Genomic DNA, 144,179 nt, shown 5'->3' on the forward strand with positions numbered 1-144,179 from the left:
ATTTCTCACTGACACCATGATGTCAGCAGGCCTATTGGAACTCCAGAAACCTGCAAAGCCAAATTTTAAGGCTTAATAGTTGACCCTTTATTTCTATGGCTAATTTGGATCCAGGAACATAGAAGATAACCCATTGTGGTTACTGATGGCTCTTATGAAAATACATAATAAGTAAGTGACCTTTAATCTGCACCCTTATTGCATTCTTGAGGCTTCCCTCTTGTTAATTTGGAAACACTCGTCTAGAGAGAGCATAAAAACACTCCATCAATAAACATTTAAGCTTCTCTTATGTACCAAATACTTTGCTAAGACTTGGGAATACAAAGAGAAAGGTAAAGTCTCTCTTGCCCTCAAAAAGAACATTCTAAGAAGACATCAATAAGAAAGCCAAGTTGACTGGATATAGAGCACATCAAGGACAGTGATATGTAATAAGTTTGGAAATCTTTGGGTTCAGCTTATCAGGACATCAAGTGTCAAATAGAGGAGTTTATATTTGCTTTTAGAGACATTTGGCGATACTGAATTTTATTAAGTGGGTGATTAATAGTAAAGAAGTTTTTGCCAGAAAATAAAATCAGCATCCCAAATTCCAAAGTCTAGGCTCACATGTAGGCCATTTATGTAATGTACTAAATTGGGAGGAGATAAATGGAAATGGGAGAGAAAATGGGAAGAGTCCAAATAAGAATTCTTAAATCCCCCCCCACTCCCCAATCCTCCTGTGAAATGAGTCTGTGGGTGATTTTTGCCTTCATGCACTAGTGTTTCTCTGCTTAAAGGAGGTATAACTACCTGGGTGGGGAGAAGTGGTAGAGGGAAATAGCTCTCTCTCTCTCTCTACATTTAGGTCATGGGTTTTTTCTTAACCTGTGGACAAATTTCAACACATCCATGAACTTGGATGGAAAAAAAATACATCTTTGTTTTTACTAATCGTGAAGATTGGATTTGGCTCTCCCTTGATGGTAACAATGAAAGTACTTAGCTCTTCCTTGATTGTGAAGATTAAATTGTAATCCCCTGTCTATTTTTAGATTTTAATCCCCCAAAATGTAAGCACAGTACTTAAAGTTGAGTATGGAGATCTACTCATTTTGGATTTTAACCACAAAAAGGTATGAACACCCATTTCATACTTCAAGTGAGAGGTATGTGACCTATGTGTGAAAGAGTGGGCAGTCCTGGAGTAGAGTGTTGGCTGTGATTGGTAGATGTAAAAATTTAGGGGAAGTGACACAAGAGAAAAAGGTCTTTAAAAGTGGAAACACTCCACTTGGAGTGGAGAGACACACTTGAAGTGAAGAGACACACTTGAAGTGGAGACTTATACTTGGAGTGGAACCTCCTGTAAGAAGTAGTTCTACTGGAGTTGAGGCTGATAAAGAATCTGCTGATTGAACTGTGTGGGTTTTTAAATTAATAATAACTAAATATTATATTTTATAAAATTTTATTAATAATAACTAAAGCAAAAGAACTACCTGACTTCAGCCCGGTAGCAGGTCCAAGAGAGAGAAAGAGGGAGGAGTTACAGCCACTTAAATACAATCACGCAAAACGTGGGGATGCAGGAAAATGGAATTTTGGGAACTACTAAGGGACTTCTGGGGGATGAAGTCCAAAGGCTCAAAAATTTCCATTTATACAACTGACATGGTGAGTATAAAGGCTTACTTCTTTTCCTTGCCCTTTCTGAAGGTGTCAGCCTCTAGAAAGGCCCATCATCTTTAGACTCCTTTCCCCTGGCTGGAGCCTTTGAATTCATACCTGGTTCAGAGGAGGCTGGAGCTCGCTCCCTCTCTCTCCTTTTTTTTCTCTTTCTTTCTTCCTTAATATCTTTCCTCTATTGTAAAATAAACTACCATAAATCCCATTCTGACTTTAGTAATTCATTTTGGGGATTTAGTAATTAAATCCCTGGCAACTAATTAAATATATTCAGTCCAATCATAAATTTAACATAATGTCTAACTGAAGTTTGGCATTTCTTTCAATTATGAATTTACTTAAAAAAAACAACAACCTACACTATTCTAAGAGGGGTCCATAGGCTTTTTGTTACAGAATTTTCTCTTTAGCCAGCTGAGAGGAAACCATAAGTATTACACGCTGCCCCAGAAGGGATTTTCCTCAAAGTTCTGTACCCCAAGGGAAGGGGCTCTGGGTATTTTATACACCATCAATCAGGGAGGGTTTCCATGGCTTACATGATACATACCCAAACAGGGTTTCTATGAGTTTCCATGGGTTGTGAATACAAACATGATGGACAAGTAAGGGCATCAGAACATAGGCAAGGAGAGACATCAAGGGGTCATGTAGATTTGCATAGTCCTTAGCATGGTATGGACAGCATATCAGTCCACCATGGATTTGTCAGGTCATAGCATGGGAAGTAAACGGTGCCCTATGAAATGGAACCACTCACTTTGTTCTGTGCTGCGGGTGGGGCCAGCCCTCCTGCAGGGTACAGGGTCCTTGGTGTTGTGACGGTGACAGCAGAAAATGAAGAAGAGATGAGAGAGTTGAAGTTTTCAACTGTAGCCAGGTGTCACAAGAACTGTTGCACTTTGGTCGGGACAGACTTTTATTTTTATACCCTTAAATGATTACAGTTTAATTTTTCAACATTTGCTTCCTTAGAAGTAATGGAATAAGTCATACATTAACTTTTAACATCGTTTGAGTAACATTCTATAATTATCCTACATACTTTGATTCCATGTGATTATTCGTTACATGTAATCAATCAGATTTCTAAGGATATAATCAACACAACATTGTTGCCAAGTTTGTGGGGTCAAAGGGTATAATCAACATAACCCAGTTTTAATTATTATTCCAATATCAGGCTTTCATTTTCTAATGTTTCACTAACGTATCCTAGACATATTGCCTAGCCAACAGCTAACAAAACAATTCAGTGAGATGGAATGTACCAGCCTCTCCATGAAAGGCAATTAATATACCGGATCAGAGAGGCTTGTTGTCCCTGGCCTGTATGGGAGTGGAGAATCTAAATACAGTTTTGTTAGGGGTTTTATACCTAGAAAAGGGGGTCCCATCTATGATCCAATTCCGTAGGTTTAATTTTGTAAGTAGAATCTCTTGGTAATATTCTAAGGGGATAGAGTGGGACATCTATTTCAACCCTATAGGCATTTTGCTCTCATTTATGTTTTCCTGGGGCTGGATAAGAATAATAATCATAACAATTCCAATAATAAGGGGGTGTTAATAAGAGAAGTTACACAGGGACTGAGTGGGTATTTCCATCCTTCCTGGGGGCTGTTGTGCAATCCCCGGTTTCCACCTGTGTCTGTGTCAGTGTGGACTTGATGGCTCTTGGCAGTTCTGGAGTTCCAGTAGATACAGGGGAAGGAGGGGTGATCGGTCATACTGTTTGAAACAAGCTTCTGGGTGTGTCAGCCTTGCAAAGGCAGTCCTTAGAACATAAGGGGGTCTCTAGAGGGGGAGATCTAAAGATTTTCCACTACATTTTCACCAGACTATCAAAGAGGTCTATGACACCAAAAAAGTGAAAAACCCCTGAGTCAGGGAAAGCTTCAGCCCTTACCCTCTTTCTCATTAAGGCCTTGGATTCAGAAACAGGAGAAGCTGGGTTTTTCATCCTACCTTAGACACTAGGTTTGTCATCATAGGTAAAATCTCTTCTTGTGATTTCCTCATCTATAAGATGTTAATGCTTAAAAAGTTTTTTTTAAAAGACTCGAGTTAGCAATGTAAAGCACTTTGGAGCTCAGTAAGTGCTAGTTTGATTTTTTATTTAATTGCCTTTCTAACCCTGTATTCACCCTTAATGGGTGAACTTTGGCTGATTAGCTAGTTATTTTATATGTTCCAAGAAAGTGAACTATTATTCCTTTAGGAAATATTTCTAATTAATACATTAGGGCAGCATTTCCCAAACTCTTTTGGAGAGCTCCAGTGTTCTATACAGTTTCAATAGAAGGGATTTCTGTTTATATTTTCATCTGGATCTGTAATTTCACTGGCATAGTTGGAATTTCCCCAGGGAATTGAAAGATTGATGGACTTGTCCAGAATCACATGCACCATACATGTCAAAGGCATTTGAACCTGTCAGCATGATCTTAATCCTAAATTTTTATCAACTATACCAGCAAGCTCAAATGTTTTTAATTGCATACCATCAGTAAAATTAAATTTGAGCCCATGTCCCCAATATGCACATATTCATTTATTTCTTACATGCCCTATAAGTTCAGTCAATTTTTATATTTGGTTTTACAGCTGTTGGAGTTGAATAAGCACTTAAGTTTAAGTGACTTGCCAAATGTCATACCAGCAGCATGTATCAGAGGCAGGACTTGAATATAGTTCTTTTTCACTCAGGGGCTGACTCCTTATCCACTATTCCTTGTTGCTCCTTGGATTAAACAAAGTTATATAACTGTGAAGATTAGATTTGGCTCTCCCTTGATTGTGACAATGAAGGTACTTAGCTCTTCCCTGATTGTAAAGATTTAAATTCTAACTCATGTATATTTTTAGATTTTAATCCCCATAAGTGTAAACACCTACTTAAAAGTTAAGTATGGAGACCTGCCTATTTTGAGATTCAATCACAAAAAGTGCAAACACAATACTTAAAGTTGAATGGGAAGATCTGCCCATGTTAGATCTAATCACTAAAGGTGTAAACATCCTACTTCATCATTTAGTGGGAGGTCTTTGACCTACATGTGAAATGGTGGGTAACGAATCAGAATTAACTAACTGCCTTCTTGGCACTCCTAGAGCAGAGCATCAACAATGATTGGTAGTATGGAATTAGGGGAAGTGATGCAAGAAAAAAGGTCATTAAAAGAAAGAGACAAGGGCCTGAACTCAGTTCTTCTGTGAGTTTTGCTTGAAGACACTTGGAATGGAACTTCCTGTGAGAGGGAGTTCTTCATTTTTGGAAGTGGAGATGGGAGGAATTCTTTGTGCTTTCGAGTTGAGGCTGGTGAAGAGGGGCAGAAGGATCTTCTGTCTGGACTGACATGTAGTGAGTGTAAAGCTGACCTTTAACTGCTAGATTTTTCTGAAGAGACTTCTCCAGGTCTTGGCTACAAGGACTGAGGCCTATCTGGTTAAAGACTAAACTCCCCTGCTTAGTTTTTGAGCCAGGGGCTGGAGATAAATTATTTAGTGCTCAGGCTAGACTTTTTACCTTATCCTCTCTCTGATTTCTTGCTTCACTCTTTCTACATTTTGTAAATAAATTGTAAATAAAATATCTTTGGAATTAATTAAATTCCTGGCCACCAAACTCTTAAATAATCAAGTCTAACTCTTTAAAATTAACCCCCTTTTCCCCCTGACATAAGTTCAGATTGAAGAAGTAAATCACTGGCTGTACTTAGTTAAATCATTATATTCAATATCATCTACCAGTCATACAAAGGTTTTTGTTGAAATTTGGAAGGTAAATTTCTGTCTTCCTTTATTTCAATCAATATTCAAAGAAAATAAGCTGAAAGTACTGCATTTTTATATTTTAAACATGTGATTTCAAAAGCCATGGAAACTTCATTTAGAAGATATTTAAGCAGAAAATCCTGTTTCCACGTTTTTGAAGTGTGCAGACATGAGTTTTTATAGGTAACATCATTTTTGACAACAAGATTGTATATAGACTCTATACTATGAATTTTTCATAAAGCAGTTACTTTCTCATCTCAAAATGTCACTTTTGAATGGTATGTAAGTTAGTTAGAGAAGTAACAGAAATAAGTAATATTAGGAACCATTCACCAATGAATAAAATTGTCAAGGATAATAAACACATTGTTCTCTAAAGAATTGCAAATTGTGTGAAACACATGAAAGAATGCTCCAAATCATGAATCAGAGAAATACCAATCAAAAAACCCCTTAGGTTTTAATTTATACCCAGCAAACTGGCAAAAATCACCAAAGATGGGAATGGCCCATCTTGAGAAGATGTGCAAATTGTGTTATTATCCTCCTCAGAGGAGACTATGTTATTGTTGTGAACTTTTATTTGAATTTCAACCTAATTTGGAAGAAGAGACTACCTCCCAGAATCTAGAAGGTGAACCTTTTGGAGAAGATGCCATGAAGATGCCTGCAGAGACTACACACTGCACCAGAAGATCCACAGTGAACTTTGGGATGTGGTGATTTGAACTATGTGGGGTTGAATGCATTTGTTTTGAATGTATACTCTTATACCAAAGGGGACTACCCCTAATTGGCCTTTTGTCAATGCACCTAACATTGGTTTTGTTCTTCTTTTTCTTTTATTTCCCTCTTGTCCCTAAATTATTGTAATTTCCCTTTAGAAGCTGTAATATTGTATGTACCTCTAGTTAAAGTTATAAACTGATTAAGTTTAAAATGATCCTTTTGGGGAGACTCCTAATGACAGGGGGAGAATGTGTAATTAAAAATGTTGTACCCTTAGACTTTATCTCCCAGGATCCCATTCCCTTTGTCTTCATGCTTGTGTTTGCTACAAGTGTATATAAAATTTTGTGACTCCTCCCTCTCAACCTTTCCTTTTTTTCCCCATGTGTGTGACTGGGTGAGCTCTCTCTGTTTCTTTAGCCTTTTATTTTCCTTTTTGCTTCAAGTTATTATTTAATAAATCTTATTAAATACAATACTTGGAGTAGTTTAGATATTAATTTTTAATCTAAAAAATTCAGGAACACAAATACCTTTTTGGTGGATTTGTGAATTGTTCCAAGCATTCTAGAAAGCAATTTAAAATTAAGTTAAGACTAAAATGTCCATTATTCTTTGAAGGCCCACTATTGGACATATCCTCCAAAGAGGTCAAAGATAGAAAGAAAGGTCTGATGTGCATTGAAATATTTATAGCATCTCTCTTTTTGTGGTAGCAAAGAACTTATAACAAGATAGATTACTATTGACTTGGGAAAAGATAAATAAGTTGTGATATGTTAATTTGTAGGATGTTACTGTGTCATAAAAGTACATAAAAAATACAGGGAAACATGGAAAGACTTGAAATGATACAAAGTTTTATAAGAACCAAAGTAAACAGTAACTAAGAATATACACAATGGCAAAAATTAAATAGAACAAACAAAATTAAGACTGGGCACTGTGTAATTATAAAGCTTAACCTCAAAGAGATGTGAATTTATATCTTTCCCTTTTTTTGTAGAAGTGGTAACAATGAATGTGAAACAGTATTTGTTGTTAGACTTGATTGTGTTGTTTAGTTTTTCTGAATAGATTTTTCTGAATAGATCCCAAACCACCACTTTTACATTAAAAAAAATTTTTTTGTTAGAGGGAATGTGTTTCTAGGTGGATGCCAAGATATATAGGGAATGAAGGTGTTATAAAAACAAAAACCACCATGAAATTTTTTTTAATGTCATTTTTACCTTGAGGATATAAATTGTTTGTTTTTCTTAAACTATCTGCTACATAGCAATATCATGCTACCTTGACAAGCACCTGACATGCATGAAAGAAAGGCAAATTTGGTATTTGTTTTGTTTGAATATACAGGTTTATAACAGTTTTCTTTTTCTTGCCTTCTAAATGGTTATGGAAGAGAGGAGTGGGAGTTCAGAGCTGAAAATAAAATTGAATTTTAAAAAGTCCCCAATTTTCTGATTTTTTCCTTAGCAGTTATTAGTGACTTCTTATCCCAATAATTGGAATATTTGGATTTATCCAACATTAGGTTGCTTATTCATTTGTTTGAGTCTTGTATACTTAATATGTTCCAATGATCAGCTAATTTCTTACCTAATAATCAATTGTTTTGATGATTTTAGCTTATACTCATTTTATAATGTTTGTATGTGTGTGTTTATATGTGTGTATGTAGTATATTTTTAAATCTGGTTCTGCTAGGCCTCTTTTTTAAAATTAACTCCGCTGGAATTCTTGATCTTTTGATCCTCCAGAAAAAAATTTTTCTAGTTCTATAATTTTTTTATAGTTTCATATGGCACTTGATTACGTAAATTAATTTATGTAGTATTGTTTTTGCTAAATTGTTTGTCAAATTGTCTTGACCTACCCATGAACAATTAATATTTCTTCAATTATTTAGATATCTTTTTATAAAGTGTGCTTTGTAGTTGTGTTTATATTGTTCCTGTGTGGCTTGGCAGGTAGTCTCCCCAGAATTTTTCATTTTCTATCCTGCTGGATTTTGTTGGCAACATAAAGAAATTCTGATGATTGTGGGTTTATTTTATATCTTGCAACTTTGCTAAAGTTGTTTTTTAATTGGTTCTCTAGGTATGCCATCATATTATTGCAGAAAGTGATAATTTTATTTCCTTTGTCTATGCTAATTGATTAATTTTCTTTTTCTTGTACTTTTTCTATAGCTAGCATTTCTAACACTATTGAATATTAATATTTATAATGTAGGTCCTTTTCCCTTGATCATATTGGAAAGTCTTATTAAAACTTAATCTCTATATAGATATTGCCTGGTTTGGGTTTTAGATGGATACAACTTATCATTTTAAGGAAAGCTCTATTTATTTTTTCAAATGCTTTTTTCTTCATCTATTGAAATAATCATATTTTTGTTGTTTTTGTTATTGATATTGTCAATTATGTTTATTATTATTATTTTTTTAAACTTTGAACCAGTCTTGCTTTCCTGGTATAAATTCAGCCTTGTCATAGAGTGTATGATCTTTGTGATATGTTGTTGCTGTAACTTTGCTAGCATTTTATTTAAAATTTTTGCATGAATATTTAATACTAGGGATATTGGCCTATGGGCCAATAGTTTCCTTAATGTTTTGAGTCTCAATGGTTTGGGTGTCAAGACCAAATTTGTGTTATAGAAGGAATTTGGTATGGCCTCTTCTTCAAGTATTTTTTCCCCAAACAATTTATGAAGTTTTAAAATTATTTTAAATGCTTGTTTTAATTTATTTGTAAATCCATCTCATCTTGGAACATCTTAATTTGGGAATTCATTAATGGCTTGTTCAATTTCTTTTTCTGAGATAAGTTTATTTAAGTATTCTATTTCCTGTTCTGTTAAGCTTGTCAATTTATCTTGTAAATGTTCATCCATTTCATTTAGGTTATCAGTTTTTTAGCATATCATAAAGCAAAATTTCTCAATGATTGCTTTTACTTTTTCTTCTTTGGTTATGAATCCACCTTTTTCATTTTTTTATACTAATAAATTATTTGTAATTATTGTTTTTCTCATTTTTCAAGTTGCATGCCTAACTTGTTGCTCTGTTCTTTCTCACCTTTATTGATATAAGAGTTTTGAGATATAAATCATCTCCTAAGTATTACTTTGTTTGCATCACACAAATTTTGGTATGTTGACTTGTGTAAAGCTTCAGGTGAACCTGTGGGGTTCAGGAAAGGTACTTTTTGCAAGGATGCAAGAGTCTGAAACTTAGCTTAAAAATAAAAAGCGAAATTTATTAATTTAGAAGGAAATGTTGAATCTGGCCAAGAGGACAGCATAAGTCCTCCTTAAGGAAAACTGCTTCCTAGATGGAACAGCATAGATGGAAAGCTGTTACCAAATAACATCAATTCTGGGGTCTTCATACTCTTTACAACAGTGAAGATGTGACTCTAGAGTGGTATGCACTGAGACATGGGCAGGGGGGAAGTTTGCCTGAAGACATGGGGGTGACCCTCCTAGTTTAGAGGACAGATGAATGTCTGAGATAAAACTTGATATTAAGGAGGTGTATCTCTGTATATCTCAAGTGGAAAGGAGAGTTCAAAGAGGATAATCCTCTCAGGGTCTTATTGGAGTTATCAGATGTTTTGGGTTTGGAATCACAAGAATGTAAAGGAGAAAAGGATTTCCCTGCTTACAGTTTGCCTGAAATACTTCTTTAGTTTTGGGGGTACAATGCCCCTGCCAGACTCATTCATTTTTGCCATTATTGTTAATGAAATTATTGTTTCTATGATTTTTTTATCCAATTCATATTTTAAGATCAAGTTAGACTCTCATTTTTAATTTTTATTCAAGGCCTTTTATTTTCTGAAATTTTTATTGCATTATGGTCACTAAAAGATGCATGTAATGTTTCTGCTTTTCTGAATTATTGAGAGATTTTTATGCCCTAATGAATGGCTCTTAATTGTGAATGTGCCATTCTCTAGAGATCTATCATATCTATCTTTTCTCAAACTTGATTCAGATCTTTCAATTTTTTTTTATTTTGTTTACTTTTGTGGAGATTAATGTAGGTTGGAAAAGGGAAATTCAGGTTCTATTATAGTTTTACTATCTATTTCTTTTTGTAACTCAGCTAACCTTTCCTTTAACATTTTATATACTGTGTAATTAGAATCTATTATCCTAAAAACTACAATTCCCAGCACCCCACTATCTTCACATTATGTGCTAATGTAGGGAGGATATAAATTTCATGTAGCCCTGCCTCTCACTCTCTTGTCTTCATGTGGGGGCTTTGGTTGAGCAGGCTTTTTAAACGGGGAAGGAGAACTTAGTCACATGATCTTAATTTTGTTAAATAATTAGATTTTCTATACTTCTATTTTTTATTCCTTCTACTTCAAGTGATTATTAATAAACTTTATAAAATTAATATTTGGAGTTAATGGATATTAATTTAAATCCTACATTTATGGCAACTAGAAGTGGGGTTTAGAACCCTTAATTCTTTCTGAGTAAATTAGTTTGAAAAGAAACCATGTTTCTCCTGCCATGGCTTTTTAGCCTTTTCCCTCTGGGGAAATAGTGGCATCTCCTCCTGTCTGCCTTGCTTCCCACTGCTTTTGCTGCTGCCACTTGCTACTGTTGCTCTTGCCTCCCTCTCTTATGGCCTGGGTGGTCCTGCCTGCCATTGCAGCCTTCAGTTTTCCTCTTCCTACTGCTGTTGCTATTGCTTTTGCTGGTAAAGTATTAACCCTTCTTTCCCTTGCATTGCTAACACCTGAATGTGAAGCTGGGTGTTTCTTTTAGGCAACAATCAGCCTTCCAAAGGGCTTTTACCTTAGGAGATGCTTCTCCCTCTTAACTCCCTTTCCATGTGGCAGTGGAAGCAAGTGACTCCCTGGCATTTTTACCCCTAGCAGGGAGGGAAAGGAAGGTTACTCTTCCATACAGGAAATAGATTTGCAACCAATTTAATGAGTAGAATTGCAAGCATGGCCACGTTTTTCCTGCCTATCTCAAACAGCTCCCATTCTGGGAGAGCATTACAGAGCTCTCATAGCTCAACATTTTGGGGTATCTTCTCTTTCTTTTTTTTTTTAATGCATATTCTTTGTTGTTTGGTTTAGCTCTCTGGGATGGGAAGGAGTACTGAAAAAAAATTTAGACAATGTAAAAATAAAAGATAACAATAAAAATGTATTTAAAAAAAATAAATGCGTATTAATGGATATTGCTTTGTAGACTGTAAGCTCCTTGAAGACTTCCCTTTTTATATTTGCTTCTCTAGTGTCAAGTCTAGGGTCATGCACACAATGGAAACTCCATAAATGGGTATTGAATTGCACTGGATGCCACTCCACCAGCTTTAATCCTCTTGCCCAAAGACACAGGAACAGAATGCTCTCAGGGAGGTCTTGACTGAGTTCCAAGCTTTTATGGGCAAGAAGGGCATGGAGGACAACACTATGAACATGGGCTTGTCCTTGGATTCGGGCTGCCTGACTGGACTAGGAGCTGGGTCCTCGGGGTCCTGGGGACCCTCGATCAGCTGTTTCTCGGGCTCTGACACAACTTCTCCACCTGGGAGACCTCTAGAGGAGGACTGGGCCCGTCCCAGCAGAACAAGATGTAGGTTTCCATAAGAGGACGAATAGGTTCTGAGTGGGGCCTTTGGGAAGAGGCTGGGGAGGGCCTTGACTGAGAAAGAGGCTTCCCACTGGCACAGTCTATGAGAAAGGTTGGGTGTGCCCTGGCTTTTGTGTTCCAGCTGCAGTCCAGCTCCCCTTCACCATATCTCTTGGGCAGCCTTTCAAGGGGATCTTCATGCTGCTGGCTCATTCCTGCACTGCCCTCCAGGTGAGATTTTAAGCTCATGACTTCAGATCAAAATCTGAGTGTAGACAGTTCTTCTGGCCCTATGCTCCTCCCTAGAAGAAAGCCTGGGTCCTCAGTGAAGACTGCTGACCTCACCACTGGTACTTATAGTGTCGCTGGCAGGTAGGACATTCCTCCTTCCTTCCCTCTCTTTTTCTCTCTCCCATTCTCCCTGCCCCCAGTGACCCAGTTTTGCCCGGAGGATTACACAAAGTCCCAGCAGAGTCAGGCCAGAGCAGCTGGAACTGGGGTATCTTCTCTTTCTAGTGTTCCTCAGTGCACTGGTCCTTGCAATTAGCTTGAGTAATCCCGAGTTTGAGGTGGGAGATTCATCTCCCTACACCCCCTTCCCATTTTGTCCTGCACATATTCTGCCACACATCCAATATGGAATTTGTCCACACTATGCTCAGTGCAGGTATGGGGAACCCCAGAGAAGTGACCAAAGGAATTTAGATGGATGATGATACTGGGGAGGGGAAGGAACCTTAAAGAGTCTGGAGGTGAGTTTTTAAGCCTTTTCAGACTCCATTATTAACTCTTTCAGTTTTATTCCCCTCCAAATAGTGAAGAAGTCTCTGTAATGCAGCCATTGGAATTGAAAAAAAAAAAGGACTCTTGAATTCAGTGCCTCTATTCTGTCACATATCTTGTATTTATTGTTTTAAGATTTAATTTTTTTTAAGTTCACATATTGATCTAATCTAATACTATTCTGTTATAATGAATCATTTTCAGCCACTGTGTTTTGGCCATTAACTATATGTTCTGTTACATTATCTTTATTTATACCTCCCCATATGACTGGACTGGAGAAAATACCATTGTAAAAATCCAAAAACAACATGTGCAAACTCTTTTCCATGGCAAAACCATAGGTCCTTATGAATGCTGGGTTTGTCTGGGTTTCTTGCCAGATTCATCAAGGTCACATGTTGCCTAAATGGCCTTTTGCGCCTTTTTGCCATTGTTAATTGTCACAGAGATGTTGATGGATGGACTCTATCAAACTGGTTATGTAAGGGGCAAAATTATGGTTGCACTGAATATTTAAGAATATGGTTGACAGGAATTAATTACTTGATTCCAAATGAATTATTCAAGTCAGAATGACTTTTATGATAGTTTATTTACAAATAGAGAGAGTGAAAGTAAAGAAAATGAGAGTAATAGAAAGAGATAGCTACTCTGGCCTGGTCTGAACCAGGCAGGGCTTCAGAGGCCCCAGCAAAGGTGGGCACAGAGGTGTTAACTTGGAAATAACACAGAATTATTAACTAGTCAGAAAAACCAAGTCTTTACTCAGGATAGGGATAAGTCCAATTTGGCCCTTTACTCAGAGTTGGCGCCACAACCTTATCAGGGTGCAAACCCTGGATTCTGGGGATGTTATCCCTAGGGAGTGCCACAATGCTAGATGACAACTCCGAGGAACAAAAGAATTTGGGGAACTTATATACCATTTGGGAAATCCAGGGGTAGGGAAAGATGATTGACATCACTATAGCTACAAAGAAAATGGAAGTGTTCTAGCTACACTGACAGGATACAATCAAGCTTGGGAAAAGACTCATAGCTAGAGGCTGGGTGTAAGAGAAGGGGCTGCTTACCATGGATACTAAAGGATGGTTCCTGCTCAGGTGTGGATCTTCTTGGGAAAGGTTCATACAATAGGGGAGACTACCTAAAACAAAGAGCGTCCTTAGCATATGCTTAGTCTCACCCAACCAGGATTGTCAATCCCCTGAGGGTCTCCCACTCAGTCTGAAACTGCTAACTTGGGATTCCCTTCAGGGTAGATTCCATGGGAACAGGGAACAAGTACAAGCTTTGGGGTCTCCAATTTATAAGCTAGTCCTGAAACTTGGGGTTCATCAGATCCCACTAGGCCACAAGTTTGGGATTCCTAAATTCCATGTTGACAGAGGTTAATTAAACAAGAGATTAAAGAAAGGGGGAAAGGGACCTATTTATTAAAAAAAATATTCATAGCAGCTTTTTGTGGTGGCAAAGAATTGGAAATTGAGGGGAATCAAATGGGGAATGGCTGAACACATTGTGATAGAATACTATAGTACTATAAGAAATAATGAGCAATATGGTTTTAGAAAAACCCAAGAAGACATATAATGGATGAAAAGTAAAGTGAGCAGAACCATAATAATTAGCACAATAACAGTAATATTGTAAAGATAATCATCTGAGACTAAGTAATCATGATCAATACAAGGATCTACCACAATTCCAAGAGACTCATGATGAAAAATGCTATTCATCTCCAGGGAGAGAACTGATTGAGTTAAGTAGTAGTAGTAGTCTCTTGGTAACTGAGAATGACGATTGTCTTTGTTCGTTTTCATCTATGGTGTACCCTCATATGACTTTGAAATCCAAAGACTGAGGCACAAAGTTTGTGGTACATGGGGCATGGGACACCAGTTGTTACGGGAGGTGTGGTTGTGGCCTGGTGTCGGCGTTCACGCACAGCGGCAAGACGTCGATGTTGCTCATCTTCAAAGGTGGTGGCGGCATGGTTAATGTGGGTTCAACAGCTGCTTCTGACAGAGACAGCAAGTTCTAGTTGCTTTGGTGTAATGCCAGCCCACTTCAAGTTTGACTTTAGCTGATCCTTGTATCTTTTCTTTGGTTGACCTTGTTTCCTGAGTCCAGCTGACAGTTCACCATAGAATACCTGTCTTGGTATTCGCTGTGGGTCCATGCAGATGACACGTCCAGACCATCGTAGCTGGATTTTGAGGACCATGGCTTCAATACTGGTGGAGTTGGCTCTGTCGAGAACTTCCTGGTTGGTGATTCGGTCCTGCCATCGGATCCTCATGATTGACCGGAGAGAACATTGGTGGAATTGCTCCAACTGTTTCTTGTGCTTCCAGTACAGTGTCCATGTCTCACAACCATACAGGAGCGAGCTGAGGACCACTGCATTATATACTTTGAGATTCATCACAGGGCTTACACCATTGTGTTGGAGGACTTTGCAGTGCAGCCTCCCGAGTGCCTGGTTGGCCTTTTGGATCATGGTCTAGGGACCCATGGTTGGCGATGGTGCTGCCCAGCTACTTGAAAGTGCTGTCGTTGGAAAGCTGTGTGCCGTGGATTGTAATGCATGGCTGATTAGTTAGCCTCCCTGGTGCGGGTTGGAACAGCACCTCTGTTTTGTTGAGGCTGATGGTCAGGCCAAACAGTTTTGTTGGGGTAGAGAACCTGTCCACAATGGTTTGAAGATGATTTTCTTGGTGGGCCATGAGAGCACAGTCATCTGTGAAGAGAGCTTCCAGGATGAGTCTCTCTGTTGTCTTTGTTTTTGCAATCAGGAGGCGAAGGTCGAATAGTGAGCCATCTAGATGGTATTTGATATAAAAGCCCAGGTTTAGATCCATCACAGCAAGTCATATTACTTGGGGGAAAAATAGGTTGAAAAGTACTGGAGCGAGGACGCAGCCTTGTTTCACGCCATTGGAGATGTTGAAGCGATCAGAAGTCTCTCCACCAGATAGGACTTCCCCTGTCATGTCAACATGGAAGAGCTGAATCAGTTTGACGAATTTTGCTGGGCAATTGAGTTTGCTAAGGATCACCCACAATGTGTCCCTGTTTACTGTGTCAAACGCCTTAGTTAGGTCTATGAAGACAATGTAGAGACTCGGGTTCTTCTCAAGGCATTTTTCCTGCATTTGCCTCACTGTGAAGACCATGTCGATGGTGCTGCGATCTGGTCGGAAGCCACATTGTGATTCAGGCAGGTTCTGCTCTGAAACAGATGACAGGAATGACTGATTGAGTTAGAGGAGATTAAAACATATTTTTTTCTTTTTTTTTTGTTAATCATGGCTAATATGGAAATATTTTGCATGATCAGGATGGAGTAGAAAGACAGAAAGGATTTGAGGTGGAAAAAAATTTTAATTTAAAAAATACAATTCATTCCAATATTACCTAAACTTTGAAAAAATAGGAAATTAAGGGAATCTACCAAATTCTTTTTATATTGTTAACTTGGAAATGTTAACCTGCATCCAGGTCCACACATAGAAATCATGTAACTTGTGGCTGCACTTCTAGGTGGTTCTTTGGGCTGTTGACTGGACCCACCTTCCCGTGGGACAACAGACAAGCTGTTACCTGTAGTCGAGGCATTGCCGTAAAGGCAGGGCCGTTTACGGCAGAGCTGTAAGGGTTAAAGCCTCCTCTTCTCCCTGCTTGGGCTGCATAGTCAAGGTTGGAATAGTCAGCAGAGGGAGGATTGATAAGGTTTGTGAGAAATTGTGAGAGACTGTGGAAAACTTGCTTCTCTATCTTTGTTTGGAATCCTCTTGGTTCTTCCTAGTGCCTGGCAGGTAATGTCATGAATTCCTATGAATCTGCCCAATTATTGGTTCCTGCTGTTGCTGGGCGGTAACATCATATCTTCCTGTGTGTCTTAACCTATGTATGCTTTGTGTGAACCCAATAAAGCTTTGTCGCTATCCATTTTCATATAGCGTCCATTTGTTACTCTTCATTTCGTTACCCCAAGTAAGGTCACACAGGGCTGGATGACCCTGGCGCTCAGCCTTACATTTGGGGATCCTATATACCATTTGGGAAATCCAGGGGCAGGGAAAGGTGATTGACATCACTATAGCTACAAAGAAAATGGGAGTGTTCTAGCTACACTGACTGGATACAATCAAGCTTGGGAAAGGAATCATAGCTAGAGGCTAGGGTGTAAGAGAAGGGGCTGCTTACCATGGATACTAAAGGATGGTTCCTGCCCAGGTGTGGATCTTCTTAAGAAAGGTTCTAATACAATAGGGGAGACTACCTAAAACAAAGAGCGTCCTTAGCATATGCTTAGTCTCACCCAACCAGGATTGTTATTTCCCTGAGGGTCTCCCACTCAGTCTGAAACTGCTAACTTGGGATTCCCTTCAGGGTAGATTCCCATGGGAACAGGAAACAAGAACAAGCTTTGGGGTCTCCAATTTATAAGCTAGTCCTGAAACTTGGGGTTCATCAGATCCCACTAGGTAACAAGTTTGGAATTCCTAGATTCCATGTTGGCAATATGAATATGTTCTTTATATCTAATCTAGTAAGAGTCAAAACAGAGGGGAGGAAATTAGGGATCAGTATCCCTAATGAATATTGATGTAAAAAATTAAAATATTAGCAAGGTAGTTTATTCTGTGCTTTATTAGTTTACAATTTTCCTTAAAATTGTTCATTTTTATAATATTAATTTTAATATATAAATTTTTCTTTCTGCTTCAGTCTGCAGCAGCTAATATTTTCCCAATGTTCCTTTGAAATAATCTATTTTTTCATCTCTTACAGCACCATAGTTTACCTTCAAAATCATATAATACAATTTATCCAGCCATTCTGCAATTGATGAGTTCTCTTTTGTTTCTAATTTTTTGTCAACAAGAAGAGCTGTTATAAATATTTTTGTAAGTGAGGAACCTTTTCTTTTGTTACCAAAGTGGTCATGTATTTGAATTTGCTCTGTCTGAAGTTGTAATTAAGTAAAATATGCTAATTCTAGCTCAATGGAAATAGGTTGTTTATGGCAACATGGAAATCTAGAGATCCCCAGTTTATTTAGTTTGAGGGTATAAACCCCAGGTTTTGACCTTGTCACTGGAGAGATTTCCCCCTGAGGGAAGGTCCCACTTCACCAGACAATGGACATCCAGGTGGGTTTGGGTGGGAACAGCTAATCCCACACAATGCTAAGTATCTCTTTTGTCCCAATGGTTTCTCCCCTTAGGCTAAGGTCCATTACCAAGGAGGCCAAGTCCTGGGCTGAGTCTTTCCCTTTTGTGTCCATTGTGGGGCATCAGCCCCTCACAGCATTCAGGTCTGGAACTCCTCATTTTTCTTTCTTACCATTGTAAAGTCAGTCAACTGTCCCTCTCACTCAAAGCCCCCAGGTCATCTAGAGTGGTATATAGGTTCCCCAAGTTCTTTTGTTCCTCAGAGTCCATCCTGAGTCAGTGGCACTCCCAGGGGTCAGTGATCAGAGGGTCCAGATTTTGTGCAGGCTCTGGGAGCAGCTCTGTTGTCACAACCTAGTAGTGCTGAACTCCCTTTTCCCTTGATTAAAGAGTGATTTTGACTATTTAAGTTCTGTGTTTTTTCTATTTGACATTTGAATTGGAATAATGTGCCCAATTTGGTGGTTTGCTCTAATTGGGACCTAGCCTTTGTAGAGCTGAATCAATGTGCAATAATTTTAAGTGTGAAATAAGGATGTCTATTTTCACCATTTCTATTTTATAGTACTACAAATACTTCATATAACAATATTAAATAAAAAGGAATTTAGAGAATAACTGAAAGAATAACCAGAGAAGAATAAAATAAACAAAACTCACTTTTTTTGCAGATGGTATACTTATAATAATCCTAAAGAGTCAAGTTAAAAAAAAATGAATTCAGTAAATATTTTGAGGAAACTTGTACGATATAAAATAAACCCATAGAAATCATCCACATTTCTACATTATATCAATAAAATTCAGTTTGAATAGGTAGAGAGATTCCATTAAATATCAATACAGAATATATAAAATACTGGTAGTCTACCAGCCAAAATAAGTACAAGAACTATATGTATAAAACTACAAACAAATGAGATAATACTTGTAAAGTTTTTCCACACTGGGGCTTGGCATATAGTAGGCCTTTAATAAATGTTTACTGTGCCCTCCCTTCATTTATAGAAATATAAACCGGAATGATTTGGAAAAAAAAACAAAAAACTAATTGGTAGAGAGTGGAATGTGCCAATATAATAAAAATTCAGTAATTTATTATTATTCAAATTTATTTATTCAATGGCATACCAATAAAAAACCTCAAAGGATTTCTTTATAGAATTGGGAAAATGACAATTCATATGGAAGAAAAAATGTCAGGATTCTCAAGCGAAATAAGGAAAAGAAATGACATGTTTCCTAAATGATGCCTAGCGCACATTTGAGAGAATAATCTTCTACTTAATGAGTTTCAGTTTGACCAAATACAAAGGCAGTCAGGTGACACAGTGAATAGAAGGAATGTCAGAAAGACATTCAAATATCACCTGAACACACTTTCTGGCTGTTCGACCTGGAGTAAGTCATCTTAACTGCTATTTGCCCGAGTTTCTTCAAATGCCAAATGACAGTAATAATAGTATCTGCATCTCCGATTAAGATCAAATGAGATATTTGTAAAGCGCCTAGGTTATAGTGGGAGCTACATAAAAGCTTGAATTCAACATCAAACCAAACATTACAACTCCAAGAAGTTCCTAAGTAACCTTCCTCTTTGTTGATTATATTCAATTTATTTTGGCTGTATTTCATTTGTATATAGTTACTTGGATGACCTCTTGTTTTCCCTCGTTTGTATAAGCAGAATACACGCAGAGTCTGGCAATACAGCAGGTGCTCATTTAAAGTTCCACCGATGGACTGCCTATTAATACTCTCAAGTTCTCCGCCTCTCTAGTTTCCCATCCCCGCCTCTTTCTTAGCCTCTCCGAAGTCTAGGCAGGAATCCTAGAGGTAGCCCCTCCCCCAGATTCCCGGCTGCCGGGTCCCCAGTTCGCACTCTGGTCACAAGGTGGCATTTGTTCGGTTGTTCAATCCCCTTTCTGGTCCTAGAACCGTCTGGGCGGCTCGGGTCGGCCTCCAGGAGCTCCCCTAGGCTGGTCGAGGTAGGAAGTTCAAGAAGCGAGAGAAGGCGATGCGCATGAGGGATTCTGGAGGACCGCCACTGGGTGGCGCTGACAGCACTGCTCGGCTTCCGCACCTGCGTCCAGGGTCCGCCCCAGGAGAAACGACGCTTTCCGCTCCAAGGTATAAACAAGGGGGCTGTCCGGCGGAAGCTCAGGCTCGGGCCGGTGTCGGTTCTCGCGGGGCGGCGAGCCCAGGCCAGGCCAGGCCCTCGACGCTGGCCAGGGCCGTCCGAAAAGTGGCCTGGGCGAGGCGAAGCGAAGCAGCCCGAGCCGGCCGGCCGGTCCCGGGGCTTCAGGGCCCGACCGCTCCTGGGACCTTGTGGCTCGGCTGTTCCCCCCCTCAAACCCCACCCTTGGTCCCCCGACCGCGGAGCTCACGGCTGAGGCTGAAGCGTCTCTGGGGTCGGACGGGCGGCGGACAGCCCGGCCCCGCCTCCTCAGGGGAGGGGGAAGGACTTAGGGCCGGTTTGTTTTCCCTCTCCCCGGGGTCGGTGGTGTCGGTGGTTCTTGAACAAAGAACAAACCAAAATGGCTGATGGCGAGGAGGAGGAGCTGCAGGTGGCGGAGCCGCCGCCGGGGCCGGGGCCCGGGCTCGGGGCCGCAGACCAGGAAAGCTTGGAGCTTCTCGAGGCGGCCACTCCAGCCGAGCGGAGCGGCCACGTCGCGGTTAGCGACGGGCGACACATGCTTGTCTGGGGCGGCTACAAGGTGGGTAAACCAAGGACGGGGCTGTGTCCCCTTCACCGTGGTTTTAAAAGAGCGTGACAATCTTCCCAGGCTCCTGTACCCTGGCACCATGGAGGGTGGGCAGTGGAGAGGCAGCTACTGTTACTCTAGTTGAGGTCCCCGGCACTCTGGTGGAGCCTACAGACCACCTCTTCGTAATGTTTTTAAATGCATAAAACAAAATGCCCAGGATTACACAGAAAATTCTATTTAGATACATGTATCAAAAATGATATTTTTAAAAAATCCAAAACCCACGAACTTCAGGTTAAGAAATTTGAATTTAATTCCCCGAGTTAGGGAGATTAGCCAGCGAGAAGTTTTACGTCTTGTTTCAGTTAGCTAGCATTTGTTAAATGGTTGCTGTGCGCCAAGGCACTATGCTAAGTGTTGGGGATACTAGAGGATACTAGAAATGGAAACAAAACAATTTCTATTGGAAAGGATAAGGGGAGCAGATGAGTATATACTTAAGTATATACAGAGTAAATATAAAGAGAATACAAAGTGGTTTGATGGTATGGGCTATAGGGCCTTATAGCAGTTGAGGAAATCACGGAAGGATTCATGTAGAATTGCATATTGAAGGAAATGAGGGATTCTGTGGGGCAGAGGTGAGGAAGGAGGACATTCCAACTTGGGGCAAGGTATCATGTGTCAGCAACAAGGAAAAGGCCAGTTTTCCAATTGCATGGTGAGGAAGGGCAAGTAAATTTGGGTGAAGATGGAAAGATAAGGTTCAGCCCTTGCTATGAAAACTGAACAGGAATTTATATTTTTTTCACAGGCAATAAACTTTTGGAATAATCTAGGCAGGAGATGATGAGGGATTGAGCTATATGGTGGTAGTCCTGTGAGTAGGGAGTTGTATGTGATGGTTGAAACGGCAAGATTTGGCAACTTAGGTGAGTAGTGAGGAAGAGTGAAGAAATGAGCATAATGCCCAGGTAGTGAATCTGAGGGGACTGGAAGGAGTGTCAAAGAAAAGTAGATAAATTTGGAAGTAATGAGAGTTTGGGTCATTGAGGGGATGCATAATGAGCTCTATCTTTTGGGATGTTTACTGGACATCTAGTTTGAAATGACCTATCGGCAATTGGTGATGTAAGACTGAAGCTCATGTGTATGTATATCTTAGTCATTTGCGTAGTGATGATAAAGCCATGGGATCTTGGGGTCACCAAGAGAGAGTTTAGAGAGAGAGCTCTCTAAGTGTTAGTTATTTTATATATATATATATATAACTATAGTTAGTTAATTATTAATACTGAGTGGGCTCAGTATTAATACTTCAGGAAATACTCATAAGTTAAGGCCATTGATATGACTGAACAGAGGAGAATGAGGTATTCAGTCAGGTAGGTAAATAACCATTAGGATATAGTGTCACCAGAATTAAGAGATTAGAATATCTTGAAAGAGAGGGTGATGACCATGGTCATATGGTTATATGCTGTATCAGGTAGGTGAGAAGAATGAGGTTTGAGAAAAGATTGTCATATTAAGCTTATGGGAGATTGGTCTTAATTTTGGAGAGATCAATTTCAGTTGAGTAATGAGTACAAAAGCCATATAGAAAGAGAATGAAGAGTGGCTTCCCCTCCCCTTTTTTTTGCTTCCTCAAACTTTTTGAGTGCCCAAGGTGATTGATTTCCTAGAATTTTTTTTATCCTGAAGGTTGATATATAATAACTATTAATTACTAGCAGTTTCTCTCCATAGTATTCAGAAAATGCTTTGCTATTGTTTGTAAAAGTGCTGTCATTCAAAAACAAACATTTTAAAAGTGTACACTTTTTATACTAAGCACGGGTTATACAAAGGTGAATAAGAGATAATATTTATCCTTAAGGAGCTTGCAACTTGGTTGTTGAGGTAATGTTATTTTTGTTGCTGTTCTTTGTAAATATTAGGTTAAGGATGCTGTGTTCAACTAAATAACCTTTGAGGGCCATTCCAGGTTTAACTTTCTGAGTCTTTGCACATTTTTTTTTGTATTTTTGCTTCAGGCCCTGGTGGCAGCAAATGTTAAAATCGGGCTAGTTTGAGAGGAAGACCAGGATAGTTCCATTCAGTATTTCGAGTTCAGCTAGTGTACCTCAGACTAATCTCTTCTATTTTAGTGGGGAAGCATCACATCATAGAGTATAGAGCATTAGAATTGGAGTCAGAAGACATGGGTTCAAATCCTGCTTCAGACAGCAATTCCAGGGTTATCTTGAGGATAAAATGAGATAATTATAAAATGTTAAAGCACTGTAAATGTTAGCTGTTATTGAAGTATTACTGCCTAGAGTCCTATACCAATATTTCCATTATGTGGTTGTCAGTGAATTTCCTAAAGGACAGATCTGACCCTACTCAGTATAATGTCTTCCTATTCCCTTTAGGATCAAATATAAACTTCTTGGAATTTAAAGCTCTTTACAACTTGACACCAGCCTATCCAAACTTTTTATATATTAATCTTGTTCATCTACTCTTGGTGCCACCTAAATTTGCCGCCTTGATGTTCCACTCATACAATATACCCCATTTCCCATCTTGGTGCTTTTGTACTGTTTGTCATCCTTAACTCCACTTGATAATTCAGTTTAGGTGCCAATTTCTACAGTGAAGCTTCCTGAATCCTCTAGTTGCTAGTACTTTTCCTTCTTAAAATTACCTTGTATTAATTTTGTATATAATAAGAAGCAGTGTAGTAGGTAGAGAGCTGACTATACAACCAGGAAAACTTGGATTAAAATCCCACTTCTGGTTTAATTTAATTTCTCAATTATCTAGACATCTCTCTAAGAAGTTGCAGAAGAATTACCAAAACATGGGTTGAGGACATTTCCTTACCTTGGAGTTCTCAGTACCAATCAAATTGCAAGTCTGAGTCCTATCCCTAACCCTTTAAATATGTCATACTGGCTTCCCAGGTAGAATGTAAACTATTTCTAAAAATTGGCATCCAAAACACATTTCCTTGTTGGTCATTGTTATAAGAGCAAACTCATATATAATCAAAACAAAATAAAACTATAAATACACTGATATGAAAGACAACAACTTTCTCTGGAGGTAGGTAGCATTCCTTATCATGTCTTTCAGGATTGTTTCAAGATCATTCATTGCTAAGAGTAGCCAAGTTTTCAGATAATCATCGTCCAATATTACTGTTACAGTGTACGATGCTCTCCTAGTTGTTATTTCACTCTGCATCAGTTCCTGCAGATCGTCCTAGCTTTTTCTGAAATCATCCTGCTTATCATTTCTTATAGCATAACAGTATTTGATCACCAACATGTACCACAATTTGTTCAGCCATTTCCCAATTGATGGACATCCCCATAACTTCCAATTCTTCGCCACTACAAAAAGATCTGCTCTAAATATTTTTGTACAAGTAGGCCCTTTTCTTTTCTTTATTATCTCTTTGGGATACAGACCCAGTAGTGGTTATTACCATATCAAAAGGTATGCATAGTTTTATAGCCCTTTAAGTATAGTTCCAAATTGCCCTCCAGAATAGTTGGATCAGTTCACAACTCCACCAACAATGCATTAGTGTTCCAATTTTGCTACATCATCTCCAAATTTACTACTCTCCTTTACAGCCATATTGGCCAATCTGACTTGTGTGAGGTAACATCTCAGTATTTTAATTTGCATTTCTTTAATCCAGAGAACATTTTTTCATATGATTATTCATAACCTTTGATTTCTTCATCTGAAAATTGCTTGTTCATATCCTTTGACCATCTGTCAATTGGTGAATGGCTTGTATTCTTATAAATTTGACTTAGTAGAATGTAAACTATTCACAGTAGGGTCTGTTTTATTTTTGTCTGCATACTTAACTGCCTAGCAGATAGTCATACTTAACTGCCTAGCACTTAATAAATTCTTGTTTGATACTGGAATGCCTCTGAATAAGGCAGAGATTAGCCTTGAAAGCTAGCTTACTGGATATGAAGAATGTTTTTCTCATTATATGGTAAATAATTTCAAGACAATTTGTCTTGAAGGATAATAATCCTGGTGTATTTAGAACTAAGGTCATGGAACTAATCCATTGTTCCCATTTGGAGGATTTTTTTGCCATAGGCTATAGTCATAGTGCCATCTATATCCCAAATATATACCTCTGATGATGACAAGGGCAGCCTCATGAAAGTGTATGAATAGGACATTAAAAATCGTCCACTAACACTAGAAAAATAAAAAATTCTTCAAATGATGTTATTATCAAATTCTTCATTATAAAGAAAATGAATTTTTTGCAGTTAATGAAGCTCCATTTTCTATCTCTGTGGGGAGAAGCTTTGTTCTATCTCCCCATCTCTTCATTGAAAACTATAAAAAAAACCCCAAAAGATATAGACAGGATAAATTGGACATAATCTCAGATAGAACAGTATTATTAAGGGGAATTGGTAAAGGCTTTTTGTGAGAGGTAAGATTTATAAGGGAACTGAAGATAGGGAAACCAACAGATGAAGGTAAGAGGGGAACAAATTCCAGATATTAGGGACAGCTATAGATAATGTTCAGAGTAAATAATGTCTTAACAGCAAGGAGGCCAGTATCACAGAGTGAGGAGGAGAGTTGTAAGGTAACTGGAAAGGAGAGGAGGAAGGAACTTATAAATGGCTTTAAAATGAAATAGGATTTTTTATTTGATCTTGCGGATGATAGTCATTAGAGTTTACTAAGTTGGGGTGTAGAGCACGTGGTAGCATCTCAGGAAGAACAATTTGACAACTAAGTAAATAGACCAGAATTGGGAGAGGCAAGGTAGGGAGACCAACAATCGAGCTATTTCGTAGCTAGGAATGAAATAAAGAGGACTTGTACTAGGGTGATAGGCAGTGCCAAAAGAGAGAAAAGGGCATATTTGAGAAATGTTGGCAATGTAGAATTAATAGTACTTGATATCTGATTGCATACAGTTATGAGAAAGAATGAGATTTGAGAATGACACCTGTATCTAACCAGAATGGGAGGATGGTGTCCCTGTGATAAGAAGTTCAGAAGAAAGGCCTTGAGGGGAAAAGATAAGTTCAGTTTTGGATTTATTGAGTTTAGGATGTCTATGGAACATAAAGTTTAATGGGTCCAGTAGGCAATTGGAGATACTAATCTAGAGGTCAGGGGAGAGGACAGGGCTCTAGAAGTAGATCTGGAAATCTGTGTAATTATTGAATCCGTGGGAGCTAAATGAGATCACTAAGCAAAAAAGTATAGAAGAAGAAGAAGAAAAGAGAAACTAGGGACTAGGGCAGAGTCCCAAGGTGGGCCTGACCTGGCTAAAGATCTGTCAAGAAGACTGAGAAGGAACAATCAGATAAGTAGGAGAACTAGAAAAGAATAGTCACAAAAAGTTAAAAGAGGAGAGTGTCAAGGAGAAGAGGGTAATTAGATAGTGTCAGACAGAAGAGAGGTCAAGAAGGATGAAGACTGAGAAGAGGCCATTAGATTTGGCAATTACATCATTGATAACTTTGGAGAGGGCAGCTAGGTAGTGCAGGAGATATAATGTTGGAATTGGAGTCAGGAAGATTTATCTTCCTTAGTTCAAGTCTGGATTCAGACACTAGCTAAGACCCAAGCAAGTTGCTTAACCCTGTTTGCTTCAAATTCAATTTCCTCATCTATAAAATAAAGTGGAGAAGAAAATGGCAAACCACTTAAGTATCTTTGCCAAGAAAACCCTAAATGGGGTCATGAAGAGTTAATCATGGCTAAAAAACAATTGAACTGAAACCTTGGTGAGATCAATTTCAATTGAATGATGTCTTACACTCAGAGAATTAAGGAGCTTGGAAATGAAGTAGAAGCACTGATTGATTGTAGAAGACTTCAAGGATTTTAGCCTTAAAAGCAGGGATAGCCTTATGGGACAATAGTTAGGAGTTATAGGCAGATTTAAGAAAGGGTTTTTAAAGATAGGAAGACTTGGGTGTATGTGTAGACAGTAGTGAAGCAGCCAATAGACAGTGATTGTAGAGAAGTAAGAGTGGAATTAAATAGGGAAGTCTGCTAGAGAAGACAGGATGGAATAAGTTCTGAATGATGGGAGATAAGAGCGAATACTTAGCAAATGACTTAATTTTTTAATGAAATGAGGCAAGAGTCTCTTAGAGGTGGAAGAGAGAAGGAGCAGTGGGAGGTTTGAGAAAGTATGCAAGAGTTTGGGAAAGCCTCTGTGGATATTGGGATAGTTAATTGATTAGGGATGTGTAAAAATGTTGTTTTCCCCAGTGAAGGCCAGTTAACATTTAATTTTATGTTTAAAGTTGTAGTGGTATACTGTCTACCTTCATTCAGCAGAACATTTAGATAGAGGCAAAAAACATCACACAATAGGAATTTAATATATTCTTGATTTTTATGCTTTCATTTTATAGGATCTTGATAAATGCTGAATTTAAATGTTAATCCATTGATATTTTGATATTATCAAGATTTGGAAGATGTTATTACTCTTTTTTTTTAGAAAACTTATCAATAATTAAAAATATGAAATTAATCAAAATAATAATACTTTAAAAATAGAAATCTATGAATTCATGATACCTTTAAATTAATCATTTTTATCTATGTGTGTGTTTTTTTTTTGTTTTTTTTTTTTAGAATGCTCAAGTCAGAGGATTTTATGATTTTTATCTGCCTAGAGATGAAATATGGATCTACAACATGGAGACTGGAAGATGGTAACTTTAAATATTATTTGGAGATGGGTTCAAGGATGAAAATTCATGTAAGCTTTTAAAGGAAGAAGCAACTGTATGAAAGTTCTTGTTCCATTCAATGAAGGTCTCAATGAATTATGCTAAATTAATGTGCTTTAGAAAATCATGTGTGTGTGTGTGTGTGTGTGTGTGTGTGTGTGTGTGTGTGTGTGTGTGTGTGTGTGTGTGTTTCTCACCGAATTTTAAGAAGGGACTTTGGGCCAGAGATTCTTAACCTTCTTTTGTTTCATGGACCCATTTGGTGGTCTGGTGAAGTTAAAGACTCCTCAGAATAATGTTTTTAAAGGCATAAATACATGTGATTATAAAGGAAACCAATAATATTGAAATACAGTTGCCAAAATATTTTCTTTTAAAGTTAATGGACCTTCAGTTAAGAATTTTTGCCTACAGAAAGGAAACTTCATCATATTATAAAATATGAGGTAGAGAAAATTCCCATCTATTAATGGAGATAAAAAATGTTTCTAAAAATTAGATTGTCTAGATTGTATACTCCTGTAAGCAATATTCTAGTAATTCTTTTTTTTTAAATAATATTTTATTTGATCATTTCCAAGCATTATTCATTAAAGACAAAGATCATTTTCTTTTCCTCCACCCCACCCCCCATAGCCGACGTGTGATTCCACTGGGTGTCACATGTGTTCTTGATTCGAACCCATTTCTCTGTTGTCAATATTTGCATTAGAGTTTCGTTTAGAGTCTCTCCTCTGTCATGTCCCCTCAACCGCTATAGTCATCTCCTGTAAGCAATATTAAGTGGAGTATTTTGAATGAAAATAGCATAGAATCTTCTTGGTAGGAAAATAGAAGTTTTATGACATTTTATTGAGCCTAGCTTCAAATAAATAATAAAAAAAGGATATTACATAAAGAGATAATTTTTAAAAACCCTTACCTTCCATCGTAGAATCAATACTGTGTATTGGTTCTAAGGCAGAAGAGCAGTAAAGGCTAGTCAGATGGGGTTAAGTGCCTCGCATAGGGTCACACAGCTAGGAAGTATCTAAGGCCAGATTAGAACCTAGGACTGCCCATCTCTGGGCCTGACTCTCAATCCACTGAGCCACCTAGCCACCCCCAAAAAGGTAATTTCTTGCTTTTTCAATTTATTTTTGATATGACCATTTATATTTAAATCATTTGTCTACCTCAGCTTATTTTGGTGTAAGGTTGGTCGGCCCATTTTCTTTAAAAAACAACAATAAAACCCCCTTATCTTCTGTCTTGGGATCAAAACAGCTATAATGGCTAGGCAATGGGTTAAGTGACTTGCCTAGGGTGACACAGGTAGGCAGATTTGAACCCAGGATCTCCCTTCTCTAGGCCTGACTCTCAATTCACTGAACTTCTGATCTGCTTCTCTATCTAATATTTTGAGAGAATGTTTTTCAAGTTTTTCATTACACCAAAAACTGCAGCCTTTTAGTGTTGGCTAGTATGTCAGTGTTTATTTGCTTCTTTCTATATGTTACATATCCAATCTGTTCCACTAATGGAGTGGCATGGTTGAACCTGCATTTTAAGAAAAAAATTTTGGTGGCAGAAGGTTTGATGGATTGGAGTATGGAAAGACTTGAGGCAGGCAGAATGACCAACAGTAAGTATGAGTTCATGAGGGCCGGCACCAAATTGGTAGCAGTTAGAAAAAAAGATGACATGTTTGAGAGAGGTTGCAACAGTGAAATCAACAGGCCTTGGCAACAGATTAGATATGGGAGGAGTGAGAGGCAGTGAGGAATTTAGACTGATATCTAGGTTGTGAGCCTGGGACATTGGGAGAATGGTGTTGCCCTTGACAGTAATAGAGAAGTTTGGAAAGGGGAAAGGTTTGGGGAAAAGATAATGATTTTGTTTTTGGACATGTTTAAGATGTCTATTGGTCATCCAATTCAAGATGTCTGAAAAGTAGTGGGAGATATAAAACTGGAGGTTAGCAAAGAGGTTAGGTAGATTTGAGAATCATTAGTACAGATATGGTCATTAAATCCATGGGAGCTAATGAGATCACCAAATGAAGAGAAGTGGGCCTAGGATAGAACCATGTGGTATATCTAGAGTTATAAGGCATGATCTGGATGAGCATATTAAGGAGTAGCTAGATAGGAATGTAAACCAGCAGAAGGTAGTGTTTTAAAAACCTACAGAACAGTATCAAGGAGAAGAGGGTAATTAATGGTGTCAAAAACTTGCAGAGGGATAAAAAAGAATGAGGATTGAGCAAAGGCCAAATAATGAGATTATTCAAATAGAATTTTGAAAGGGCTTTTTCTTTCTTTTTTTTCTCAGAGTTTTACTAGTAATATAAGGGAAATGCTGATTTATATCCTGAAGATTTGTTAAAGGCATTGTTTGTTTCAATTAATATTTTAGTTGACTTCCTTGAGTTCTCAAAATTAATCATTACATCATTTGTAAATAGTGATAATTTTTTTTTGTTTCTTCTATTTCTTATTATTGGCTCATAGCTATGTCATGTCTAGTATGATATTAGTGGTAATTATGGACACCCTTGCTTTTTACCCTTGTTCTTTGCAATCAATAAAACAATATTTATTAAGTGCATACTTTGTTTTAGGGTTGGGATACAAAAAAAAGCTCCCTGTCCTCAAGGAGCTTATAATTTAATGGATCTTTTTGAAAAGAGCTCTGCTTTATTTTGTTCATTTATTCCCATTACATGGAGTGCTGATTCTTAATTTTAGATCTTTTCTACCCAATTAAAGAAAAGTTTGTTTTTTCCTATGCTTTTAATTCCTTTAAATAAAAATCAGGGGAGCCAAAATGGTAGATTAGGGGCAGCCATCTAACTGAGCCTGCCCAATATTTCCTTTCAAACATCTTTAAATTAACTCCTCAGATTACATTTTGAAGTGGTAGAGCCAATAAAAAGTTGGGGTGAGGGAATTTTTAGGTCTAAGGAAACTTAAGAGGTGCACATCTGTCCTGAGCCCACATATGGCCCAGAGCTAGGGTGGAAAAGAGCTCTGGGGGTTTGATTACAAGGGAGCAAGGTCTCAGGTCATAGCTCCAAAGCAGAGAGAAATGATGTTATGTGCAGCTGCTGAAGGCCAGAGGCCTTTCCTTGGTAAAGACAAATCAGGAAAGCAGTGACCATATCTCTCCCAGGATTACTTCACCTTGGAAGTACCAAAAGCTTATAGACCCTAGAACAGTACCACAAGGAAGCCTGTAGCCTAGAATAATATCTCCTTACATCCAATAGATTGGAATTCAACTTCAACATAAAATTCAAAGTAATGAAATAAGCATACAACAAAAAGTGAATTTAACTATAAAAAGCTACTATTGTGGTGAGGAAAACCAAGATAAACCTGGAAGAAAACAACAATATGAAAACAGTTACTCAAAGATAAATGCAAGCTGAACCCAAGACCAGCAAGAATTCCTGGAAAAGAAAGAAAGAGTAGTAAAGAAAACTTGAGAAAAGAAGAGAGTGATGTAAGAAAATTATGAAAAGATTAACAGCTTGGTAAGAGGCACCAAAAAATGCTGAAGAAAATAACATTTAAAAAACAACATTGGCCTAATAGTAAAAAATAAAATAAAGTAAAAAGCACAAACATTCTCTGAAGAAAAGGACTCTTTAAAAAAGCAGAATATTTGCCAAATGGAAGAAATACAAAAGTTACTGGAGAAAAATAATTCCTTAAATATTAGAATTGGGCAAATGTGAGCTAATGACTCCATGAGACATCAAAAAACAATAAAGTCAAAAGAATGAAAAAATAGAAGAGGCCATCTCATCAGAAAAACAATTGACCTGAAAAATAGAGTTGAGGAGAGATAATTTAAGAATTGTTGGGTTACCTGAAAGTTGTAATCAAAGAAAGAGCCTAGACATCATATTTTAAGAAATTATCATGGAACTGCTTGATATCTTAGATCGAGAGAACAAAATAGAAATTGTAAGAATCTACTCATCACCTTCTGAAAGAGATCCCAAAATGAAAATTCTCCCTTTTTATCCTTAATCTGGTAATTTTGGAATATTCTTTCCAAATTCCAAAATTATCAGGTTAAGGAGAAAATATTTCCAGAAATCATTTAGCTATCATGGAGCTACTGTCACAATTACACAAAATTTAGAGGCTTCTGTGTTAAGGGAGTCAGGGGTGTTGGAATATAATATTTCCAAAGGCAAAGGAGCTAGGATTGCAACCAAGATTCAAGTCATAAGCAAAATTGAGTATAATCCTTCAGGGAGAAAAATGGATATTTAATGAAATACAAGGCTTTCAAATATTGTTTCTGAAAAGACCAGAGCTCAATAGATAATCTGACATTTAAACACAAGAGTAGAGAAGTAGAGGTAGATAGAGTACTAGGCCTGTAGTTGGTAGGGCATAGGTTCAAATCTGGCGTCAGACACTCCCTACCAGTATGACTCTGGGTAAGTCACTTAATGCTGTTTGCTCAGTCTTAGAATTGTTACTAAGACAGAAAATAGAGTGAAAAAAGACATTTTGAGAAGCATAAAAAGGTAAACATGAAAGTAATGATAAGGGACTCAACATAAAAGTAATCATAAGGGACTGAATAAAGTTAAGCTGTTTACATTGATGTATGGGATGATAATACACGTAACTCCTAAACTGTCATTATTATGGTAATAAAAAAGTTTACATAGAGGGTATGGGTATGAATTGATTATGTTAGAATGATCTGTCTCAAAAAAAATTTAGGTGAGGAGAAAGAAGTATGCACCGGGAAAGGGGGTAGGAGGAGGTAGAATTGAGAAAATTCTCACATAAAAGGAAAACAGGGAAGAGCTTTTACAATGGAGGGGAAAATGGGGATGTTGGTAGCCAGGTGATGTTTGATCCTCATTCTCATGGGAATTGGTTCAAAGGAAAGGAAAAAATACATATACATAGTCAGTTGGGCATAGAAATGTAACTTACCCAATCAGGAAATAGTAGAAGGAGAGAAGAGAAGGGGGAAACTGAAAGGTATATTAAGGGAAGCAGTGTTTAGAAGCAAAATCGACTTGAAGATGGGGACAGGATGAAAAAAAGAGGAAGACATAAAAGATATTGAGAATGGAGGGTAATCATAACTGAATGTGAATAAAAAGAGCTTGTCCATAAAATGGAACCCCTTAACAGAATAGATTAAAAACCAAAATTCAACAATACATTATTTATAAAAGACACTTATAATTTTGCTAAAAGGTACCACAGACAAGGAATGTTAAAAAATTTTACAGCAAATTTCCCTTCTAAGGGCCTCATTTTTCACATATATATGTTGAGTACAGAATTTAATCAAATTTATAAAAATAAAGAACATTCCCCAATTAAGAAATGGTCACAGGATAGAAACAGGAAGTTTTCAGAGGAAGAAATCAAAGCTATCTAAAGTCATGAAAAAATGCTCTAAATCACTGTTAGAGAAATGCCAATTTAAAAACAATTCTGAGGTACAACCTTATACCTATCAGAAATGACAAATGCTGGAAAAATTAGGTATAGTAATAACCTACTGGAAGATTAGTAGCAGAGTATAGTAAACCATTCTGGAGAACAATTTGGAACTCTGACCAACGGGCTATTGAATTGTGCATACTCTGACTCAGCAATATCACTGCTAGTTCTGTATCCCAAAGAGATGAAATAAAAAAGGAAAAAGACTAAAGTATTTATAGAAGTTTGTTATGTAATGGCAGAGAATTGGAAATCAAGGTGATGCTCATGAATTGGGGGATGGATAAACAAAATTGTGGCCTATGATTGTGATGTTGTGCTATAAGAAATAATGATGAGGAATGGTTTCAGAAAAACATGTTAAGACCTATATGAAATAAAGCAAGATGAACTGAGAAGTAGATCATTGTACCCAGTAACAGCAATGTTGTAATTATGATAAAATATGAAAGATTTAGCTGCTTTGATAAAATAATAATCTTATGCCAATTCCAAAGGATTTGTGACAAAAAAAAATGGCCATCCAATTTCAGAGAACTGAATGTAAATTGAAGTATAGTTTTCTTGCTTTACTTTTCTTGTTTTTGAAATATGGTTGATAATGGAAATGTTTTGCATGATTTTACTCATATAATTGATATATTGGTTGCATTTTCATTGGGTGGACAAGAGATGAGAGGGAGAGAATTTAAAACTCAATCTAAAAAGAAAAGAATGCTAGAAATAAGTTTTAAAAATAAGAAAAGGTATCATATCCACATAACTTTTGCAACTTCTGCAGTTATATCTATATGTCCTTTTGATGTGTTTTTTTTTCATGTTCATAGTTTTCCTAATTCTGAAATGACTGCATTCCTGGAATAAATTTAATGTGACAATAGTGTATAATCTTTTTGGTATGTTATTTTAGTTTCTTAATGTGATATTTAAATTTTGTTTCAGTATTTATTAGGAATATTTATCTGTAGTATATTTCTCTCATATCTATTCCTTATTTAAAAATCAAGAACATTTTTATATCTTTGAAGGATTGTATGTTTATATTTAAAATTTTTAAATTATATCTATTTAGCCTTTCCCCTCCCCACACCATGGAAGGCATCATCTGGCAAAATATAGATTATGTCTTTCATTTATTTTTCACATCTCATTTCATTCTTTGGAGGTAAACATTCACAGGTTATTCTTCATATATTAAATCTGTAGCCATATATTAATGTTCTCTTGGTTCTACTTGTGTCATTCTTCATTGTCTCATTTAGTTCTTTCCAAGTTTAAAAAAATTAATCTGTTCATTTCTTTGTTCATATTATTAAAAAGAGTATATGTTAGAATTACTTGTAAATTTATCTGGAACTGTTCTTCTCTCCCCCCCCCCCCCCCCCAGTTCATTTATAGCTTTTTCAGTTATTTTTTTTTCTGATTGGATTGTTTTATATTTCTGCTGTAATCTGGATATTTTTGTATATTTTAAAAATATCAATTTCCTTTTAGTTGACAATTCTGACATATGCTGGGCAAAATAGTTTATAAAGATTTCTTTTATTTCTTTTTATTTATTGTGAATTCTTTTTCATTGCAGCTAAGTGGCTTAGTTGGCCAAATCTTTTCATTTCTTTGTTCATATTTTTAAAAATAGTGTATGTTAGAATTGTTCTTTTAATGTGTGATAAAATTACTTGTAAATTTATCTGGGACTTTTTTTTCTTTGTGAATTCATTTATAGCTTTTTCAAATTTGTTTTTCTGAGATTGGATTGTTTGTTTCTACTGTAATCTGGATATTTTTGTATATTTACCTTTAAAAAAAACAAACAACCTTTTCCTTCTGTCTTAGAATCAGTACTTTGTATTGGTTTCAAGGCAGAAGAGTGGTAAGGGTTAGGCAGTGGGTATTACTTGTCTTGCCCAGGGTCACACAGCTAGGAAGTATCTGAGGCCAGATTTGAACCAAGGACCTCCTATCTCTAGGCCTGGCTATCAATCTACTGAGCCATCTAGCTGCCCCATATTTTTAAATTATCCATTTCCTCTTTTTTTTTTTTGGAAATTTTATTAAATTAGTTAATATAGAATATTTTCCCATAAGAAGCATGTTCTTTCCCTCCCCTCTGCCTACCCCCTCCTGTAGCTAATGTGCAATTCCACAGGGTTTTACATATGTCATTGATCAGGACCTATTTCCGTATTATTGATATTTTCATTAGGGTGATTATTTAGAGTTTATATCCCCAATCATATCCACATCAACCCATGTGATCAAGCAGTTGTTTTTCTTCTGTTTCTATTCCCACAGTACTTCCTCTGAATATGAATAGCATTCTTTCTCATAAGTCCCTCAGAATTGTCCTGGATCATTGCATTGCTGCTAGTAGAGAAGTCCATTACATTCAATTGTACCACAGTCTCTGTACAATGTTCGCCTGGTTCTGCTCCTTTCACTCTGCATCAATTCCTGGAGGTCCTTCTAGTCCACATGGAATTCCTCCAGTTCATTATTCCTTTGGGCACAATAGTATTTCATCACCAACAGATACCACAATTTGTTCAACCATTCCCCAATTGGAGGGCATCCCCTCATTTTCCAATTTTTTGCAATCACAAAGAGTGTGGCTATGAATATTCTTGTATAAGTCTTTTTTCTTATTATCTCTTTGGGGTACAAACCCATCAGTGGTATGGCTAAATCAGAGGGCAGACAGTCTTTTATCGCCCTTTGGGCATAGTTCCAGATTGCCTTTCAGAATAGTTGGATCAATTCACAACTCCACCAGCAATGCATTAATGTCCCCACTTTGCCACATCCCCTCCAACACTTATTACTTTCCTTTGCTGTCATGTTAGCCAATCTGCTAGATGTAAGGTGATACCATAGAGTTGTTTTGATTTGCATTTCTTTGATTATAAGAGATTTAGAACCCTTTTTCATGTGCTTATTAATAGTTTTGATTTTTTTATCTGAAAATTGCCTGTTCATGTCCGTTACCCATTTATCAATTGGGAATGGCTTGATTTTTTTGGTACAATTGATTTAGCTCCTTATAAATTTGAATTATTAGGGGGCAGCTGGGTGACTCAGTGAATTGAGAGTCAGGCCTAGAGATGGGAGGTCCTAGATTCAAATCTGGCCTCAGACACTTCCCAGTTGAGGGACCCTGGGCAAGTCACTTGACCCCCATTGCCTAGCCCTTACCACTCTCCTGCCTTGAAGCCAATACACAGTATTGACTCCAAGACAGAAGGTACATGTTTTTAAAAAAAACAAATAAATAAATTTGAGTTATTAGACCTTTGTTAGAGGTTTTTGTTATAAAGATTTTTCCCCAATTTGTTGCTTCTCTTCTAATTTTGATTGCATTTGGTTTTGTTTGTAGAAAACCTTTTAAATTTAATGTTAACAAAATTATTAATTTTGCATTTTGTAATTCTAACTCTCTTGCTTGGTCTTAAAATATTTCCTTTCCCAAAGATCTGGCAGGTATACTATTCTGTGTTCACCTAATTTACTTATAGTTTCCTTCTTTATATTCAAATCATTCACTCAATCAGAATTTATCTTGGTATAGGGTGTGAGATGTTGATCTAAACCTAATCTCTCCCATACTGTTTTCCAATGTTCCCAGAAGTTTTTGTCAAATACTGGATTTTTGTCCCAAAATCTGGGATCTTTGTAGACTGTCTTGCTGAGGTCACTTATCCCCAAGTCTATTCCACTGATCCTTCTTTTAGCAAGTACCATATTGTTTTTTGTTTGTTTGTTTTTTTTTAAACCCTTACCTTCCATCTTGGAGTCAATACCATCTTGGAGTCAATACTGTGTATTGGTTCCAAGGCAGAAGAGTGGTAAGGGCTAGGCAATGGGGGTCAAGTGACTTGCCCAGGGTCACACAGCTGGGAAGTGTCTGAGGCTGGATTTGAACCTAGGACCTCCTGTCTCTAGGGCTAGCTCTCAATCCACTGAGCTACCCAGCTGCCCCCCTATATTGTTTTGATGACCACTGCTTTATAGTATAGTTTGAGATCTGGTACTGCAAGGCCCTCTTCCTTCATTTTTTTTTCATTATTTCCCTGGATATCCTTGATCTTTTGTTCTTCCAAATGAACTTTGTTATAGTTTTTTTCTAATTCAGTAAAAAAGTTTCTTGGTAGTTTGGAGGGTATGGCACTAAATAAGTAAATTAGTTTTTGGGTAGGATTTTTATTTTTATTATATTGGCAAACCTATCCATGAGCAATTAATGTTTTTCCAGTTATTTAGATATAGTTTTAATTGTGTGGAAAGTGTTTTGTAGTTGTGTTCATATAGTTCCTGTCTTGGCAGATAGATTCCTAAGTATATATTTTCTGTTGTCTTGAGTGATTTTAAATGGAATTTCTCTTGGTCCAGGGATGGATTGGAAGTATATGGAAATACTGATGATTTATGTGGGTTTATTTTGTATCCTGCAATTTTGCTAAAGTTATTATTTCTACTAGCTTTTTAGTGGATTCTCTAGGAGTCTTTAAGTAGACCATCATATCATCTGCAAAGAGTGATAGCTTGGTCTCATTACCTATGCCTTCAATTTCTTTTTCTTCTCTAATTGCTATTGCTGGTGTTTCTAGTACAATGTTAAATAATAGAGGTGCTAATGGGCATCCATCCTTGTTTCATTCCTGATCTTATTGGAATTGCTTCTAATTTATCCCCATTTGCAGATGATGCTTGCTGATGGTTTTAGATCCATTTCCTTTCAAATGACAATTCTTCTGACATGTTGGGCAAAATAGTTTATAAAGATTTTTTTTTTATTGTGAATTCTTTTTCATTGCAGCTAAGTGGCTTAGAAGTCACTTTTAAATCAGGAAGACTTCAGTTCAAATCCAGCCTCAGACTCTTACTATCTGGGCAAGTTATCCTCTGAGCTTCTTTATCTGTAAAATGGGAACATTAGGGTTCAGAGGGGGACACTTCATCCTTATTTAGTCCTTTCCAATGTCTTTTGACTCCTTAATTTGCATTTGGAAGTTGCTACTCATCTCTGACCTTTTCATTAAGGGTCCTTCTAAGTTTTTTACCTTATGATGGTTGTACAGTGGAGTGTGAAGTTAGGAAGACCTGAGTTTAAATACTCCCTCAGTTACGTGTATTTTTTGGCAAGTTTACTAAACTCTTATTAGCCTTAGTTTTATCTGGAACATATGGATAACAATACAGATAACACTAGATAACAAAATGAGGCTATCAAAGTACCCCACCTCAAATGATTGATGTGAGGGATTTAAGTAAAATAATATGTAAAGTGCTTCTAGTAGCCACGGTTATTATTTTTTCCCTTTGAATTATACTTTTTTTCAGGTTAAGTTATTCTTGGTTGTAAGTCTATCTTTTGCCTTTTTTCAAATTGTACTCTCAATTTTAAGTGATCTTCATAGTTGGCTTCTTGGTACAAGAACTCTTTTGGAATATTTGTAGTATTTTTTCTTTGACATGGGAGCTCTTAATTTTGGCTGACTTACCTGGGAATTTTCATTTTGAGATTTTTTTCATGGGGGTGATAAAAGATATTTTTACTTTGTACTTCACTTCTAATAGGAGCAGTTTTCATTGATCATTTCTTGAAATGTAGTATTCAAGCTCTTTTGTTATGGCTTTTAGGTACTATGATGTTTAGAGTTTTTTCCCTTGGGCTATATTTTAGATCAGTTTTTATATGAGGTACTTCATATATCTTATCTTTACCCAAATTTTTTTTTTACTTTAACATTTCCTATTATTTTATAGTCATTAATTTCTTTTTTGGTCTATTCTAATTTTCAGAGAGCTGTTTTTTATCTTTTGAATTAAGTTGTTAATTCTTTTAAGTTTTTCTTTTAACTCTTTTCCCCCCAATTCTTTCCTTTAGAAATCACATTTAATTTATGATTTTTCAAACTCATTATTCCTTTCAGAACTTATTGATATAGAGTTAAACTCTTCTTTTTGATTTATGATCTGGTTATACCTTTTATTTTGGCTGTCTTTCTTTTGCCTCCTCATTTTTTGAAGTTTACTTCCCAAATTGGGAGTTTGTGTTAGGATCACTGTACTTTTTTGGAGAAGGCCTGTTGGACCTTTGTTTGGTTCTGATCTCTGGTGTCCTATTTTCTGAGGGGCTTCCTCAGATGGCTTAAATATCAAGTAAAATGGATGTTTCCATATATGTAGAACAGAAAAGGGGGATTGTACATGAAATTGCAGATCTATTATGTATAGCTTACTTTTAAAAAAAACTTTAGATAAGTTCATCCTGTAGATTTTAAAGCTGTCCTTCTTGATGGACTTTTTCTTTTCTTCTTTCTTTTCTGTATTAAAAAAAAATTCTCCCAGGTTTCTCCCTATTTTGCTGTATAATCTCTCACCCTCCATTTGTCCTAATTAAGGGAAGGGATTGGGGAAACCAAGTCTTTGTGAATGTGTCTAGTTAACAAATTCCTACATTGGCTAGATTTTTTAATGTCTTACTGTGTACCTTGAGTACATTACTTTTTTTAAAGAGATGGTCAGTATGTTTATTCATCAGTCCATCATGAAGTCCTTTTTTATCAGTCTCTATCAATCTTGGCCCTGCATTGAACAGAGTTCTCAAGTCTTTCAAAATTGTTCACTTTGCTCTGTATCAATATATGTAGGTCTTCCCAAACTTCTTTGAAACTCATTTTATCTTTTCTTACAGTATAATAATATTCTATTATATACTTTAATTTGATTAACTATTTCCCAAAACAAAATGAGCTAGTACATTTGGGTCCTTTCCCTCTTTCTTTAATCTCCTCAGAATGGTGGTATCACTGGCTTAAAGTATAGTTTAATGATTGTTTGAGGGTCAGAGGCCCAAATTGTTAGCCAGAATAATTGTACCATTTTATAGCTTCACCAACAATACTTTAATGTACTTGTGGGACCTATACACTTTCAGTTTGCCCTGATTTAGGGTCAATTCTGATTGCTGCTATTCTTCTGATCTGACTTTTTTTAAGTTGGTGACCCATGCAGGCTTGCTTCCGTTGTAATTCTAGTAGACTACTGCTGGCCCCTGATAGGTGAACCTACCTTGAAAGTCTTCAGGGTCAATCTTAGACTGAATGTAATGGGCTGTTTAGTCAGCTTTATACTTCAAACTGTTCTGCAGGCTATTTGTAAGAGTCTGTTGGTCCCAGAGTTGAATAGTAGAAAGACAGACAATTGTTCTAAGGAGATTGCAAACTCTTCTAATGCCCCCCCCCCCCCAATTTATTTTTTGTTTGTTGTTGTTGTTGTTTTAAATAAAACCCTTACTTTACCTTCTGTCTTGGAATCAATACTGTGTATTGATTCCAAGGCAGAAGAGTGGTGAGGGCTAGGCAATTGGGATTAAGTGATTTACCCAGGGTTACACATTTGGGAAGTGCCTGAGGTCAGATTTGTATCTAGGACCTCCCATCTCTTGGCCTGGGTGTCAATCCACTCAGCGACTCAGCTGCACCCAAAATTCCATCTTTTTTAAAACCTGTTTTCTATTAAATGATATCACAAAGACAGTGGAGAGGTGCTTGGTATATATGTATAGGATGCAAGATATAACCAATGAGGAGATTTGAAAACTATGAGTAAAAGATGTCATCAGTGGAAATGGACAACCAATGTTACAAGATATTACACATTAAATGCACATTAAATGGTGAATTTATATGAGGATGTGGATAAGGGACACAGAATAGGCAGGTAAGAGGTGAAAGCTATATTGTTGGAGGGAGCTTCTAAATTTGGGTAGGCTATTAATTGATCTAGATGACCACTGAGGTCCCTTCCAACTCTGCTTCTGTAAGAATTTTTTCCCTTTACTGTTGGGAGAAAATGTCAGATTTGAAAAAACTGATATTCCTAAACTAGTTTACTCATTTGTCCCGTCTTTGGAAAGGGTGTTAACATTCAGATTTTTTATTTCCCATAAGGACGAAGAAAAACACTGAAGGTGATGTTCCCCCTTCTATGTCAGGGAGTTGTGCTGTTTGTGTAGATAGGGTGCTATACTTATTTGGAGGACATCATTCAAGAGGCAATACGAATAAGGTTTGTGTTTTCAAGAATTTAAAGTTCTCTTTTTCTACTTTTTGAAGCAATGAGTTTGGGGATACTAGATTTTTTAGGTTATTCAAGTAAACTGAAAGGATTTACTTTTTTACTTTACTATTTTAAAAACGTGTTGGCCAGATATAATATATTGCCTTTAGTATTTTGGCTGCAAAAATTTATATTTTTCTGCAAACTTATTTGTGCGTTATCTGACTTAACATTTCTTTTGAAGGTAGGTTTGTTCCTTATAATTGAATGTTATTGTAAGAATTAAAATTAATCTACAGTAATGTAGAATGTTATATTTTCAGGTTTATTAATGATCATTAGATATAAAGGAATAAAAGGGATACAAAATAAAAAGCACCTGCCCATGGCTAATTAGTCTGCTTAACCCCCACCCCCACCTGCACTTAAATCACCACCATATTTGCGACATCAAGCCAAAGACAGAGAGAGCAAGACTGCCCACTCAGTTTATTTCTGGGAATGTATTATTATTTTAAAATGCAAAGTTTAAATTCTTTTGAGAGTAATTTTAGGATAAGAAACACGCTACCTTTCCAAATCCAGAAGTGAACTGTTTGGAGAAGACACCATGAAGATGCCTACACAGACAACATGTTATTCTAGAAGATCCAGAGTGAATTTTGGGATGTGGTTATCTGAACTGTGTGGGGTTGAATGCATTTTTTTTGTATGTATACTCTTATGCTGAAGGGGACTGCCCCCAACTGGCTTTTTGTCAATGCGCCTAGCAATCATGGGTTTGTTCTTTTCCTTTTAATCCCCAAATTACTGTAATTTAAAATTTGATTATGTTAAATGATCAAATTGGGGAGACTAGCCCCCCAACTTGATCATCGGGGGAATGTATAATTCAAAAATCTGTTACCCTAAAAAAGAACTACATTAAAAAAGAACTTCCTGGGAGCCCACTGACTTCCTGTCATTATGTACTTCATGTAGACAGGGAATAAATTGAGTGGACAGTCCTGCTTTCTCTCTTTGGCTTGCTGTGGCATGGTGGTGGTAAGCATGGATAGGGGTCAGGGTTGAACAGGTTAATTAGCCATAGGCATGTGGTTTTTATTTTGTATCCCCTTTATTCCTTTATTTAATAAATCTCCTAAAATATAACATTCTGCATTATTGTAGATTAATTTTAATTTTTACATTAGTATGCCACTTATAATAGGTCACTATAGGTATCTATCTAGTTTATAAAGCTTTCTGCAGAGTTCTGTAAGATAAAAATAACATTGTATTTGACACAATTTGGAGGGCAAAGAAACTAGCATTGAATGAAAGGAAGATTATAGTAGGTAGAGTAGGATGATGGAGCTTAAATTTGGTACAATTGGAGATACTTTTTAGATCTGGGGGATGGGAATGGTTATCTGTTTGAAGTTCATTGTCTGTTTTATAGACTTGGCAACCTGCATTAAAATACCTAGGTATTCTCTATTGTAAATGCATGATTTCAGACTGCTAATGTTGCTCTACAATTCAATTTTAGAATCAATCGCTTCTTCCTCATTTTAACTATAGAAGTCAACTGAATATAATTTTTTTTCTTCAGTTCTACATGCTGGATTCAAGGTCTACAGACAAAGTATTGCAGTGGGTAAGAGTTGATTGCCAAGGAATTCCCCCATCATCAAAGGACAAACTTGGTGTCTGGGTATATAAAAACAAGTGAGTTAGTAGCATCAGTATATTGTTTCTTTATAAAACTGGTTAACTTTTAAATTTATAATGTGTCCCTTACTCTATGAATAATAATTGAATTATATAAAGTATTTTACCCTTAAAAACCTAAAACTTAATATTTTCATTTGAATGAAGTAAATATTAAAAAGATACCTCATCAACATTTTGGATGTAACACAGTAGTAAAACAAATCACTAGTGAGTGGGGATAGTTGGTAAAATGTCTTATTTTTAATTCTATAGGCTAATATTTTTTGGAGGTTATGGGTATTTACCTGAAGATAAACAACTGGGAACTTTTGAGTTTGATGAAACATCTTTTTGGGTAAGTAGTTTTGAAAACTGACTCAATATGCCAAATGTTACATATAATGATAATCATATATACCCCTTTGCTTCCTTCCATTCATAGTCTGTCTTGTTAATCAAGTTAGAACTAAGTTAGGATCAAGTCAAAAAGCATTTATTAAGTGTTTACTATGTGCTAAGCACTGGAATACAAAGAAAGGCCCCCTTAAGGAACTCCCAATCTATGTAATTTGATATGGATAAGTATGTGGCGACCATAATTTGGGTACTAACTGAATATGGTAAATAAATTAAAATTTTTATCCTGTTTAGAATTCAAGTCATCCCAGAGGATGGAATGATCATGTGCACGTTTTGGACACAGAAACTTTTACCTGGAGGCAGCCTATAACTACAGTGAGTTGCTATAGAACACTGAATTAAATTAAGTCTTTTCATTTTGACTACAAGTTTTTAAGAATGTGTATCTGTCTTCTTGGACTAGAAAATGGAAAAAAGAAAGATGGATGAGGTATGATTTTGTTGCTCCTAAATTACACACAGTTATTAGAAGGAGGGCAAATGATGTGGTTGATTTCTTTAAATTTAGTGATCTCCTTCCTGTTAACTCATAAGCTATATAGTATCCAGGCACAACATTGAAAGTAAATTCATCAAACCATGTCATTTCTTGCCTTTTTTGCTTCATGAGTTTTTTCTTAAATGTGTGATACATATCTTGAAATTTTTGTTGCATGACAACACTGGAATAATCTGTATCAGATTGTTTGCTGCCTGGGAAGTTAGAAGGGTTATAAATCTCACCTATTATATAAAGAATTCATAGTGATGGTAGAGCAATTAAAACTAAAATTACAGCTGGTATAATAGTTATTATAGAGAATTTAGATCGCAATGTTAGAAAGCAATTGTTAACAAAATTGTTTTATCATGTAATTTAAAAAAAAGGAATGAGTTGGTTAAAAAATAAAATGAATTCATCTGCTATATAGTTCTTATCCAGCCCTTTTTTTTTGTATTCAGAAAAAAGTAAACTTTAAAAAATTCAACCTTCTAATATTAGATGGTTCTTTCAATAAAACAATAAACGGATATAAATTCCACTTTACAGGATTCATTTGCATTTTTTTCTTTAAAACTTTTGCCTTCTCTCTTAGAATCAATACTAGGTATCAGTTCCAAGACAAAAAGCAGCAAGGACTAGGTAGTTGGGGTTAAGTGACTTGCCTAGGGTGATACAGCTAAGAAGTGCCTGAGGTTGTATTTGAACCTGGGACCTCCTGTCTCTAGACCTTGCTGCCCTCAGATTCACAATTTATTTAGGCAGTTGCTTTACTCTTCTATCCCTTCACTACTGATTTGATACTGTTCCTATTTGTGAAATTTTAGATATAGTTCTTTTGACATTTAACATTGTTTCAACTCCCAGAAACAACCACCATTTTACACTGTCAGCTTTGCTTTGTTAAAAAGCACTCTGTAAACAACATTTTCCTGATTTTTATCAATTACATGTAATAAATTTCCATGTAAGTTTTCTGGTTATATGTTCCAAATTGTCTCCCTCTTTCTCATCTCTCCCTCTTCCTGGAGCTGGCAAAGGGTTCAATCTGGGTATATAGATATACATTAAAAAATCATGCAAAATGTTTCCATATTGTTTTTTTTATGTAAGAGAGTAATCATATGAAGCCAAAACCACAAATAAGCCAAAGTAAAAAATCTTATACTTTGATCTACATTCTAACTCCAATAGTTCTTTCTCTTAAGAACTGCCCTAGATCATTGTAACGCTGAAAGTAAAGCTTTCCTATTTGATGTTTTTGGTAGGGTAAATCTCCTTCTCCTAGAGCTGCCCATGCCTGTGCTACTGTTGGAAACAAAGGCTTTGTATTTGGAGGCAGATACCGAGTGAGTATATATTTTCTAAATTTTGGTCTGCTTTTGGATTATTCAGAGTAACTTTTTTTTCCCCTCCCTTAGGACTCCCGGATGAATGATCTTCATTATCTTAATCTGGATACATGGGAATGGAATGAATTGTAGGTAACACTTAACATTAGAAAAATTCTCAAAAAGAAAAAGCTTTTTCAGTGAGCTTTTCACTCAAAATTCACTATGTTTATTAGTATAGTATATTTTATTAATTTTACCATAATCAACTCATTGAAGTAAAACATGATTGGTAGACTTTCTTTTTATGGATACTGTTGCTAATTATGTGAAACCCTTACTGAGGGGTTACTATTTGTAAAAATTTGCTGATGCTAATTCACGCCTATTTGTAACTTAGTTGTTGAATTCTGTGTTTAAAGAGAGATGGGGGAAAAATTACAACAGAACTTTACATTTCATTGGCTACAACTATTTTGACTTTTTCAGAATTCCACAAGGCCTATGTCCAGTTGGCCGTTCTTGGCATTCTTTAACACCAGTTTCTCCAGATCATCTTTTTCTCTTTGGCGGATTTACCACTGATAAACAACCACTAAGTAAGTTGGTTTGACGCCTTTTGACTGATCAGAAAGATCTCTTAACTTCTACAAGAAAAGTATGTAAATATATGTGATTTTAATATCTTTACAAATAGCATCCCCTCCTCCACTTTCAATAGGTTATAGTCAGTCTTCCTGTTCATTTTTTCCCCAAAGGATCTCAAAATTGTAGGGAACAGATGGATGGGATTGGGTCAGCTCTTAGTTCCAACAAAGGAAAACAGCTCATATCTAGTCTTGTTTCTTCTATATACATTTTTTCCTATACAAGGATGTACCTTTTTGGGAAAGAACTTCATTCAAACGATCTCTATTGGTAAAAGTAAAAAGTACAGTTTAACAGCACTTCTATATAGAAAAAAATGGGATGTTTAATTTTTTCTTTGGTTCTGTTATCAGGTGATGCCTGGACTTATTGGATCAATAAGAATGAATGGATACAGTTTAAACACAGCTATGCTGAAAAGCCACGGTATAAGCAAACAAATGATTTATAATGAACAAATAATTTGTGTGTGTGTGCATGGGCATAAGTATAACTTTGATTATTGGTAGTAAAAAAAGGAAAGTAAACAAAGGAAAACTCAGAAGTTTCAGCCTGGATGTCTGAAGATGGTGATAAACTCATAATAAATAGGGAAGAAGGGAAACACAAAGTTTTATTTTGGACATTTTGGGTTTGAAAGGCTGATGGAATCAGATAAATATGCTGAACAAACATTTTGTGAATGGACTTTAAAAGATTATTAGGCCTGGATATAAAAGTAAAGTTTGAGAGACATAGAAATTATTTAATTCATGGGAGCTATGAGAAAATAGAGAGGGGACAAGAAGGCTGAGGACAGAGCTGTGAAGGCCAACTATTTTTTAGGAGTGTATTGAAGTGGTAAAGAAAATTGAGTAAGGGTTTAGGCAGTAGGAAAACCCAAAGAAAACAAGCGAGAGTAGCCAAGAAAGGGAGTGGTTAGCAGTATCCAAAAGTTATAGAGATATCTATCAAGGAGGATTAAAAGTAAGATAATGCTGTTGGACTTAATTACTTTGAAAATTAAGGTGGTAACATTTGAGGTTAAGAGTTCTGGACATAAGAGTGATTGTAGCAATTGGGGATTGAAAAGGAACACTAACTTGAGGGAATGTTATTAAAGTAGAGTAAATGTTAAAGATTGAACTGGAAAGACACCAGTTTAGTAAACAGATGTTAAGTTGAACCAAAGAGTGATTTTTTTTAGCATTTTGATCTCACAATTCAGGCACTGTACTAGGTGCTAAGGATTCAAGTATTATAATAGATAGTTGTGGAACCTTCCTATGTATATTAGGAAATGTTCCTAGCTCTGTGATCCCTTACATACAGAGGGAATCAGTGCTAAAGTCCACCTAATTTTAAAGGCATTCATACATTTTTGCATTCTTTATAAGAGAGAAATATCTCGAAAGAATATAAAAGATCAGAATGTTATCATATCCCAAAAAATCATGTCAATACCTATTAGCCTATATACCTATGTGCTCATCTCTATTAGTTCTTATGTTAATTAGGGTAGAAATTGTTGATTATAAAATATTTTGGGTAGATAATTTCTATCCACGGTCCCTTTGAATTTTAAAATCTGTGTTCTAAATGTAGCTTTTTTTTTCCTTCCAAAATGGTGTCACTCGTGTATATGTCAAAGTAGAAGATTGCTTTGTAGATACAACCACTGTAATCTTGTTTAATGATTTAATGTACTTCAAAGAAATCATTATCATGGGGTACAAAATTCACATGGAACCAGATTTGCAAGACGCCAAACAAATACATTATATCAGTCCATCTCAAATGAAATTTGAGATTTTCTGGCCTAGAGTCTATCATCTTTGTATTTTCTTTTTCTTCCCTTCCTCCTCCTATAGGGCATTCTTTCACTCTAACCTATTGACCAGTGTGAAGTTTCCTTTCATCTGTTTGAGATGCTTTTTCTCCCATTGAACTTTCATTTTTTTTTAAGAGTATTCATTCCATTTGTCCACTAATCTTCATTCAGTGCTCCACAGGGTTCTCTCTCTCTTTTTTAATCAAAGGATTTATGAAGCATAGTAACTAGTGCTGGGGATACAAAGAAAAACAAAGACAGTCCCTGCCCTAGTGAGCTTCACAATCTAATTGGGGAGCAACTTGGAAACAAGTATATATAAACAAGAAAATAGACAGCTTAAATAGGAGATAATTTTTGAAAGGCAAAAAAGATGAGGGAAAAAGAACCTGGAAAAAGTAAAATTTTAGCTGAAACTCAATAGAAGCCAGGAGGCTGAGATCAGGAGAGAGAGCATTCCAGGGATGAGGCTAAGAAGAATCTAAGAGATAGATGGAAGTGTCTTGTTCAGGAAATAGCAAGGAGGCCAGTATCACTGGATGCTAGTACAGGGAAGTAGGGATATTTCACAAAATTGTAAAGGAGAATCTAAATTTAGAGATTTTCAACTTTTCCTCACATTTACTTTAAGTGAGATGTTTTACTGTATAAAATGTCTACTTGGGGGGGCAGCTGGGTAGCTCAGTGGATTGAGAGCCAGTCCTAGAGAAGGGAGGTCCTAGGTTCAAATCTGGCCGCAGCCACTTCCCAGCTGTGTGACCCTGGGCAAGTCACTTGACCCCCATTGCCTAGCCCTTACCACTCTTCTGCCTTGGAAGGTAAGGGTTTAAAAAAAAATTGTCTACTTGGGAGAGTCTTTAACTAGGTGGGCATCTAAAAAAATAACTTGGGAGAAATATCATTGGCTATTATGATGGACACTTAGAAATCTCCATTTGATTACAGGAAACATCAACTTTGAATAAAATATAATACCTATTAGAGTCAGAGTGTAAAATAAGTGTTGGCCTTGGAGACAAGACTAAGTTTAAGTTCTGCCTCTTAAGACACGGGCAATTGTAGATATATAGACATCTATTTGCATTGATAGAAGTAGTTTCCTTACCAGAAGTTCTTTTACAGGCTCTATCAGAGGGTGTTCAAATGGTATAGTACAATTTCTCTCTCCAGTTAACAACTTTGAATCCTAAAAATTTGTGCTTATGACAAGATATTTCTATAAAGCTAACTTCAGATGCTCATCATTCTTCTGAAATGTTTTCTTTCTTTTTAATGTTACAACACACACTTTTAATGAACTTCATAAATTGTTTAGGATAGAATGACATGGGATAATAGATTAAATGATAATGCTCATCAGCTTGGTTCAGCAAGGCCAAGTTATCACAAAATATTTAGTTCTCTATGTCACTTTGGACAAGTAAAAAACTGGATGTTTCCTTATATATAAAATGGGGAACTGGGCTGGCTGAATTAATTAACCAAGATCAATCCTTCTCTAATTTAACTTTTAATGCTTCTCATTTGGAATGTTGGAAGAAACCAGGCCAGGATAGGCATGTCAAGAAATCATGTCTATTTACATGTATGAAAAAATCTTATCAGATTCATTTAGCAGAATAGATATTAGGAATCCACAGAATCACAAATTACTGGATTCTAAAAAAAGTTAAGCCCATATTTGTCTTTCTCAAAATAATCGTTCCTTGTTCTAAAATTGCTTAACAAAACAAATAATTTCTTTTACTTTAGGAAGATGATAAATCTGTCCCATAATTTAAGCATTAACCTCTATGCCTTAAAGGGAGAAAGAAAATTCATAAATTACCTGCATCTAACAAAGGCCTCCTGTTGTGGGCCTTCTATAGTTTTGAGGCTGGTCAAATAGGGAAAGATAAAACTGATATTTCAGAGTTTTGCATTAATACACAGAAAAATCCTGGAAGATTTATCAAGTACACGAACAGAAATCATGTGGTATAAGAAGATATAAATAAAATAAAATCTGCACACTAAGGAAGTTACTCAGAAGCAAATTAGGAAGAACATTGGATCTTGTTTTCCAGTTCAGGCTTCTTATCTGAAGGATAAGGAAATAGGCCTAGGCAGGTTTTTAACTTTGGTTCACTAATATGCCTTTCTAGGATTAATGTCTTTATTTGCCTAGGGCAAGTAGTGATGTGTAATTCAGTGTAATTTGAAATTTGAAAAAATGCACTAATAGGGTGGATTCTAAAAGGCAATGTTTTTTCTTTTGAAGGTTTTTTTAGACTTCAGATGTCAACCACAATTTATTCTTTTCCCATGTGTTAATGGAAAAACAATTCTAAAACAATATTTATGGAAAGTGATAATATTTATTCAGGGTTCACATGAAACTTTATCACACCTCATTTTAATTTAATGCACATTTTTTAGACATTGTGAGGTGTTGGGAATACAAGGACAAAGACAGAACCACATTTCGTTTGAGGTAGTTTATAATCTCCTAGTAAATAACAGCAATTTAAGGAGGGAGAAAGCATTAATGATGGGAACATCAAGAAAAATTTACTTAGGAAGTGACTCCTGAACTGAGCCTTGAAGCTAGGAGATAGGAAGGAAAAGAATATACAATATTCTGGCCTTAGGAATAAGTACAGTTTGGTTGGAAAGTAGAATGGGTATGAAAATTGGTGGGACCTTTGTAAATAGCTAAGGAATTTTAAAGAAACATTTTTCTACCAAAGACTGACATGATTGTCCTATGCCTTACAGAGGTTATTGCAGTAGTGTAAAAAGCATTTGAGTGGAGAGATGTGAAAACAGAACTGCCAAGAATTAGCAACTGAAAGCATATTTCTTGTGTGTGTAAATCCATTTGGTTAGTGTCTTAGGTGAAAATTTTTATTTCTGTGTAATGTGTAATAAATATATATGATATATATAACCATATATAATAACATTATAACATTTGGTTACAAATGGATGCTATTTATGCTCTCTCACCAAAAAATTGAGAGGAGGAAAAACTGGTCACCTGACTGTGTATATAATATAGAGATCTGTATCTTTATAATGGACCAAATTTAATTTTTGTTTTTAGCCTCTTTTTTTGATGAAATATGAACATAGCCATGGGAAGGAGTAAGCTTTCTCCCTCCCCACCTTCCTTGAAAATATAGTGGGAAAATGGCTAATAGAAAGGAGGACATTTGTTTTTAACTTGAGATTTTTTGATATGGTGCAGGTTATGGCATACAGCGTGTACAAGTGATGAAGGAGAAGTGATTGTTTTTGGTGGATGTGCTAACAACTTACTTGCCCAGCACAAAGCAGTAAGTATAGTATGTTCTAGTGTTAAAGATGGTTTTTTTTTGTTTAGTTCTTAAATTTAAATGACTAAAAAAATGTTAATCTCTCTTAGGCTCACAGTAATGAAATACTTGTGTTTTCAGTACAACCAAAATCACTTGTAAGGTAAGCTACGGGGAATAAGTGTTTAATTTCTTATAAATTATATTTGGGAATAGTAATTAAATTGGGCACTTGTTGCTAACAACAAAGAATCACTTATAAACTACAAATTTCCGATTTCCTTAATTCCTCTTTTGTAATTTATTGTAATTTATTAAAATTTAAAGTGCTTCCCTCCCTTTCCAGGCTAAGCCTCGAAGCAGTCATTTGCTTTAAAGACTTATTAGCCAGCTCGTGGAACTGCCTTCCAAAGCACTTACTTCACAGTGTGAATCAGAGGTTTGGTAGTAACAATACATCTGGATCATAAGACTCTACAGGTCATGCCTCCAATAAATCTTGCATGGACAAGCAAAATTCTAAAAGGTGTAATTAATTTCACAAATTGTGGCATCATCTGTAAGCTGCGTTGTTGTAAGCTTTTTGGCTTAAATTTGCATGTGAATGGCCTAGAGAACCTATTTTTGTGTCTGAAGATATTTGCAATAAATGTATTTAATGCAAATGATTTTCTTCTATTAGAGCAAAAAGAAATAAACATATTGGGCAAAAAGTCCAAGAAATGGCTACCACATATTCTTATTTAATACTCTGAATTGGGCATGCACCTTATGGAATCATCTCGCAATATTAGGGAAGCTTGTAACTAGAGAAAAGGTAAAATAATTTAATTGAAATTTAACTTTCAAGGCCATGGGATTTTGATATCATTCAGAAATGAAGAGAAGTGAAATGGTAGAATATGAACTACATAATCATATCATAATTAAAGATTCTCCTGAGATAGTTTTTAAGTTTCAACTGGAAAAGCCTTAAAAGTGTCTCTAGGAGTTTTAATAAAAACTTAATTTCATTTAATGAATTCTTTCTACTCCCCCCAATTATTATTGTTATTTTGACAAATTTATCACCTGAGCTGAACAGAAGAATTGCAAAATGTTGGAAGTATTGTCACATCTAATTCTGGGAGAAGACAAAAGATAGCTTTAGTAATTGTCCTTCCTTAGAATGCCAGCATGCTGTAGACAAACCAACAGATGTGGCTGGCATAGAGTAGTTAGAGGAGAGGGGGCAGATTGAGGGCAGAAAGAAAAAATGAATCATATTCAGTCATTTACAGGAACTCCAGGAAGTGATTAGAGATGGAAAAACTGCATATGGATACCTAGTTAAGAGTACAAATCAATTAACTATTAACAGAAAATTCTTTAAGAATTTGATTCAAATGATTCGAGAACATTTGTTAAAGGGCAGTTTTTAGGTCTGCAGCATATATATACTATCAGCATTTCAACATGAAATGAAGGTTCACTAGTAACCTAAATTCCACATTAATTTAGGTGAATAGGTCATATATATGGTGTTGTACAAAGACTTGGAAAAAACCAATATCTTAATTGTAAGTTTATACATTTGAAATGGAGGAAGTTATTTTGTAGAATGGGCCCGTTTACTTCAGAAGTCCTGTAGAACAGCAGTTCATTTTTTAGTAAAGGCCACTTTGAGCATTTGAGTACCTTTCAAATATGTTATTTTTTTTTCAGTTATTTCTTCTTTATATTGAGCAGATTGGGTGCAGATACTTTCACTTTTCCAGGAATATTTCTTGATAGATCAGTGTCCTAAAAAATATAAAAAGTATTGAATACTTTGAGTATGTTTTCCAAATTTGGTAGACACTAAAAATACTTTTGAGTATTTTTACTCAAAAAAAGAAGGAAAAATTACCTTTACACTACGAAATAAATCTTTTTCTCTTGCTGTTGCTTCTTTTGAATGCATGAAAGTATTCAAGGCAGTTTTAGCAGCTATAAGCAGAAAAGAAGAAAAATACCAAACTGGTTAACATTCATTCATAAGCTTCTTTAACATAACACTGTAACTTGAAAGAATTGGAGGAGAACATTACCTTTTCCTTTTTTCTGGACCCCAGGTGTAAGTTTTACTTTGTATCTTCAAAAAGAAATGCATATAAATTATGAAGCAGTTTTATAAGGCATACATTTTTTGTTGTTGACTTGGAATAATCTAATGGTGACTTACTTGTAGTTGGTCATAGTGGTATAAGGGGCACATATTGGTATAGCAAAAAGTAGCACATCTTCAGAGTGAGGTTGTCCTGTCAAAGAATCCAGCAGGTTCTCCTAGAAAGCCAAAACTGTTTTGAAATAAGGCCTTTCACATTAGAAAAGGAAAATTAAAATATTGTCTTTATTCAATACCTTCAATTCTTATGCTGTTAAGGAGAGTGTGACTTCATTTTTTTTCTCCAAAGAGAACCAAGAACATACTTTACTAGTAAATATCCTTAAAAGGAGGCTTATATTCCATAACAAGATTATAGATTTAGAGTCCAACCATTTCGTTTTACAGATTAAAAAACCAGAAGTGTACCCAGAAAGTTGGAAAGCTGGGATGAATCAAGATTGTCTGGCTTCAAAATGCAGTTTCTAGCACTACACTTTTAAAACTAATGTTAACAAGGCTGTTTCTTTCAAAATACCAAACATGACAAGACTGCTAGACTTCTGTCTGTCAACTTTTCCCCTATTTAGAAAAAAATACAATTACTTATCAATAAGACTATGTTTTTCCCTGGTAGCTATTAACAGGCCCCCTTTAATAGTTTAGGCTCTTAATAGAGCAAAAAACCACCAAATACCACCCAGCAAATTCTGAGAGTGGAACATTTGTTCAACGATAACTTCATAGGCTGAGGTGAAACATGCTACCCCACCTCTCAGCAACGAGGTAGCATTATCTGCTTGTGGAATGGAGCACTTTGCTGTATTAATTTGTTTTCTTTGAATGTGTTTGTTACAAAGGAAAGTCTGCTGGGGAAGGAGGAAAGTTATGGGGAATGCCAATAATAATAAAAAGTAGTTTAAAAAACATCTAAGGAGAAAAGTAATTTTTAAAGCCTTAAGAAAACTTCAGCAATTATGACTATCTACAAAGAAAGTGGGAAAGGTCCTATAACAAATATTTATAGCAGCTCTTTTTGTCCTGGCAAAGAACTGAAAACCCCAATAACTGGGGAAGCTGAATAAGTTGTGGTATGTGAAGATGTGACAGAAAATCTATTCTGCTTTAAGAAATAATGAAAAGGGTGGTCAGCGAAAGTTGAAGATGAACTGATGCAAAGTGAAGTGAGCAGAACCATGAGGATATACAAATCACAACAACCATTGCAAGGATAAACAACTTGAAAGACTTAGGAACTCTGATCAATGCAATGACCAATCACAATTGCAAATAATTTATAATGAAATTGTTACACAAAGAGGCTGGAATGAACTCATATACACACACATAGAAATTTGTTTTGCTTGTCTATTCATGTTTATGATGAGTTTTGTTTTTCTTGCTTTCTCAATGGGAAAAAGATGTATGAGGGAATTTGGAACAGAAAATAAAACAAATTTAAAAAACCCTCTACATATTTAGTACTCATGGTTCCCATTAACAAAGAGTTAGTTTCAATCCTATGTTTCAAGATATATGCTTAATTGCAATAATTGTGGAGGACCATTAAGGGAGTGTGGCTGGCCCTAATAAAATAGATTTATTGGATGTCTTGCCTTTTTAAAATGTGGAAAATTTCAAAAAAGCAAATTAACAGAGTGAGGAAGTCTAGTAACTTATTTCCACTGTCCTTTTACTTGGGAATACATTTTTTGCTGTAGCCCAGTACACTATGGGCTACAGTGATGAGTGGAAAAAAGATTTAAATGTATGTGCAATTTGACTACAAGGTGAGAATTCTGCTAAGGAGTAGCTTGTGGTGTCTAGGAAGCTTGGTAATGGAGTACCTATTTCTAGGTTGTCCATTTATTAAGGAAAAAGGAAACCTGGGGCAAATGGCTCTCTGTAGCTCCAAAGATGGAACTAAATTGACTAGAATTTGTCACTGCTTTTAGGATGGCACAGATGAGAACCCACTTTAATCCCCTCCAAATCATACCTCATTTCCTTGTTGATCTGTATCTTGCTCTTCCTGCTCCAAACATGTAAATAAAACAAGCCATTACAGTAAGTACAAGGCCCATGGCATTTACCAATATATATAGCCTATATTATACTGTGAATGTGTGTAATATGGCTGTCACCACCTGAACCTTGTAGGTTTATATTTAGCACTCATCTGAAAGCTATGAATTTGAGCAGCTCAGGGTACAAAAATTTGGAACTGGCATTTAAACATTTTTTAGAGTAATGACACTCAAGGAAGATTCAACTCCCTGTCTAAGAATTCTATTCCTTTTTTTTTTTTAACCCTTCTATCTTAAAAAATAGGGTCCAAAAAGAGTGTCTGAATTTGAACCCAAGACCTCACATCTAGGCCTGGCTCTCAATCCACTGAGCCACTCAGCTGCCCTTCTATTGTTTTTAATTACTAAATGCATGAATAACTTAATTCATCAAAGGGAAAAAAAATGGGAAAGAACATAATCAGAAAGTAATCAGATTACATGATATTATTATATTTTCTTATCTCTAAATGTTGGGCGTCTATCATTCATAAACCTTGACTAAAATGATCCAACAGAATAATATAGATGATCTCATATATATATAGAGAGAGAGAATATAGAATACAATAGTCAAAAATAATGGTTATACTATCACCAAAGAGCAATAAAAAAAACAGCCATTACTATATATATATATATGAAAATACTGAAACGGGAACATAGAGGCTAAACTTAAGAACAAGGATTCCCACAAACTTAAAAATTCTGTACTGAATTCATAAGAAATGGCAGTAACAAAATTCTTTGTTTAAAAACATTTTCATGAGCTAGAAATTCTATATGCAAAATAAGAAAAGATTTAAACAAATATTGCTTGAATTTTTTTCATAACTATGAAATGCTCATAAACTTTATTCAAGACACAAGTAGTTTTTCAAACAGTACTTGAGAGTATACTAACTAGGTCACCTTCAGTATTAGCAATCCTTTCTACATAAAGATCAGAGAGTAAATTTTTTCTGAGACCTTTCTGAGCCAATGTTAAATTACTACTTTATACATTTAAAAAATAGCATTTTAACATAAAATTTCAAGAAAGCCACCTATTTAATCAAAACCCTCAGAGATAAGTAGCTCTTTTAGGTTCAGTAAAACAATGCTATGTTGTAAAGATGAATTCTAGTTCTTTACATTTCTTATAGTACTATAGAGGTTGTTCTAGTTATAGTGTTATTGTTTGGACTTATGATTTCCCTGGGAAACTCCCTCTACTGAAGTTGACCAGTAACCATTTTGAAATTTATAATCTTTTACAAGTTGTCAAAGGCATGAATATCAAGAGTCTTGTCCAAGATTTGTCAGGGGTAGGACTTGAACTCTGATATCACGGACTCCCAGGATGGTTATATCCTCTATGTCAAGTTGCCTTTTATTAAGCAGTTAAGACTGCCATATGCTCTAAATACATTCCTTGCGAATTTAAAATATTACTTCAAAATTTCTTTAAAAAAAAAATAAAGATGTTTTTAGGAAAGGGCATGCTATGTTTTTAATTTCAGATTTAGGTAGGGCTTTTTTTTTTTTTTTAAAGAAGCTAAATTATTTATTTCTAAGGATGAGAAGATTTACCTTGTCATCAGGCTGATCATCCATGGCAAGTTCTTGTAATTCATGAGTTACAACTCCAAGAAAAGGAGTTTCCTTCTTAATTCTGTCAGCAAGCCTCAGTTCACTTTTGAATTTCTGGGGTTGTTTCTTCACTGCCTCTTCTTTTGTTTTCCCTGTTTTCCCCTTCTTCCCCTTCTTTCCTTTCTCTTCTTTGCTTGAACCTGCAGACTTTATTTCACAGTATCACAGAATCTAAGAGTTGGAAAGGATCTCAGACAATACAAAGCTCTATCCAAACTTGACAAATCTCTTCCAGAATATCCCCAACTAGTACTCATCCTAATCTTAATGACCTAGGAATGACCAACTATCCCACCTTCTTAAGTAGTCTATCCCATGCTTTCAGGCAGTTTTAATTGCCAGAAAGTTTTTATGTATATCAAGACTTGAATTCTGAAATTTCTACCCACTATTCCTAATTATTATTCAGAATTGTGTTATTTGAACAACTGTGACTGATGCAGAGCTTAAAATAACAATGATTAAAGCAACAAGAATTGGAAAACAGTAGCAAATTGGGAGTGTGGTATATTATGTATCCTTATTAAATATCATTAATATATTTAAAAAATCAGTTGCAAAAAAAATTATGATTATATGAAACTGAAAAGCTTTTGCACAGGCAAAAATAATGCACCTAGGATAAGGGAAGTGATCAAATAAAAAAAATCTTTGTATTAAATTTCTTTAATCAAGGTTATCTAAGATTACAAATAAACGAAACAATCAACAGCACACACATACACAGAGCTAATAGCCATTCTCCAGTAGATAAGTGGTCAAAGGATATGAATAAATGATTCTCAGAAGAACTGCAAACTAGTAATAGCCATAGAAAAGAATGCTCCAAATCACTAATAACAAAGAACTGCAAATTGAAACAAGCTTGCAGCTTCACCTCATACTCTGCAAACTGGCAAAGATATTTTAAAAATGACAATTTCAATGTCAGATAGGTTGTGGGAAGCACACTGAGCTATAAATTAGGTAACTTGAAAAGCTATTTGGATTATATAAATAAAAAGTAACTAAGATGCCCATACCCTTTGAACCAGATTCCATTAAAGGACTTATACTTCCAGGAAAGTCATTGATTTAAAAAGAAAAAAGTTCCTATATATTTATAGTAGTGCTTTTTGTGATAGCAAAGGTTAAAAGGTTAGAGAGGTAAAAACCTAACAGGAAAGGGGAGAAAGCAAAACTCCATTCAAATGACTTCTCAATTACCCAATCCAATGGCCTTTTCCTAATTTTTTTGACTTATCTACAAGTATTAGGCACTGTTGATCACCCTCTTCTCCTTGATACTATTATGGATTTTCATAATACCATAATTCATCAAAACCATCTGGTAGTAATCACATCTGACAGCTTACTCAACACTATGCCTAGAAACTCTCCTTTACCAAAAGGAGGGAAGTGCATTTCCTTATCTCTTGGAGCCAAGACTAGTCAATACAATTAATTACTCATTGTTAAGCTTTCCATTAAAGTTCTCTTCATTTGAATTATTATGATTGTGTGTGCTATTCTCTTGGTTCTGTTTAGTTCATACTACAGGATCCCAAAAGTCTATCAATGATTCTGAATTCCTAATTCAGTTCAACAAACATTTCTCAAGCAACCAATTATTTACACGGTTGGGGCATGGGGGGATATAAAAGCTGTTCTGAACCTCAAGTAGTTTATAGGGGAATTACAATGCATAAAAATAATTGCTTGTAAGCAATAACAATAGAGGGGCCAGGAAAGGGGCAGAACTTGAGGTGAATCTTAAAGGAAGCTCCAGAATCATAAAAGACAAGCAAGCATATTCTTTTTTTTTTTTTTGGCTGAGGCCTATTTAATCTCTTTGATATGCAAATATACACAGTACATAGGGATGATCGTCATTGGTTAATGACAAGGTATAGGTGTGGTTTCTCTTAACCAGGTAAGCACAAAGAAACCTGTGTTCCCGCCTAACCTGGGGGAAGCTGGGGTCAAGGGTCAGAGGCATTCCCAGCCATGTGCAATACTGAGCATGCTCAAGACTGAGCATGCTCTCTTCTAAGACAATGTGTACATACCAACTGTTCCCCTTGCCCATAGCTAGGGGTGGACTGCTACATCTCCCCCTTTTTGTTTGACATAACAATAAATAGTGCAATATCAAAATGTAACAACATTACAGTATTAACAAATACAAATACAAACACTCTGGTGCATAATCATATACAGACATGAAAAACCCAAACCAGATTGTATAACTTAGATATACCAATCAAGAGTGAACATCAGCATAAATTGATTTAGTGATCAATCTTAAAGATCCCAAACTGATCTTTCTATCTGCCTGTCTGCATTTCACAATCAGTGCAACAGTCTTAGTAGATATAAAAATGTTAAGAAAATAATTTCCACACTACTGATCCTGGTTTAATGAGGTAGAATTCTATGGCTCACATGACAGGTGCAATAATCAAACATGCCACCATTCACAGTCTGGACTATCAGAAGTTGTCAGCCTTTTCAACAGTTAGCAAAATGCTATCTCTGGAGATGAAGGATAAGTCCTTCCTTTCTTTCGTACTGATACTGCATCTTAGGGATCTATTCGTGCTCACTGCCAGATGCCTGCCACATAGGAAACTGGTTGGTAGCCCGATGCCAGGATATCAAGCGACTGAGGGTGTCAGTAAGCCATGTCTCTGCATTTCCCAACCTCAAACATCCATTTCAGATGGAAAATGTATAATTGTGGCCATGGCTGTCTGGTCCATAATGAAAGATTAATTATTGATTCCCCTTACATGCAATCAGACATCACTCTCCAGGATGGTCATCTGAAAATTAACAAATGCTGTCATAATTCTTGCAGTCTCAGACTCCCCTGTGGCCGAAACAGTTACATACTTGCACTTCTGTGGTTTTGGATCAGAGCATCAACAGTACTTTCCTAGTACTTAAAATTCTGGCAATAATTGTGCAACAGAAAAATCAAAGTTGAATACTTGAAAATGAATCAAAAGTGTTCTCTAAAATGAACATACTGATATCTATAAGATTCCTCTCCCTTTTCTTTTTGTTTGTGTGTTGGGAGAGATCCCCTCAAAGAAAAACATCCCCTCTGAACAATTCTGGAGGATCATGTCATCACCTATCAAATGATCTTAGAAAATGATCCTGGGAACCTCATCCCAAAATTAATACAAAATTCTCTTGGCTCACTGTCTATGTGGTATCTTTGAAACTGAGCCAATGTGCAGTATCAGAACTTATATTCCAAACGATTTCTAATTCCTGATCTAAATAGATCAAAATTCGCCTTGTATATGAACATAATTTTGCACCATTACAGGCCTTGCAAAAACATCAATACAACAATCACAGTGCAATTTTTAACAAATACTAATATTCCCATACACTTTACATTCCCAATTGTAGCTTAAATAACCATGATGGTAATAATGAAGTAATATTTCAAGTTCTGACTGCATATTCCTTATGTCATTCTTATTTAAATCTCTGCTTGTATAAATAAACCCATCAATATGATAACCAAGCATATAACATTACCAATATTAGCAAAATTCATTCTACCAAACCAATGTTAGGGTAAATAGAAGCTTAAGTTGTTTTTCACGTAGAAACAATTTCTAGTTTCTTGTACCTATAGAATTTGACACAGCTAAGCAAGCATATTCTAAGCACAATAGACACCTTATACAAAGGCAAGGACTTGGGATCTGGAATATTGTATTTGGAGAATTTTCTCCACTTGCAAGTGAAAGGAATTCTTTAAATTTATAATGATGTGCACATTTAAATCATGTATCCATTTAGAACTTATACATGTTAAATTGTTTGGTTTAAGCCTATTTTCTTTCTTTTTTTGTGCTCCACATGTTCCTTTTACCATTTTATGCTAATTTTTATTTTTACACCAAGCATTACATACCCTTCAACACTGAGTGTAATTAAAAAAAAAATTTAGAGGAGGCCAAATGAAACCTTGGCATGCTATATCCATTGTTCCCATTCCTCTCCTAGCTGGAGGAAGATGTTTCCTTATTACTTTCTCATAACCATGCTACTTCATTACAATCTATCAACTACTTTTTTTTAGTAATTATATTTGCAAAATTTTGCTTTCTTCACTCTGCATAACTTCATGCAAGTCCTCCCATTTCTCTGAATCTCTCCTTTGTCATTGTATATAGTAGACCATTTCTATCATTGGCCTCCTTTAACTAAAATCCTTTACCTAACACTACCCCCTTCTCAAGAAACTTCTATCACCTCCAAGGACAGGGACAGGGCCTGGACCTATGATGTTACTAGCAAGAGAAACTTCCAGGTGGGGAACAATCCTGCTCCCAGTACAAGTTGATACCTTCTCTAAAACTTTAAGAGCTTTAGAAAGTTGCTTAGACTAAGAACACTTAGAGTTTAAGGGACATGCTCAAGGTAATAATAGAGCCACGACATCAGAGGTGGGATCAGAACCTAGTCCCTAGAAGCCAGTGCTTCCAGGACAACTCTCCATATACTCTACCATGCATCCTCCCTATAACTTTCTTTTTTACCAATTTCTTCGAAGATAAAGTGCATTCTTTTACCTTCCTCTTCCATTCTCCTTCAATTTTTCTATGACGTTACTTATTTTTATGTTATGAATCCATTTGGAATTTATTCAGGTACATGATTTAATATTCTAATCTTCACCTATTTTATATCCTGCCACTATTCCTCTATAGAATCATACTGCTTTTTTTAAAAAAAAATGAAATTAGTGATGCATTCCTTGTGTATTCACATTCATCTATTTACATAATTTCTTCATTTTTTCTATAGAATAATTTCTGCTTGCATCTTCAGAATGAAATTCTTGAGAGCATCCTCTCTGAACTTGAAATCTACTCACTTACAAATCTAATCTGAATGTCAGGCTACATTTCTTCTTTAAGATATAATGATGGGGGCAGCTGGGTAGCTCAGTGGATTGAGAACCAGGTCTAGAGACTGGAGGTCCTAGGTTCAAATCTGGCCTCAGACACTTCCCAGCTGTGTAACCCTGGGCAAGTCACTTGACCCCCATTACCTAGCCCTTACCACTCTTCTGCCTTGGAGCCAATACATAGTATTGACACCAAGACGGAAGGTAAGGGTTTAAAAAAAAAAAAAGAAAAGATATAATGACCATTTCCCCTCAAGGTTCCCAACAATCAGCTGTTGCTTTGGCAAGAATCCTAGCAGAATTCCAAACATTTGAAGTTCCCCAACAAGAAAACCATACTTTCATGTCAGGTACATAGTTTTCTCAACTCTTTATTTTAATCCCTTCTTCCCAGTCACAGAAAAATAAAAATCAGTTGGAAAAAATGGCCAAAGGGCAATGTGATCCAACCTGTGTTTGAATGAGAATTTCTTCTACAACATAACTCTGATATGTAGTCATCTAGATCAGGAGTATCAATATCAAATATCCTGAGGCCTGAACCAGATTAACTATTTTTAAAAAATTAATTTAGTCAATTTAGAACATTATGCCTTGGTTACAATAATCACATTATTTCCCTCCCTCCCCTCTACCCACCTTTCCCGCAGCTGACACAATTTCATTGGGTATTACATGTGTCCTTGATCAGAACCTATTTCCATGTTGTTGGTGTTTGCATTAGGATGTTCATTTAAAGTCTACCTCTCCAGCCATTTCCCCTTGACCCATGTATTCAAGGAGATTAACCATTAATCAAATTAACTGAACCAGATTAAAATGTAATTGGGAAATATTAAACAAAATATATGCAACAAAGCATAGATAACATTAGTATGTGGTTTTCTAACTAAAGATGCAGCCCACAGGCTTAGTGTATGGCTTATGTGACCTCCATTTCTATTTGAGTTTGACACCACTGAAGATCTCCAGGGAAGGAGAATCAAAAATAAACTTGGCAGCCCATTCTTCCTTGGGATAGCTGTAATTGTTAGAAGTTTTTCTTCACAGCGAGAGGAGCAGAACCAGGAGAACATTGTACACAGAGACAAACACACTGTGGTATAATTGAACGTAATGGACTTCTCCATTAGTGGTGGTGTAATGTCCCTGAACAATCTGCAGGGATCTAGGAGAAAAAACACTATTCATAAGCAGAGGACAAACTGTGGGAGTAGAAACACCGAGGAAAAGCAACTGCTTGACTACAGCAGTTGAGGGGACATGACAGAGGAGAGACTCTCAACGAACACTCTAATGCAAATAAATACCAACAACACAGAAATGGGTTCGAATCAAGAACACATGTGATACCCAGTGGAATCACACGTCGGCTATGGGGGGTGGGGGGGAGGAAAAGAAAATTATCTTTGTCTTTAATGAATAATGCTTGGAAATGATCAAATAAAATATTATAAAATTTAAAAAAAAAGAAGTTTCTCTTCACATCAAGCTTAAATTTGCTTTTTTGGAACTTTCAATTTCTTCTAATTCTGCCATCTGAAGATAAACAAAGGCAGTCTATTTTCTATTTCAGGCAACAGCACTTCATATACTTAGAAACAGTGACTGTGTTTCCAAGACTTGTATTCCACCAGGACAAACATCTCTATTTCCTTCAACTGACTGTCATCTGGCAGGAACTACAAGCTCATTACTATCATTGCTCCGGATGCTCTCTAGCTTATTAATCTTCCTAAAATGTGGATCCAAATATTGTCTAAGAGCCTCTCACCTCCTAGTATGGACACTGTGTCTTGATGGAGATCTGGCTTCTTTAGCTGCCATAGCAAACTTCTGTGTGGTTGACCAAGACACTCCCCCACCCACCCACCCCATCTTTGACTAGGAAGTCATTCTGCTCTCCTGGTTTTTATTTATGAAACTGCTTTCTTTTTTTTTAATCCAAGTTTAAAACTTATAGTTGGCAAATTTTCATCTTATTAGATATGGCCCAATATTGTAGTGAGATTCTGAATACTATCGTCCAATTTGTTAGTTCTTTCTCTAGCCTTTCATCTATATACTTGATAAAGATATATCATCCATACTTCCTTTCAAGTCACTGACTAAAAATGTTAAACCACATAGAGGCAAACAGATCTCTGGAGCAATGAACCCAAAAGTTCAAGGCATCTTGGTGCAATGGAGAGAGAGCACTGAACCTGAAGTCAAGAAAACTTGAGTTCAAATTTACCCTTAGACACTTATTAGCTACTTGATCCTGGGCAGTCACTTAACTTCTCTCTATTTCAGTTTCCTCATCTGTGAAATAAGAGACAAAAATTACACACCTACTTCCCAAGGACATTGATGATATGCTGATGATAATATGAGATAATATTTCTAAAGTGTTTTTGCAAACCCTTAAGTGCTATATAAATAAATACTAGCTATCATCATCATCTAAGTTGATATCAAACTATTAATTCTTTGGATCAAGAATTCAGCTTAAGTGCACTATTATAAAACATGCCTACAAGGATAACATAAAAATGTTTGTCAACTGCTTGCTAAAATCTAGGTATACTGTTAAACTGAGAGTTCCTTGAGAGTAGGGACTCTCTTTTACCTTTCTTTTACATGCCCAGTGCTTAGCACAATATCTGGCACAAAGCAAGCATTTAATAAATGACTTTATTGACTGACTTAGTTTTATTACATCAGGTTGGAATTCATCTAGACTTAAAGAGTTAAGCTCATCAAGGGCACTTAATCTCTATTTGCAATTTTGTTCTGTCCTTTGAGTATACATTCTTGACAAAGAAAACAGAAGCAAAATACAAGTCAGCTTGCATCTATGCCATCTTTTCAATTTTATGTGTATTGCCTCATATATCACCCCCTGCCAATGTCCCAAATGATGTAGTTTCTCTTTCTACCTGTTGATCTTCATCTGAATTCTCCCTACTATGTCTCCCCCCACCCCCCGACATACACATTTTTGGTTTCCACACATGAATATTTATCCTTACTATATAGTGCTTCACAGATAAATTCTGTTTGGCTTCCACACCTTCACTGAATAAATATCATGGTCCTTTGTTTTCTTCTGACAGCTCCTGTGGCTAATCCTTCTTGTTAATAACTGTGACAAATCTTAATGCCTTGTATCTACTCTGAATAAGCTATATTCTTCTAGAGTGAAATTTCAACCAAAAATTCCAACTTCCAAAGTCTCAGTAAGATCAAATTTGCCTTTTTTATGACAATCTCTAGTTTGCCTTGTTTATTAGCAACACTTTATACTTCTGCAGACAGCTATCTAAGACTATGGACTTAATTACCAGTTTTCTTCTTCAACATTCTCTCCCCAGAATTATTGTTCTTCTCCTGTACTATTCTTTCTCCTAATTTGTAATTACTTCTGTGTGCAACCAGGCTTGTCAAAGCTTTGAGGAGAGTTTTCACCTTTACCTTTTCTATTTAAAAACTTTTTATTTAGCCAAACAAGAAAAGAGTCAAATATGTTTTTACTGGCCTTTGTTTGGTTCACTCCATCTTGAGTCCATTATTCTAATAATCTTAACATAAGAGCCCATTGTTCTTATTTTCACAATTTTTCTATATTTTACGGTATAAAACAAAATTCCAAATCTCATTTTCAGAGTCTTTCTTATTAATTTTGTATATTTCTTTTTCATTTGAATGCCCCTCAATTCATAGGATTAATGAGAACACTACCTATACCCCACCCTCAACCCTAAGGCAGGCTTCAGTATTCTTCTGATCACAACTTCCTTAATCTTTCAGAATGGGTGCCAGCATCCTCCTGATGGTAGCATTTGTTCTTCCATCATACACTATTAATGGATACTTCTTACTAGTCTAGGCAGTTCTGTCACCTCCTAGCTATAGATCCCTGGGAATAGGGCACATTGATCTCTTGCTTCTATCTCATCCAAAAACAGCTACCTCTTTAGCAGAGAATTCCTGACCAAGTCTTTTTTTTCTTACCATTACTAGAAGCTGTTAACTGAAGCACCTATGCCTTCATAGTACCATTCCTTGGAGCTACTTCCTCCAAAAAAATGGCCCTGTTCCCCCTATAGAAGAGATGCTTCATATTTATACATAGTTCCAAATGTTCTGTGCTATCTATACCTTGTCCACAAGAAAAAACATGATTCTGTATAAAGATATTTGCAACAACTTAACTGGAAATTAAGGAGGTGCCCATCAACTTCTAGTATATGAATATAATGGAATACTATTATGCCATAAGATATGATAAGAGACAATTTTCTAAAAACCTGGGAAGACTTGTATGAACTAATGCAGAGTGAAGTGATTTTATGTTAACTACAACATTGTAAAAACAAATTTGAAAGGCTTAAGGACGCTGATCTATGCAATGACAACCATGATTCCAGAAGACTGATGAGGAAGCATTTGTCTAACTTCTGATAGAAGGATGACAGACACAAAATACAGTATGAGATGTACATTTTTTGAAATGGCCAATGCAGAATTTTTGCTTACAGAATATTCAGCTTGACTATACATTTTTGTTACAGAGGTTTGGCTTCCCTCCAACCCCCAATGGGAAAGGGAGAAAGAAAAATATACATGTTTATTAATTGAAAAAAAAGTTCATACAAATTGCTATCAGATTTTTATACCCTGTAATTTCCTGGTACTGATGAGAATTCCTCTATGCTTCCTTAATCTTGTTTTCTCCTTTACTAAGATTTCTGTTAACTTGAATACTTCTTGAAGTTCTTTCATTTTCTCCTCCAGGAGACAGATCAACTTGCACTTTGTACATTCATAGGAGTTACACGGTATTGGTAAAAATACATTGTAAAGACAAATATGAAAGACTCAAGAACACTGATCAATGCAATGACAACCATGGTTTTCTTTACAGTAGTTCTTTTGTCCAACCCTTATCGCTAACTACTGTGGAAGCTGCCTGTCTGCAAGACTTGAGATATAAATATAACAAGATCCACCTTCCTCCATTCATCTTGTACTGATCTTCAGGTACTTTCTTTCCCTATCCTAAGATTTAAGCTATTAGGCTCCATTTTGGGGGATGAGGGTTAATTTACTTAGGTGATAGAGGTAGAGGAGACACAAGGACAGAAAACAAATACACACACAACATACAATTATCTAATAAAATCTTATACCCTTTTAAAAATTTGCTTTTGCTCTTTTTTCTACTCTCCAGAACTTTAGGATCTTTAGCTCCAAAGACAAATGTTACTTTGCGTTATTGATAAGAAGCAAAAAAAGGAAATATTTTCATGTTTCACTTACACCTAGAAGTTTCATGATAAGTTCACGATCCTCTTCATCTTGGTCTTTATATTTTTCCTTCATTTTTTTGATTTTACTCTGTGGAGTCAAAGGGCTGGCATAAGAAATCCAGAAGTCAAAAAAGGTCAGCAATTATCTACTCAGTGAGGGCTTTTGCCATTCATTCAACAAATATTTATTGAGTGCCTGAGCCATGATAACAGATGCTGTAGGGACAAGACATAAAACAATCTTTGCACTCAACATGCAATCTTAATCTCTTACTTGTCTTAGTCCTAACCTCAACATCAACTGACTATTGGACCTCTCAAACTGCTTATCTCATAGATATCTCAAACTCAGTATATTTAAATTAACTTTCTCCCAAACTCCTCTCATCTAGTGTGGATGGCTGTGAATAGAATGCTGGGCCTAGAGGCAGGAAGATAAAATCAGATCATCAAAGCAGAGATCAAATCTAACCTTAGACACTTCCTATTTATGTGACTCTGGGCAAGTCACATAATTTCTGGTTGCCTCTGTTTCCTCTAGTGTAAAATGATGATAATAAAGGCAACTACCTAACAAGGTTCCTGTGAGGATAAAATCAAATATTTATTAAGCACAGTGCCTAGCACAAAGGTAAATTTAGCAAATGAATGCTTTGCTTCCTTTCTTAGTTTCTTTCTTCTATCTATCCTCCCTCCCTTCTTTCTGTCATTATTATTGCTGAGGATACTTCTATCTTATCTAAGGTTGTAAACACAGTGTCATCCTCAACTATCTCTTTATATATGCTCCACAGATATGATATTTTGCTAAATTTTCTCATTCCTAGTTTCACAATCTCTCTCTTCTCTCTACATTCAGACCCTACCCTGATGGAGGTCCTCATAATTGTATTGACTACTTTATCAACTTTGTGGTAGCTCTCCCTGCCTCAAATCTCTCCACACTCCAATCTCTCCCTTCAATTGGCTGCCCAAGTGATCTTCCTGAAGATAGGAATAACCATGTAACATTGATTCTGAGGTTATTACAAGAGTCCAAGCAAAGTATAATGAGGAAGAAACTAGGGGGTAGCAATGGGAATACATAAGAAGGGGTAGAACTTTTTAAGGTGGGAATTTTTGAAGCTGGACGAGGAACAGAGTAGATAGGGATTGCTCTGAGATTTCAAACCTTAAGGACTGGAAGAGTGGTTTATTTACCAATCAATCTGGAAAAATGAGAAAAGGTAACTTGTTTGGAGAGGAAACTTTTTTGGTCATGGTGAAATTATCCTGTTGTCAAGAAACAATAATGATTTGACAAAAAGACCTGAAAGTATAAGAGTATAGGATACAGAGCAGAATAAAGAAAAAAAGAAAAATAGGCAAAGAATCTTGAGAAGGATGCTATCTAGATGGGCCAGTGGACAGAGTCCTAGATATGGAGTTGGGAAGACAATATTCAGATTTGTTTTCAAATACTTGCTATAGGACACTGGGCAAATCATTTGACCTATCTCTGCTTCAGTTTCCTCATTTGTAAAACAGGAATATTAATAATTCCTACTTTGTGGAGTAGTTGTAAGGATGAAATAATATTTTACAAAATACTTTTCTAGATGTTATTAATGCCTCCCACCTCTAAAATTGAAGTCTGTGATTATCACCATTAAATAATTTAATTTCTTCTATTTCATTTAAAATAAGAAAAATCAAACCCCCAATTGTTTCAAACTGCATTTTACTACTCATTATTAATTATTTGTAATCTTATAACTTCTCAGCCTCTACCTTTTGTCCTCTCTTCATTGGTTGTGGACCTGGAACATTTTTGCTTGTATTTGGAGAAACTTCAGTCTTTAATGTATTTTCTTTTTCTTCCAATATCTCTAAATCTGTCGAGTCATTTGATTGTCTTTTTTTCTTCATTTCTCTAAAAATGAACAAAACAGAAACTTCTGATATTTATTGAATTAATTCTCTGAATTCAAAATAACTGTGTCTCAGCTCTGACCCAGTTAGAAGGACCTGACTTTGAATCCTGTCTCTCATATTTACTACTTGTGGGACCATGATTAAATCACTTAATTTCTCTCAGATTCAGGTTCCTCATCTATTAAAATGGGGATAATAATAGCACTTACTCCACAGAGTTTTTTTTATCATATAAAATAAATTGTGTAAAGTACTTGGCAAACCTATAAAATGCTGTCTAAATGCTAGCTATCTTTAAGACTTAAAGTGAATTGCCAATAATGGCTCAGGTATACTACTTGACTTCAAAGCCTAGATTGCTATAGGAGTCAACCATTTCTAATATAATTTTTAAAACATGCAAATTGGATTTCATGGTACATAAGACTCCAAAACAGCTCACATAATTTTCTAATTGAGGTTCTCAACACTTACATGTAAACGTCCTGGTGATTATCCTTATCTTCCAAGTGGTCATCTTCTTCCACTTTCTCCCTCTTCTAGACCAGTCTAATATTAAGCTAACCTAAAATATCATCTTGTACAACTGCTTATGCTGACATTCAATGCCCTCTATCACTTGACCCACACCTATAATTTTTCTTTAAAAAAATAAAAATTAAAAAAAAAATCCTTACCTTCTGTCTTGGTACCAATACAAGACAGAAGCAGTAAGGGTTAGGCAATGGGGGTTAAGTGACTTGCCCAGGGTCATGCAGCTAGGAAGTATCTGAAGCCAAATTTGAACCTAGGACCACCCATCTATAGACCTAGCTCTCAATCCACTGAGCCACCCAGCTGTCTCCAACCCCGCCCCCAATTTTCAACCTTATTTCAAGTCCCTAATGTGGATAATGACTTGTAACAGATATACTGTCCTCATTTTCTAAGTTCATTTTTCTAAGTCTCTTACATAAAGGTTTTCCTGATTAACTAACTCCATTTATTCTCTAACTTGACCAATACAGTTAGGAAGCATTTTTCCCCTTTAATTCACTTGTATATTTTCTGTACACATTTAGGTTTATGGAAAAGCTCCTAAAGTAAAAAACTCATATTTTTTCTTTATTATATGCTCTTAAGTAAACAGAATCTATTTTTTCCTACAGGTGGCTTAACTTCCATCCTCCTTGGCAATCCTTATCTCATATTACTTTCCTTCCCATTCCAAACTAAACTATTTTCCAACATATATTGTTTCATGGAGGGGCAGTTTGCCATCTGCTAAAATCTTTCTTTCACCTTTTAAAATCCAATTTAGATGTCATTCCTCTATCAAGACTTCCCAGCTGGGACCGCTTTACTTTCTCTGGTATCAACAGTTATTTAAGTTAGTCTTTATAATCTCTGTGGAGATTATGACCTATCTTTGTATCCTTTGTATCCTTATACATGAAATTTAATAAATATTTATCAACTGAATTTGTTAATGACCATATTAATGCTAGTGATATAAAGTTTGGGTCTTAAAATAGAAAAACCTTTTTGATTCAAACATTAAAAATTAAATGGGAATGTCTTTTATTCTGAGACTCATAACAACCTAATTTCAAATTAATAAACCTGATCTTTGAAAAGAGACAATTAATGTGCCAGCTAAACTATCATTAGCTACAAATCAAGATGTTTGCTTTTTGAAAATACAAATTTTTTTTTTACCTTCGCTCCTTGGCTGACAAATGCCTCCGGCCATGTAATTTACTGTCATTCTATTAAGCCAAAGAAAAAAGCAAAAAATAAAAATAAAAATAAGAAAATAAAAAAAAAATAAACCCCAATGCTAATGACTTTTCAAATATTAAAAACAAAAGCAAAAAAATGTTTTATGAATGCCTTTAACCCTCCCAAGTAACAAAGAAAATCACTTAACAAAGCAAAAATATCTGCTACAGAGACCCTGTTTAATGTTATTCTGCCCTACTGACTCTAATTATCTGCCACAAGAGGGCACATTTCTTCTGTTTCTCTTTAAGACCTTCATAGGTTTTTCCATTACTTAAGATATAACTTACTTTTAGTGATCTTTTCAGTAATGTTGTCATCATTTATGTTATTCTCTTGTATACTCAATTAATTCTGCATCAGCACAAAGAAATTTTCCCACACTTCTCTGAATTCCTCATATTCATCATTGTTTGGTGAATAATAATAATAATCTATCATTTCAGTCATTTCCCAAACAATTGGCACCTACTTTGTTTCAAGTTCTTTGCTACCACAACAGTAGTATTTTGAATATAAAACATAAAATGGGTCTTTATTTCAATTTTTTACTTTCTTGCAACATAAGCCCAATAGTAGGACTGCTTAGGTCAGAGAAGAAGTAGTTTTTCTTGCATGATTCCAAAAAGAAATCCAAAAGAGATAGATCACATCTCCCCATAACATTTTTATGGAATAAAACAATAGTATGATTGTTTTAATTTGTATTTCTTTTACTAATGGGGACTTGCATCATGTTTTCATTTGATTGTTTATAATATGCAAGCTTTCTTTTGAAAATTTCATTACAATTTATCTATTGCAGAATGGCATTCAATGTGCTGACCTGTAAATTCTGAATGATTTTTATTAAAAACATTGCTGCAAATATTGTTTCCTACTCTACCCATTTTCTGCTCTTTTGATTTTCCCGATTTTATCTACATTAAAATGTTCTTTATTTAGTCAAAATTGCCTGTTTCATCTTTTAGGACATCTCTTAACCACAGTTGTGAAAGGTACTTGATCTCATTTTAAAATTTATGGTGTCATCTTTTATATTCAAGTCACATTCATTTTGAGCTTCTTGCCACATAAGACATAATATGCTTAGTCTAATCCTAATTTTTACCAAATTACTATTCAAAAAATTGTTTTCTTCATTTAAAAGTATATGTAATGCTATTTTCTTTAAAAAGCACAGTAGACAATTTACCACATCAGAAGAATCTTCTCTTGCAATTATTTTCTGGAAGGATCTGTGAAAATGAGAATAAATTCAGTCACTTAGGTGCCTAAGAAAATCCCTTTAGAACTCAAAACAAAATGCTTTTAACACACCCCTTTTCATTAATAATTCTATAAATAAACCCAGTTTTTAAGTATGAACTGGCAAAGTCCATGTAATATTACTCCTTTTGATTTTCTGCACAATAGTTCTCTCTATATTATGCTTTTCACATGGAAAAGTTACTTACGGTGTATTTTGAGCTTTCTGAGGGGTCATCTGTTTTATTTAATCAATTTAGGAAATGATAGCCTTTTGTTTTGTTTTGTTTTTTCTAATTTGATCTAAGTTAGCTGATATCAGATTTCATAAAGAATTTTCATATATTGTATTTTGTTATTTCCACATCATAGAATTGTTCCAGGTTGTTGTTTTTTTTTAAGGAATTATCCTGTAAAATGGTATAACTATTTTGGAAATTAATGTGAAATTATTGTAAATAAAGTGACTAAGATGTCCATACCCTTTGAACCAGAGATTTCATTAGGTGTATACACCAAGTAAGCTATTAATAAGAAGAAAGTTTCCACATATACCAATTAATAGCAGTAAACAAAGTAGATATCCATTGATTGGGATGACTAATTAAATTGTGGCATATAATTGTAATGGAATATTACTGTCCGATAAAAATGGACATATATGATGAATACAGAAAAACATGGAAAGATATACATTAACTGAAGCCGATTAAAGTAAGCAGGACTAAGAAAACAATATATACAATAACTTCAACAATGTAAATCACCACAGTGATATAAGAAACAAAAGATACCAATTAAAACTTATTTTCAAAAATATAAAAAAGGAAACAGGGAATTATCATATAGTTCTTGGAATAAACAGATTGAGTAAAGGACAGACTCAATCTTTTTGTTTTTTTTCTATGTTTTCACCAACCTTAGTTTACCACATAAAAATCAACATTTTCCACTTTGCCTTTTGAATTACCTTTGGGATTGAAGGTGAGACAAATCAATTGTAGTATCTGGATAATTTAATGACATTTCAGATTCCTCTTTCCTTTTACTTGCAGCCTCTTGACCTGTTTTTACTGTTTTTTGAGATTCCTCCTCTTCCACCTCCTCATTATTATTATCATTGTCATCATCATTGTCATCATCATCGTCATCATCATCATCATCTGAACTTTCTTCTTGTGCTGATCCTTCTTTTGGCCTGTTTTTGTCATTCTGAATGGCAATGACCTCTAGATTACCTTGAGATATCTCCTTTTCTTCTAAAGTTTCAAAAGACTCTTCTTGATCATCTCCACTGCTGCTACCATCATCATCTGTGTAAGGAAAGTAAGGAAAGTTGAAGTGAGGCTATCACAAATAGCCTGGACAAAGAGTCAAGAGCCTAGTTTATTAGGAAAAATTTTCTTTTCTTTTTTTAGTTTTGTTGATGATTTTTGTTTTTATACCAGTCATTTCCCCTTAACTTATTCCCCCTAATTTAGATTTCTATTTTAAAATAAAGAAGATCATTTAAGCAAAACCATTAAGACACAGTGGCCATATCTGTTAACAAATACCACACTTAAAATCTGTGATCCATCACCTCTCTGCTGGGTTTTGCTATCAAGTTTTCTGGGACAGAGAGTGGTCATTAAATTAAATATTTTGATCATTATAATTAAATAACAGTTTGACTCCAGACAGTTTTGAGGGGCAGGAAGCTACTAAAAATGCTTTTCTGAGCGCAGATGACTCAAAGGCTCAATGGTCATCTAACAATTTCTGGCTTATAGCATATTTGTTGAATATTTTCATTACGGAAAAAAAAAAGAATGTGTGTTTATTTTTGTATTTTGTCTACTGCTCAACTAAATGAAATAATGTAAAATTATTACTAATATAGAAACTACATAGGGATAGAGAATAACTGTAAAAATGCTCTCCAGAAATTCCAGGGATAGCCTGGTAGAGGAAGGAAGAAACACAGTAATAGAGCCTGTGATGTCACATGTATTAGGAATATAAAACTACGGAAACTCCCTCTGCCAACACTCATTAGCAAAATGAAGAAATTGATTGACTGGTTGATTGAAAGGTTAAATGACTGGCCCAGGAACACTAAGCCTGCACTTGAACTCAGGTCTTCCTGGCTTTGAGGCCATCTCTCTATCCATAATCTCTCTCATATTTTCTGCATATACTCCATACAAATCTTATCTACAGGAAATTATGCTAACTGTTTTAATTAATACCATACCTTCTTAATTTGGGGTAAATCAATGAAGTCAAAATCCCAAATGACAAGCTATAAGGATATGTAATTTCCTCAACAAAAAGAACTTAAAAAGAGTGTGGGGTTTCTTCCTATCACTGCAAATAGCAACTTATCTATGCATGATTTTAAGTCCTTTGGAGTGGCTAGTGGCTCATAGAGGCAACAGACTTGTAGAGGGTAAGAAAACTAGTAATTATCAGAGATGGGATTGGAACCAAAGTTTTTGTGATTCTAAAACCAGCACTATCCATTTGACAATACAGTCTCTACAATTACAAACTACATTTACTGTAAATTCATCTATGTATCATTTATGATAATTTCCTAGGTACAAAATTAAGTACTAGTTTTACACATTGCTAAAGTATCTTCTTTGTGAAATCTTTAATTCCACATTTGCTAAAATTACTTTTAGTATTTTAGGACATAATCAAATCTTCTATAAACATTAGCCTTATTTGTGGTTTGAAGTAAATACTTTCTTTTGAACCCTTACCGTCTGACTCAGAATTGATACTAAGGATTGGTTTCAATGTAGAAGAACAGGAAGGCCTAGGCAAATGAGGTTAAGTGATTTGCCTAGGGTCATATAGTTAGGAAGTGTTGGAGGCCAGACCTGAACCTAGGACTTCCTGTCTCCATATGGCTCTCAATCAACTGAGTCATCTAATTACCCCTGAATTAAATGGTTTTTAGTTTGAGTATGACAGACATTTATTAAATGCTTACTATGTGCAAGGCACCGTGTCAGGTACTGAGTCTATAAAGACAAAGGAAAATCAAATTTCAGAATACTTAACAATCTAGAAAAGCATATTTTTTCAAATTATCCCAAATAAAATTTATTCTTTCAATTTTTTTAAGAGATTTATTGAAATAAAGGCCACTACTTGTCAAATTTGATAAAATCCAAAAATACCTAATGGTTCCATTTCTTCTGAAGCTAGCTTACTAGTGCTGCTAGCCACTGTCTCCAAATCTTCATCTTGAACTCTAACTTTCCGTTCTCCTCGATGTCTCCAAACACATGGCTCATCTACCTAGAAAATAAAATTTTACTTATGTGACTTTTGTCTTAGATTCTAATGAAATATAAGAAAAGAAAAAATAATTAGGGAAATGAAGTGTACCTTAAACAGGAAACTAAATCCCATCATAAGATATGAGGGAGGCAAGAAATTCTTCTTTCCTAAAAAAAGCCAATGCATATTTCTGCTTTAAAAAAGATTCTCTATATCTTATGTTTATAGAAATACATTAGTGGCTTCATATTTCAATACATGACAAATTATGCAGAGATTTTTCTTATTCAAAGATTTCTATATTATGTATAATGAATAATTAATGAGCAGTAGAAGTAAATGGTTGTCCTCTGCTTTACATTTGCCACATCTTAAAACAATTTGCTTTCATCAATTTCTTCTACTGTAGCTTTATGACATGAAGAGATAATTTTGGGTCAATGAAATCATTAACAGATTTGAAAACAATAAATGTTAGACAAAACTCTTCCCAGTTACTACAAAGATTACCTAAGATACAGTTGTATTCAATCCCTGCTCTATGTTACTGAATACCATTAAATTGATTTCTAAACATGTATGGCCTCCACAATCCATCAGTGGAAATGAGGAGATTGATATTAAATCTTTACCTCTTATCATGAAGCTTCCTGTTGTCAAATATTCTCCAGTTGGTGCTGTTTTAGACACCTAGAAAATAATATTAGATTTAATGAACATGAGAAAGATTGAATGAGTGAAAAACTTCACCATGAAGGGAGAGTAGAAGGGAACAAGCACCTACTCTGTGCCAGTCACTGTGCTAAGCATCTTACAAATATTATCTCATTTGATCCTCACAACGGTCCTATGAGATGGGTGCTATTCTTATCCTCATTTTATAGTTGAGGAAACTGAGACAGACAAAGATTAAGTGATTTGCTGGGATCACATAGCTAGTAAGTAACTTGGGCTAGATTTAAATTCATGTCTTCTTGATTCCAAACCCAGTGCTCTTCCCATGGTGCCTGCTTCAATTCAAGAACCTTATTTTTAATTTTACTTTTAGCTCTAGAACTTATTAAAAACACTGAACACTAAAACAGATTATTATTGAGATTATTCTTCTTCATATGCTGAACATGCATATGAAAGAAAGGAAGAAACTTTCAAAAATAATTCTCCATAAGAATTAATGCACAAGAAGTTTAGTGCATAAAATAAATGCTACTACAAAATTTTAAGAGTTAAGGTAGAAACAAAAACATTCATTAATATGGAATTAATTTTCTGTAATTGGCATATGACAACCTAGAGAATAGAATGTTTAAAATGGCTATAAACTAGTCAAAGGGAGGATTATTAATAATAAACTATACCTATCAATCACATCTTTTCCAAGTATTTTGCAAAAGTATTTCTACCATTATTAAAGATGGCGTTTGAGGTGGGTGACACAGTAGATATTGTATTGAAGTTAGTTAACTAAGTTCAAATCTGGCTTCAGACACTTAACAGCTAGGTAATTCTAGGCAAATCACTTAAACTTGTTTGCCTCAGTTTCCTCAACTGAAAAATGGGGTAATAATAGCATCTACTTTGCAGAGTTGTGGGCACAGACTGAGGTAATATTTGTGAAAAGCACTTAGCATAGTACCTGGCACATAGTAGGCACAATATAAATGTATATTCTCCTCTCTTTCTCCTTCTAATGATTCTTAAAATTTTATTTTTATCGTACATCTTCAAGGCAATTGTATATATTGCTTTATGGTTCACAAAGCACTTTACAAATATTATCCTATTTAACTCATACAACTTGGTAAGGTAGGTGCAATTAATGTTCTCATTTTATAGATGAGGAAATAGGCTATGAAATTAAATGGCTTGCCCAGGAGCACAAAGCTAGTAAATGTCTGAGATAGGATTTGAATTTAGGTATTCCAGACAAGTCCCATTCTTTATCCATTATATCACCTACTTTGTCCCAGTTGTGTCACTATGCATATAACAAGATCAAATAAAATATCATTAACCATGACTCTATAATGCCAAGAAAGGACTCCAACCAGGAAGAAATGGATATAACAATGATTGTGACGATGCCCAATAGTCCAGCTATTCTATATTTTAATACTGGGCTCCTTGAATTTAGTTTTGGTGCACTGTTCACACAGATAATATACACTAATATTTATTTTTAAGGAAAATCAAAAGCATGTTACCTGATGATGGTACACCCACCAAGCACTGGTGATAACTCGAGCATCCCAGGCAGCACTGTAACACAATGCCATTGTGCCGGCTTCAGTCAAGGTCCGTGGGGGGATTGGCTCTCCTACAACAATAATGTCACAATTGTTAAGCTACCTAACTATGCATTTTTTTCAGATGGTAGAACTAAAAAACCCAACTCACTTCTTTTGAAATATATCGTAAGTACTAAAAATGGATATGAACATTAATGGCACTTCTAATTTATCTAATATATCTCAAAGCATTACTCTTTTTGTAAGGGGCAGCAAGGTGGCTCATTAGATAGAGCACCAGGCCTGGAGTAGAAAGGTACTGGATTCAAATCTAGCCTAGACATTGCCTAGCTATGTGGTCCTCAGCAAGTAACTTAACTCCAATTGCTTAGCCCTTACTGTTCTTCTGCCATGGGACCAATACTTAAATTCAATTCTGAAACAGAAGATAAGGGTTAAAAAAAATCTTATTGCAATGAAATATTTATCTTGTATGGGATTTAAAATAGGGTCATTTAATTAAGGATTGGAGTGGGGTGATTGAAGTGAGGGAAATTGCAACACCAGATATCAGAAACAAAAAAAAGGGGGGGGGCATTCTAATACTTTTTAAAGTGCATAAAAGATAGTTCAGAAGAAACAGACAATAGTAAAATGTTAAAAGTAATATGTGGAATATACATTATATGTTTTAAAATAAAAACAAGTGATATGAAATGGAAATTTAGTTTCATATAAAATTCTTTTTTGTTCTACTGTGTATATGGAAATACTTTTTTGTTAAGTTCAACATTTCTTAAAATTATAAAAATAAATCTAATTAAAATTGACACCCTATATAACTAATCATATAGCAATATGTTCTCATATCACAGTGACTTCAATTTCATTTTAGAAATTAATCCTGAAAAATAAAATAATCACACTTCTATATTTTTTCTAAGTCTTAAGACTTAGAAATATTAATAGGATAACTCTAGATTCATCAAATTAAAATGAAAGAGCATTAATAAATGAATGAAAAGCATTTATTAAGTACATAATATGGCTAAGCACTGATGATAGAAATATAAAAATTATATATACACCCACATATGTGGATTTTTGTGTGTATATATAAAAAAATAAGTATATAAAAATGTCCCTGCCCTTAAGTAGATTACACAAGGAAAACAAAACCTATAGGGGACTGGTGGTAAGGGAAAGGAGTCATGGTTGAAAAGTCATAAAGACAGTGAGTGGCACAATAGGGCAATATATTACTACACCTTTTTCAGAGTCAATGGTAGTGGTGATTTAACTTTAGTTCTCAGAATATGAAGAAAAAGGCTAGAGAGAGAGAAGAAAGTATGCATAGCAAGGCCCAAAATGGCTGTGATCAAGATGAATCTATACACAATCCCAGAGAGAGTCAAACAAAGTTAGTTGCTTCTCTCAGACATGGCCAGTGACAGTGCTATTCAGATGGTGGAACAACAGGGACAAGACTGGTAGGGCAGAAAACTAAAGGGGTAAAGATCAGGAAGCAAAATGTTTGGTTCCAGAAAGTATAGTGCTTTCTAAGGCACAGAGGAAATAAAAGATAGAATAGAACAATATGCTCTTTATTGTATTATATTTCTGAATTATTGTATTATATTGTATTATATTTCTGAATATTGTATTATAATTCTGAATTACAATTCAGAATTAAGATTTATTTTCTTAAAAAAGACTTGAAGGGTTACCTGTTGGATTCTTAATTACACAGCTTGTTGCACCATGAAGATCAGCATGAACATAAACATCCCCTTTAAAAAAAAAGCAACATCTATCACAATGCACACATGTTCAAAGTACAAAGAGAATGCTTCAAATTTTAGTATTGAAAAATTGAACAAAATCATGATTTTTCCTTCAGGAAACTCATTACAATGGAATTCAATAAGTAGTACACTGGCAACCAGATTATGAGGATTTTAGTAGACTAAAACTGGTTTTACTAATACATTAAATGGGATGTGGAAATAAGTCAGTGAAATTTGTTGTGGAACAATTTCTTTCTATGCAGTCCAAAGATTGTGGCTCCTGTTTCCTGTTAACAAAGATTTTGAATAAGCCATCTGATCTCTAATAGAATCAGTTTTCCTCAAAAAGAGAGTTGGATTAGATAAACTCTAGGGTTCCTTTCACCTCTAAATTCTATAAGGCTTTTGTTTTGTTTTGTTCTTTTAACAACTGGATATCTGAAAGAATACAAGATGGAAAAAAACAGTATTTTTTTGGGGTCAAGATACCTAGTCAGTGCATTTAAAAATACTTCAAAACTTTAAAATGAATTTTACAAACCTGGTGTTAAATATCTCTTCACAATCATTTCATTTTGTTGTTGGTCTCTTCCACCTATAATGAGATAGTTCTCAGAGCTAATAAACCATAGAAACTTCTCAAACCTGTCAAATCAGGAAAAAAAAAATTAGCTAGCATATCTTCCCCACCCCCCTCCTCCTATAAGTTTTTAAATATCCAAGTAGCCTGAATCTACCTCTCCTTTTCAAAATAGCTTTCATCATGAAGGCCAAAGGTTAACCTGAAAACAAAAAACTAGTTGATGGTTTCATGTGATCATCTTTTTACACTGCCTGAAATCTACATGACAAATCACTGTATCTTGTCCTAAACTGCCAATTTTAAAAGAGAATTAAAAAAAAAATTTATTCTTTCATACTTTAAAGATAGGGGCCCAATAAAAGTCAAAGAAGAGAAAAAATTATTAATAAGTTGTGATTTACCATAATTTGCTAAGTGAATGTTCAATTCAAAAAGGCATCATAAGCACTGTTAGGAAGACTTATAAAATACAACGATTAGTCTTTCATTTAGGACCTGGATATGGGTGCAGGAGATTTTCTTATTCTGAGGCTAATAAATGCTTGAAAAAATTATTATTAAATGCCTCTTCAATTCCCTAAAAGGTGATATAGAAAAATAGCCATCCAGGTGGAAATGTGAAATGGATTAGTCATTCTGAAAAAATGTTTAGAGTTATGTTTCCAAAAGTCACTAAATGGTGTATAATATCTTTTGACTCAAAGACATCACTAATAAATCAAAGAATAAGGAAAAATACACTTATGTATAAAAATATTTGTAGCAGCTCTTTTCATAGGGATCTAGAACTAGAAATTAAGAGAGAAGGGGTTTCCATCAATTGGGAAATGGCTGAATAAATTAAGGTATATAAGTGTAAAAGAATACTATTATGTTTTGAGAAATTATTAAAATATCAGCATCAGAAGAGAAAACTGGGAAAACTGGTAAGCAGAACTAACTAACAGAATTATTATAAAACAGTGATAATGGCATAAAGACAAACAATTTTGAAAAGACTGTGAAGAGCTCTGATCAATGCAATAAATAAGTAGATTCCATAAGATTGACGAAGAAGCATGTTACTCATTAGAAGAAGTGAAGGATACAAGATGCAGAACAAGACATAATTTTGCACATGGCCATTGTGGGATTTGTTTTGCTTGGCTATGCATATTTATTAAAAGTCTGATTTTCTTTTTTTTTTAATGATGGGCAGGGAAGTGGGAGAGAAAATAAATGGTTTTTAACTAAAATATAAATTTTTAAACTATATCAATAACTACTCACCAACACACCTATTCACCCATCCCTAAAAAATCTTTATGAGACTTAATACATACATTTATTAAGGCCATTTTTTTCAACCCATATCTTCTGTCTTAGAATTGATACAAAGTATTAAAGTTCCAAGGCAAAAGAGCAGTAAATCATATAGAAGGCTCAATTATAGGGTCTGGGAATGTCAGAGGGGATGGAATATGAGAGCTTCTAGTCTTCTGCTAGAAAAGGGATTACCGTCTAACACAATGTGAGAGCTACAGCAGCTACCTAATCTAACCTATACTCAAAGGAATCCTCCTGGTCACATGTCCAATAAATGGTATCAGACTTTTTTTTCTGGATCCTAAAAGGCAGAATTAGGAACAATAGATAGAAGAAACAGCTTTCTATCTGATATAATGTAAAACTTCCCAAAATTTAGCAATTCCAAAGTGAAATGGTAAATCAAAGGCACTCACAATGGAATGAGGATTCTTTGGGTCCAAGGAGTTTTAAAAGAATGAGAAAGCTTCATTGTTGTCTTGTATCCATTTTAATTTCTTCATTTGGTGGAAAATGACTCTTCAAATGAGTAGAAAAACTAAAAAGTATTTAAAAAAATTTCACTCACCAATACACTTTTCTTGCTTTCTGAATGGTGGTAACCATCTGAACTTCCTTAAGTGTTTGCTTTGTTTTCTTTTCTGCTGATTTGAATGCCTACAAATGAAGAAAATAATTTTAGAAGGAATACATTATAAAAAAGGGCTAATTGTAAAACCTAAATAATAATTAATGAAAGAAACTTAGAATCTGAGAATTTTAAAGCTTGTGCAAGGGATCTTGAGGATCTACTACCAGTACCCTATTTTGTAGAAAAGGAAACTGGGGTCTTCAGAAGCAAATTATTTTACACAAATAATTTATTAAGATTTATCCAATTAATAAGTCTCAAATCTAGGACCAAAATCCATGTCTCTTGACTACCTTTTCAATATTCTTTCTACTACACCATGTGACCACATATGTAAAAGTGAATTTAAAGATATTGGGAAAAGAAGGGAAGAAGAAATTCAGTAAGGTCATTAAAGTAACAGAGAGGGAAAAATGAACAATCTAAGAAATATTCAATACCTTCTCAGCAGCTTCAACTGTTTTTTGTGTTTTCCTAGCAGCATGTCTCTTATGGTCATAATATCTGCAATAACATAAATTTAATCCCATAATTTTTATTCTTTACGCTTCATAAACTTTGTTCTGTGAAGTACTAGATTTATGGTGAACATTTTAGAGACCACATGCCCCACTCCCCCACCAAGTGCCAGCCAAGGCTTGACTGCCCTCCCCCACCCAACACAGGGGAGGGAGAAAGCATTCCTGATGGGTTGCTGGGTGGAGGTGAGGCTGAAATGAGGAATGTCCTCAGCGATTATAGAGAGGAGGAGGGGAGGGGTCTGAGCACTTTGCTACCCTCCAGCTCTGCTGCCTGTGAGCTGCCCACTTTACCCACTGTGTACTCCCATTGGTCTACTGGGCAGAGGGGCAGAGGATGTGAAAAAAAGTTGTCAGGAAGTGGAGAGGGGGAGGGGAGCAGCTCCACTCAAGGCCCTCTGCCTTTCTAGCAATGAACTCTGGCAGGGGGTGGGGTAGGGAGGGGAAGGCAGCGTGAGTGCCCATAGAGAGTGCTCATATGCCATCTTTGGCACATGTGTCATAGGTTCACCATCAATGATCTATAATGGTAAAAACTGATCAAATAAAAAAGTAGTTTGATTGAAATTAATGTTTAAAATAGGAAACATTTCCTGAATCTCTACAATATTTCATTATTTAAGAATTCACAAGGATCTCTGAGAGGGGTGTGGTACGGGAAGTAGGGAGACAATTTGAAGCTTATAATTTTAGAAAACAAATGTTGAAAATTGTTATTAAATGTAACTGTGTAAATAAAATATCTTTGAACTAAGAATTCACTAGGAAAATTTTACATGTTAACATGACTTAAGATTCTTTTTGTAGTAAATAATCTTACTTTTTGGCATTGGCATAGGCTGACAAACTGAGATCAACATCAACAAGTAATGGCTTATTTTTCTGAAGCTTCTGAAGTTGTTTGTTCTTTTGCTTTTTTTTTTTCCCTTTTGGTTCTTCTGTTTCTTCTTTCTCAATGTTAATTTCATCTTCTTCCTCTTCATCTGATACTAGGTATGGGTTTCTATTGAAATTATAAATCATTTCAAAATTGCATTAATTTTTCAAATTTGAATTAATGTTTTCTATTTGTATTCTAATTAAAAATACTATATTATATTTAGTTTTTAGAATCTTAAAATAACTCTAAAGCTCTATGTAAATATAAAATAAAATGTTTTTTTTTTAAATGATTTTGTGGGAAATTTTGAAAGAAGGCCAAATACTATCTCATTTTATCCTCCCAATCATTCTGGGAGCAAAATGCTATTATTATATCCCTTTATAAATGAGAAAACCAAGATAGAGAAAGGTTAAGTAATTGGCCAAGGGTTCCACAACCAATAAGTTTTCTGAGGCTAGATTCTGAATACAGATTTATTCATTGCATTATCCTGTTGTCATACCATCCATGAAGTTTTCTCGACAAATATAATAGAGTGGTTCCTTCTCCAATGGATTAAGGCAAACAGAGGTTAAGTGACTTGCCCAAGGTCACATAGCTAGTAAGTGTCTGAGGATGAATTTGAACTCAGGTATACCTGACTTTAGGCCCAGTGCTCTGAACTGTCTAGCTGCCCCCATCTCATCATCTAGCAACCTGCAAGTGTTCCTTCCTCACTCTGAGAGATATAAATGAATCAATATTGCTGGATATATCTCTTGTTTTTTGCTTTCACTTCTAAAACCACCTGAGAAAGTTTCCCCTTCTTTTCCCCCTAACTTCACAGGTTAAGTGGCCTGGTAACTCCTTAGTTAAGTAATCAAGGAACATTTTGCTCCCATATACTCATCTCCCTCAATTAACCCAAAGCAGAGATCTGGAAAGATATGGGACTTTTCCTATACAAACAGGGAAAGCTAGAAGTCATCTTTGAACTGTCATACCATTCTAATTTGGACAACTGTTACACCATTTCCCCAATCTGGATAAAATTTGTAGGCTTAAAGTATTTGACTACAGTTTCCAGTCAGTTACAGGACATCCTTTAATAAATTTCTTTTGGTATTGAAGCAGCTATATGAAAAAAATCCACTTGAACATTGTTGGTGGATTTATGAATTGGTCAAGCCATTCAGGAAAAAAATTTGTACCTATGTCTAAAAAGTTACTAGACTGTGCAATTAAGAAATTGACCACTATTGGGCAGATAAGTCTGGGGAATAGAATCAAGACATGGACCCATCTGATTTCTACCAAATTATCCTCCAAAAAACAATGATATAACTCCTCAAAATGAATTCTAGAGAGGGGCAGAGTCAAGGTGGTGGCGTAGAGGCAGCAAAAGTTTAGACTCTGAAAACCATTCCTTATCAATTACAAACAAAATGCTCCTAGGGAACTGAAAATCAAACCTAACAACAAGACAGAGCCAAGGAACCCTCCTGCTGGACTCAATTCAAAAGGTCCACCCCCCCAAAAGCTGGAATTCAAGAACACTCTGGTTTAAGGGAAAGGAAGAAGGAAGATCCCAGGACCCCTCCCCCATGTAGAGTGCTAAGCCTTCAGGGGCAGTGGGAACCTCTAAGCAGGCAAAGGCGCTGGTCTGGAGGGAGTACCTTGTGGGCAGGGCTGTGCCAGGATCAGAGCATCAAACATAGTCAGTGGGGAAAGAGCTGGAGAGGTAGCGCAGAGCGGGCAGCCTGGTCACAGTGGTGGAGACCCTCCATATTGCTCCCACCTTCCAGGAGGTTTTGGCCTCAAGGCACATCCAGCCCAACCCAGCTGAACTTAACTCCATCAAAAGACTTCAGAGGTCAGGGATGCTCAAGCTCCAATACCCCTCCCCCACAAACTGCTGGACTTTAATCCAATCAAAGCCTCCAAAGGACAGGGAAGCTCAAGCTCCAACCCTTCTCTCCCACAGACTGCACTGAGAGATCTCCTGACAAAGCTCCAAGGGGGAGACTGACAGAAAACCCCAAAACCAAAAAAAATTGAGAGGAGCAAGAGCAGAGATAACTGCAGGGAGTAAAGAAGGGGTAAATATGAGCAAACAACAGAAAAAGAAAAAAGAAATTACAATCAACAGCTTCTATACAGGCAATGAACAAAGAGCAAATGGAACAGAGAAGGAGGGAACACAAAGCAGTAAAACAGAAAACCCAGCGAACTGGACACGGGCTTTGGAAGAACTCAAAATACAATTCAAAACACAATTAAGAGAGGCTGAAGACAATTGGGAAAAGAACTTAAAAACTAAGATAAAACATCTGGAAACAGAAAATAGTGTCTTGAAAGCCAAAATCAACCAGCTGGAAAATGAGGCAAAGGAGATGAAAGATGAGGCAAAGAAGACGAAAGATGAGACAAAGGAGATGAAAGATGAGGTAAAGAGGATGAAAGATGAAGGGAAGGAGATGAGAGATGAGGTAAAGAATAAAAGATGACTTCCAAAGAAAATCAGACCAGAAGGAGAAGGATGACCAAAAAGCCAGGGATGAAATCCAGTCTTTAAGAACCAGAACACAACAACTAAAATTAAGTGACTTCACAAGACAGCAGGATACTATGAAACAAAACCAAAAGAATGAAAAAATTGCGGAAAATATGAAGCATCTCATTCACAAAACAGAAGATTTAGAAAACAGGTCTAGGAGAGACAACTTAAGAATCATTGGTCTACCAGAAGACCATGACAAAAGAAAAAGCCTCAACATCATACTACAGGAAATTATCCAAGAAAATTGCCTCGGCATTCTAGATCAAGAGGGAAAAGTGGAGATTGAAAGAATCCACAGATCACCTCAACTGACAACACCCAGGAATGTTCTAGCCAAATTCAAGAACTATCAGACCAAGGGAAAAATATGACAAGCTGCCAAGAAGAAGTCATTCAGATCCCATGAAACCACATTGAGGATAACACAGGATCTGGCTGCATCCACACTGAAGAACAGAAAGGCATGGAATATGATATTCTGGAAAGCAAGGGAACTAAGTCTACAATCAAGAATCAACTACCCAGCAAAACTGACTATATTCTTACAGGGGAAAGTATTTAACAAAATAGAAGAATTCCAAGCATTTGTAAAGAAAAGACCAGACCTGAATAGAAAATTTGAGGCCCAAGCACAGAACTCAAGAGAATCATCAAAAGGTAATTAAAAAAGAGGGAAAAAAGAAAAACAAAACAAAAAACAAAAAACTTTTTTTAAGACACCTAATAAGTTAAAATGCTTTCCTGGCTTTCCCTGTTTGTATAGGAAAAGTCCCATATCTTTCCAGATCTCTGCTTTGGGTTAATTGAGGGAGATGAGTATATGGGAGCAAAATGTTCCTTGATTACTTAACTAAGGAGTTACCAGGCCACTTAACCTGTGAAGTTAGGGGGAAAAGAAGGGGAAACTTTCTCAGGTGGTTTTAGAAGTGAAAGCAAAAAACAAGAGATATATCCAGCAATATTGATTCATTTATATCTCTCAGAGTGAGGAAGGAAACCCTTGCAGGTTCTTATAGTATCCCTATAAGAAAAGAGGTCATTGGTAACTCTGGTCAGCTAGAAGAATTACACATAGAGGGAACAATGACAAACTGAATAGGATGAAATGACAAGACATAAATATGTATATAGATATATGTAGGCATAAATACATATACATGTGTGTATGTATATGTACATACATATATATAACTAGAGCTAAAAAAAGAGGTTAATACTAAAAGAAATGGGAAAATAAACAAAAGGGGGTAAATTTATATGTCACAAAGAAGCTCATGGAGGGAGTGGGGAAGAACTTCAATACACTGGAAGGGTAAAGAGGTTGGAGATAGGAAATACTCAATTCTTAAATGCATTGAAATTGACCCAAAGAGGGAAGAACAATCCAATCCATTGGGGAAGAGAATTGATTTGTGCCCCCATAGGGAAGTAGAAGGGTAACAGATGGACTGGTGGGGAGGGAAGCAGTACAAGGGAGGGAGAGGGTGGGGGTAGTTTTAAAAAGACTGCAAAGAAAATAAGGAGGGGAATAAGAAATGAGGGGGGTAGAAAGGGAAGTAAAATAAGGGTGGGAACTAGGGGGACTGATTAAAAACAAACATTGGTGTAGAAGGGAATAATGAAAGAAGAAAAGGCAGGACTAGGAGTAGAAATCAAAATGCTGGAAAATACACTGCTGCTAATCATAACTCTGAATGTGAATGGAATGAACCCACTCATAAAAGGCAAGTGAATAGCAGAGTGGATTAGAATCCAAACCCCTACCATATGCTATCTACAAGAAACACACATGAGGAAGATAGATAAGCATAAGGTCAAAGTAAGAGGATGGAGCCAAATCTAATGGACATTAACTGATAAAAAGAAGGCAGAAGTTGTAATCCAGATATCTGACAAAGCCAAAGTAAAAATAAATCTAGTTAAAAGAGATAGGGAAGCTAATTACATCCTAATAAAAGGTAGGACAGACAATGAGGAAATATCAGAACTCAACATGTATGCACCAAATGGCATAGCATCCAAATTTCTAAAGGAGAAACTAGTGGAGCTCAAGGATGAAATAGATAGAAAAACTATACTAGTGGGAGACCTGAACCTTCCTCTATCCGAATAGATAAATCAAACCAAAAAATAAATAAGAAAGAGGTAAGAGAAGTGAATGAAAGCTTAGAAAAATTAGAGTTAGTAGATATGTGGAGAAAAATAAATAGGGACAAAAAGGAATACATATTCTTTTCAGCAGCACATGGTATATTCACAAAAATTGACTAGGTATTAGGGCATAAAAACATTGCAAACAAGTACAAAAGAACAGAAATAATAAATGCAACTTTCTCAGATCACAATGCAATGAAAGTAATAATTAATAAGGGTACATGGAGAGGTAAATCAAAAGTTAAATGGAAATTAAACAATATGATTCTCCAAAACCAGTTAAAGAAAAAATCATAGAAACAATTACTAATTTCATCGAAGAAAATGACAATGATGAGACATCCTTTCAAAACCTATGAGATGCAGCCAAAGCAGTACTCAGGGGGAAATTTATATCCTTGAGTTCATATACTAACAAACTAGAGAGGGGAGAGGTCAATGAACCGGGCATGCAAATTAAAAAAATAGAAAGTGAACAAATTAAAAATCTTCAGATGAAGACTAAATTAGAGATCCTAAAACTCAAAGGAGAAATTAATAAAATTGAAAGTCAAAAAACTATTGATTTAATAAATAAGACTAGAAGCTGGTACTCTGAAAAAAACAAATAAAATAGACAAAGTACTGGTCAATCAATCTAATTAAAAAAAGTAAAGAAGAAAATCAAATTGACAGTATCCAAGATGAAAAGGGAGACCCCACCTCTAATGAACAGGAAATTAAGGCAATCATTAAAAACTACTATGCCCAACTATATGGCAATCTAGGTGATGTGATATGGAAATCACTTTAAAAGATTGATATATATTAATTTAAGGTCGCCAAGGAATTCAGCTATGTAATTCCTAAATGAAAACTCAAGTCAGCAGTCAACCTTTTATGGAGTTTTAATTACAAACAGTAGGAAGAAAGGTATTAGAGAGAGAGAGAGAGAAAGGGGAGAGAAGGGAATAGGGCTTAAATACCCACTCTGCTTAGGCTGGGCCAAAGGCCCAAGGCCTTGGATAGCCGAGGCAAAGAAAAGAGATCAGTCCCTATCACTCACGTAACCAAAATGGAGAAACGGTCTGAGGGCCTCCACTCCAAGCACCAGGCTCCAACCACCTCCTCTCCTTCACACAGGAAGTCCCCAGAACTCCTCAGCTGTCCTCTACCTCACTTCCTGTGTCTCACCTGTGCCAATGGTGGCTCTAGCTTCACCCAGGACCGCCCAGAGAGCTGTCCCCTTTGCACATGTCTGTTGAAGGCCATATTCTCAAATAATTAAATCTTGAGCTTTGCTGCAGCCCTTCCTAAATCCTGTTACCCTGAGTATGGTGGAGATTGTAGTTTGTTATTGATCAGGAAATAGCCAAATCCCATCCTCTAAAGAATGGTTTGAACAGGGTTGAGTAGTTTTGAAATTCACAGTGATATGGATGAATATTTACAAAAATATAAATTGCCTAGACTAACAGAGGAAGAAATAGATTACCTAAACAACCCCACATCAGAAAAAGAAATTGAACAAGACATCAAAGAACTCCCTAAGAAAAAATCCCCAGGTCCAGATGGATTCACAAATGAATTCTATCAAGCACTCAAAGAACAACTAATCCCAATATTACACAAACTATTTGCCAGAATAAGCAAAGAAGGCGTTCTAAAAAATTCATTTTACGTCACAAATATGGTGACGATTCCAAAACCAGGCAGGTCAAAAACAGTGAAAGAAAACTATACATCAATCTCCTTAATGAATATAGATGCAAAAATCTTAAATAAGATACCAGCAAAAAGACTCCAGCAAGTCATCACGAGGGTCAGGTAAGATTCATACCAGGAATGCAAGGATGGTTCAATATTAGGAAAACCATCCACATTATTGATACAACAAGCAAACTGACAAAAATGACATGATTATCTCAATAGATGCAGAAAAAGCCTTTGATAAAATACAACACCCATTCCTATTGAAAACACCAGAAAGTATAGGAATAGATGGGCCTTTCCTAAAAATAATAAACAGTATATATCTAAAACCATCAGCAAACATCATCCACAATGGGGATAAACTAGAAGCCTTCCCAATAAGATCAGGAGTGAAACAAAGATGCCCATTATCACCTCTATTATTTAACACTGTACTAGAAACACTAGCTGTAGCAATTAGAGAAGAAAAAGAAATTGAAGGTTTTAAAATTGGCAATGAGGAGACCAAGCTATCACTCTTTGCAGATGATATGATGGTCTACTCACAGAGTCCTAGAGAATCAACCAAAAAGTTAGTTGAAATAATCAACAACTTTAGCAAAGTTACAGTATAGAAAATAAACCCACATAAGTCATCAGCATTTCTATATATCTCCTACACATCTCAGCAGCAAAAATTAGAAAGAGAAATTCCATTTAAAATCACCCTAGATGATATAAAATAGTTAGGAATCTATCTGCCAAGGCAAACAGAGGAACTATATGAAAACAACTACAAAACACTTTCCACACAATTAAAACTAGAACTAAACAATTGGAAAAACATTTATTGTTCATGGGTAGGATGAGCTAACATAATAAAAATGAAAATCCTACCCAAATTAATTTACTTATTTAGTGCCATACCCATTGAACTACCAAAAAACTTGTTTACTGAATTAGAAAAAACCATAACAAAGTTCATTTGGCAGAACAAAAGATCAAGGATATCCAGGGAAATCATGAAAAAAAAAATGCGAAGAAGGGGGCCTTGCAGTGCCAGATCTCAAACTATACTATAAGGCAGTGGTCATCAAAACAATTTGGTACTGGCTAAGAGACTGAAAGGAGGATCAGTGGAATAGACTTGGGGTAAATTACCTCAGCAAGACAGTCTATGACAAGCCCAAAGATACCAGGATTTGGGACAAAAATCCTCTATTTGATAAAAACTGCTGGGAAAATTGGAAGACATTATGGGAGAGATTAGGATTGGATCAACATCTCAAACCCTACACCAAGATAAACTCAGAATGGGTGAATGACCTGAATATAAAGAAGGAAACTATAAACAAATTAGGTGAACACAGAATAGTACATATGTCAGATCTTTGGGAAAGGAAAGACTTTAAAACTAAGCAAGAGCTAGAAAAAAACAAAACGTAAAATCAATAATTTTGATTAAATCAAATTAGTTTTTTTTGTACAAACAAAAGGAACGTATCCAAAATTAAAAGGGAAGCAACAAATTGGGAAACAATCTTAGTAACAAAAACCTCTGACAAAGGTCTAATTACTCAAATTTACAAAGAGCTAAATCAATTGTACAAAAAATCAAGCCATTCTCCAATTGCTAAATGGGCAAGGGACATGAATAGGCAATTTTCAGTCAAAGAAATCAAAACTATTAATAAGCACATGAAAAAGTGTTCTAAATCTCTTATAATCAGAGAGATGCGAATCAAGACAACACCGAGGTATCACCTTACTTACACCTAGCATACTGGCTAACATGACATCAAAAGAAAGTAATGAATGCTGGAGGGATGTGGCAAAATTGGGGCATTAATGAATTGCTGGTGGAGTTGTGAATTGACTCAACCATTCTGGAGGGCAATTTGGAACTATGCCCAAAGGGCGCTAAAAGATTGTCTGCCCTTTGATCCAGCCATAGCACTGCTGGGTTTGTACCCCAAAGAGATAATAAGGAAAAATACCTGTACAAGAATATTCATAGCTGTACTCTTTGAGGTGGCAAAAAAATAGGAAAATTAGGGGATGCCCTTCAATTGGGGAATGGCTGAACAAATTGTGATATATGTTGGTGATGGAATACTATTGTGCTAAAAGGAATAATAAAGTGGAGGAATTCCATGGGAACTGGAACAACCTCCAGGAAGTGATGCAGAGTGAGAGGAGTAGAACCAGGAAAACACTGTACACAGAGACTGATACACTGTGGTACAATCGAATGTAATGGACTTCTCCATTAGTGGCAATGCAGTGATCCTGAACAACTTGGAGGAATCTATGAGAAAGAATACTATCCACAAGCAGAGGACAAACTGTGGGAGTAGAAACACAGAAGAAAAACAACGGCTTGAATACATGGGTTGGGGGGATATGCTGGGGAGGTAGACTCTAAATGAACATCCTAATGCAAACACCAACAATATGGAAATAGGTTCTGATTGTAAATCTTGAAATCTCTCAGACTTGTGAATGTTAAAAATTTCCCCATCGGGGAATTCTTAATTGGAACAAATTCCCTACTGAGAAACATTCCCCATTTTGATGTGAGAACTCGCCAGGGTCAGAAATAGGAGGACCTCTACTCCGTACTTAAGACTGCTTTAGGGGAGAAAACTCCTTGAAATGGGAGGACCTCTACTCCAACAGTACTTAAGACTGCTTTAGGAGAGAAAACTCCTTACTAAACAATGAAAGTACTTGGACCCATGCTTATAAGGCAAGGAGTTCTTTGAGCTAGGCCTGTTTTTAGAATTGATACAATGGGATGCTAGGTACCTAAAAGGGTTGGGCTAGTTTTCTCTTGATGAGATTAGTTGACTCAGCTGTGTTTTCTCTCCTTCAGACTTACTGAGGAAATTGGTCGACTTAGCAGGAATTTAGATGGGCAATCTTTTGGAAAACGTCTACAGTGATTGGTAGATGTAGGGACTATGGGGAGGTGACATGGGAGAAAAACCCCTATATAAAAAAAAGCAGAATCTCTTGAGGATATATCCCTTTGGAGAAATCATTTTGGAGGATCTCTGATGAGGATCTCTTGGGAAGAATCTCTTGAGAGAGGCTCTGGAGAAGGGAAGCTCTTGGAGGACAATGTCTAAGGAGGTCTCCCTGGAGCTCCTCTAAGGGGAATCTGTCCCTCTGGAGGCTCTGGAGAGAGGCCTTTTGGAACAGTCTCTGGCTGGAAGGCTCTTTGGTGAAGTCAGCTGAGATGGAGCTAGCCTGGTGTCACTAGAATCCTTGTTTAGGCAGACCTTGTGGTGAGTGTTAAAAGACTGACTGACTGATTCTCTCTCTTAAGATTCAGGTCTAGGCCATATTGGCTTGAGGCCCTTCATAATTATTCCTTTTCTACTCTTTCTCTAATTCCTCATTATATTATTAATTAAAAATCTCTATAAAACCCAGTTGACTTGGATATTTGAATAATTGGGAATATTTCTCTGGCGACCACCTTATATTTGATTTAAAACCAAGACACTGTAGTGAAACATATTTTCTGCGGTCAAATTTACTCACCCTCTCTTATATCTATCACAATTTATATCTTCCACCATTTTAACTCACTACAGTTTAAGACCTCAACCATTTTAAATCTCATATGATCAAGGACACAAGTAATACCCAATGAAATTGCGCTTTGGCTGCAGGAAGGATGGGTGGAGGGAAAGGAGGGAAATAATGTTATTTTTTAACCAAGGAATAATGTTCTGAATTGACTAAATAAATTAATTTTTTAAAATGAATTCTAGAGTAGCATAACTCACAAAAAGGCATGGAGAAGTAATTTTTCTGCCCGAAACAATTTAAAAGCCCGGCATGAGGGATCTAGTATATTGCGGTAGAGGTGGATAACAGAGCACCAGGGCAGGCCCCAGCAAGGTAACAGGCTGTGGGCACAGCAAAAGCAACAGCGAAGGCTTCTAGAATTCTTAGCCACAGATGGAAAGGAGTGTCAGACAACTACTCAGAAAGAGATTGCAAGGGTTCTTTTGCTGGCTCTGGGTGCAAGACTCTTCTCCCACTGCCCATATGCAGAACCAGGTTGCAGTCCTGGGGTGCAGTGGTAGAGTGAGGAGTAACACCAACATATACCAGCACCTGCAGCCACAGGGTATCCTGGTCACAGTTCCAAGGGATAAAAGAGTATTTGGGGTTTACTCACAGACCAGAGCACGAACAGGAGAGTATTAAATACACCTTTCCTTACTTCATACCACCTTGGAAGAATTGAAAGTAGATTGATCCCCATTGCCAGCTCTCAAGGCAGCCACACAAAGAACATGAAGCTTGGGACAATCCTCCCTTCATCATAATTACAGTGCCCAATTTTAACATTTTTTAAACTAAAGGAAAAGGAAATGGCAGGAAAATGAGTAAACAACAACAAAAAGGAAACAACACAGAAAGTTATTTTGGTAACAGTAGATTCAAACTAATAGAAAGACAACAAAGTCAATATTGCTGCATCCAAAGCCTCCAAGAAAAATATGAATTGCTGTCAAGTCCAAAAAGAATCAATGGGGGAGCTCAAAAAGGATTAAAAAAAAACCAAATAGGAGAAATAGACAAATAACTGGGAAAAGAAATGAAGCTGATACAGGAAAATCATGAAAAAAGAGTTAATAGCTTGGTAAAGGAAGCACAAAAAATATTGAAGAATAGAAATCCTTCAAAATCAGAATTGGGAAAATGGGAAAATATGCAAAAATGAACTGAAGAGAAAAACTTCTTGAAAGAAAATTGGCTCTTTGGGAAAAAAGGTACAAAAATTCACTGAGGAAAACAACTCTTTACAAAGTAGAATTGGCCAAATGGAAAAAGAGGTACAAAAGCTCACTCGAGAAAATCATACCATAAAAATTAGAACTGGGTAAGTAGAAGTGAATCCCATGAGACATCAAGAAATAATCAAAGTCAAAAGAATGAAAAAAAGAGAAGAAAATGTGAAATATCTCATGGGGGAAAAAACTGACCTGGAAAATAAATCGGGGGGGGGGGGAAGGGGGGGAGAGAGAATTTAAGAATTACTGGACTATTTGAAAGCCATAATCAAAAAAAGAACTTAGACATCATCTTTCAAAAAAATCAAAGAAAATTGCCCAGTTATTCTATAACCGGAGAACAAAATAGAAACTGAAAGAATTCACCACCTCCTGAAAGAGATCTCAAAAGAATTACTCTCAGGAATATTATAATCAATTCCCAAACTCCCAGGTTAAGGAGAAAAACTGCACATACTCAAAAAGAAACAATTAAAATATCCTGGAGCCACAGTCAAGATAACACAAAACTTAGCAGCTTCTATATTAAGGATCAGAGGGCCTAACATATGATATTCCCAGAGGGCAAAGAAAGTAGAACTTGAACAAAGTTCAACTTTGAACTCAGCAAAACTGAGCATAATTTTTCAGGGGAAAAATGAGTATTCAATGAAAGAGAGGACTTTCAGACATTCTTGATGAAAATGTCAGAACTGTATAGAATGGAACAGAACTCTCAAATACAAGATTCAAGAGAATCATAAAAAGGCAAACAGGAAAAGAGAAATCAAAGATATTCAATAAGATTAAATTGTACATCCCTATATGAGATGATTCTTGTAAAGCCAAAGAACTTTGTCACTATTAGGGCAGTTAAAAGGGGTATACATAGATAGAAGGCAAAGGTGTGAGTTGAATATGATGGGATGATGTAAAAAACAAAATTACATTAAGGCATGAGAAAGAGGAAGCACTGGAGGAGGATGAAGGGAAAAACAGAATGGGGTAAATTATTGTATATGAAAGAACATTCACAGAGGAATGGAAGATGAGGAAAATAAGGAAGACAGCATGTGAACCTTACTCTCACCAGAATTAGCTCAATGAGGGAAGAATAATCAATTGGGTACAGAAAGCAACAAGAAAATAGGACAGGAAAGGGATAAGAGAAGGGGTGCTAGGCTAATAGAAAAGAGGGCAAACTAGGGGAGATAGAGTTCAGACTAAATAGGAATAAATAGGATGAAAGCAATACAGAGTAATCATAATGGGGCAAAAGTTTTTACAGGTCTCTCAAAGGCATCATTTCTTAAATACATAGAGAAATGAGTTTAAAAATAAGAATACAAGTACTTTCCAAATTCATAAATGGTCAAAGGATATAAACAGGCAGTTCACAGATAAAGTAATTAAACCTCTCTATAGTCATCCAATAATGCTCTAAATCACTATTAATTAGAGAAATGCAAATTAAAACACTCTGAGGTACCATCTCCTACCTATCAGATTGACTATTATGACAGAAAAGGAAAATGACAAAATATGGATGGGATCTGGGAGAGCTATGTAATAGGAAGAGGAAGTTTGCAAAAGGACTGAGTCAATGTGATGGAGAGATGAATGCATTGTCAGGGAATTGTGAACTGATTCAATTATTCTGGAGAGCAATTTGGATTGATAATCAAAAGGCTATGAAACAGTATATACCCTTTGACTTAGTAATAATATATGACTAAGTTTTGTGAATATTGGATTTGGCTCTCCCCTGATTGTAACAATGAAGGTACTTAGCTCTTCCTTGACTGTGAAGATTAAATGATAATCCCCTGTCTATTTTTAGATTTTAATCCCCAAAGTGTAAAGCACTGTATTTAAAGTTGAGTATGGAGATCTACCCATTTTGGATTTTAACCACAAAAAGGTGTGAACACCCATTTCATACACTTAGTGGGAGGTTTGTGACCCACATGTGAAAGAGTGGGCAGTCTGGAGTGGAGCGTCAGTTGTGATTGGTAGACATAAAATTTAGAGGAATTGACACAAATGAAAAGGGTCTTTAAAAGTGGAAACAGAGACACACAGAAGACAGAAACATGAAGGGAGTCACTTGGAGTAGAGAGACTTGGAGTGAAGAGAGACACTTGGAGTTTGAAAGAGATACAGTTTGAATGGAGTGTGCTTGAGCTGAGGCTGATAAAAGAATCTGCTGATTGAATTGACAATGTGGTGAGTGTAAAGGCTGACTTCCTTCCTTGCCCTTGAGCGCTCTCTCTCTCTCTCTCTCTCTCTCTCTCTCTCTCTCTCTCTCTCCCCAAAAAGATAAAAAAAAAATTATGTGAATCTTTAAAATTCTCAGACTCTACTTCATAAGATTTGGTTCAGACCATTCCCCACTTTAAACAATGAAGGTACTTGATCAGGAATGTGAGAACTTTAACATTAATCCACCCATACTTAAGTATACTTTAGGGGAAGATAAAGTTGTAAACTCTTTACTGAACAATGAAAAGTACTTAACCCATACTTATAGTGAGGCCAAGCACTTAAGCTAAGTCTATTTTTAGATCTAATACAAAAAGGTGCTAAGTACCTATGAAGGTCAAATTAATCACTAAAGGTTCAAGCAAGCTTAGCAAGAGGTGTGAGGTTTTAGTCTACTCAGATGTGAACTTACTCAGAAGTTTTAGTCTACCCAGAGAAGTTGAGAACTAAAGAAGGTGTGAATTAAGAATGGTCAGTCCTTTGGAAAACGTCTACTGTGAATGGTAGATATAAGAACTTAGGGGAGGTGACATAGGAAAAAAATTCTCTTTAAAAGAAGAATCGGAAGGTCTCTCAAAGAGATTCAACCTTGGAAGCTGAAGTGGAGCTCAGGAGCTAACCTGGAGGTCTCCCTGAACACTAGAATCTTGCTTGGGACAAATCTTGTAATGAGTGGATTAAAGACTGACTGATCTCTCTCTTAGGGGTTGGGCCTAAGCTGGCCTCGGCTGGCCTAGCCCTTTTCTTATTGTTTCCTCTAACTCTCTCTCTTTCATTAATTCCTTATTTGTATTAATTAAAATCTCCATAAAAACCCAGCTGACTTGGGTATATTTCATATTTGGGAATTTTTCCCTGGTGACCACTTTATATTTGATTTAACTCAAGACAATGTCTTGAAACCATATTTCCGCGGTCACAGTTTAAGACCTCCACTCTTTTATCTGTAACAGTTTATGTCAAACACTCTTTTATCTGTCACAAGGGGAAGGACCTGTATGTACAAAAATATTTAAAGCAACTCTTTTTAGGGAGGCAAAGATTTGGAAAGTGAGGAGATACCCATCAGTTGGAGAATGACTGAATAAGTTACAGTATGTGATGGTAATGGAACACTATTGTATTGTAAGAAATTATGAGTGGGAAGAGCTTAGAAAAACCTGGAAAGACTTACATAACTGAAGCAGAGTGAAATAAGCAGAACTAGGAGAACATCATACATAGTGACAGGAATATTTTCTAATGAACAACTGTTAAGTAACTTATTTTCAGAAATACAAAGATCCAAAACAATACCAAAGGACTCATGATAAAAAAAAAATATGCATCTACTTCCAGAGAAAAACTATTGTCTTAATCTAGACCAAATCAAACTTTTTTCACTTCATTTTTTTTTCTCTTTGAGTTTCCTTCCACAAAAGATAAATATGTAAAAATGTTTTACATGATTACACATATAAAATCTATATGAGATTGCTTACCATCTCAAAGGGGTTAGGGGAGAAGGAAAGAGGGAGAGAATTTGAGACTTTATTTTGTGAAAAATGTTGGAAACTTTTTACATGTAATTGGGGAAAAATTAAATTAAATTTCTTAAAAAGAGAAGAGGAAAAGATCTCATATGCTTAAAAATATTTATAGAAGCTTTTTTTCACAGTAGTCAAAAACTGTAAATTATAGGTTGTTCTCTTATTGGGGAATGGTTAAACAAACTGTGGTTTATAATATAACAGAATACAGGGTGTCCCAAAAGTCTTAGCATAGTTTTAAGCTATTTAAACTTTAAAATGTGCCAAGACTTTTGGGATATTCTGTTTTATTATACCAGAAGAAATGCCAAAATAGTTTTGGAGGAAACCAAGATCTCTGTCAACCAGTGCAGAGTGAAATGAGCAGAACTAGGTGAACAATTTATATGAAAACAATATTACAAAGAAATACTTTCAAAGACTATAGAATTCTGGTCACTAATGACAAAACAAATACAAAGAAATGAAGATGAAATATGCTACTGAATATCCTATCAGAAAATATAAAATGAGCCATACACTTTTGGGTTTGACCAATATGGAAATTAATTTTGTTAGACTGTGCTTATTTGATAAGTTCTTTTTTTAATTTAATGGAGATGGGGCACACTTGAAGAGAGAAATAACAAATGCTTATAAAAATAAATGAATGAATTTACTTTCAACAGTGAGTATTGTGAATGAATGGGCTTCCTTTTTCCTTTCCCTAATAAGAATGAACAGATTACCACTTAATCACCCAACAGAGAGGCATTTGCAACCTTCAGAACTGCAATAGGAGAGAACAAGGCTCCTACTCATTTTCAAGTTTCTCAAATCTAGATAGTTCATATTCTAATTTTGCAGTGAGTGTCCTAACTTGGGTTTTCAATATAGAAATAAAACCGGATAAAGAAATGAATAACACCAAAAAAAAAGTAAAAAATAATCTTCTGGATCAAAGATGATCATAAATAGATGATAGTAGCAATTTTTCTCATTACCAGACTTCAAATTACTTACTTTAGCAGCATTGTGACATGATTTGTTTGCAGCTTCAATTCTCTGATAGCATTTGCAACAGTATCTCCCTGAGCTTGGGCTTCTTTTACAATTAACCCAATTTCTGTCCAGTCTATCTGGTTGGCTAATGCACTCCGAACCACTTGGATGGCTCTATCAACTGTATGTAGATTCATTTCTATGAGCTCTCCTTTGATTTTATCAATTTCCTCAAGAAACAAAGAAAAGTAATTACTACAATGCCAATCAAATGTACCCTTTGGGAAAAAAAAAAGATATTTAAAAATGAAATATAACACCTGATACCTGAGCTTGATGAAGGGCTTCTAATCTGTGCTCATGGTCCTTACGGACATTATCCAGTTTTTTCAATGCTTGCTTCTCCTTTCATTAGCAAAACAGATCAAAGGATATTAGAAATGCAAATTGAAATCTAGGTAGATATTAAATTGCATGTTAACTCAGAGAAAAATGTTTTAAAAATAAGCAGGTATTTATTCAATATAATTAGAAAAAATTTAATTGGATCTTATTAAACTTATTTTTCATCTCTTCATGCCAGATATTATAGATGAAAAATAAAAAGGGATATTAGAGGAGTGTCAAATTGATGCTTTTCATCATTAGTAAAAGTATAGAGCAGCATGGAATGGATTAACTATATATAATTGTATAATTGAAAATCTGTTACCCTAAAAAACTATATTTTCCGGGAGCCCACTCACTTTCTGTCGTTACGAACTTCCTGTAGACAGGGGATATTAGGCAGTGACGTGGAGGGTCCGGGACTCTTTGGCTTCCTGTCTTGAGCATGGTGGTGGTAAGCATGGGGGTTTGAATAGGCTGATTAGCCATGGGCATGTGGTTTTTTATTTGTTACTTCCTGATTCCTTTACTCCTAATGATCATTAATAAATCTCCTAAAATATAATATTTTTATTATTTGAGATCAATTTTAATTTTTACATAATGTATATAATTTCTTCTTTCCTCAATGTTAAAGAATTAATTTTTTACACTTAAACATTTACCTAAATTAATTTCTTAGAAATTAGATTATCACACAGAATAAGAAAATTACTTAGGTCACAATATTTAGAAATCAAATTTACTTTCAAAATTGGAAAGAAAGTATGCATTCTAGCATTTTTTTTTACTGTTTATCTTTCAATCTATCTTTAAGTAATCATCATTATTTACTTCTAATAAATATAGCTAACATTGACAATCTAAAATCTGCTTATGCCAGAGATACATAGGGGATTATTTTTTGGCAAAATTTAGCAAAATATACAGGGGAAAAAAATCTTTTTTTGTCAGCTTTCACTTACTTATTGACCCCAGCCTTTCCTAACTCTTGCTGCCTTGTGGCTGTCCAATGCCTACAATGAAGCACTGGACCTGAGCCTGTTTTTGTCTGAATTACAAAATTACTCAGTCAATTTAAAAAAAAATCTCCTAGCTATCATTCCATCAAAACTTATTCCCTCCAAAGAAATTCTGAGCTCTAAGGAAGTTCTAAGGTTCCAGAAATACAATCATATTTATTGTTTACATATATATACACATGTATACATACACACACACATTATATATATAAAACATTGACATTTAAGACAATATGGCCAATTCTCCCTCTAGTATTTTATTTTTAAAAGGGGACATTGTCTAAGTGGAAGAATGTTAGGAGATATTTTTCAACAGTAGGACCTGGGCCTTTCCTAAAATTCTTGATTATTCTCTGATTTCCATAGTAAAGGTTAGTAAAATTGGCACCTTACTTCTGAAAGGCAATTTCAGGAATCTCTGAGAATCATCTCATGATCAAATCAAATGATCATCTCATAAAACATAAATATAGTAGATTTTAAATATAAGCATACCTGTTGTAAAGCTTTCAAGTCTATCTTCTGGCCTTCTAGCTTAGAATAAAATTCATCTACTGCCTTAATTAAAAAAAAAACACAATACATATGAACTTTTAAAATGTTATTATTGGATAAAAAAGAATGAAATGGATCCTCTAAGTACTTCACTTTTTTCAATCTGTTCTATGATAATTCTCAAAGAAATAAACTGATTTGGACCAATTTTACTATCTTTAAATAAAATAGCAAATAAATATAAATTGATATATAAATTCTGTAGCAGTCCAGGCATATATTAATCTTGATAATATTTTAAGGGTGCTCAAAAAGCTGACTCATGATATTTCTTATGATAGATTTCTGTAACCTTGAGTTAAACTGGACCTTAACTGTGTCAAATTCCTAGCCCTTCCCTGAGGCTACACTCCAAAAGAGGGACCAGATATCTCAGTACATGTTTTGCCAACAATACTTGATTAGCATAGCTATCAGACAAACTCATTTGCCTTGGGCCATAAGAATTCCAGATTTGGGAGTTAACTATTTCTATTGTCTTAGGATCTGGCAGTTTGTATTTTATGATGATTACCTCATAATATTAATGTATCAGACCACCTTTGTCCCTTCCCCCCCTGCCTTTTTGTAACCCTAATAAAAATGAGTATGGCCAAACACGAGGAAGCTCTTTCCACCAAGCTCTTCACAACATGCTGTTAGAGCTCTGTTCCACCTAAAGCCTACTCATTGTAAGGCCTACTCTTCTGCTATTGTTCTTTTGGGTCTAAGTCTTTCTTTATTATGTTCCTCTCTTCCACCATCAGAGGAGCAAGCATGCTGGAGCTCATGTTATTGAACTCTTTCTCTCTGAGTCTTTCCTCCTTTATTGTGTTTTCTCTCTTTCTCTCTGTCCCCTTCACCCATTTTCCCTCGTTTTCTAACTTTCCTTCTTCCCATGAATATATATTAATTGGTGGCTGCAGACAGCCACAATAAATTCTATCATATTGCATACTGCCTACATTTTACAGACCTATTAATAATTATTCTACAACATATTATTATAATCACAATCTGGAGAGAATTTATGAATCTACCTAGATTAGATAACCTAGAACAAAAGAGATTACCAGAAAACTCACCTTATCAAATGATTCAAATTCTAAATATGGACATTTAGAATGTTGAGAAAACAAGAAAGGGTGAAATTCTTCATATCTGTAAAATAAATTAATAATATCACTTAAAATAATAATTTATATAAACTCACCAATGTGAGCTAATTTTAAAATACCCACGTGAGTATATCTTCAGACTGCTTATCTGGCTCTAGGCTTGGTTTTTTCTCTTTTTTCTGAATGATATATCCCTAAGGAAAGTCAAGATGTAAATTAAATTTTTGCCAGAATTGAGACCTATATTTTACATTTTTATTTATGAGCATGATTTGGTATAAACTTTTTTTGGTGGTTATTGGATTGTTTTTTGAAGGTGTAAGAGAAAGCAACAAAGATTCAACCAGGGAAGAAGCAGCAAAGAATAAACTGGCAAGTCTTGAGATGACTCACTAAAAATAAGGTTATAGAAACATGGAATAGTATGGCTGGAAGGGACTATTCCAATATTTGTTTTTCAAATTAAAAAAACTGAGGTAGAAATGAAAAACAACTTGCCAGGGTCATAAAGGTAGTGGTAGATCTGATAAATTAGTAATCTTCTGAGTTCCAGCTCAGTGACCTTTTCAAATACAGGACAAACTCTCTACTAGTGGAAGCTACATGATCAAAGCCTTTCAAAGGCTCTAACAAATTAAAACTTATTACTCAAATCTAGTCCTGAGAAAAGGTAATTTAAATTAGTCAAATTATTCTACTTTTCTAGCTAGTTTAATCTGATCCAGTTCATTTTATGACTTAAAAGGAAGTAAAGAACTACAAAATTTAGAATACTCACAATGTACAAAAGTCAATATTTATACACACTAGGTTTTATAAGTTAAGTTTCATAAGTTTCTTTCCTTTTCTTTTTAAACCCTCAAATTCCATCTTAGAATCAATACTGTGTATTGGTTCCAAGGCAGAGGAGTGGTAAGGGCTAGGCAATAGGGGTTAAGTGACTTGCCCAGAGTCACACAGCTAGGAAGGGTCTGAGGTCAGATTTAAACCCAGGACCCCCCTGTCTCTAGGCCTGGTTCTCAATCCACTGAGCCACCCTGCTGCCCCCAATCCCTATAAGTTTCTAAAGGAACTATAGCATAATGTTCTACCTTTCCACTGAAGTTGTACATTGTTTTCATATAATCTTCTGCTTTCTGCAGGCAAACAAGTACCTTTTCGATATCTAATATGGGGAAAAAAGAAATACCAATTTACCTTTGCCTACTTTTATTATGCCAATGAGGCATAAGAATCACTTAATTAAACAATTAAAGGAGTAAAAATTAATTATTCCATAACAACAATGCTTTGAATTACAGGCACTTAAGCAAAACAAATTTTGTTTATAAAAGCTAGCAATGTATTTAAAGTCAGAAATCATACATTTGTTTGATCTACAAGCTTTGAAAGCATGTTATTGCTAAGGTAACAGAAATTATAAGCAATAATTAACCCTTTTTAGGAAGAAAAAAAAACCCAAAATATATCATCATAGAAGTAAAGCAATAAAGTAATGCAGTAAAGGAAAAAACCATGATCTATATAGTTTAGCAGATAAAAATAACAGTATTTTAATTATCAGAACAAAAGACAGTAAAATGTTATGCCTAAGCTACAAAAATCTAATGAACTTTTATTATTATACTAATAGTACTATGAAACTTAATAATTTACAAGATTTTTTCTTTTGGGAAATAAAGTTCAAATTCTAGGTGCCAGAAATACATCTCTACTGCTCAGCATCAAGGATGTCACTCCCCCAGTTTCCATAGTGGTGGCTCCAGTGACAGGCAAAAGATGTCTTGTGGGGGAAAGAAAGGAAGGCTTCCGTACTTTTGCTAGCAGCAACAACAGGCATTACCATCAGCAACAGAACTCCAATGGCAAATGGGTAGTAAACTTAGTAATGAAGGAAGATGGAAGGGAAAGAGAAGAGAAGGTGAATTTAATATATACTGTTACTCAATCTTCAGTTGTATTTTTTTGATGACACCAATGGGATTTTCTTGGCAAAGATACTGAAGCAGTTTGCCATTTCCTTCTCCAGATCATTATAAAGATGAGGAAACTGAAGTAAACAGGGTTAAATGACGTGTTAAGGGTCACCCAGCTAGTAAATGTCTGAGGCCAGATTTGAACTCAGGAAGATAAGTATTCCTGATTCCAGGTCTGGCACTGTATTTATTGCACCCTGTAGTTGCCCCTCATTTATATATACATATACGTAAATATATATCTCTGAAACTCAAAAGTCAAGTATTCTAAGCTGTGAATGTTGTTTATTCTTTCTCTAGAAATAGTAGTTGTCCATATTTTTAGATCTAACATATCAAAAAGAGGCGAAATAAATAAAATTGAATATTTAAACTTATAACATACATACCTCTAGTTTCAAATTTCTCATCAACTCTTACATTGCCCAAGAATCCATTTTCTCTAAGGCAGTGTTCAATCAGAGTGGCCCCATATGCTATTAAAGTAGATATAATATTATAGTATATTATACTTGGTATTTTCCAATAACATTAAACAAATTAGTATTAAAATTTTCAAAAGCAGCAAGCTATCCTAAAGGAGAAATATGAGATACTATGTATCAGCCAAATCAAAGCGCCATCACTATCTCCCCATAGACCCAGAGAGAAACAGCCCAGGATCCTGAACCTAAGAGCTTGTGTCCAGCCCAGAGCTCAAACCATCATCTTGGGAAGACATTGGCCTGGTCTCTATTCCTGGAGGTGCTGCAGCCACAGATATTCAAAACTCAGGGGAAAAAAGTTCTATCACCAAAATCTTTGGCGCTGGCAAATGGTTCAGCAGCAGAAAATGATGACTGCAGTGGAAATGACATTTGGAAAAAGGAAAAGAGGCATTTCTTTGCCAAGGCATGGTTTTTACCTGGCTTGCAACTAAAGCATCTCATGTATTGTTTCCTCCATGTTCCCTGAAAGCAGGGACTATCTTAAGTTTGTAATGTATCCCCAGTGCTCTATACATAAGAAGTGCTTAATGCTTCTCTCAAAAAAGAAATTACCCATGGTACCAAATTAACAATATTTTGGAATGAAATGGCTTAATTTCACATAACAAATCCTGTATATACTACTTCATGGTTCATGCAGGTACTTCCTTGCACTGATATGGATTGAAAATGATCACATCCTTTGCTCACTCTCCTCCAAAGATTCACCTAATGTTCTTCGAAGCCTTTCTCTGGCTCTTTTAAAATTTTGGGACTAAAAATGTACCACTTAAGATGTTCACCATCTTTTTTGGTCATAAATGTTTTTGATCATATGGTTTATGATGCTTCTTATATACAAGTCATTAGTAAAAAATACTGCAGGCTTATGTCCTACCATTTACCTTTAAACTTTTTCTATGAGTCTTTCAAAAATTAATTTTAATTTCTTTAGAAATTACATTCCATAAATAATACAAAAATATGTTTTGCATAATAATACATGTATGACCCAGATTGAATGGCTTCTCAGCTCTGGAAAGGGGTGGAATTGGGGATAAACAATATGGATCATATGACTTAGGAAAACTTATGTGGAAATTTGTTATTATTAAATAAAGAATTTAATAAAGGAAAAAAGTCACATAAAAAATTACATTCCCTTATTCACCACCATATAACATGATCAGGAATGTCAAAGAAATGGGTTTGTTTTTTTTTTTTAATAAAAACCCTTACCTTCCGTCTTGGAGTCAATACTGTGTATTGGCTCCAAGGCAGAAGAGTGGTAAGGGCTAGGCAATGGGGGTCAAGTGACTTGCCCAGGGTCACACAACTGGGAAGTGTCTGAGGTCAGATTTGAACCTAGGACCTCCCGTCTCTAGGCCTAGCTCTCAACACACTGAGCTACCCAGCTGCCCCCAAAGAAATGGGTTTTTAAAGCAAGGTAGTTTAAAAGCCCTGAAATTTCTTAAATTCAATCTATTTCAGTTCCGGGCATGATCATCATCCATCTGTAGTATCTGTTTATGGTCATTATCATGTCCATGTAAAAATAAAATAGATGTACACGTACATGTACACGTATGTACACACACACACACATCTCTGATTTCATTGGTATTAGGACTTTCTTCCCCATGTGCAAACTCCTGAAGTTGTAGAATGTTAACAAATTTGAAATTTTTAATATTTGATAACATAAAACTCAATGTTACTATGCTTTTGCAGACATGATACTAAAAGAAGCCTTTAATGCTTTTTCTTGTTAAAAATGGAACTTCTCTTTGGAAGCACTTAGGGAATGGGCCAGTATGTGTAAAACAACTTAATTTTTTTCCTGAATTGTCAGCAACTTTTGCTGCCTATAAACATGCCCATGGTCCCTCATCTTTAAAAAACCCTCACATGACCTTACTATTCTTGCTTGTTAGCTCACTATATCTTACCTTCCCATCTCAGCTAAATTTCTTAAAGAAGCTATGAATATAGTAGATACTTCCAATTCTTCTATCATTCTCTTCTAACTCCTCAGCAATGTGGCCTCCAGTTTCATCATTTAACTGAAAATGCTCTCACCAAAGTTATTAATGATCTTCTAATTGTCATATTTAATGTCCTTTTCTCAATCTTCATCCATCAAAACCTCCCTAAAGGATTTGTTAATCACTTTCCTCTTTTGGATATCTTTCCTCTGAGATTTTTGTGACACTCTTCTCCAATTTCACTTAGCTTCGCAGATCTAGTTCCTCTCTTGAGCTACAGTCCCACATTATGAAATGCTTATTAGACATTTTGAATTGGACAGTCCTTAGTCATCTCAAACCCAAACTATCCAAAGCAGAACTCATTAACTTTCCCCCCAAACCTACCCCACTTCTGAACTTTCCAATTACAAAGATACTATATTTCATCATTCCCCCTATCTTTAGATTCAGAATTTTGATATCACCCTCAAATTATCATTCTATCTATCAAACCAAGCTGGCAAACACTATTGTTTCTACCCCCCCAATATTTCTGGTGTATGTCTCCTTTTCTCTACTCATACAATCTTCAATCTATGTCAGGGCCTAGTTCAGTAGCCCTCTAAGTAGTGTCCCTGCCTCATGTCTCTATCACCTGTAATCTTGCCCATCACACAGTTACCAAAGTGATGTTCCTAAAGTTCAAGTCTGACTATATTACCCACTACACAATAAACTTCACTGTCCCCCATTTCAATCAGGATCAAATAGAAACTCTTTGTTGGTTCCTTCCTATCTTTCCAGACTTCTTACACATACCTTCCCTACATGCCCTCTAAAATTCACACACTGGCCTATTTGCTCTTCTCCTCACATGATGTTCCATCTTTAATCTTTGTGTCATTGCAGTGGCTGTCTCTCATGCCTGGAATGCTTTTCTTCCTCACAAGCACCTTTTAGTTTCCCTGAATTCTTTAAAGATTCAGATCAAACACCATCTTTTGTTGCAAAAGATCTTTTCCCTGTTCTCCCTCCCCTCAGTGAATATATCTTATGAGTATGCTTCATTTATTTATTTGTTTATTTGTTATTCCTCCCACTAGAATGTAAGTTCCATAAAAGGAAGAAAATGTTTTGCTCCTCTTTTTTGTATTCTCAGTGCTTAGCATAATTCCTGGCAAATATTAAGCATTTTATTAAATATTCGATTAAGTCATACCTTTCCAGACTTATTACACATTACTCTATTTCTGGAACTCTACATCCTAGCCAAACTGGGCTTCTTGTTATCTCTCTCACATGATATTCCATCTTCTATCACCATGCCTTTGTACAGGCTATCCCTCATGCCTTGAATTCTTCCCCCTCCTCACCTCTTTTAGAATCCCTTACTTCCTTCAGTGGCATCCTCATAGGAACCTTTCCTCAGGCTTTTTCCACTTCTACCAGTCCTAGATCACCATGCATTTATTTTAACAAATTTTGTTCCCTTGATAGCACATAAGCTCCTTAAGGGCAGAGAATAAGTCATTTTTGTCTTTGTTTTTTCCAGTGCCTTAGGTGCTTAATAAATGTTTGTTAGTTGATTGTGTTCATATTTTCTGCTTGTTTCAGTCAATTGTGCAATTGTAAAGATGTTGCCTGCTATAAAAATCAAATCATCTATAAAAGCGGACCTGTTTCCTTCTCATATTTTTATGAAGGTTATCTCTTCATATCTGTATAGTTTTTTTTGGGTAAAAATTGTATAAAGATAAGAAAGCAGATATATGAGTTATTGATGTCTTCTCATTGGCCTTTTCTGTGGGGAATATGGTATTTGTGGGTTTCCCCCCCCTCATTCTTTGGTCTTTTCTCCTCTTTAAAATATATTCTAAAATAATCTTTCAGTATTGCTCTACAGATGGTCTTGCCTCCAACAAAGACTCATTTTTGTTTCTATTTTAAAAAATGTTTGCTGAACTAAATGATCTGAAGCATGCTAGTCTACATTTCCCCAATAAATAACAAATCAAAGAATGTTTTTTTAAAAGACATTCTAAATTGCTAAATATTATGCTGTCAATACATATTACTCACGGAGATATGGGTTAAGAATTCTTTTTAACTGTTCTCCTTTGGGTGCACTGGATATTATTTCAGTTAATCTATAAAAAAATAAGAATTACCTTTTTAATTGGCTTAGGGCTACATTATCTGGAAAAAGTCACATTCAGAGAAGAAATAAATGATGCTTATGGTTCCCAGTAATGTCTTCACACCATTTTGTGTACGTATCTGTATGTATGCATGTATTTTCCATTTAATAAAATAGTTCATTATTATGGCAAACACTTTTTTCTAGCCAAAATTGTCCATCATTTCTCAAATTCTATTCTATATAACCTCAGGGTTCTACAAAGACAAAAATTATGGTGGCAGGCACACAGAATCATTTTGTTCTCTATTTTTATTTGTTGATCACACATAATACATGTATTCAGCTAATGTGGAAAACAGGTTTTAAAACTGATCACTGGAAATATTTGTTCCCAGACCAACATGAGACCACTAATGATCAACCCCAATAATGTTTACAACACAATCGGGTGACTTTTAATTTTGGTTGAACTATCATTGGGGAATAAATGAAAGTTGTGGTCTTTGAGATGTGATACTATTGTGCTATAAGAAATAACTAAAGAACAGTTTCAGAAAAACCTGGGAAGGTTTATATGTACTGATGCAAAGTGAACAGAGAACAGAATCAACTTTGAAAAATTCATTAATTCTGATCAATGATCCACCACAATTCCAAAGGACTCAATATATAAAATGCTTTCCATATCCAGTAGAGAAATGAAAGCCTAGGTACAGACTGAAGCACATTTTTTCTTTTTCTTTTTTTTGGTGATGGTGGTGAACATGATAATTGCATTTACATGACTTCCCAGGTGTAATGGATATTTTATTTCTTGCCTTCTTATTAGAAATGAAAACAAAATTAAATTAAATAACTTTGGCTGAAGAGGCATAAAATAATCTGTCTCTTCATATTTTCAGGTTGTTTTTTAACTACTAAATTTTTATGTAAATGTCTACTATGAATAATTAGGGAAAATAAGTATGTTTAAAGAGACAAAAAATATCTTTATAACAATGATTCTGATGATAAAATAAAAATCAACAAATCTAGATTTAATATCAAATTCCAAATATAGTTAATATGACCTGTTTTTTTTAAAGTTAAAATATGAAAAATTATAACAATCTCCCAACATGCTGGCCTATATAAAAAAGAGCAATATGAACTCTATCACATCACATCATCTAATATTGTTCTCAAATTTTAAATGCTTACTGCTATTATATACTTTTTTCTACTTAAATTGCTTATGATACTATTAGAATAAAATTGATTTATAAATACAATATTTTAAAAACCAGCTTTTTGTTATTTCTTAACATTTTGTTACCATCTGGTTACCAAAGCAGAAGATATATTTAAATTGCTTTCAAATATTTCACTGTAAACATTCTGCCAAAGTTTTAGTTAAAGTAAAGGAGTCTTATATTGTAAGAAGTTCAAGAACCAATATTCTAATCATTTGTTTCACTACAGTTTATGCATACTGAGTAATTACTCTCTAGAAGCTATGAACATTTTATATAAATCTTGCCTCAATCCCAATGGTCTACTCTTTAATTTCTGTCTCTCTTACACCCAAGACACTTATCTTCTATAAAACAACCAGAAATATACAACTTCCCCTCATTTTGAGAGGAATCTACCACCCATCTAAAAAGTAATTTAAGAAAAAGGCTAAATGACTTCAAAATTAATCCCCAAACAGGGTTCACTTGAAATGACCATATATACATATAACTTATTATCATTACAATGTTATTAGACCTAATTCATATAAGGGAAAGAAAATAAACTCAAACATTTCAAATCAGAATATTATGAAAGGTCTAATTTTATTTCCCTAATAAAATATAGTAACTTTATTATAAATAAAACATTAATTACCTTTCCAATGAAAGTAATGGTTCAAATACTCTAGCATGATCAACTGGATACTTTTCTCGAACAGCAAACTTTACATCATCTGCTTCATCACTTCGAAACCTCAAGATATTTAAAATTAGGTATTCATAGTTGGTAAGAACAATATTCCCCTGGAATAAAAATTATAAAACAATTTGTAGCTTAATGGGTTTTTTTTCCCTCAATATTGCATCGGGGGGAGGGGAGAATGTTTTAGCTCACCATGTAGTGAAATGAAGTTTAAAAACAAAATCCAAATACCATCTCTAGCTTATTTCCTTAACATCCCTTAATAATCTTGATTGCAGAAACTTTCTATAATTTATTAAAACTAATATGCATTGTTGTAAGTTATGCCTTCACTGGCAATTCTCTACATTTACAAAAACAAAGGTAGTCTTAACAGATAGTCTGTTATATATAACAGAACACAGTGAATCTACTACTGCTAAGAGAATTCTTAGTCTTAAGTTTGTAGAAGACAAGTTTTCAGAATGATATATCTATTTAATGAAACACTGGTAACCACATATTTGGGCACAAACAGGCATCGCATTTGCATTTTTAACTGCAAGGTAATCCTTATGACACTAATGTCATATTTAATTTTTCAGCAGCAATAGTAATAAGGATGATTTAAACACTGCCTACAGCAGAGCATCATAGTTCCCAGATTTAAGTTGCAATGCATTCCTGGAAATCACAATATAAAGTCAATCACTGTAAAATATCTATTATCTACTGTTGCTTTCGTTTACTGGAATGTATAAAGGATGAAATAAAATTTGATCCTAGCATCAATAGAGAGGTTTACCGAGTAGGGGAGTGTCATAGGAAGGTTTGTGCTTTAGGAAAATCAATTTGACAGTTGTATGGAGGATATATTGAAAGAGGGAGGAGACTTAAGACAGAGAAGTCAAAGAGAATGCTACTGCTAGTTCAAGTAAGGGATGAAAAAGACCTAAACTAGGCTTGAGTGAGTAGAGAAAAGGAGCCAAATGCAAGAGACATGGGTGTGAAAACAACTAAAATTGGCAACTGATTGAACATGTGGAGTGAAGAAGAGTAAAGAGTCAAAGATGACATCATGGTTATAAGCCTGGGAGACTAGAAAAATGGTGTTCTTGATATCAATAGGGAAATTTGGAACAGGAGTATATTTTGGGAGAAAGATAACAAAATGAGATCGGCAATCTGCTACAGAGTATCCATCCTTGTTCCTCTTGTGCAACTCATTCTATCCCACCAAAATAAAAAAGAGGTAGCAGGGCTTTCTCATTGATCTACTACCAGCAAACAGCCCACTCTTCAAGGGTTGACTGTAATTGCTATAGTGCCATTAATGGAACAGGGAAGGGTAGGCTGGAAAGAAAGGGATACTTTTTCAATAGCACTTATGCACCTGCTGTTGTGAGTGCTCAAGCTGTGATTAGGTTATAACTACCTAAGAAGCTGGCAAGGAAGGGGGTAGACTGGAGGCTTACAAAGAAGAAGGGACAGAATGGGGGACTGACTGTTAAGGGATAAAGAGAGGTAGAGCTGTGCTGGTAGATAATTTTCACAATTAGCTATCTGGGATCCAGTAGCTTGATGGTAAATGCTTAATAACTAGCTCCAACCCTCCAAAATGTAAACATGGCACACTTTTAACTTTAATTTGCATTATTAACATTTTCCCATCACTTTTCCTGTCTATGCAATCAATAAAACAAAAAGTTGTGATTTGCCAGCTTCTAAGATGTAAATGCACACAATGAACATTTTAAAATTGGCTCTAAGAGCTAGTATGAACTAGCTAGGGCATACCCTTGATGTGATATACTTTCCAACTCTCCAATTAATCACATACTCCTTGGGGGTTAGGCTATAACCTACAGTTTTGGAGCCTATTATTTTAGACAATTGAGGATAGCCTAAAATCTAACTACTATATACTATTACTATTATTTTTTATGGGCTATTATTGTTCCATTTTTTTGTGGACACAATTATTTTTCCTGGGGGTCACTGAAAGGAAAAAAGTTCCCTATCCCTGCTTCACACTATAATAAATTAATGCTAAATGGATATTCTCATTTCTCAAAAGAAAAACAACAACAACATAGCTTTCAACTCACCTTATCATAAAGTTCAATGATTAAATGATAGGCAGCTTCATCACTTCCAAACTGAAAATCTACAATTCGATCCACACCAAGCTGTTTTACACTAACTAATCTTCGACTCTTCAAATGCTTTCGGCACTATCCAGAAAGAGGGAGAAAGTAATTTGTATAATACAACTGAATTAGTAAAGAAACAGACATAATAATAAAAATAATCCTAAAAACTTGTTTATACAGTATTTTAAAGCTTAAAATTGTGTGTGTATGTGTATAAAATCTGATCAAAATCTAAAAATTTGATGAAAAAACTAAGCCATTCCTATTGCCACATCAATTGGGAGTAGGAGATGGCAAGTACATGATATACAAATACAAGGAACTGTGAGGAAAGATCACTAACAATTGGAGGGTAGGGGATGGGGTAGGAATCAGGAAATGCTTACCTAAAACCTGGCAGCTGAGCTAAGCCTTAAAGGAAGCTAAGAATCTTAAGGAACACAGGTACCAAATTATAGGTCTAAAGATCGACTTGGGCAAAAGCATGGGGACAAGAGATGGAAGTTGAGTTGGGGAGTAGTGTGAACCTTAAAAATTCTCAAACCCTACTTCATAAGGTTAGTATTGTGAACCTTAAAAAATTTCCCAGACCCTACTTCATAAGGTTGGGTTAAGACCATTCCCCATTGGGACCATTCTCCATTTGGGCAGTGAAGGTACTTAGATCAGGAATGTGAGACCTCTACTCCACCCCTACTTAAGTCTGCCCTAGGGGAAGATTGTTGTAAACTCTTTGCTGAACAATGAAAAGTACTTAAACCCATACTTATAGTAAGACAAAAAGTTCTTTAAGCCATGCCTATTTTAGGACTAATACAAAGGGGTGCTAAGTACCTATAAAGGTCAAGCAACTTGTGAATTTACAAGGAACAAAGAGGTGAGAAACTTACTCAGAGCTTTCCTAGTGTGAATTACTCAAAAATTTACAGCTTCTTAGGTGTGAACTAAGAATGGTCTGTCCTTTGAAAAAGTCTACTGTGATTGGTAGATAGAAGGACTTAGGGGAGGTGACATAGGAGAAAATTCCCTATATAAAGGGAGGACAGTCTGTTGAAAAAGGATCTCTTGAAGGCAGTCTCTTGAGACAGTCAGAAGAATCCCTCTCTGGAGAAGGCTGGCTGGCTGAACTGATATCTCTGAACACTAGAATTCTTGCTTAGACAAATCTTGTGGTGAGTGATTAAGGACTGACTGATCTCTTTCTTAAGACTCAGGTCTAGGCCATGTTGGCTTAAGGCCCTTCATACTTATTCCTTTCTTATTCTTTCTCTCTTTCATTAATTCCTCATTTGTATTAATTAAAATCTCTATAAAACCCAGCTGACTTGGGTATATTTCATAATTGGGAATATTTCCCTGGCGACCACCTGATATTTGATTTTAAAACAAGACACTGTCTTGAAATCATATTTTTTGCGGTCACAATTTACTCATCCACTCTTATATCTACTACAAATTAAGTCTTCCACTATTTTAATCACTACAGTTTATGACCTCAACTATTTTAACTATTACAGTAGCTAGGAGTCCAGTTTGGCTGGAAGATAATTATGTGAAATAAAGAGCAAAAAAAGGCAGGCAAGAGCCATAATGCAGAGGGTTGTAAAGGCCTGGCTGAAGAGGTATTGTTTTGTCTGAAAGGTTCTTGAACAGGTTAATAGCATAGTTAGACCTGTGCAAAGATTACTTTGGAAGCTACATGAAAAAGGACCTGCAGAAGGGCAGAAACTTGAAGTCGAGATCAATCAAGAAACTTTTTCAATAGGTCATGTTAACAAGGAAAAGGTGATGGATGTTAAGAAGAAATGTTAAGGATGTAGAATCAATATGAATCAAACCAAAGTCTTTCTGAACAAGAAAACTTTCCATGGCAAACCTAACAAGTGGTCTTCAAGTCATTATGTCTTATGGCACACCATTCTATGTTTGGATAACTTTAAGTCATAAAGCCTGAATTACAACCCATTGATTCTGATTCTGCCTTCTGAGGAAAAGTAGAAGCCTATTCACTCTTCCAAAAGGCGATTTTTAAATGATACATGTGGAACTGCTCATCTACTCTGGGAGGGAGAAAGGAAGGGAGGGAAAGAAGATGAATTAGGTAACCATGAGAAAATATTCTAAATTTAAAAAATTTTTAACAGGCAGTTCTTCAAATACTTGTAAATGGCTATCATAATCCCATGTGATTTTTTTTCTCAAGGCTAAACATCTTCAATAGCCAGGCCAAAGCTTCTGACAATGTTTCACCCTTGCCAACTCCTAGCTATGCCATTGTACCTACCAACATTCCATCTCTTGCTCTGCCAACAATAATCAAATCAACACTGCCAATATTCCTGGGAAAAGTAAATCTATAATAGAATACCATATGTTTCGATTTATTGTCTCTATGACTTTCCAGAGCAAAACACCCTTCCCTAACCACCGCTTCCTAATAAACTGCAGCTTTCCTTTGTTTGAATCCCTAGCACTTAGTACAAAGTTGGCACATAGTAACTATTTAATAAATACCTTTTCATTCATTTATTCCTACTCTCAAGACTATATGTTGTTATGGGAGAAACAATAAACATGTAAGTATTGCAATAGGATATGGACCAGGACAGGAACTGAACCTGTGATTTTACATGTACAGGGGTCTCCCAGATGGGGATATAACTTCTTCCAAATCACCTTTGCAACTCACAATCTCAGAGTTACCTAGGACACTAAGAAAGTGACTTGTCTATAAATCAAATAGCAATTATGTATCAGAGTCAGAAGTTAAACCAGACCTTTCTCGCTTGAAGGCCATCTTTCTATTTGGCATTCCACACTGCCTCTGATCTATTAAGACTACATTCAAAGCAGCCACATACAAGGCATTCTGGGAGGGAGGTAATCATGAAAGGCTTCCTACAGAAGGTAGTGCTCAAGCTGCATCTTGAAACAAGAGGGAAATTCTGAGAGGCAGAGGTAATGGGAGAAGAAATTCCAGTTCCAGAGGACAGCTAGAGCAAAGAAGGAGAGACAGGGAATTCTATGTAAGTAAGACATGGGGGAAAGGCCAGTTTGGCTAGGTTGTGAGAGGAGTAATAATGTACAATAAATATGGGAATGTAGACTAGGGCTGGGATGTGAAAGGCTTTACAAGTCTTTTAAAAAAGGAGGGGGGCCGGGTTACTTTTATCCTAAAGGAGTGAGGTTCTAGAATAGGGGAATCACATGGTTCTCTGCTCAAGAAAAGTCACTTTGGCAGTATTGTGAAAACTGACAGATTTGAAGAGGGAGAAACTGAAGGCAGAAAGCCCAATTAGGAGGCTGTTGCAATCATTTCAGTGAGGAATAAAGAATGCCTGAACCAAACTAGTAGAAGTATGAATACAAAGAAGACTGTGGAGGTAGGAATGGCTGAGTGGGAGAAAGAGTAAAAGGTCAATGATAACCCTGAGGTTAAGTACCCAGCAAAGACTAGAAGAATGGTGGTACTTTCAAGAGAAAGAAAAGTTTGAAAGAAAGGTGGATTTGAGGAAAAAGATAATGTTGACATGTTATGTTTCAGATGATTTCAAAAGGCAATTGGTGAGGAGAAATGTTGGGCTCAGGGAACTCCAGGAGCAGAATGGTACTGGACATATAGTTCCATGAATCATCTACATAGAGATGATAATTAATCCCATGACAACTGATGAAGGCATCAAGAGAATGGGTACACAGAAAGAGGAGGGCCCAGGACAGCTGAGGAAAATCAAAATTAGGATGGATAGGGAGCCAGACAAAGAAACAGTAGTTAAAAAAGTGAGAGGAAAACAAGGAAAATAGTATCACAAAAATCCAGATAAGAGAATATCCTAGAGGATAGGATGATCCTGAGTCTTCTACAGTGCTCCAGCTCACTTCAAGCAGTTTTCATATACAGAGATGTGCTGATAAGTGTGTAAGGAAGGGGCTCTTGTAAAAATGGAGATTTGAATTCCAGACTTCAATACCCAGAAGTCCTTGGTACTTCCCAGAATTCCCTATAATCTCACCTGAGTCTCCACCTGGGCGAGATCACAATTAGTATTTAAGGGGCTCTCTGCCTCCCAAGAGGTCTCTTCCTCTACTCAGAGATTGGAACATGTAGTAAGTAGGCTGTGAATGGGCTAATCAGCCTAGACACATGGTTTATTATTTTGTATCCTTGATTTCTAATAATCTTTAATAAACCTCATAAAATATAATATTTATATTATTATTAGACTAATTTAATTTTTATACTCTCCAGGAGGAGAAAAAGGTAATTATATACTTTTAAGTTTAATTTGCATTTACTAACACTTTCTTAAGACTAGATAATTAACAAAATAAATCCAGCCCAAATTTGTAGAGATTTTGAGGAGTAAATGTTCACACTGAAAATTTAACAATGATCTTTCCCAAATCTGTTAGAGCTAACTCTGGCACAAAGGAGAGATGGAATTGGGAAGGGAAGAGGAAGGATGAGGCTTAGATTGGAGCTGGTGGCTGGGAAATGAGGTAGAGGCTAATTTCAGGCAAGATTAAGGTGAAAGCCCAGGGTAGTTCATGGGGTAGAAAAGTCCAAGTTTCCAGAAGGGAAGTGTGGATGAAGGCTTGAATAGAAGCAGCATGGTTTGGAGTTTGTGGTTGGGATGTCTTCTCTCCCCATCATCCTTCTACAAAGTCTCATCAATTTCACCACTACAACATCTCTCAAATTACCCCCTTTTCTCTACTCACAAAACCACTACTATGGTTCACTCTCATCTCTTCTCACCTGGGTCATGACCCCTCACTGCTTACAGAATAAAATGCAAGCTCTTCAGTCTGACACAAAAGTCCCACCAAAACGTGATGCCATCCATCTTTCCTTGCTTGTTTCACTCTACTTTCCTTCATGAACATTACATCAAACAGGAATACTAGCTGTTCTCCACACTTAGCCCATCTCTCACTTCCACACTTTTGTACAAATTATTCCTCATGCCTAGAATGTCTTCTCAACTGCATCCTTTTCTTCCTTCAAAGCTCAACTCAGGTGCCAACTCTTCAGGGAACCCTTCCCTGATTCCCTCAATGTCAGTGATCTCTCCACTAAAACTTCCTAGTGGTGTTCAAAACACCTATTGGTGTTCAAGTTATATCTCTTCAGTAGAACATAATAGGGAATAGTATTTAATTTCATCTTTATATCTCCATACTTAGCACATTGACTTTGGGCTTAATATATATTTTCTGAGTTAAATCACCATCATATGCTATGTTAGTAAACCTGTCAAAAAAAAAAAGGAAATAAGACTAGTTTAACAGAACTTATTCTTGATGAAGCTACACTGTCCTTTGTAATTACCACTTCTTATCCTATACTTATAGTAACTATTGATTTCATAACGTTCTAGAAATTTACCAGGAATCAAATTCTATCACTGAAATTTGAAGATGAAAAAACTGAAGTTCACAAAAATTAAGTAATTTGATCAACATATCTTATTTCAGTAATGCCAAAGAAGAAAAATCACATAAATAAAAAAATTTAATTAACTCTAAATAAGTAGTATACTGCAATTTTAAAATTTAGCTTCTACTGTCCAAATGAAAGTTACCTTCATGGCAAAGCTAGATGGCATCATATTCTTTGGCCATTCAAACTCTGTTGTATGAATTCGTATGCCAGATTCAAGTAAAAGTGTAACTTTAAAGTCTGGCCTGTGGAAAAAAGAAAAAAAAATCTACCTTTAAAAATAATATTTGACAAAGAAACAATCATGAAAATTATTGTTAAAACAGGAGAAGAAATTAATAATTTCAGATTTAAATAAGCAGAATAAGCAAAAACAATTCTTACTTTTGAAGGCGTATAAGGTATGTCTTATTATCCACATCATAAATGTTGTGTACTCTCATTCCTAATAAGCTAAAAGAAAAAAAATTTGTAACAAATCACATTCTGCAGAATGTGAAAAAGCATATTCTGAGAAAAAGCATATTCATGGCCAAGTATAAATTGCATCAACAACATACACAGACTTGGAGATCTGATCTAATTCAATCTCCTAATTTCATAAGTGAGAAAAAAGTGCTAAACAGATTAAATTCACAGGGGGTAGATATGATTTGGAGTCAGGCCTTGAGAGAGAAATAAAGACTGAGATTAAAGAATCTCATTTAGAAGTTTTCCTGTCATCTAACTTATACCTGAAAGGGAATCCCCTTTATATCTCTGACAAGTTTGCATCCAGTTTAAAGATTTCTTGAAGCTGCCCTCTCTATTTCTGTACTGCTCTAAGTGAAATCTTTCTTTTCATTAAGCTGAAATCTGCTAATCCCTAACTTGGACTCATCCATCCTGCCCCAGAAGTCCAGCTTCTTTTACAAATGAAAGCCCTTAAACTATATATAAAAATTGTTCTGTCCTCCCCTATGACATACACAGGTGAAATAGTCCCAGTAACTTAAACCAATTCACATATGATATGGTTTACAGTCTTTTCCATCTTGGTTACTATCCTCTGGATTCAATCAAGCATACTCTATCTATGTCTTTCCTAAAATGTCATATTCAGAACTACACCCTTCCTTCTCATTTTGAACACCATGCTTCTCCTAATACAGCCTAAAATGAGTTCAGATTTTTTTGGCTGCCATGTGAAACTATTTATTAACAATGATGTAAGGATAAAGAGTGCAGATGTAAGACTAGCTAAATGGAAGAGAAAAGAATTCCAAGACATGGTACGATTCTAATACTGTTAACATCCTAGATTTGTCCTTATCCTCACATCACTGTGAATAAAGTGTTAAAAAGGAGCATACCCACCTCCTCCATCTGATTTTAGATGGTGTGGGAGAGAACTAGCTAGTTTAATGTAAGAATCATGGTAATGATGACTCCCATTTATTTTACTTTCCCATTTCAGACAGGGCCTGTAATTTCATCTTCTACCAGCATATTTAACCATCTGTAATGCCAGAAGATTAACTTTAACTTTAGGTTTAAATCATCTCTAGGTGTTAGAAAGATGCTTGTTATAATTGAGAAGCGAAGTTACCTGCCATTGTGGCTAGAGGTGCAAATAACATGGGTCAGAAGCTCTCCCCGACTTTCGGACTCGCACTCAAAGTCTAGTTGCGGCTCGCAAAACTTTAAAGATTACAAATTGCTTTTAAAGACTCTCAATACTAAGCAAAAAGTTATTGCCAGGGGATGATAGGCACTGGTAACTCCCGAGAGGGAAGAGGGCCCCTCCAGGCTGGCCCAGAGTCTCATGAGCTTGTAGGCCGAGAATACTCAGGTTTTCGTCCGACGCAGCCCCTGTCCGCCACCCGCTCCCCCATCCCCTTTGCCCGAGCGGGGCCTGCACTATCAGGAAAGGAAAGAGAGGAGACCTCTGACACGTCGTACCTCAGATTCCCTACTGAGCCCAGCCCGACTTGTCGGAGCCTACCTGGCATTGAACTCGGAAAGGATGGCGCAGATATCTACGGAGCTGAAACGAGTCTTCATTGTGAAGGTTCTTTAGTAGCTCTGCTTCCTGGCCGGCTTCTCCTCAGATCCGCAGGCACTGACAGACTCCTAGGAACTCAGAGCTACACGCAGGCGCAGTAGTCAAACTGACGGCGGGCTGGAGGACCCAAAATTCTTTGATGTGCTCACCCAAGCAAACTGGTATTGTGTATTTGTAGTATCTTAACTTAAAGACAGAAAGATTCTAAACTACTAATACATCTTTCTGGATGAATATCCTGCCTAAATTCAGAGAAAGCAGTCGATCCCGCTATCTTTCTTTATTTTCCTTCCTTTATATATAGTTATCAAGCCGAAGTTTTAGCGACTCCTGCTGGCAGAAAAATTATTTGCTTTATGGTTCCTGATAATTTTGTGAAATGTCCAGCGGGGGGTGGTGCAGAGCATAAGCTTTACAGCTGAGATTTGCTGTTTGCAAGTTGTGCTGTCAGTTATTAGAAGAGAAATGTAATTTTTCTCAATATAATTTAGATTGCATAGTTCAAATAGCAACCCTACACGAGGGTATTTTTTTAGAGTGATGAGCTCAACTTTTCACTGCATTTTTTTGTCTTGCTTCAGAATCGAGTAATTTTAGATATAGCATATGAAGCCCTAGCATATTATTTTTACATAATGCATAAATGCAAAATAGAGACCGCGTCTCACTATCTTGCCCAGGCTGGAGTACAGTGGCTATTCACAGGCGCGATCCCACTACTGATCGGCACGGGAGTTTTGACCTGCTCCGTTTCCGACCTGGGCCGGTTCACCCCTCCTTAGGCAACCTGGTGGTCCCCCGTTCCCAGGGGGTCACCATATTGATGCCGAACTTAGTGCGGACACCCGATCGGCATAGCACACAGCAGCCCAGAACTCCTGGGCTCAAGCGATCCTCCAGCCTCAGCCTCCCGAGTAGCTAGGACTACAGGCGCGCGCCACCACGCCCGGCGAGAGCACAGGGCGAGCGGCGAGACCTCGAGGCTGTAGACCTGAATGACGTACCCTAGAGAGGGTGGAGAGGGGCGGAGTCGAAGGAGTTGGGTCGATTACTGCCTGTGTCCTATAGATGGCGGTGCTGAGAACTGCTACGTTCAAGGTCCGAGAACAGGCATTAGAACAAATCCGTTTGCGATGGAGAAAAGGACTGTGCTGGTCACTAAACAGGGTGGCCATAAAGAAAAAATATGAGCTCTGGGCATTTTTCATTGGTTGCCCTCCCATGCCTGAAATGCTCTCCTTCTCCGTCCTCCCTCCTTGGATTCCTTCAATTCTACTTTCTGCAAGAAGCTTTTCAAGGTCCCCCTTAATGATCTCTCATTTTTCCTGTATGTCCATAGCTATTTGCACGTCGTCTCCTCCCATTAGAATGTACATTTCTTGAGGACAGCTGTTTGTTTTTGTTTTTTGCCCTTTTTAAGCCCCCCTCCCCCCAGCCTAGTTTAGTGCCTGGTGGTGCATCGATTTGAGTTTGTACAGATTCTTAAAACGGTGCCAAAAGGGTCTCTAAAATATTTGCTGCATCACTGGCAGCATTTTTTAGCCTCCCAGCTGTTACTAATAAGTTATTTTTAGTTGAAAGTGGATAATACTTTTAAATGTCTTTTATTTTAATTTTTAAGCCCACTCATATATTGCCAAATTTATTTTCAGTGCTTCCCCTCTCCCACCCCACAGATGACAAAAAGTTTAGAACTGGCCAGACGCTAATAGATCATTTAATCCAAGCTTCTCATTTTACAGACTGAAAAACTCAAGTCCAGAGAGGGAAATGATTCGCCTAGTGTAACAGAGCAGTAGTATTGCCATGCCGTTTTTTACCTTCTCCACTCCTGCCTCCTCCCAACATCAATGTTCTCTTCAAGATACTCCAATTCTTTCTCTTTCTTTATAAAAAATTAATTTTGTCCCACTTCCTAAGACTGAACCTCCAGTCTATTTTAGGTGAATGCCAGATAATATGAATTAAGGAATCCATGGCAAACTGTTAATGGGTGTTGCCGTGTTAATGAAAAAATATTTGCCTTTTCTCCCTCTCAGGTAAGATTAACAAAGATTTTCTTAGTTGCTACTTTAACCCAATAGTGACTTTAATGTTGACTTCAAGTACTTTGACATATTGGGAAGAAAGTTATCAGGAAGATATTTTGACTCTAACTACACTGTACATACTACCTTGGGGTAGAATTTGAAACGATTGTCGAAACAGGGAAATAAGGACACTGAGTATCCAAAAAGAAGATGGGTATTTGAATACTTACAATGAAAAACAAAGCAAACACACACACACACACACACACACACACACACACAAACCTTCATTATAGTTGGTTCCTGCCTTTTTTATGTGTTCCAAATAGAAGTATCCCATAATCAGCAGTAAACCTTCATTCTTGCCATTTTATCCCTTCTTTTCTTCCCTTGGTAACTGAAGTGATCACGGGGAGATAATGATCTGCTGAAATGGGACATCTCTGAAGTTGGGCATCCATTCCCAGTCAGCTGAACTCCCTGGGACTTCTCCATTAGACCTAAAAATCTCTTCATCCTGCAGAATCTCTTAAGCCTGAGAACTCTCACTTCATAAATGTCTTCTGCCCTCTGTTCTCTCCCTCTGATTGGAGGGTGGAAGACTCATCCCAGAACCTTAATTTAAGGAGATGACTCAGCCCAGACACCTTTTAATTTCCTACTCCCTGCACTGTCTTTTCTCTCTAGTACTTAGCAAAGTACCTGGCATGTAGCAGATGCTTCATAAATGTTTTGGGCCTGTCTGATTGACATGCATTATAATTTCTTTCTTTTTTGTCCTTTTAAAAAAATTTAGAATATTTTTCCATGGTTACATGATTCATGATTTTTCCCACCCTACTCCTGTGATTTGGGCTTATAGTTAGAATACAATGAAGTACTCATGGACCATAAAATGCAATAAAAATTACTTTATTAATAACAAAGGACAAAAAGGATGTAATTCTTACAGTTAAAAAAAAGATAGTTATTCCCTTTCCCTTCCATATTCAAGACAGCAACTGAACATGCTAGGTCAGAAAGGCAATGAGAAATTCCACTAAAACCTTCAATTCCAGTTACTCATAAACTGGACCTTTTATGCCTCAGGGGGCAAGGAATTGAACTCAATGATACACCCTCCCCTTTTCCACTAACTCTCTTAAGAAGAAATCAGCCCAAACTAACTAAAACAGGTGTTATGTTCTAAAGAGCTGAAAAAAAAAAGCTATGTGACTCTGATCTTTCAAAAACTTTATTTTCAAGAAGAAACCAGAGTTTGAAATTGACTACTCTGAAATTGACTAACCCTTGGCTCCTCAATCCTGAATCCTCTCAGATTCAAAGTTCCCCTCCTTGGTGCAGGATTGGTCCTTATATTGTGAATTTCAAAACTACTCAACCCTGTTCAAACCATTCTTTAGAGGATGGGATTTGGCTATTTCCTGATCAATAACAATAGAGATACTTGGAATGACAGAATCAGGTCTTGGAAACTACAATTTCCACCCTACTCAAGGTAACAGGATTTAGGAAGGGCTGCAGCAAAGCTCAAGATTTAATTATTTGAGAATGTGCCCTTCAACAGACCTGTGCAAAGGGGACAGACCTCTGGGCAGTCCTGGGTGAAGTTAGAGCCACCATTGGCACAGGTGAGATACAGGAAGTGAGGTAGAGGACAGCTGAGGAGTCTGGGGACTTCCTGTGTGGAGGAAAGGAGGTTGCTGGAGCCTGGTGCTTTGGAGTGGAGGCGCTCAGACTGTTTCTCCATTTTGGTCACGTGAGTGATAGGGACTGATCTCTTTTCTTTGCCTCGGCTATCCAAGGCCTTGGGCCTTTGGCCCAGCCTAAGCAGAGGGGGTATTTAAGCCCTATTTCTTTATCTCCCCTTTCTCTCTCTCTCTCTCTCTCTCTCTCTCTCTCTCTCTCTCTCTCTCTCTCTCATACCTTTCTTCCTCCTGTTAGTAATTAAAAACTCCATAAAAGGTTGACTGCTGACTTGAGTTTTCATTTAGGAATTACATGGCTGAATTCCTTGGCGACCTTAAATTAATATATATCAGTCTTTTAATGTGATTTCCATATTACAGATCAGGGGTAAAGTGAGGATGTCCATGATCACATTTACTATTTAATATAGTGCCAGTGATATTAGCTATAGCAATAAGACAAAAAAAAATGGGAGGGGGGGAGGAAGCAGAGGTAAAGTAAAAACAAAACCTGTAACTTTTAGTACATGATATGAAGGTTTATTTCAGGAAATCTAGAAATTTCAATTCAAAACAAAACAAAAGAATTGAAAGTATTAACAACTTGAGCAAAGTTGTAGGATATAACCTGTCTTCTATATTAACTAAGTGTCTAATATCTACAAGACATGTGGGTCTTATATATTCTTGTGGAAAAACTCAAGAAAGTTCTTGAAATTATCTCACACTGCAGGAGTTTTTTTGTATTAAAGTTACAAATCAAGAATAGAGTGTTTATCAAATGGAGACAGAAAGGAAAACAAAGATACATTTTGCAATATAGAATAGAACCATCAATGTTATATCATTTAAAGGACTTCTAGGAAGAGATAAAAATATTGTAAATTTCCCCAAATTCAAGCAATAAATAGTTTAGGAGATAATTTTGCCTAGTGATACAAAAAAAATTGGTATCTTCTGACATCTTAAAGTATTTGCTAGCATTTCCACAAAATATAATATTTTTTTTCAAGCAACTAGTAGCTTTGAAAAATGAATGATGAAACTAATGCAGATAAGGTTAGAAAGAACTAATTAGAAAAAAAAATTCTTTATGGCAAGTTTTTTTTTTTTTAAACCCTTACTTTCCCTCTTAGAATCAATACTGTGTATTGGTTCCAAGGCAAAAGAGTGGTAAGGGCTAGGCAATGGGGGTCAAATGACTTGCCCAGGGTCACACAACTGGGAAGTGTCTGAGGCCATATTTGAACCTAGGACCTCCCTTCTCTAGGTCTGGCTCTCAATCCACTGAGCTACCCAGCTGCCCCCTGCAAGATTTTTAATAAAGGTTTTGTTTCCAAGATGTATAAAGAATTAATTGAAATTTATGAGAATAAGATCCAATTTACAAATAATCAATCAACAAATATTTATTAAGGATCTACTATGTACTGTGCTAAGCACTGTGACAAAGTATAAACAAGCAGTTTTCAAAGGAAGAAATTCAAACTGTTAATAACAAAATGAAAAAATGCTCAACACCACTAATAACAAAATGCAAATTAAGTCAACTTTGAGGATCTACCTCATATCCATCAGATTGGCAAAGTAGGTAAATTACAAATGTTGAAGGGACTGAGGGTAAAAAGGCACATTAATATATTGGTGGAGCTGTGAATTGATCTTACCTTCCATCTTAGAATCAATACTATGTATTGGCTCTCAATCCACTGAGCCACCCAGCTGTCCCAATCATGCCATTTTAAAAAGCAATTTAGAACTATGCCTAAAACCCCAACAATATCATCCTAAATGGATTTTTTTAAAAAGGGAGAAGACTAATAGGTACAAAAAATTTTACAGCATCTCTTTTTATAGTGTCAAAAGAACTGGAAACTAAAGGATAATCATCAATTGGGTAATAAAATGAATTAGAATATATAAATATAATGGTATTTGTAGCATTAAAATGATACAAGAAACTGTTTTAGAGAAATCTAAAAAGATTTATATGAACCAATATAAAGTAAAATGAGCAGAACCAAGACAACAACTTCTATCATAACAACATTGAAAAGGCAATTAACTTTGAAAGACTTAAAAAATTGATCAATGCAATGATCAATCAGGAGTCTAGAGGATTGATGATGAATTAAGTATCCACTATGGGGCCATTTGCTGACAGATGGTCCAACATGGGGAATTGTTTTGTTGGATTATATGTATTTGTTTTGTTTTTCTTTTCAAATTTTCAATTGGGAGAGTTGTAGGGGAGAATAAATAAATGTTTGATATTTGAAACAAATAATAAAGTGAATGTATGAAAAAGCATTTATTATTTGCTATGTACTGTGAATTTCAAAACTACTCCACTCTGTTCAGACCATTCTTTGGAGGATGGGGTTTAGCTATTTCCTGATCAATGACAATGAAGATACTTGGAGTAACAGAGTCAGGTCTTGGAAACTGCAGTCTCCACCCTACTCAGGTAGAGATTAGGAAGGGCTGCAGCAAAACTCAAGATTTAATTATTTGAGAATATGGCCCTCAAAAGACATGTGCAAAAAAGGACAGACCTCTGGGTGGTCCTAAGTCAAGCTAGAGCCACCATTGGGACTTGGGAGGCACAGGAAGTGAGGTAGGGAACAGCCTCTGAAATTCACTCACTTGCTGGGGACAGAGCAAGACAGGAGTTCGTGCTAGGAGCTTGAGCAGGGAGGAGGCCCGCAGACAGCTTCCCTTGAGATCCATCACGTGAGTCAAGGACTGATTCTTCTTCTCTACCTTGGCCCCTTTGGGCCTAATCTCCCTCTGCCTTGGCCAGAGGTTGAGTAACCCCTTTCCCTTTTCTCCTCTCTCCTTCTCTCCCTCTCCCTTTCTTACTCTCCTTGTGATTAAACCACCACAAACTCCCTTCTGACTTGAGTGTTTCATTTTAGGAATTTCATAAGTAAATTCCTTGGCGGCCATAAATTAATATTATAACAATCTCTAAAGGTGATATTTTCACCATTACAGTACTAAGCACTGTGCTACTGCTGGACATAAAAATTGAAAAGTGAGACCATCTTTGCTCTTGAGAAACTTACATTATAATTAGGGGTGTCAATACAAAGAGGAGAATTCAGCTACAAGGGTAGAGAGGGGGAGCTAAAAGGGTTTTGTGGTTCTAAAGGTACAGCTTCAGGGTGAATAATAAGAATCAAGGATCCTTAAAATGCATTTGTAGATAATATGACAGTGTCTGGATATCTGGAAGTTGCAGAGGAAGGTTAGACAATAAGCCTCAATAGACAAAAGAAAACAGAAACAGGAAGGATGATAAGGCCCAATGTTCCTCCATGTTAGCTGAAAGATTATATTGTTGACTTATAAGAAAGATTTAAAAAAAGAGATCAGTTAACAACTATAATTTTGTAATCTTAGTCTTAGTAACATCTCTAAGACAAAAGGGTCTCAAATTTCAGCATGCAGGAGATCTTAATGTTTTTTCTTTGGATTCTTTCATTTCAATTATTTCAGATTACATATTATATATTTCTTTGTTCTAAGACAAAACCTTTTGACAAGTGAATCAAGGAATGTGTCAAAAAACATCTTAAGGGACTTCCGGTTAAGATGGCGGCTTAGAGAAAGCTAAAGTTCAGATCTCCGGAAAACCCTTCCCGACCGATCTCAAACTATAAGCTCCTAAGGAGCCGAAATTCAAAACGATCAACAGCACAGACCCTGGGAACCCTCCTCCTGGACCTGGACCCGGATCAAAAGGTACGGCTCCCCTCAAAAGCCAGAACCCGAGATCACTCGGACCTAAGGGGTAGGAGCGCAGAGTCCAAGGCTCCGGGAAGCCGCAGCCCAGCCCGGCTCAGAGAGCAGGGTCCTCGGAACAACAACCCTCAGGGCCTTCTATCCGAGTCCCAGTGAAAGTCACTGCCTGGAGCAAGACAGCCTCACGGGCTGGATCCTGCTATCCAAGTCTCAGTGAAAGTCCCTGCCCTTGGAGCATGGGGAAGCTGCAGCCCATCCCCCCGCAGGCCAACGAAACAGCCTCACGGCCAGCGATTCTGAAGGCAACTTCCGGAAAGCAACGTGGTCCGACCCTTCCATTCCAGTTCCAGTGAGGCATATTCAGTTTAACCCAGGGAAAGCTCATAGAACCGACAATCTGCCCAGGACTAAAGCCTCTGAACACCAGACAGAGATAAGAAAAGCTAATCCTCCACATTCAGAGATGGCAAACTCCACAGAAGCACAGAAGCCCCAAAATACCAAGAAAAATAAGAAGAAAGGGGCGACTTTGGACATATTCTATGGAGCCAAAATACAAAATACAGAGCAGATAGATAATATACAAGAAAATGCTCCAAAACCTTCCAAAGGAAATGGAAACTCTCCACAAACCTATGAAGAATTTGAATCAGAAATGACCAAAAAGATGGAAGCCTTCTGGGAGGAAAAGTTGGAAATAATGCAAAAGAAATTCACGAATCTACAAAACCGGTATGATGAAACTGAAAAGGAAAACCAGGCTTTAAAGGCCAGAATCAGGCAGCTGGAAGACAACGATCGTGTAAAAGAGCAAGAATTAATAAAGCAAAGCCAAAATACCAAGAAATTAGAAGAGAACATAAAATATCTCACCAACAAGGTGATAGATCTGGAAAATAGAGGGAGAAGGGATAATTTAAGAATAATTGGACTCCCAGAAAAGCCAGAAATAAACACCAAACTGGACATGGTGATACAAGATATAATCAAAGAAAATTGCCCAGAGATTCTAGAACAAGGGGGCAATACAGCCACTGACAGAGCTCACAGAACACCTTCTACACTAAACCCCCAAAAGACAACTCCCAGGAATGTAATTGCCAAATTCCAAAGCTATCAAACAAAAGAAAAAATCCTACAGGAAGCCAGAAAAAGACAATTTAGATATAAAGGAATACCAATCAGGGTCACACAAGACCTTGCAAGTTCTACTCTGAATGATCGTAAGGCATGGAACATGATCTTCAGAAAGGCAAGAGAGCTGGGTCTCCAACCAAGAATCAGCTACCCAGCAAAACTGACTATATACTTCCAAGGGAAAGTATGGGCATTCAACAAAATAGAAGACTTCCAACTTTTTGCAAAGAAAAGACCAGAGCTCTGTGGAAAGTTTGATACCGAAAATCAAAGACAAGGAATACCTGAAAAGGTAAATATTAAGGAAAGGGGAAAAATGTTATCTTCTTCTTTTACTCAAACTCTCTTCTATAAGGACTACATTTATATCAATCTATGTATACTAATATGTGGGGAAAATGTAATGTATAAATAGGGGGTAAAGAAAGACCAAATAGAATAATCATTCTCACACAAAGATTCACATGGGAAGGGGAGGGGAAGAAAACTCCTATAAGAAGGAGAGGAAGAGGGGGGGGAGGGGTTTACTTAAACCTCAATCTCAGGGAAATCAACTCTGAGAGGGAAAAACATCCAGATCCATTGGGATCTTGAATTCTATCTTACCCAACAAGGGTAAGGAGAAGGGAAAACCAAGGGGGGGAGGTGGAGAGGGAGAACAAAAAGGGAGGGAAAGAGAGGGGGGAGGGGGAGGGAAGAAAAAGGGAGGGACTAAAAAGGGAAATATCAAGGGAGGGGACAAGGGGGACTGATTCAAAGTAAATCACTGGACTAAAAGGTAGAGCCGAAGAAGAAAAGGTTAGAATTAGGGAAGGCAATCAAAATGCCAGGGAGTCCACAAATGACAATCATAATTTTGAATGTGAATGGGATGAACTCACCCATAAAACGTAGACGAATAGCAGAATGGATTAGAATCCAAAACCCTACTATATGTTGTCTTCAAGAAACACACATGAGGCGGGTTGACACCCACAAGGTCAGAATTAAAGGATGGAGTAAGACCTTCTGGGCCTCAACTGATAGAAAGAAGGCAGGAGTGGTAATCATGATATCTGATAAAGCCAATGCAAAAATAGACCTGATCAAAAGGGATAGGGAAGGTAATTATATTTTGTTAAAAGGGACTCTAGACAATGAGGAAATATCATTAATCAACATGTATGCACCAAATAATATAGCACCCAAATTTCTAATGGAGAAACTAGGAGAATTGAAGGAAGAAATAGACAATAAAACCATACTAGTGGGAGACTTAAACCAACCATTATCAAATTTAGATAAATCAAATCAAAAAATAAATAAGAAAGAGGTAAAAGAAGTGAATGAAATCTTAGAAAAATTAGAATTAATAGACATATGGAGAAAAATAAATAGGGATAAAAAGGAATACACCTTCTTCTCAGCACCACATGGCACATTCACAAAAATTGACCATACATTAGGTCACAGAAACATAGCACACAAATGCAAAAAAGCAGAAATAATGAATGCAGCCTTCTCAGATCACAAGGCAATAAAAATAATGATTAGTAATGGTACATGGAAAACCAAATCTAAAACCAATTGGAAATTAAACAATATGATACTCCAAAACCGTTTAGTTAAAGAAGAAATCATAGAAACAATTAATAATTTCATCGAGGAAAATGACAATGGCGAAACATCCTTTCAAACCTTTTGGGATGCAGTCAAAACAGTAATCAAAGGTAAATTCATATCCCTGAATGCTTATATTAACAAACAAGGGAGAGCAGAGATCAATCAATTGGAAATGCAACTGAAAAAACTCGAAAGCGATCAAATTAAAAACCCCCAGCAGAAAACCAAATTAGAAATCCTAAAAATTAAGGGAGAAATTAATAAAATCGAAAGTGATAGAACTATTGATTTAATAAATAAGACAAGAAGCTGGTACTTTGAAAAAACAAACAAAATAGACAAAGTACTGGTCAATCTAATTAAAAAAAGGAAGGAAGAAAAGCAAATTCACAGCATTAAAGATGAAAAGGGGGACAGCACCTCCGATGAAGAGGAAATTAAGGCAATCATTAGAAATTACTTTGCCCAATTATATGGCAATAAATACACCAATTTAGGAGAAATGGATGAATATATACAAAAATACAAACTGCCTAGACTAACAGAAGAGGAAATAGAATTCTTAAATAATCCCATATCAGAAATTGAAATCCAACAAGCCATCAAAGAACTTCCTAAGAAAAAATCCCCAGGGCCTGATGGATTCACCTGTGAATTCTATCAAACATTCAGAGAACAGTTAATCCCAATACTATACAAACTATTTGACATAATAAGCAAAGAGGGAGTTCTACCAAACTCCTTTTACGACACAAACATGGTACTGATTCCAAAACCAGGCAGGTCAAAAACAGAGAAAGAAAACTATAGGCCAATCTCCCTAATGAATATAGATGCAAAAATCTTAAATAGGATACTAGCAAAAAGACTCCAGCAAGTGATCAGAAGGATCATTCACCATGATCAAGTAGGATTCATACCAGGGATGCAGGGCTGGTTCAACATTAGGAAAACCATCCACATAATTGACCACATCAACAAGCAAACTAGCAAGAACCACATGATTATCTCAATAGATGCAGAAAAAGCCTTTGATAAAATACAACACCCATTCCTATTAAAAACACTAGAAAGCATAGGAATAGAAGGGTCATTCCTAAAAATAATAAACAGTATATATCTAAAACCAACAGCTAATATCATCTGCAATGGGGATAAACTAGAAGCATTCCCAATAAGATCAGGAGTGAAACAAGGATGCCCATTATCACCTCTACTATTTGACATTGTACTAGAAACACTAGCAGTAGCAATTAGAGAAGATAAAGGAATTGAAGGCATCAAAATAGGCAAGGAGGAGACCAAGTTATCACTCTTTGCAGATGACATGATGGTCTACTTAAAGAATCCTAGAGATTCAACCAAAAAGCTAATTGAAATAATCAACAACTTTAGCAAAGTTGCAGGATACAAAATAAACCCACATAAATCATCAACTTTTCTATATATCTCCAACACAGCTCAGCAGCAAGAACTAGAAAGAGAAATCCCATTCAAAATCACCTTAGACCTAGGAATCTACCTCCCAAGACAAACACAGGAACTATATGAACACAACTACAAAACACTCGCCACACAACTAAAACTAGACTTGAACAAATGGAAAAACATTAACTGCTCATGGATAGGATGAGCCAATATAATAAAAATGACCATCCTACCCAAACTTATTTATCTATTTAGTGCCATACCCATTGAACTACCAAAATACTTCTTCACTGATTTAGAAAAAACCATAACAAAGTTCATTTGGAAGAACAAAAGATCAAGGATATCCAGGGAAATCATGAAAAAAAAACACATATGATGGGGGCCTTGCAGTCCCTGACCTAAAACTATATTACAAAGCAGCAGTCATCAAAACAATTTGGTACTGGCTAAGAAACAGAAAGGAAGATCAGTGGAATAGACTGGGGGAAAGCGACCTCAGCAAGACAGTATACGATAAACCCAAAGATCCCAGGTTTTGGGACAAAAATCCACTATTCGATAAAAACTGCTGGGAAAATTGGAAGACAGTGTGGGAGAGACTAGAAATAGATCAACACCTCACACCCTACACCAAGATAAATTCAAAATGGGTGAGTGACTTAAACATAAAGAAGGAAACCATAAGTAAATTGGGTAAACACAGAATAGTATACATGTTAGACCTTTGGGAGGGGAAAGACTTTAAAACCAAGCAAGATATAGAAAGAATCACAAAATGTAAAATAAATAATTTTGACTACATCAAACTAAAAAGCTTTTGTACAAACAAAACCAATATAACTAAAATCAGAAGGGAAACAACAATTTGGGAAAAAATCTTCATAGAAACCTCTGACAAAGGTTTAATTACTCATATTTATAATGAGCTAAATCAATTGTACAAAAAATCAAGCCATTCTCCAATTGATAAATGGGCAAGGGAAATGGATAGGCAGTTCTCAGATAAAGAAATCAAAACTATTAACAAGCACATGAAGAAGTGTTCTAAATCTCTTATAATCAGAGAGATGCAAATCAAAACAACTCTGAGGTATCACCTCACACCTAGCAGATTGGCTAACATAACAGCAAAGGAAAGTAATGAATGCTGGAGGGGATGTGGCAAAGTAGGGACATTAATTCATTGCTGGTGGAGCTGTGAACTGATCCAACCATTCTGGAGGGCAATTTGGAACTATGCCCAAAGGGCAACAAAAGAATATCTACCCTTTGACCCAGCCATAGCACTGCTGGGTCTGTACCCCAAAGTGATAATGGAAACAAAGACTTGTACAAAAATATTCATAGCTGCGCTCTTTGTGGTAGCCCAAAACTGGAAAACGAGGGGATGCCCATCAATTGGGGAATGGCTGAACAAACTGTGGTATATGTTGGTGAAAGGAATAATAAAGTGGAGAAGTTCCATGGAGACTGGAACAACCTCCAGGAAGTGATGCAGAGCGAGAGGAGCAGAACTAGGAGAACATTGTACACAGAGACTAATACACTGTGGTATAATCGAACGTAATGGACTTCTCCATTAGTGGCGGTGTAATGTCCCTGAACAACTTGCAGGGATCCAGGAGAAAAAAAAAACACCATTCATAAGCAAAGGATAAACTATGGGAATGGAAACACTGAGAAAAAGCAACTGCCTGAATACAGAGGTTGAGGGGACATGACAGAGGTTAGACTCTAAATGAACACTCTAATGCAAATACTATCAACAAAGCAATGGGTTCAAATCAAGAAAACATCTAATGCCCAGTGGACTTACGTGTCGGCTATGGGGGGTAGGGGGGGAGGAAAAGAAAATGATCTATGTCTTTAACGAATAATGCTTGGAAATGATCAAATAAAATATATTTTAAAAAAAATCTTAAGATTGTAATAGTCATACAAATGCAAAAGAGGATAATAATTATAATATTCATAAATGACACTAGGATGAGAGATCCAAAAATAGAATTTACTAAAATTTAAAGTTCTATTGGTTATCCAGGTGGAGTTTTATCAGCAGTAGTCTGAGATGAGTAGATAAAACCTCCATATATTCAGATCCATCAAGAACATAAGTACAATATTCTTTTCAGGGTTTTTTGGAAAAAAAATTGTAATTCTGAACTTAAATACCAAAGAAGAGAGTTTCCATACACACAGCATAAATACAAATAAAAAGAGAATTCCATATAAAACAGTTAATTTTGCCTTTTAAAAATAGATAATAAAATCTACATGTATTTTAAAAATTGTTCCACTTATTCATATTTCCATCTGAATTGTCTTTTGTTCTTTTCTGATATTTAAATAATGTTATGAATGACTCTTTTGGGAGCTATTGCTTGACCAACCTTTCTCTCCATACCCACTCCTATTCTTATCCTTTAATTTTGATTTCCACTCCTACTCCTGCCCTTTCTTCTTTCACTATTTCCTTCTACACTAGTGTTTTGTTTTTAGTCAGTCCCCCTAATTCCCACCCTTATTTTAGTTCCCTTTCTACCCCCCTCCCTTCTTATTCCCCTCTTATTTTCTTTACAGCCTTTTTAAACTACCCCCCCCACTCTTTCCCTCCCTTGTATTGCTTTCCTCCCCACCAGTCCATTTGTTACCCTTCTACTTCTCTATAGGGCGCAAATTAATTCTCTGCCCCAATGGATTTGATTGTTCTTCCCTCTTTGAGTCAATTTCAATGCATGTAAGAATTTAGTATTTCCTATCTCCAACCTCTTTATCTTTCCATTGTATTGATGTTCTCCCCCACTCCCTCCATGCGCTTCTTTGTGACATATAAATTTACCCCATTTTGTTTCTTTTCCCAATTCTCTTAGTATTAACCTCTTTTTTTCAACTCTAGTTATATATATACACATATTTATGTCTTGGCATTTCATCCTATACAGTTTGTCACTGTTCCCTCTAAGTATAATTCTTCTAGCTACCCAGGTAATAATAACAATTTTTAAGAGTTACCAATATGTTCTTTTCTTGTAGGGATACATATCATTTTAACTTGTTGGGTCCCTTAAAAAAAGTTTTGTTTTTGTATTTGTTTTTTCCCCCTTTCTTAATTATCTTTTGATGGTTGTCTTGAGTTCTGGGTTTGGGCATCACATTTTCTGTTCAGGTGGTCTTTTCTTTATGAATGCTTGGGAAGTCTTCTATTTTATTATTTGACCATACTTTCCCATGTAAGAATATAGTCAGTTTTGCTGGGTAGTTGATTCTTGGTTGTAGACCTAGTTCCCTTGCTTTCCAGGATATCATTATTCCATGCCTTTCAGTCCTTCAGTGTAGATACAGCCAGATCCTGTGTTATCCTCACTGTAGTTCCATTGTATCTGAATGACTTCTTAGCAGCTTGTAATATTTTTTCCTTGGTCTGGTAGTTCTTGAATTTGGCTATAACATCCCTGGGTATTGTCAGTTAAGGATTAAGTACAGGAGGTGATCTGTGGATTCTTCAATCTCCACTTTTCCCTCTTATTCTAGAATGTCAGGGCAGTTTTCTTGGATAATTTCCTTTAGGATGATGTCCAGGCTTTTTCTTTTGTCATGATCTTCTGGTAGACCAATGATTCTTAAATTGTCTCTCCTAGACCTGTTTTCAAAATCTTCTGTTTTGTGGATGAAATTTCCTAAATTTTTTCATTCTTTTGATTTTGCTTTATAGTTTCCTGCTGCCTTGTGAAGTTGCTTGCTTCTAATTGTTGTATCCTAGTTTTTAAAGCCTGAATTTCATCCCTGGCTTTTTGGTCATCTTTCTCCTTCTGGTCTGATTTTTCTTTGGAGGTCATCTTTCATTTTCTTTGCTTTATCTTTCATCTCCCTTGCCTCATTTTCGAGCTGATTAATTTTGACTTTCAAGATATTATTTTCTCATTTTAGTGCAAGTGCCTCTGTTTCTAGATGACTTATCTTGCTTTTAAGTTTTTTCCCAGTTGTCTTCATCCTCTCTTAATTGTGTTTTGAATTGTATTTTTAGTTCTTCCAAAGCGTGTGTCCAATTTGCTGGAGTGTCTGTGTTTTTGCTTGGTGTTCCTTGATCTTCCTCTGTTACATTTGCTCTTTGTTCATTGCCTGGATAGGAGCTGTTGATTGAAATTTCTTTTTTCTTTTTCTGTTTTTTGCTCATATTTTCCTCTTCTTTTCCCCCTGTAGTTGCCTGCACTCTTGCTCTTCTCATTATGTGCTGGATCTGTGACAGGGTTTGGGCTTTTCTGTCAGCCTTTATTCATCTTTGGAGCTTAGTCAGCAAGGTTCTCAGAGCAGTCTGTGGGGGGTGTTGGAACTTGAACTTCCCTGCCCTCTGAAGGCTTAATAAGATTAAGGAGTTGATATTGCAGAGCTGATGTGCCCTGAGGCCAAAATCTCAGGAATTTTTGTATAAGTCTTTTTCCTTACTATCTCTTTGGGATACAAACTCAGCAGTGGTATGGCTGGGTCAAAGGGTCTTTTAAAGTCTTTTAAAGTCCTTTGGGCATAGTTCCAAATTGCCCTCCAGAATGGTTGGATCTATTCACAATTTTGTGTCCCAATTTTGCTACATCCCCTCCAATACAAAATGTATAACTCTTTTTGCAACTTGTGTCCATCATGCCCCCCTCTGTCCTTTAGAGAAAAGATAACATGCTTCATTATAGGTTATCTGGGGACATTGTTGGTCATTTTATTGATCAGAATTCTTAAGTCTTATGAAATTTTTTTCAGTCAATAAGCATTTATTAAGTACCTATAGGACTATTTGCCTGTATAGAGTCATCACATAATAAATACTTGTTGTTGAAGCCAAGTGGCTTAGTGGACAGAAAGCCAAACCTGGAGAACCCCGACCTAGGTTCAAATTTGGTCTTGGATACTTCCTAGTTGTATAACCCTGGGCAAAGCCTTGACTACAATTACCTATCCCTTAGTTCTCTTCTTGGAACCAATACTTAGAAGATAAGGGTTTTGTGAAAATAAAACTTGTTACTTGCTTGTTACTGTTGACTGTATATTGCCTGACTCTCAGGCCCATATAAATGCATATTATTATTTAATTGGGACTTATATTTATGTCTGCTCCCTTCCTGCTAGCACTAACTGCTACCCTCTGAGCCAGGCCAGGAGAACTGCCAAAGAGATTTTGTTCTATCCTGGGGTAAAGTGGTGCCTCAGACCTGAGGACTTCTACTTTTTTTCTGCTCAAATCTGACTCCATTCTCCTATGCAGTGGGTTGCTCTAGGTGTGTGGTGTCATTGCTCTCCTGTGCTCTGTCAGGACCAGGTTTAGCAAACCAGTTTGTTATTTCCTAGGCTGGTCCACTATAGTTGCTGAGATCAGGAAGATTATTCAGATAATTACAGTGGATCCTGACTAGTCATAGCAGGGCTTGGGTTCCTCATTCTGGTAGTGGTCATCCTCTCCTAGGCAAGAAAATCCTTCCTCCTTCTCTGAGGAACCTTCTAGACTCACTGGGCTGCCATGGAGAATAGAAATACCTTTCTCAGCATTTCTTACCTATCCCCAAGAACAGACATAAAGCACCCTAAAATCAACAAAGTCAGAGACTTCTCTAGGAGTAGAGATAGCACCTCTGTCTGTCTAACAAAATAGGATAAAATTGGCATAGCAGTAGATATCCCTAATTGCAGAAATGTCTTTTGGATGACCTTCCCAATCTGGGGAATCCTTTCAAGTGCTTCCAATAATGATTTACACTAAAGAATCACATCAAAATCCACAAGGAAAATTCTAGTGGGCCTTACAAATGCCAAATTAAAAACAAAAATCAAATAGTTCCTTAGCCCAGTCGTCAGACATTCCTAATTTAGTGGGAATATGACTTGGTTCATCTCTCAGTTTTGGTGTTCCTTAAGCTACTTGGCAATGGCTGACATTTATAATTATGAAATTGAAAACTGCTGCATTGTCATTTCAAAAAAACCTATTTAAATCAAAATAGCTCTTTTCCCATTCATACACAAATGGAATTCTCTTAAAAGCAGGCTTCTAGTAGCAGGCTTCTCCTGTGTCAATTGGGACATTACAATTATTATCAATACAAAGGTGTCTATTCCCAGCACAATTAGTCTCTGTCTATTTCTAATGAGAGGGGAAAATCTCTTTAGATTACCCCAAATTCCTTCTTTCTAGGCTGCCTTAAAGAAATCACTCAGGAGAATTTGAGAAGGCCTGAAATACCAGGCTGGAATGCCCAGGTACAATGCAGGTACAGGGACTAAAAGACAGTTATTGCAATTATCTTCAAGGTAATGTATTTTTTGGTCTTTTTTTGTTTTTATTTAAAAATTGAAAAACATTTTAATAACAAATTTTCACATGAGTTTTCCAAAGTTATATGATTTCAGATGTCTCCCTGCCCTCTTCCCTCTTCCTTCCTGGAGCTGTCAAGCAATTTAGTCTGGGTTATACATGTATAATCATGCAAAACATGTTCCCAAATTATTCATTTTTATATGTGAATAATCTTATGAAACCAAAATCCTAAAACATATACAAGGGATAAATCATTTGCTTCCATCTGCATTCTTACTCTAACAGCTCTTTCTCAGGAGATGGATAGCATTCTTTTTTTTTAAGTCCCTCACAATTGTTCTGGATCATTGTATTGCTGTTAAGTAGCAAAGTCTATCCCATTTGATCATTCCACAATATTGCTGTTACTGTGTACAATGTTTTTCTGGTTCTGCTTATTTCATTCTCCATCAGTTCGTGTAAATCTTTCCAGCTCTTTCTGAAATCATCCTGTTCAACATTCCTTTTAACATGATAGTACTCCATCATTGTTTTCCATTCCATCACAATTCACCAATTGAAGGACATCTCTTTCCAGTTCTTTGCTATCAGAGAGCAGTTATAAATAGTTTTGCACAAAACAGATCAAGGTAATGTTCTTAAGGAGACTGGACTTATCCACCAGTTTCTCTCCTAGCTGAATGACTACTATTTTAAATTTTTAAACTTCCAGGAATGGGGAGTGCTTCATAGTAATTAACAATCATATCTAGAAGCACCACTGAAAGCACCAAGAACAGACAACCCCTGACTCACTTTCCTGTGCATTGTCCATCCTTCACTTCAGCTAGTTCATTGCAATTCAGTCCTAGGCATTGTACATATCAGCAAGGTCACCAAGGAAATTCAGGAAACATAAATACCATGAAACAGAAGACCAAAATAAGATAATAATGATCACCAATATAAAGTAATATCAACTTTCTGTGTAACCTGGTAACCCATTCCCCATATTCAGTTAATAAACACATTTCACCTTAAGTTCCAGAGATCCCATGTAGATGTCTGGTCCCTGAAACATCTTCTTCTGAACATTCTGGAATAGGTCTCCTTCTTAGGCAGCTTTTGAGTGGTCTCTTTTTAGTGGATTTGCTCCTGTGTTTGCAAGTCACCTTCAGAATCCTAGGCAATTCTACCCTAATCTGCTAGTAACAGGACTCTACACAATTTAGTATACCTTCCTAAATTTGCTTTTGCCAATAATCAGGCCATATGGTAAAAATAAGCTGTGTTAGAACTTTTGACCACAGAACTCTAAGAAGAACCCCAATTTAGGAGTCCATTCAAATTCACCTGAATCTTCAGAAAATTTCAGTTAGCACATTCCACTTGATATTTCTAACTTCCCTACTTTACAATTATTAATGCAATTTCATATATAAACCCAATTCCTAGAACTTATTTGGCTCATATAATCACTTCACATTGTTACTTACCGTAAACAATTTTTTTCTCTCCTGCTAATGTGCTCCTTAGGAGGAAATACTGTAAAGATCTAATCCTATACATAAATACATAGTTATCAGCACACATTGTAAGCAGATGCTTTTATCCTTGGGTTATACAAATGAATTTGCTTTTAACCCCAAATGTAATCCAAAGTGAGTTAGAGAAATAAATTCTCTATAGTAAAACATGTTAATTCATTAACTATGTTCAAATGCACATATATAAATGAGATTACTGCTCTCATAAGTTCTTTAAACAATAAGAAAATCTTTAAGTCAGTTATTAATTAATTTGCTTTTTAGGACATGGTCTATACCCAGGTTTTAATCCCAGATTAAATAACCATGCTAAATAAAATCAGATTTCCTAGTAAGATAACACAAGGTAGCTTATAAGTGACTCTTCATTAAGATAACTGATGTCCAAGTTCTAATTTAACTCTTGCTTAGGGTGTGCAATAACTACAAATTAAGAAAAGAAAACAATAAGATCTTTTTTATTTTTAGCTTATTACAGTAATTTGGATGCCTCAGCACTAATTTAATATCTAAAAGATTCAGTATTGCAATGATGGACTTCCACTGTTCACTTTCTCTGATAATAGAAAATTGCTATTAGAGGAAGAGGCAGGGACATAATTATAACAACATTAAAAATGGTCCTCCAGATCCAAGCCTAAGGCCACAGAATGACAGAACATAGGTATACCAGGAAAAAACAACTGCACTCTCTTTGGGCAGCACCGCATCCTCTATGAATGGGGGACTACTGACCTTGTGACCACCTGACAATCACATCTCTAGACAAATTTCAGAATATAGTATTATAAGTTCTATGAGATTTCACTTCAAATAGTAAGTTTCACTAGCCACAGCTCAGGGCCAAATTATTATTTCTATCCTGGGTTCTATCAGTTCTTAAATTTTTACTTATATCTTGTCTTAGAGTCTTAAAACCAAGAAACCAGCCTCTCACTATAAACCTCAAGACTAATAGAGACCAGAATTTGTCACGGCTACACTGATTTAAAATATAACTTCAACACATATACTATCAGTTTTAACTTCATAAGCTTCAAAAGTGACAAGCCAATAACTTTAGCAAAAACTTACAAATTTGAAGATTTCACCTGTTTTTGCAAGGGTTGGAAGAGGAGGTCCCAATGATTCAGTAAGAATTCCACAGCACAGTAAGTCCTTGCTTTGTACTATTTCCTATACAGTAATCAATGATCAATTTTGCCTTTTAAAAATATACCCATATAAATACTTGACAGACTTTAACATTATGATAATAACCCCAACTAACTTAATTAACAATTTCATAATTTTAATGAATGATTGCTAAATAATTTTAGCTGATAATTCCTCTTAACTTTAGTCAAATCTAGAAATTGACATTTCCTTAAGGTTCAGTACTTCAGCAGCAGGGCTATTAAAATAACATAAGTTTTCAAATATTTTTTCCACCTTGTTTTGATAGTTCAGTTTATAATCTAAGATCTAGTTTATAAAACAAGATGCTCTTCTATAACCGCATTATTATATAATAATTTACCAAATTTTGAAACATCATAAACAATATTTGAAACATGAAACAAAACCTATTACAAATCAGATAACCTCAGGTCAGTTCAGTATATTTCCAAATTAACTTACACAAAATTTCTTCATTTTTTTTCACCCTTTGCATTTTTTTTACTATCACATTTAAAATCATACATGAAGTTGTCCAGCATGAAATAATTACATTTCATGAAAGAAATAATAATAACAATAATAGTTCACATTTATATAACACTTGTCATTGTTGTAAAAATGAAGACCTGAACTCTGGACTCCAAACCCCAGGAGTCCTTGCGCTAGCAAGAATGCCCAGAATGCCCTCTAATCTCATTGAGATTTCCACCTGAGCAAGATCACAAATTATTATTTAAAGCAGTTCTCCTCCTACTGAGGCCTCTTTTCTACTTCTGCTTCTAAGCAGACGTGTCTCTTAAGATGTGAGTGAAATTGAATTAGGCCTCTTGACCCACCTAGCACGCGCCTTTCTTAACTTGTATTTTCTTTATATTTTAATCTTCAATAAACCTCTAAAAATATAATACTCCTTTCAGAGAGAAATTAATTTCTACCTGCCCCAGTTTGGCCCAATTTTTAATCTTTACATTGTCCAGGTACTGTGTTACACATTTTACAATAATATGGTCCTGGTAACAACTGTGGGAGGTGGGTGCTATTATTTCATTTTCCCCTTTAAACAGAAGTTAAATCACATAGTTAATACATTCCTCAGACTGAATTTTAACTGAGGTTTTTCTGAATCCATGCATTTTAATTTATTTTCTGCCTTAATACCAAATAACAAATGTATTTTTATATTGAGTTCTGATTTACCTCAGTTATCCTAATAGGAGGACATATGTCATTATAAATGAGGACACAGAATGATTTAGTTTCAGTACCGAATCAAATCTAGATTTATAATCACTACTTAACATTTAAATCTGGATTTATCCAAGCGTCATTTACTGTTTACACTACAAAAAGAAGAGAGTCCATTTATTGTCAATTAACTCAACAAACAAACATGTGAGGGTATTTTCCTAGTTCCCTATATAACCTTATCTCTATTTCCTCAAAACCAAAGAGACTGATCAATTCATTTTATGCCCATGAAATAGTCTATAAGAATCTCTTACCTGTCCTTGAGGCCTCTCATATTAGAAATGGCCCTAAACATTCAACTTCTAATCTTCCCCTCCCCAACTTCTGGAGCCAGAAACTCTAAACTATATTATCAGAAAGAATAATCACAGAAAGTTTCCCTTTTCCTTATCTGACTGAGATTAACATTCTTCCTCAAGAATTGTGTGGGAACTGGAATGACCTCTAGGAATTGATGCTGAGCAAAAGGAGTAGAACCAGGAGAATATTATACACAGAGACTGATACACTGTGGTACAATCGAATGTAATGGACTTCTCCATTAGTGGCAATGCAGTGATCCTGAACAACTTGGAGGAATCTAAGAGAAAAACCAGTATCCACATTCAGAAGAAAAATTGTGGGAGTAAAAACACAGAAGAAAAACAAATGCTTGAATATATGGGTCCAGGGGATATGGCTGGGGATGTAGACTCAAAATGAACTTTGTCAACATGGAAATATAGAGATCCCAGTTTATTTAGTTTGAGTGTAGAAACCCCAGGTTTTGACTTAGTCACCGGAGAGGTTTCCCCCTGAGGGAAGGTCCCTTTTCAACAGACAATGGACTTCCTGGTAATTTGGGTGGGAGCAGCTAATCCCTTTTACTTCCCCTAGGCTAAGGTCCATTACCAAGGGTGACCCAGCCCTGGGCTGAGTCTTTCCCTTTTGTGTCCATTGTAGGGCATCTGCCCCTCACTGTTATTCCTGTCTGAAACTCCTCATTTTCCTTTCTTTCCATTGTAGAATCAGTCAACTGTCCCTCTCCAAGCCCCCAGGTCATCTAGAGTGGTATATAGGTTCCCCAAGTTCTTTTGTTCCTCTGAGTCCATCCAGAGTCAGTTGCACTCCCAGGGGCTAGTGACCAGGGTGTTTTGACTTTGTGCAGTCTTGGGAAGCAGCTCTGTTGTTGTATTTAGTAGCACTAACCCCTTTTCCCTTGATTAAAGAGTGATTTTGACTATTTAATAGTTCTGTGTTTTTTCTAGTTGACAGCGTCCTAATACAAACACCAACAACATGGAAATAGGTTCTGATCAAGGACACATGTAATACCCAAATGAAAGTAATACCCAAATGAATACACATCAGCTGCAGAAACGGTGAGGGAAGGGGAGGCAGGGAAATAATGTGATACTTGTAACCAAGGAATAATGTTCTAAATTGACTAAATAAATCAATTTTAAAAATTCTTCCTCAATTCACATCTAAATCTCCAAAACCCTTTTCTCAGACTATAATTTTTTTTCCTTTTAAATATTATTTTATTAGGTCATTTTCAAACATTATTCATTGGAAACAAAGATCATTTTTTTCCTCCCCCACCCCCACCCCTCCCATAGCCAGCCCGTGATTCTTCTGGGTATCACATGTATCCTTGATCTGATCCCATTTCCATGTTGTTGGTATTTGCATTAGGGTGCTCATTTAGAGTCTCTCCTCAATCATATCCCCTCAACCACTGTAGTCAATCAGTTGCCTTTCCTCATTGTTTTTATGCCCACTGCTTGTCCTCTGCTTGAGGGTAGTGTTTTTTCTCCAAGATCCCTGCAAATGGTTCAGGGATATTGCATTGACACTAACGGAGAAATCCATTACATTCGATTGAACCACAGTGTATCAGCCTCTATGTACAATGTTCTCCTGGTTCTGCTCCTTTTGCTCTGCATCACTTCCTGGAGGTTGTTCCAGTCTCCATGGAATTCCTCCACTTTATTATTCCTTTTAGCACAATAATATTCCATCACCAACATATAACACAATTTGTTCAGCCATTCTCCAATTGAAGGGCATCCCCTCATTTTCCAATTTTAGGCCACCACAAAGAGCACAGCTACGAATATTGTTGTATAAGTCTTTTTCCTTATTATCTCTTTGGGGTACAAACCCAGCAGTGCTATGGCTGGATCAAAGGGGAGACAGTCTTTTATTGCCCTTTGGGAATAGTTTCAAATTGCCCTCCAGAATGGTTGAATCAATTCACAACTCCACCAGCAATGCATTAATGTCCCCACTTTGCTACATCCCCTCCAGAATTCATGACTTTCCATTGCTGTCATGTTAGCCAATCTTCTAGGTGTGAGGTGATACCTCAGAGTTGTTTTGATTTGCATTTCTCTGATTATAAGAGATTTAGAACACTTTTTCATGTGCTTATTAATAGTTTTGATTTCTTTATCTGAAAACTGCCTATTCATATCCCTTTCCCATTTATCAATTTGAGAATGGCTTGATTTTTTGTACAATTGATTTAGCTCTTTGTAAATTTGAGTAATTAAACCTTTGTCAGAGGTTTTTATGAAGATTGTTTCCCAATTTGTTGCTACCCTTCTGATTTTAGTTACATTGGTTTTGTTTTAAAGCTTCCCGAG

At 35.9% G+C, this 144,179-nt stretch overlaps 2 protein-coding genes across 4 annotated transcripts; one reads left to right on the top strand and one right to left on the bottom strand.

Moving 5' to 3' along the window:
- Positions 1 to 19,649: 19,649 nt before the first annotated feature.
- KLHDC2 (kelch domain containing 2) lies at positions 19,650 to 51,160 on the top strand. The gene is made up of 13 exons (XM_007473128.3): positions 19,650 to 20,483; positions 27,123 to 27,202; positions 40,644 to 40,761; positions 42,347 to 42,462; positions 42,721 to 42,802; positions 43,099 to 43,182; positions 44,617 to 44,697; positions 44,770 to 44,828; positions 45,169 to 45,278; positions 45,681 to 45,753; positions 50,367 to 50,454; positions 50,544 to 50,596; positions 50,780 to 51,160. The coding sequence occupies exons 1-13, from the start codon at positions 20,304 to 20,306 to the stop codon at positions 50,901 to 50,903; spliced, it is 1,248 nt and encodes a 415-aa protein (XP_007473190.1). The 5' UTR covers positions 19,650 to 20,303; the 3' UTR covers positions 50,904 to 51,160.
- Positions 27,789 to 119,779, bottom strand: NEMF (nuclear export mediator factor). 3 transcript variants are annotated; one of them, XM_056810961.1, is made up of 34 exons: positions 119,622 to 119,779; positions 118,022 to 118,090; positions 117,780 to 117,882; positions 112,150 to 112,275; positions 110,015 to 110,163; positions 108,082 to 108,149; positions 103,958 to 104,044; positions 102,684 to 102,757; positions 101,716 to 101,786; positions 101,560 to 101,635; positions 100,436 to 100,498; positions 98,859 to 98,936; positions 98,553 to 98,761; positions 82,540 to 82,722; positions 81,642 to 81,705; positions 81,139 to 81,227; positions 79,224 to 79,327; positions 78,623 to 78,685; positions 76,872 to 76,984; positions 75,300 to 75,357; positions 74,776 to 74,834; positions 74,565 to 74,685; positions 72,362 to 72,704; positions 71,339 to 71,381; positions 70,081 to 70,130; positions 68,239 to 68,380; positions 66,479 to 66,556; positions 56,197 to 56,403; positions 54,558 to 54,590; positions 52,637 to 52,737; positions 52,503 to 52,546; positions 52,322 to 52,401; positions 52,111 to 52,215; positions 27,789 to 27,987 (listed from the first exon to the last, which is right to left on the bottom strand). In XM_056810961.1, the coding sequence occupies exons 1-33, from the start codon at positions 119,678 to 119,680 to the stop codon at positions 52,138 to 52,140; spliced, it is 3,285 nt and encodes a 1,094-aa protein (XP_056666939.1). In that variant the 5' UTR covers positions 119,681 to 119,779; the 3' UTR covers positions 27,789 to 27,987; positions 52,111 to 52,137. The 3 variants fall into 3 exon arrangements, with proteins under 3 accessions (XP_056666939.1, XP_016279837.1, XP_056666940.1); XM_016424351.2 differs by lacking the exon at positions 27,789 to 27,987 and having other exon boundaries at positions 46,983 to 52,215; XM_056810962.1 differs by lacking the exon at positions 27,789 to 27,987 and having other exon boundaries at positions 46,983 to 52,215; positions 118,022 to 118,082; positions 119,622 to 119,750.
- Positions 119,780 to 144,179: the final 24,400 nt, after the last annotated feature.

Source organism: Monodelphis domestica, chromosome 1, assembly GCF_027887165.1.
Source record: "Monodelphis domestica isolate mMonDom1 chromosome 1, mMonDom1.pri, whole genome shotgun sequence".
NCBI lineage: Eukaryota > Metazoa > Chordata > Mammalia > Didelphimorphia > Didelphidae > Monodelphis > Monodelphis domestica.

What these genes read in the sequence shown, in the direction of transcription:
- KLHDC2 (XM_007473128.3), top strand. Translation starts at nt 20,304, where the DNA reads ATGGCTGATGGCGAGGAGGAGGAGCTGCAGGTGGCGGAGCCGCCGCCG. An exon ending in CAAGAGGCAATACGAATAAG is followed by an intron (nt 40,762 to 42,346) that starts GTTTGTGTTTTC and finishes TTTTTTCTTCAG; the next exon opens with TTCTACATGCTGGATTCAAG. An exon ending in TACTTGCCCAGCACAAAGCA is followed by an intron (nt 50,455 to 50,543) that starts GTAAGTATAGTA and finishes AATCTCTCTTAG; the next exon opens with GCTCACAGTAATGAAATACT.
- NEMF (XM_056810961.1), bottom strand. Translation starts at nt 119,680, where the DNA reads ATGAAGACTCGTTTCAGCTCCGTAGATATCTGCGCCATCCTTTCCGAG. An exon ending in TACCTTATACGCCTTCAAAA is followed by an intron (nt 117,883 to 118,021) that starts GTAAGAATTGTT and finishes TTTTTTCCACAG; the next exon opens with GCCAGACTTTAAAGTTACAC. An exon ending in CAGTCTGAAGATATACTCAC is followed by an intron (nt 101,636 to 101,715) that starts GTGGGTATTTTA and finishes TTTATTTTACAG; the next exon opens with ATATGAAGAATTTCACCCTT.